Here is a 144179-nt window from a genome sequence, read left to right as displayed (position 1 = left end):
GGTTCATCATGAATAAAGCAAAGCCAGTTGGTTGTCCACTTGCGGGTCACTTCAAAGTTAGTTCGAATCAATGTCCTACAAGTGATAAAGACAAAGAAGAGATGTTGAAAATTCCTTATGCTTCAGCAGTTGATTCTTTGATGTACGTCATGGTTTGTACAAGGCCGAATATTGCTCACGCAGTTGGTGTGGTGAGTCGTTTTCTCTCTAATCCGGGTAAAGAACATTGGGCAGCGGTAAAATGGATTCTAAGATATCTTCGAGAGACTTCGAAGGTGTGTTTGTGTTTTGGGAATGGTAAGCCGATGCTTGATGGGTTCACAGATTCTGACATGGCTGGTGATGTTGATTCTAGGAAATCTATTTCGGGATATTTGATGATTTTTGCAGGGGGAGCTGTGGCGTGGCAATCTAAATTACAAAAATGTGTTGCTCTCTCAACTACCGAAGCTGAATTTATTGCCATTACGGAAGCTTGCAAAAAAGAGTTATGGTTGAAGAAATTTTTGCAAGAGTTGGGTTTGAAGCAAGAAAAGTGTGTGCTTTATTGTGATAGTCAAAGTGCTATTCACTTGACTAAAAATTCTACTTTTCATTCGAGATCGAAACACATTGATGTGAATACCATTGGATTTGTGATGTGTTAGATTCGAAATTGTTGCAACTCAAAAAGGTTCACACAGATGATAATATTTCGGATATGTTGACTAAGACTTTGTCGAGGGACAAACATTTAAAGTGTCAAACTTTGGCGGGTATGGTTGATGTCTCCACCTAAGTCAATAGGGGGAGAATTGTTGGGGTATATCTCCTTATTGGAGTTTGAGACCCAATTGGTTTGTTAAAAGAGTTTTAATTTGGTTTGGTTTAGGTATAATATATTTTTATATATTATATCTAATTTTGTGGAGACCTAAATTCAATTTGGATACAACTAGGATTTTGATAAAAACCTAGATTCACAGTATATATTGATATTGTTTAGTTCTTTCGTAGAGGAGAAGTGGCTGATAAGAGAGCAATTTGTCATCACGCAAAACAAGGGTGGATTTGCTTTATGGAGCAGTAGCTAATTGATTTGTGGTATACAGTGAGGCTGCTAGAGAATTTGTTGATGATCAATTCGGTGGTATTTTGGTGAAACTGATTTGGTTCATTATTTTGGGTCATCTTCAATTCTGTTTTGGAAGACTTTTGTTCATCTATTTGGTGAGGTCTTTTCTCTTGTTTATTTGTGATTATTTGGAATTCACCTAAGAGACCTTTCGTGTCTCGTTTGTAATCGTTTGGAAACTCTTTGGTTGATAGTAGAATCGGATTTCGATCCCGTGGACGTACCTCACTTTGAGGGAACTACGTAAAAATTCTTGTGTTGCTTTTGATTTAATTTTTCCGCATTAGTTTTTATTCCCATTGATTGATTTACTTGTGGAGAATCACATATTTTCCTTAACAACATCATTCTTAGCAAATTTTATTATCTAAACTTTTCCCTTTTTTTCTATGATATCTCAGGATTATTCCACTTCAAGTAGAATGCCATGATATTTTTGCTCAAATGTTTCTGAACATGTCCCCTACGGATTCTGTAATTTTACCTCAGTCATGCCCAAAACCATGACTTCTCCCTCGTCCACGACCATGAAATGCAACCTCATTCACTTCAGGGAATGGAACGGAGCCAGTAAAGTGGGATTGATGATTTTTCAATAAAAGTTGCTCAGTTTGTTTAGCCACAAGAAGGCATGAAATCAGTTCAAAGTACTTAGTAGATCGACGCTCTTTATATTGCTACTACAGGAGCATATTATCAGCGTGAATATTTCAATACATATTCTATAGATTGTATTCACTAATTGATTCATAATTTTACAACTTCAGGTGTACTCAATTGATTCATAATTTTACAACTTCTGGTGCAATCAATTATAGGGAGCTTTTGGGACGTTTATGGTCTTCTAGTACTCGTATTTCTCCTTCAAATTATTAAAAGAAAAAAATAGTGAATTTGTTACCGTGGGGTATTCAGTTTTAATTTTTCTTGGAGATGGTGGCGAATGAATATCATTATCTTTGAGTGATCCTTCAGGGATGCTTCATTTTCATTTTTAATGGTATCTCCAAGATCCATTGCCTCAAGGTAGATCTCAACATCAAGTATCCAAGATAAACAAATTTTCCTAAATATCAAGATCTATGAATTCTGATTTTGAAGGATTTGACATATTTGTGCACTCAACACAACAATAATAATATATTCAGTATTACGTGAATATATTAAGAAAAATTATAGAATTAGCTTTATCATGAACAACTCTTATAAAAAATATTTATTCTGAATTTATTTATACTTATCTCAACCACTTTGTAGAAAAACCACACCAACCTTATTTGTATGTGATTCACTTTTCCTTCTCAGCTGGTTAGAATCTCATGCTGATAAAGTGTTATAAAACTAAAGAAAATAAAGAAGAAATAGCCACAATGAAAGAGGAAATAAAGAATTTTTTTTTTCTTCTATATATTCATTACCATGCAAACTCACCTATTTATAGGCGATAAAACTCTCACTATTCACCACACCATGTGGTTTACCACATGGTATACCACACTTCCCACATGATAAAACTATCCCCTATTTCCACTTTGACCCAAAAACTCTTTAGAATTACAATTGCATCTCCTTTGATGGTTATCTAAATATTTCACAACAAAAATGCATTACCCCCCCCCCCCCCCCCCAAAAAAAAAAAAAACCATATAACATTTCAGTGAACTTACCCATAAAAGTTAGAAAAGCATTTTCTACATGTCAACTAACTAAAAAGAGCCTAAAATTCTTTTATCAACCTATAGGTAAATGCCTCAAATCAAAAATATTTCTTGAATAACATTTACAAGTATTCCTTCTCATTGAGCAAAACTTTGATTGAAATTTCTCACTTTACAAGCATTCCTTAACATTAAGCAAACATTGAATAACAATTTCTTCACACACACTATCACTTTTTATGATTTCTTAAAATATACTCACCTATTCTTCTATTTTCAAACCCTAAAGTCAATATGTCTAAGATTTGAAACAAAGTCTAAAACATACACACACACAAAAACAAAAAATCATCAAAGAAGAAGTAGAAGTCAATAATTGGTTTGGCTGTGGCATTTTATTGAATATACTGCAAGCATTACATAGCAAATGTGTATGATTATACTATCCTACACAGACAAGCTAAAAAAAATGAAAATCAAAGAAAAGAAAAGCATATTAATGAAATTAAATAATTCAACCATTTGAATACTAGTGTTCAAAAATAAAGAGAGAGAGAGATGGACTTACTTGGTGATGGTGGTGAGATTGACAATGTAAGTCTCTAAGAAGAGAGGAGAAGGAAGCGAGTGGTGGTTGTGGCCGGTGTAACGCCCTCAAAATAATAACATTAAACCCAACAAATAAGACATGTATTGATATGTAAAAGTTCCACATTCTTCCATTTATCAGAATTCCATTACATAAGTATTACATGTTAACAACAAAAGCAAAATGCCCTACGGGCTTACAGCTTTCCAAGTTAACACTTGGTTACAACAAAAGAGTACTAACTCATACACATTAAGCCCTTGGCTTGAATTTACATGTAATACATCAAAAGTAAAACGACAAAAGTATGTCCGCCTCTAGCCTCCCAAGCTATGTCCTTGGAGGTGGCATGCTACCTGTACCTGAAAATGATATTCCCATATAGGGTGAGCCACAGCCCAGTTGAAATACACTAAACCAACCATGAACAATGACTAAAAGATTAGCAATTGATAGATGGCCAACACTGATACATTCACATAAAACACATATTTATGTCATACGACTTATGAGTCCAAGTTACCTTTTATATTCCCTTTTTCAACAGATAAGCATGTTAGCTCTATCATTATTTCAACAGATATGTATAAAAACTATACCCCACATTCTCAAATAAGCATATAAACCATATCCACACTCTCAACAGATATGTATAACAACAATATCCACATTCACAGATAAGCATATAAGCTCTATCTTCACTTCTCTAGACAACCATATGAGCTGTATCTACGGAGTTCATCCCCTATCTTCTCCCAACACTATCCGGTTTAGAGGTACATCTCCCATCTTCCCTTAAACCGCGGAGTACATCCCCCATCTCCTCCTCTGCACATAACGTATACAAATACATTGGTTCTATATACAATCACTCAATACATACAGTTAATGTATTCTATCAACCGTCAAGTTCCATGACACATTCCATTGATTAGTTTCCGTTTGCCTAATCATCATGCATTGTCTACAACAATCACGACTATCCTCCACCGATAGCCCAAAGCAGTTATTTCTAAACAGATAATAAATGCACAATGGATATTCATCAACATTTCAATTCCTCATTTCTCACAATTAATTATCCCAATTAATCAAACAATGTAATTAGGTCATTTCCATAATGAAATTAAATAATTCAACCATTTGAATACTAGTGTTCAAAAATAAAGAGAGAGAGAGATGGACTTACTTGGTGATGGTGGTGAGATTGACAATGTAAGTCTCTAAGAAGAGAGGAGAAGGAAGCGAGTGGTGGTTGTGGCCGGTGTAACGCCCTCAAAATAATAACATTAAACCCAACAAATAAAACATGCATTGATATGTAAAAGTTCCACATTCTTCCATTTATCAGAATTTCATTACATAAGTATTACATGTTAACAACAAAAGCAAAATGCCCTACGGGCTTACAGCTTTCCAAGTTAACACTTGGTTACAACAAAAGAGTACTAACTCATACACATTAAGCCCTTGGCTTGAATTTACATGTAATACATCAAAAGTAAAACGACAAAAGTATGTCCGCCTCTAGCCTCCCAAGCTATGTCCTTGGAGGTGGCATGCTACCTGTACCTGAAAATGATATTCCCATATAGGGTGAGCCACAGCCCAGTTGAAATACACTAAACCAACCATGAACAATGACTAAAAGATTAGCAATTGATAGATGGCCAACACTGATACATTCACATAAAACACATATTTATGTCATACGACTTATGAGTCCAAGTTACCTTTTATATTCCCTTTTTCAACAGATAAGCATGTTAGCTCTATCATTATTTCAACAGATATGTATAAAAACTATACCCCACATTCTCAAATAAGCATATAAACCATATCCACACTCTCAACAGATATGTATAACAACAATATCCACATTCACAGATAAGCATATAAGCTCTATCTTCACTTCTCTAGACAACCATATGAGCTGTATCTACGGAGTTCATCCCCTATCTTCTCCCAACACTATCCGGTTTAGAGGTACATCTCCCATCTTCCCTTAAACCGCGGAGTACATCCCCCATCTCCTCCTCTGCACATAACGTATACAAACACATTGGTTCTATATACAATCACTCAATACATACAGTTAATGTATTCTATCAACCGTCAAGTTCCATGACACATTCCATTGATTAGTTTCCGTTTGCCTAATCATCATGCATTGTCTACAACAATCACGACTATCCTCCACCGATAGCCCAAAGCAGTTATTTCTAAACAGATAATAAATGCACAATGGATATTCATCAACATTTCAATTCCTCATTTCTCACAATTAATTATCCCAATTAATCAAACAATGTAATTAGGTCATTTCCATAATTAACATTTCAACCCTTAGGTCCCATTTTCATCAATGATTCAACATTTATTCCATTTCTCTATGCCAAACATGCATCTAGGTTTATTATGAATAAAACCCCAACTTTTGTAAAATAACACAAAAGCCCCAAACTTTCACAAAATTACCAAACCAACCCCAACATCTCAAAATACTAAAATTTAAAGACAAAACCCATAGAGAGGAGTAGGATATCCCTACCTCGAAGTTTGAGCCAAAAAGGAGATGAAGACTCGAAGATCAGCCTGCCCCAAATCCAAACTTTTTCAGATTAAATCGAAGCTCTCAACGCCCTCTATCCTTTTAACAAAGGCCCTAGGCTAGATTCACACTCTAGGGAGATCAAATCTTAGAGAGGGTGTAAGTTTAGAGAGAGAGAGTCTCGGATCAAGGGTTTGAAAGAAAAAGAAAGTGAAAAACTCATGTTTCAAAACGCTACTGACTGTTGATATAAAACACGCTCGCTCGAGCGAATCCTTTGTCGCTCGAGCGACCAGACACAGAAAACTCTCGCTCGAGCCAAGAAGCTCTCGCTCGAGCCAAAAACTCAGAAGTGCGCTCGAGCGAAAGAATGCTCGCTCGAGCCAACAACTCAAACCCACAGGTCTACAACTAGCACGCTCGAGCGACAAACTTCTCGCTCGAGCGAAGAACAAGCCAGACCGCTCGAGCGAAGAAAGCTCGCTCGAGCCAAGAAATGCAACTCTCAGGTCCAGAACCAGACGCAATCGCTCGCTCGAGCGAAGCCACTCTGGCTCGATCCACCAGACACGAACTCAACTCTCGCTCGAGCGACCAATTCCTCGCTCGAACGAAGATCCAAAAATCTGGGCAGCAGCACTAGGCTCCCAAACACAACCAACCTGTAACAAACCTGCCCAACACATCCTATAACTCAAATACGAAGTAAAAAGGATGTAAACAAGATAATAAACAACTACCAACATCCACGGACACATGTCCGGATCACTGTACAACAAGGGTAAACCCGGGATCGCTATAGCCGGAGTGTCGAAAATCGAGGACATTGATTACAGAGGGAAGAGAATACGGTGCACTATATGCACATATTAACTAGTGTACCAACCCTAATTATGACAATATTATTAATTTCGCTCATTATATAAATTACAAATATAAAAAATCTCTTAAATTATGTCACATTATCAATTGGTACACTAGTTAGTATACTAATTAACACATATAGTAAGAAAAAAAAAAGCAAAAATATTAAATGAAGGCGGAGGGTGGGATATATAAAAAATGTGTTAGTACGAAAGTTTTCATATAAATGACTTGGATAGAATTTTTTATTATTTTTTTAGAGAACTTTTTTAGTAAGGGCATTTTTTAATATGAATGAATAAAACTTTATTTTTAAACACACTTTTAGTTGGGAAAACAAATTAGTAACCACTATCTTATAATTAAACAAAAAAATGTGTTTTTCCAATAATGAAATAACGTTATTTTAATACAATAAAAAAGTTGAACGACTTTGTTAGAAGTCACATTTAAAAAAAAAAAAAACTTGGTTAATAAATTAAAAATCTACCGTAATTTAAAAATTAAATGACTAATTTACTATATTTAGAAAAATGAACCTTCAACACCACGCAACCACCACACTACATAGCCCCTCCACCACTATACACTTCCACCCTCTTTCCCTCTTTACAAATTGAACTTTGAAAATGTTTTATTTTATTTTATTTTTTTAATAATACAAAGCTCTTATGGGTGATTGCTTTTGCCTGCACAGATTTGTTGATATTTCCAACTTAAATAAAGTATGAGGTGATTCTATTTACACATCACACTTTTATCTCAAAGAAAAATGTTTTAGAACTCTAATTATTGAGTTCTAAGGGAGCTCTAAATAAGTGGGTCACACTTATGATGTGATGTGCGTGTCTTTATTTTTATTTTATTTTATTTTATTTTATTTTTGAGCTATCACATCTGTTTTGCAACAAGACTTTTCGGGGGGACTTATGCCCTCCACACTTGGAAGGAAATCTCTCTTCAAATCTTAAAAAGATGCAAGGGATTGCCACTTGCAATTGTAGCGATAAATGGTGTTTTGGCTACAAAGGACAAGAGCAGAATAAACGAATGGGAAATGCTTTATCGCAGCCTTGGTGCTGAATTAGAGGGCAATGACAAATTAGAGAGTATGAAAAAAGAACTCTCTCTAAGATACAATGATCTGCCTTATTATCTAAAGATTTGTTTATTGTATACTTGAGCATTTTCTCGGAGGATCAACAGATATGGTGCAAAAAAGTAATTCGACTTTGGACAGCAGAAGGATTTGTGAATGCTATTGAGGGGAAGACAATAGAAGAAGTTGCAAATGGCTACCTCAATGAGCTATTCAATAAAAGCTTGATTCTAGTGGCAGATTGATATCCAGATGGAATGCCTCATAATTTCCACATTCATGACTTGATGCACGAAATTATTGTTTCAAAGGCGAGAGAGCAAAACATTGTAACGACAATTTGCAGGCAGGGCTCAAGGACGAGGGAGAAGGTTTACCGCCTGTTGATTTGAAGCACCTCGGATAATGTGGAATATAGCGAGCATTTTTCTCGACTTCGTTCTTTGTTTGTGTGGAGGCCGATGGATTCATTGCCTATTACATCATTGCGTGAGTTATTTAGACGTGATTCGAGGCTGTTAAATGTGTTAGATTTGGAAGGTACTCCATTAGAGACTATACCAGATGAAGTTTTTAAACTAATCCATCTCAGGTACCTTGGCTTGAGGGATACAAATGTGAAGATGGTCCCAAAGTTGATTAGGAAGCTTGAGAACTTGGAGACCTTAGATCTACAAGGAACCTATGTGACTAAGCTGCCTGATGAAATCCTGCACCTTCAAAAATTGCGCAATCTCATATCATATCATTTAAAATCAGGAAGCGTTTATTCGGAATTTGGAGATTTTAGTGGCTTCAAAGCTCCATCTTAGATAGGAAGCTTGCAATCCCTACAAGTGATATGGATGATAGAGGCAGACCAAAGAAGTGAAGGTGGGGTTAATATAGTGAAAGAGCTGGGGAGGCTAACCCAACTAAGGACATTAGCCATTGGGGATTTAAGAAGAGAAGATGGGGTGACTCTGTGCTCTTCCATTGAGAAGCTCAGCAATCTTCGTAGATTAGGTGTAAGGTCAACAAAAGAGGATGAGATCCTTGACTTGCAATCTCTATCTCTAGTTCCTCGATTTCTTCAACAGTTATACTTGAAAGGACGTTTGGAGAAGTTTCCGCACTGGATACCTTCTCTCTATGGCCTTTTCTCTTTAATTTTAGGGTGGAGCAAGTTAAGGGATGATCCTTTGCAATCCCTAGAAGAATTACCCAATTTGGCTATGCTTGTACTTGATCAGGCGTATGAAGGGGAGGGATTGTGTTTCAAGGCAGCAGGGTTTCAGAGGCTTAAAGATTTGCGTCTTTCTAAATTAAAGGTATTGAGATGGGTGAGAGTGGAAAAGGGAGCAATGCCCTACCTTGAAACTCTAGGTATCAAAAATAGTGAATTAATGGAGGAGGTTCCCTCAGGCATCGAACATCTAACCAACTTCCAAACATTTGAGCTTGGTGATATGTCTAAGAAATTGATTTCAAAGTTAGATCGAGAAGTACAAGATGGGGATTATTGGAAAATAGCGCACATCCCTCAAGTTAGTATTTGATACTTAGAACCTAGTCAAAGTAAAGTAAAGTTTCTATGAAGAAAGAGAAAGAAGAAGGGGAAGAGTTTTCTCTAGACTAGATGAGTATCATAATTATAAAAAAAAACCATTTTTTGCCCCCCCCCTTTTTTTTTTATCATTTTTATTACATATTCTAATGATGATTTATTTTCTTGTTGATGTAGATGATAATTGGTAACAGTAATTGATTGCACTTTATTTTTACTTATTTGGTTCCTATTTGTTTGATGATTTATTTTCTTCTTGATGTGGATGATAATTGGTAAGAGTAATTGATTGCACTTTATTTTTACTTATTTGGCTCCTATTTGTTTGCAGTGACCACTCTAAATTTTTATTCTAAAGTAGACATTAAAAAATTTAAACATTATAAATTTTCCAATTTAGACTTTTTAAAATACAACAAAAATCTAATTAATTGATATATAATTGCTTCAAAAATTAAAATGTGGATACAAAAACTTTTATATAATTATATTTTGTGTTTAGCACTAGTATGATAAAATGTGACATTTTTTCTTGTAAAGTCTAATTTCTTTATAGTTAATTTGTACAGTAAGTTATAAAATAAAATTTTGATTGTTCAATGAATTGGGAACAAAAATAGGCATAAGATTTGAGATAAGAAATAAAATACATATATTAAAAAAGGATTAGCTACGCTTTTCGTCTCTCCAGTTTGATCGAAATTTAACTTTAGTCTTTATAATTTTAATTTGAACAATTTAGTTCCTATACTTTAAGTTAGTTTCAATTTGGTTCTTCTGTGTATATTTTTATTAATTTTATCTATGTGTACACCTTAGAAAATTGACAAGTGTCTAAAAATTGTTAGTTTTAATCTTCAATTTAGACGAAAAATCCAAATTGAAACCTTAGAAAATTAACAAATTTTTTAATTTACTTTGTCTCCGTATACACATGAAAAATTTGACAAGTGTTTCAAAATTGTTATTTCAACCTCCAATTTAGATAGAAAAACCAAAGCAAAACCTTTAAAAATTGACACATGTCCCAAAGTTATTAATTTTAACTTCCAATTTAGACCGAAAAGGGGTGTGGTGGTGCAGTAGATATGAGAGAAAGGGGTGTTGTGGTGCGTAGTGGCGAAAGTAGTAACAGATTGAGACCATGGTGACAAATTGTGGTGTTTGTGAGTTCACCTTTTTTTTTTTGTGTGTGTGATTTTAAAAAAAAAAATTATAAAGAAAATGCAAAAAAGAAAAAGAATGATGTGATAATTTATAATGATTTTTTTTTAACTAAAAATCAAAATCTCCAAACAAGTCTCTAGCCTTTTCACAAATATAGCCTTAAACAAGTTTGGATTGGGAACACAAAAGATGGGTGCTGGAGAGGAACTAATATGTAGAGGGAGGTAGAAAAAGTAATCTTTTGAAGTCTTCATATTCCGATTCCTTGTATTCATTTGTTTTTTAATCTTTTTTTTTTTTTTTGCACAAATAAGTAATCTTTTCCGCATTTGAGTCTCAGGAAAAATGAAAAAATATGTTATCATTTACAATTATGACTAGTCAAAACCTCTAAGTATTCTAATTGAGGGCATTTGCGAAATTGTGACTAAATTCAAACTTTTGTAGTTAAACTTCTACCTATATCTTTCCAATCTTTCAATGTGTGACTTGTTATAAGCTCCCTTCTTTTACCCCTTACATCCCTGTGACACAAAACACTACAATTAACCCCTATGGTCAAGTCAAATGTACGGGTGTATGCGGGTATATATTTAGAGGTTAGACATATCAAACCATAAACTTAAGGATATGCGGACTTAGAAAAAAAAATGTTATATTTTTATATTTTTAGTTAAGTATGTAAAATAAAATGGTATTATATGTAATTTACAGTATCAAAAAGACATTATAACAATTATACAACAATATCCGACTGTCGGTTGTCCAACACAGGTATTTGATTTATTTTAAAGAGTCTGTATAACATAGAATACAAGAATAGGTTCATAATCAACCCCAAAATTCCAAGAAATTAAAGAAATCCAAGAGGTATTGATGCAAGAACATGAAAAAGAACACAACAGCAAGAGACAAGAGGAGTAACAACAGCAGGAGACAAGAGTGGACTCACGGGTCAAATTTATTGTGCCTCTCTGTGGCCTGTGAATGGTTAGGGTAGCAAAATGAGTCCCAAAGGGAAAGCGGAGATTGGAATTGAAGACCTTACCAAAAGAACAAGAATTTGCTTTCGTAATGGTGCTAAGTTTAGTAGACGAGTGAGGGTTACAGATGGTGGTGCTACGGTGGAGATGATACCAGAGAGAGAAAGGGGTATGGTGGTACGTGGTGGCGAATGGAAGGGGCCCAATGGCGAGAGAAATCTTAGAAAGAGAGGACAAAGTAGTTAAAATAACGACATCATTTTGGAGTCTGGGTTGGTTTGAAAAATGATTTTTAAAGAATTTATTATATTGACATTTTAATATTTTTTTAATTAATTTGGGGTGCTTGTGAATTGATTCTTTCAGTATTTTTAAAATTTTTAGGAAAAAAGTGTAGAAAAAAAATGATATGATAATTTATAATATTTTTAATTAAAAATTAAACCCAAACAAAGCGTTAGTTTGTTCCCAAATATAGCCTTAAAGTATGTTTATTCCTATCGCAAACAATTGTTTCAGTTGAGTTTTTTTATTTATTTATTAAATTTGAGTAAAAATTTGAGGAATTCCTCAATCTGATATTGAACTCTCCAACGGTGAATTTTTGGCTATTAACAAAACGTAGGTCGTCTGGGGGATGACCGGACGGTCGACTAGCAAGTGAAAACACAAGCCAAAGAACATGGAATACAAAGTTTTGTTTTGTCTTTGTTTGGCCCCTCAAAAAATGAAAGAAACTAAATTCTTTGTAATCTCTCTTTCTCTCTCTCTCTCTCAGCTTAACACTGTTGAATCTGGGAAAACTGAAATGAGTTATCATTTTTGAAACTACTAATCTTTTGAGCTCGATGCTAATTCGAGCACGAATTCATATGTGTGTTCACGAGGGATGATGAGAAAGAGAGCTTCTAAAAATTCAATAAAACCATAGAATAACAAATAAAACAAAGAAATAGTTCTTGAAGATTTGGGTGCTTGTGAACTCATTGTTGTTTAATTTGTTTGTTGATACAGAATGAGAAATGGGGGTGGGGGGGAGAGGGGGTTGTGAAGATTGAATTTGGAAATGAGGGTTCATTGTTGATGAAGACTGATCTTGAAGATTTGGGTACCTGTGAACTCATTGTTGATGAAGAAACCAAAGACGAATTCAATTTGAATTCGTTCAACTACCGTGTTGCTGAAACCTCTTTCAAAGTCAATGTCGTATTCACCCGGAAAATGGCAATGATGTAACACCTATGAGCTAAATTTGTCAATTTCATATTCACTCGTATTCACTCAGAATTTGGCAATGATGTAACACTTATTAATTACAATTTTTTATTAAAAAAAATCATGATCAACATTAAGACAATAATAATTTATGAATTAAATTTAAGCATAAGAAATTAAAAATCATTATTAATAGGAACAAATCAAAATTCTATAATAGGGTGTAGTAGCTCGGTGTGAGATGGTGTTATAGTGATCCCGGTTTTCCCTTTCGATATCTGTTGTATTTTGGACTTTGGTTCCGCGAAGTTAGTAGTTGTATCTATCTTATTGTCATCCTTTGATTCCATTTGTTTGAGTTTTAGGATGTGTTGGGCATGTTTCGAGCAGGTGGGTTAAGCCTTGGTCTAAAATCTTGTTGCCAAGTTTTTGGTCGTTCCGCTTGAGCAGGTCATCTAGCGCTCGAGCGGAGATTGCACACTCCCAGTATTTTTTGGTGCTATGCAGAACTTCTGCAGGTGTGATTTCTACGCTCGAGCAGGTTTCCTGCGCTCGAGCGGGTCGCGCTCGAGCGGGCTTGTTGGGGCTCGAGCGGGTAATACATTTTTGGTGTAAGTTCTGGGAGGGGGAAATCTACGCTCGAGCGAGCTGGTTTTCGCGCTTGAGCGGATGTACTTTATTCTTGTGTCTTGGCGCTCGAGCTGGCCTTATTGAGCTCGAGCGTGTCCAGATTTTTGTGCTTTACGCTCGAGCGTCCTGTTCTCCACTTGAGCGGGAATGTCGTATATCAGGAGGCAGTTAGGCATTTTTGAATCACATTTTACATTCACTCTCTCTCTCTTACTTTTCCAAAACCGATTTTGAGAGCCTCTCTCTCTAGAAACTCCCTTCTCTCTAGGGTTTGATGTAGTTAGAGTGCTTCCCTTTTCTTTGGCCTTTGTAAAAGTTGTGTTGATCGTTAAGGGCTTCGTTTTGATCCGTAGATCTTGGAGTTTGGAGCATTTTGGTTTTCTTCATCTCCTTCCCTTGGGCTCCGAATTTGAGGTAGGGATTCCTACTCACTTTTATGGGTTTTGACCTAGATATTGAGTTTTTGTATAAATGGTTTTGGGTTTTGGGTTTTGGAAACTAGGGTTTCAAATGTTTAATTTTGAAAAGAGGGTGTTGGTAATATATGGACCCTTGGAGTCAATATTGGGAATCGAGGAGAAAATGCCATGTTTGGATATTTTTGGGTCACTAGTGTAATTAATGACAAGTGTTGAGAAAATATGGAATTGAGTTGAATATAATGAAATTGGCTCATTGTGAGATGGATTAGCGAAGTTGGATTTATTAATCGCTCACTTTTGGAAATATGGATAAATTATCTGTTAACGCATTTATTATCTGTTTAGAAATAATTGCTTTGGGCTACTAGTGGAGGGTAGTCGTGATTGTTGTAGACAATGCATGATGATTAGGCAAACTAAAACTAATCAATGAAATGTGTCATCGTATATGACAGTTGAAAGAATACATTAACTTTATGTATTGTTTGATTGATGTATATGATAATTGTTTATATGCATTGTGTTGTGTGGGAGGAGATAGGAGATGTACTCCACGGTTTAGGGAAAGATAGGGGATGGACCTCTAAACTGGTTAATGTTTGGGAGAAGATAGGGGATGGACTCCGGTGATACAACTCATATGCTTATCCGTTGAAGTGTTGATATAGCTCATATGCTTATCTATGGAAGTGTTGATATAGCTCATATGCTTATTTATGGAACTGCTGATATAGCTCATATGCTTATCTGTTGAGGTGTTGATATAACTTGTATGCTTATCTATTGCGAAATGGGAAATGTTTAATATAAATTATTATTTCGTTTAGAGTGTGTGGCCAGGTTCTGAGCCACGGGTATGAATTTGGAAATTGGATAAGAAATGGAAAATGAAATTAAACATAAACATAGTGGTCATGTAATGGAAATGGTTTATGGATTGATTTATGGGAGTTAAACATTTATCAATTGCTAATGTCTTAGTTACTACTCATATTGTGTTTAGCATATCTCTACTGGGCGTTGGCTCACCCTGTATGGGACATTATTTTCAGGTATACGTAGCATGCCACCTCCAAGGACATAGCTTGGATGGTTGTGGGAGTTGAAGGCTCTTTTTGATTATTTTGTTTGTATTACATGTATATCAAGCCAAGGGCTTATTTTGTATAGAGTTAGTACTCTTCTTTTGTGTAACCAAGTGTTGACTTGGAAAGCTGTAAGCCCGTAGGGCATTTGCTTTTGTTGTTAACATGTAATACTGTTGTAAGAACTACTCTAATGAATGGAAAGGCGTTGATTTTCTTATATTACTGCATGTCTGAATGATGGGTATTATGTATTATTTTGAGGGCGTTATAGATGGTGATGTAAGTTTGTAATTTTAGCACAAAAAATTATGGATCAAAATTCGTAATTTTAGAAAATAAAAACACATCATTTAGAACACAAATTATTATAAAATCTATTTAATTTTTATTTGACAGAAAATATTAAAGAGATGATATTACTTACAAATGATGTGTTTTGAATGGAAATTATTACCTAGTGTTAGAGTACCATATGGCGTTGTCTATGTGATGCTCAAAGCATGAGAAACCACAAATCACACTAAGTAGTTTGTCAACTACCTGAAAATAATGAATTAATTATATTCAATCCATCAGATTTCCCGTTACATTATTGGTTTAGACTACTACATAAACAATACCATATAGTGCTCCCAAGTATCAAATAACTACTAATTGTGAACAATACAATAAATCCTTCACCAAAGAAGATGTTAAGAAAAAAAAGAATACATTTTGTATATAATCACAATACAAAAAAACAAAAAAAAAATTCAAAATTGAGGGGGGCACGTGACCCCCTGGACCTTCTTTGGCTTCGCCCCTGTCTAGCAATGACTTCCACGAACAACAGTGCTACGCGCAACCAATAAAGCCCTAGGACCATCAATAACTCAAACTTATATGCATACTTGCAATGACTTTCACGAAAAATGACAGTTTTACATGCAAACAATTAAGACTTGGGACCATAACGCTGTGTTTGGTTGGAAGATTTGAGAAGAGATTTGAAAATGAAAAAGGAAAAGGAAAAGGTAGGTAAAATATGAATAAAATATACTTACATTTTACCTAATTTCACACATTTTTTTTCCTTTTTCTTTCCAAATCTCCTAACCAAACACAGCGTAAATAATTCAAACTTCTAGACATATCTTATCTTGCAATTACTTCTACGAAAAAAAAGAGTGTTAAGGACAAACAACAAAGATTGGGACCATTGCAGAATGGTCGCAACTAGGAAAGAGTCCCACAGTTGCCATCAAAGAAGTAAGAAAAATTAATTTGCCTAATGATTGTTTTCAAATATAAAAAATAATAAATAAATAAATAAATAAAAACCAGGTTAAGTCTTGCATTGCCACATCTTACTGAAACCTCGGTTGAATTGGAGCATTACAAATTCCCAGTTTTAAAACGCAGTTCAACTCACCATTTCCTCTTAATTATCCCTTCAAACACAAAGCCTACTACTGCAAACAAACACTCAAAACAAGAAAATGGCTGAAACTGCAGTGTTCCATCTTCTAACCAACTTTGCACCCTTCTTTCAGGGAGAGGTGAATTTGTTGAGTGGAGTTCGGGAAGCAATGGAAGACATCAGAGATGAATTCGAGTACATGTCGGCTTTCCTCAGAGTTGCTGATGCTACGGAAGAAAGGGACCCCGAACTGAAAGTTTGGGTCAAACAAGTCCGAGATGTTGCTTATGACACTAAAGATGTTCTTGACAAATTCAAGCTTCACCTTGCACAACATCACGGCGATGGATTCGGTGGTTTCCTTCGTAAGTCTTTCTACTTTGCCGAGACTTTAAAAGCTCACCACCAAATTGCTTCTAAAATACAAAGAATCAAGTCCAAGGTCATCAATATTTCCGAGGGACATAAATGATACCATGATAAATATGGTATACAAGAGCAAGGCTCAATGTCCAATGTTATTAACAATTCATGGTATGATTATCGTGGTGATGCACTTCTACTCGAAGAAGCAAAGCTAGTTGGCATCAAAAAGCCCAAAAGACAACTGATAGAGCGGCTAGTCGAGGGAGGTTCTGGGTTGAAAGTGGTTTCTGTGGTGGGAATGGGGGTCTTAAGCAAAACTACCCTGGTTAAAAAAGTCTACGATGATGCAACGGTGAAGAAACATTTTAACTTCCATGCTTGGCTCACTGTTTCCGAGTCATTCAGGGCTGAGGATCTCCTGAAGGAGATGATTCAACAACTCTTTAAAGAAATCATTCAACCAGTCCCTGTTGGAGTTGAAACTATGAGCATTGACAGGTTGAAATATCTAGTTAATAATTTTTGCAACAAAATAGGTATGTGGTTGTTTTCGATGATGTTTGGAATGTTAAAGATTGAGAGGCTATCAAACACATGCTGCCTGACAAAAATTGTGGTAGTTGTGTCATTCTCACAACTCGTTTCGCCGATATAGCTTCTACCTATTGTAATGACACTGACGGTAATGTTTATACCTTGACGCCATTGTCTCCAGAGGAGTCGTGGATGCTGTTTTGCAACAAGACTTTTTAGGGGAACTTATGCCCTCCAAACTTGAAACAAATTCTCTTCAAATCTTAAAAAGATGCGAGGGATTGTCGCTTGCAATTGTAGCGATAAATGGTGTATTGGCTACAAAGGACATAAGCAGAATAGACGAATGGGAAATGCTTTATCGCAGCCTTGGTGCTGAATTAGAGGGCAATGACAAACTAAAGAGTAGGAAAAAAGCACTTTCTTTCAGTTACAATGATCTGCCTTATTATCTAAAGATTTGTTTCTTGTACTTGAGCATTTTCCCAGAGGATCAACAGATATGGTGCGGAGGAATAATTCAACTTTGGACAGCAGAAGGATTTGTGAATGCTATTGAGGGAAAGACAATAGGAGAAGTTGCAAAAGGCTACCTCGATAAGCTATTCAATAAGAGCTTGATTCAAGTGGCACAGAGATATCTAGATGAAAGGCCTTCTCATTTCTGCATTCATGACCTGATGCGTGAAATTATTGTTTCAAGGGAGAGAGAGCAAAACATTGTAACAACAACTTGCAGACAGGGCTCAAGGAGGTCGGACAAAGTCCGCCGCCTTTTGATCCGAAGCACCTCGGATAATGTGGAATATAGCGAGCATTTTTCTCGACTCCATTCTCTGTTTGTGTGGGAGCCGATGGATTCATTGCCTATTGCATCCTTGCATGAGTTGTTTAGACGTGGTTCGAGGCTGCTAAATGTGTTAGATTTGGAAGGTACTCCATTAGAGACTTACTAGATGAAGTTTTTAAACTGATCATCTTAGGTACCTTGGCTTGAGGAATACAAAAGTAAAGATGGTCCCATAGTTGATTGGGAAGCTTGAGAAGTTAGAGACCATAGATCTAGGAGGAACCTATGTGACTGAGCTGCCTGATGAAATCTTACACCTTCAGAGATTGCGCAATCTCATATCATATCATTTGAAATCAAGAACCATTTATTTGAAATTTGGAGATTTTAGTGGCTTCAAAGCTCCATCTCAAATAAAAAGGTTGCAATATCTACAAGTGCTGTGGAAGATAAAGGCAGACCAAAGAAGTGAAGGTGGGATTAGTATAGTGAAATAGCTGGGAAGGCTAACCAAACTAAGGGATGTAAGATTTCTGAAAGCTTTTCTATATATTCCATTGTATCAAAGATTACAATCAGACCTTAGATTATATAACCCTAAATCTTAAACCAAAAAGGAAAATACAAATACAATTATGTCTCTAACAGGACTCTAACACAATCATGCCTCTAATAGGACTCCAATTTGTACAAAACACACAATAATATATTCTATATTCTCACACCGCCGCTCAAACTCAAGGTGTTTTAGTAGAAAACACTGAGAGTTTGCTAAGAAGAAACTGAAACCGAGCAGTAGTGTGAGTCTTGGTGAAGAAGTCCACAAGTTGCAAAGCCGAAGGGATGAAAGGAAGCGAGATAGAGGCAGACTGCAGATGCTGGCGAACAAAGTGACAATCAATCTCAATATGTTTCGTTCGCTTATGAAAGACAGTATTGTGGGCAATTTGAACAGCACTGCGGTTGTCACAATAGAGAGATGTCGGAGAAGACTGAGAGACACCCAAATCAGACAAGAGACAACGAAGCCAAACAACCTCAGCAGTGGCATGAGCCATAGCACGATACTCAGCTTCGGCAGTAGAGCGAGCAACGACGAATTATTTCTTACTTTTCCAAGAGATCAAGGAATCTCCAAGAAACATACAGAAACCAGACGTAGACTTACGATCAGTAACATCACTGGCCCAATCAGAGTCAGCATAAGCCACCAAGTCCAAAGAGGAAGTAGAGGACAACAATAAGCCCTGAAAGATAGTACCCCTGAGATAGCGAAGAACGCGAACCAAAGCAGCCCAATGGGTAGAGCGAGGAGCAGAAACGAACTGACTAACCACATGAATAGCATAAGCAAGATCAGGGCGAGTGACAGTCAAATAAACTAAACAACCCACAAGCTCGCGATATAAAGTGGGATCATCCAAAGGGACACCATCAATAGAGTTAAGCTTCACATTAAGCTCAATAAGTGTATCAGAAACCTTAGTATCAATAAGACCAGCACGATGAATGACTTCATTAGCATACTTGGCCTGAGACAGAAAATAGCCTTTAGGAGAAGAAGCAACCTCAATACTAAGAAAATACCGTGATGGACCCAGATCCTTCATTTCGAAGGTGCTGAAGAGATGCTGCTTGACCTTAGAGATAGCAGAAGAGTCCGAGCCAGTGATGATCATATCATCCACATAGAGTAAGAGAGCAACAAAACCAGCCGAGGTATGTCACAGAAATAAAGTAGAGTCGGAAGCAGAAGGATGAAACCCGAGCTCGGTAACAACAGTCTGAAATCGATCATACCAAGCACGAAGAGACTGCTTTAGACCATACAGAGCACGCCGAAGACGAAAAACCTGACCAGAGGGATGGTGAAGGCTAGGGAGAGGACGAATGTAAACCTCCTCAGTGAGATGGCCATTAAGAAAAGCATTCTTAACATCTATCTGATAAATAGGCTAAGAACAAACAGCAGCAACAGAGATCAAAGTACGGACATTAGTCATTTTGGCAACAGGAGCAAATGTCTCCTCATAATCAATACCATACTCTTGAGAGAAACCTTTGGCCACCAGACGAGCTTTGTAACGCTCAAGAGAACCATCAGAATGAGTCCTACATGGCTCTGATACCATGTAAGATTTCTGAAAGCTTTTCTGTATATTCTAGTGTATCAAAGATTACAATCAGACCTTAGATTATATAGCCCTAAATCCTAAACCAAAAATGAAAATACAAATACAATTATGTCTCTAACAGGACTCTAACACAATCATGCCTCTAATAGGACTCTAATTTGTACAAAACACACAATAATATATTCTATATTCTCACAGTTATCCATTGGGAATTTAAGACAAGAAGATGGGGTGACTCTGTTCTCTTCCATTGAGAAGCTTAGGAATCTTCGCATATTAACTGTAATTTCAACAGAAAATGATAGGATCCTTGATCTTTAATCTCTGTCTCCAGTTCCATAATTTCTTCAGCAGTTACACTTGACTGGACGTTTGGAGAAGCTTCCGCACTAGATACCTTCTCTTCATGGCCTTGTGACTTTAATTTTAGGGTGGAGCAAGTTAAGGGACGATCCTTTGCAATCCCTACAAGAATTACCCAATTTGGCTAAGCTTGTACTTGATCATGCATACGAAGGGAAGGGACTGTGTTTCAAGGCAAGAGAGTTTCAGAGGCTTAAATTTTTACTTCTTTATCGATTAAAAGGGTTGAGATGGGTGAGAGTGGAGGAGGGAGAAATCCCCCCACCTTGAAACTCTAATGATCAGAAAGAGTGAATTAATAGAGGAGGTCCCTTCAGGCATCGAACATCTAACCCACCTCCAAACATTTGAGCTTGGGGATATGTCTGAGAAATTGATTTCTAAGTTAAATAGAGAAGTACAAGATGTGCACATTCCTCAAGTTAGAATTTGGTACTTAGAACCTAGTCAAAGTGAAGTAAAGTTTCTATGAAGAGAGAGAAAGAGAAAGGAGAAGTGCTCTCTCTAGATTGGATCAATATCATAATAAAAAACCATTTTTTTCCCTTATTTTCATTTTTATTACATATTCTAATGATGATTTATTTTCTTCTTGATCTAGATGATAATTGGTAAGAGTAATTCATTGCACTTTATTTTTACTTATTTAGTTCCTATTTGTTTGCAGTGGCCACTCTAAATTTTTATTCTAAGGTAGACTTTCAAAAATTTAAACTTTATAAATTTTTTAATTTAGACTTTTTAAAACACAAAAAAAAAATCTAATTAATTGATATAATTGTTTCAAAAATTAAAACGTGGATACAAAAACGTTTATATAATTATATTTTGTGTTTATCACTAGTATGATAAAATGTGACATTTTTTCTTGTAAAGTCTAATTTCTATATAGTTAATTTGTATAGTAAGTTATAAAATAAAATTTTGATTTTTCAATGAATTGGGAACAAAAATAGGCATAAGATTTGAGATAAGAAATAAAATACATATATATATATATATAAAGGATTAATTACACTTTTCATCTCTCTAATTTGATCCAAATTTTACTTTAGTTTCTATAATTTTAATTTGAACAATTTAGTTCCTATATTTTAAGTCAGTTTCAATTTAGTTCTTCTGTCTATATTTTTATTAATTTTGTCTACGTCTCTACACTTTAGAAAATTGACAAGTGTCTAAAAATTATTGGTTTTAACCTTCAATTTTGATGAAAAATCCAAATTGAAACCTTAGAAATTAACAAGTGCCTAAATTTTTTAATTTATTCCGTCTACGTGTACACTTTAAAAAATTTATAAATGTCTCGAAATTGTTATTTTAACCTCCAATTTAGATGGAAGAACCAGAGCAAAACATTAAAAATTGACAAATGTCCCAAAATTATTAATTTTAACCTCCAAATTAGACAAAAAAAAAACTAGACTTAAAGTGTATAGACCAAATCATGCAAATTAAAATTATAGGTACTAAAGTGAAATTTAAGTCAAACTACATGTGTAAAAAGTGTAATTAACCCTATATTTTATATTGAATTAGAAAAAGATTGGGAGCTCTAAATTAAGAGTTCTAATAGCTCTAATTGGTGTATGGGTCCCATGTGATGTAATGTTTTGGCCTTTGATTTTTATTTTTATTTTTTGATTTTTCACATCATTAGTGCTTTTTTAGAGCTCCCAAATTAGAGGGATGTATCATTTCTATATTAAATTATTGTCTAAAAATTTATATATTCTAGAGAGAATAAACAAAAACAAAGAAGAATATGTATACATAAACATAAACCATACATATATATTAGGATAAATTCCACTTTGTCCTTTTATGTTTGGTTATTTTCTCTGTTTGGCCCTCGAAGTTTGGGTTTTTCCACTTTGGTCCTTCATATTTTAAATTTTTCTCAATTTACTCCTAAAGCTAATTTCTGTTCAAAACTAGATAGAAAATGTTATATTAACTGCCACATAACATAAAAATATATTATTATATTAATATTTGAATTTGTGTTGGAGGTGAATTATATATAATAAAATATTTTTATATTACGTGACTATCAATATATCATTTTTTGACTAATTTCGAACAGAATTTTGCTTTTAAAGTAAATTAGAAAAAACTTTAAACATGAAGAGTCAAATTGGGAAAAAATAAATTTTAAGGGCCAAAATGAAAAAATAACTAAACAAGTAAATTACAGTTTGCACCCCTGCACTTTGCACCAAGTCTCACTTTGGCTATGCACATGAAATCATGGCAATCAACTCCTATACTTCTGGTCAAATCCCACTTTGGTCCCTACACATGAAATTGTAGCAGTCAACCCCCTTCACTTTTGGTAAAATCTCACTTTGGTCCATATATAAGTGTCGATGTCTCCGTTCTGTTACTCAATTGTTTAAATCTTTAACAAAATTTAATCATGTAATAAGAATGTGACTACGACATGAGGATAAGAAAGGAAAATCATCTACATTTTCCACCAATACACACTTTATCCCAAAATTTACATCAAAATATAACTGTATTAGGCTAAAACAAAATGCAGATTGTGAACAATTAAGAAGAGGAACTAGGATTTTGCATAAATTAGAATCACGAAACTCTGTTTTTCATGATAACACAGTCTTCTATTTATTCATCTTTCTTTCTCTTTGATTTCTTTGTCGCATTTTTTTTTATTTCAAAAGTTCTATTTTCTTGCATTTTCATCCCAATTTTTACAATATGAACATGTATATATTGTATTATATAACTCTTATGTGCTTATCGCGTAAGACAAGGTGTATTGGTAGGAAACATGGATGATTTTCCTCTCTTATTCTCATTTCGTAGTCACATTTTTGTCACATAACTGAATTTTGTTAAAGATTTAAAAATAAAGTAACAGAAGAGGGACATTGACACTTGCGTAGGGACCAAAGTGGGATTTGAGTAAAAGTGCAGGGAGTTGACTGTCACGATTTCATGTGTAGGGACTAAAGTGAGATTTGACCAGAAGTACAGGAGGTTGATTGTTATAATTTCATGTGGAGGGGTCAAAGTGAGATTTGGTGCAAAGTGTAGGGGTGCAAAGTGTAATTTACCCTAAACATATAAAGGGGGCAAAGTGTAATTTACCCTATTTAAGAGCATCAATGACCACATTTTCTTGAGAAATTCTATTTTCACACACCACATTATTTCTGTGTACATCGTTTCTCACTCCACACACTTAGTAATTTGATTCTTAGGTATTTATCTCAATCCACACACCCCACATTCCAAATATACCCATTTAATAAAAAATGTGTGCACACCCTCATATTAGCCCACACAAATTCCCAAAATAGCCCTCCCTTCAGAACTTGGACACTCTGTTTCTTCAATTGATTCAGATATGTATTTTTAACTTTGTGTGTTTGTGTTTAACTGTGTATTTTTGTATGCATGTATGTATTTGTTGATTGTATGATAATTAGGAATTGGGTTTTGCATATGGGCTTTAGTTTTGGATTTTGGATTTCTTTAGCAAGTTACTACTTACTTTAGAGTTGAAGATTATTTGATTTGATTGTGTATGTTTGAGGCAAATGGAATAGATGGAATTTCTTTGCATGCAACATCAATGAAACAGTTATCAAGGAAACATGTATTGTCTTGCTCTTTGTTGGAATTGATAATCAAGTTTTTATGATGAAATTTTTTTGGGATGTGGGTATCTTATGGAATTTGGTTGAATCTATTAGTTGAAGAATGGCTGCAAAGACATATTAGATCCAGTGATTGGTTTGCTAGAAATACAATGATTTGCGAGTAAAAAAAAGAAAAAAGTTTTTTGTACTTACTGAAATGGTTATTGTCAGAGTTGTTGTGGTTCTTCCACAGCCATGGTTGTGAAAGCATCTGAATCACCTATTGAATAATCCCATGCAAGAAAAAAGTTTCATATGTGGCTTGAAATCTATGGATCTGTCAAACGACATGTTTTCCGGCGAAATACCGGCATCATTTGCCCAGCTCAAGAACTTGACCCTTCTCAATCTGTTTCGAAACAAGTTCCATGGTTCAATACCCGAGTTCACTGGTAATTTGTGAGATGAAGTAGCTGGTGAGATGGTAATGGGTGAGATGTATATGGAGAAACTATGAGATGTATGGGTGAAATGGTGATGGGTGAGATGGTAATTTTGTTAAAGGATAAAATTATGATTCTTAAAAATTCATTAAGTGTGTGGAATAAGGAAATTTAGTGTGTGGAAATAGAATTTCCCCATTTTCTTATCATATTTTATTTATTTTCTTATGTGTTAACACTATATTAGTAAGAAAAATGGTTCAACCCCCAAAATTTGCCCTCCAATTTCACCCCTATAGACGAGAGAGTGTGAAACCACTTTACACGGTTTTTAGCCATGTTATTGGGGGTGGAATTGAGAGATCTCAATTAGAGGATGTAGCACCGCTCATATTAGTAATAAGCATGGGTAGTGATACTCATTAAACTAATATGATATTTACCCATAAAGTAATAAACAAATTATGGTAAGAAAAAATGGTAATCATAACATTATTATTTTAAGAATTCTTGAGTTATGGATTAAGTGTTCATTGAAGTGGAGTGATGTGGGTGTTCAACAAAGCCAGCTTTAGCCGAAAGCTGACAAAGATGCCATTTTGTAACTCTGAAAAATGATTAAACAAAAATGTTTTGGAGTTATAATTTGCGAGTTCTAATAACTTTAATGTGTATGTGAGGCCTATTTGATGTGATATGTTGGCCTTGTTTTGTTTTGTTTGTTTGTTTGTTTGTTTGTTTTTTTTTTTTCACCTCACTAGAGCTCAACTAGAGCTCTAGTTTTAGGGGATGTATCATTGTTGATGATTAAAACAAAGGGCCCCAAAAATTAATTTATTTAGTACATTCTTAAATTTGTTAGTTTTTCTAGCTTTTATAATAAGTGATTAAAGTTGATGTTTTTGACGAAAAATCACTAATTCCAAATAACCTCTATTTTTTTTTTTTTTTAAAGAAAATAGCCTTATAAGCAAATTTATAAAGGTGCCAAAAAAAACTTCAAATCAAATTTTCTTATGCTAAACAGCTATTAAAAAAAAGTATAAAAAATAAAAATATATCAAATAAATTAATTTTTTAAAAGCTTATTTTTAACCAATAAATTATTATTTTTTTGGCTAACTCTCAAAGATGCCTTATATCAAAACAAAAAAAAAAAAATTGATCTTAAATTTTTTGTGACGGCATGAAGTATCAATTTTTGAAAGAAGAAACACAATATTGAGAATAACATTCATACCATCTTACATGAATAACAAATGGAATTATGCCTATTATATCCAATATTTACTAAAATTTTAGAACAACGTGGTCTTAAATTATCTCCAGGGTAAATTTGATTTCAGCATTTAGTTGTGTTAATTTGAAGAGACAAAAGAAATAAAGAAAGAAAAAGAAGAAGAAATGAAATAGAAACTTCTTTTTTTTTTCTTTCCCATTTTCTCTTATCTTTTCCTTCATCTCCACAAATTTCTTTCAAATTCTTAATTCGAATAAAATCTTAAATATCAACAATTAAAGCGTTACAATTGTTTTAGTGGATAAAGACTTAGATGATCACAATCATGAGCTAAGTTCGAACCCAACAACGCAATGAGATGTATATAATGTTTTGAGATGTATTTAAAAGGCAGCAGTTTTTCTCTAGTTTGACATTGAACTAGAAAGGTTCAATTCGGTCCACTATGAATCTATCTCAAACCTATCTCAATAATCTAAATTGTTCATCTTATAAAGCCCGTCAAGCACATTATTCATACTAAAAATCAAAGGCGGCCTTGACATAGGCTCACAATAGACTGGACTGAACCTCTCTGATCTGATGAAGGATCGGAGAGAAGTTGATTTTTCTTTTTAAAAAAATAGAAGTGTCAACAATTTATTCTAGAGACAACTTTTAAGTCACTTCATTGTCTAAGACTTGCTGAAAAATTTAAAAATAAAAAATAAAAAGTTTAATAGCAAAAGCCTCAATTGTCTATAAGGAAATAGGTTCCATTAGTATATTCATAATTTTTTTCTCTATAATTTATTTATTTTTATACCCTCTCTCAAAGCTGCAAAGGCCCATCTCCTGAAGGCCCTTGTCGTTAGGGACCAAGTTTGTTTTTAACTATTTCTACTGACAAATGCTTGAAAGTTTAGTTACCAAAACTCCTAATTTATTGGATGCCATTTTTTTTTTCCATTTATTTATCACAAGGTGTTTCCTTTTTATTAATTGTTGCCCCCCCCCCCCCCCCTTTTTTTTTTCTTCTCTCTCTAGATACACACAATTCCCTCTCCAACATATATCAGACAATTACAAGGCATATATCTTCACTGGTAATCCTCTGTGGTCTCAATAGTTAGTAGAAGTAATTAAAAAATTAATCAAATAATAAAGATTGAAACCGAAATAGAGGGAGTCCATCTCCAAGTAATCCTAGTTATGGGGAGACTTCAAAAGAGGATAACAGAAGAAAACTTAAAGCGAAACTTCATGACTTGAAGAATGCTAGAAGGAAATTCTGAATCCTTGTTTTGTTGGAGTAGTTTATTTTGATGGAGTAGTTTATTTTGATTATTTTTGTGCTCCCATCAAAAGCTGTGTATTGAATTTCATTGTATATCTTTCTTTTTTGGTTATAATATGACTTACTTATTCAAAAAAAAAAAAAAAAGATTGAAACCAAATCACATTAAATTTAATCACACAATACACTATTTTCTAGATACATTTCCATTGTCAAATGTAATCATAAACCCTCTTTTTTCCTGCAATTTTAGTTAAATCAAGGAACATTATTTATTTATTTTCATTCTAGCTAATGGGTTGAGAAAAAAACAATCAACCATCAAAAATCACATATGATACAAATATCCAAACACAACATAAATCTATGGATTGTACAATACTCCGCCACAGAAAGAGCTACTAAACACTTACATGAATGGAGTCTACACAATAGTAGGAATCACACACCCCTATGAGGGTTTTGGGCCACTTCCTATGGCTGAGATATGCAATTCCCATCATTTCTTGTTCCACGGAAGTTGACATTCAAAAACAGTAGTCGGCGTATCCTGCAACATGGAGGCCCATGTTGAGCAATAATGTCAATCATAAATGTCAGGATATATAATTGCCAATGTATGACAAATTGGACAAAGGGTTTGCAATTTTTATTCCATAAATTGATGAAGACCGCCTCAATTTTCTCATGTCATATTTTAATTCTACAGGAAGTCAAACATTTTCATGAATCTTATTTAACAAAACTAATAAAAGTCCAGTAAGTTGACTTGTTAGATAAAAAAATTAGCCAAAGCCTATTTATATTGCTCAATTCATGCCTGAGACCCCACCAAATGCATTCAATTTAGCCAAATCAATTTCAAATCATTATAACAGCTTGCATTCTAATTAAATAATTTGATTAGTCAAGACGGTTGTTAGTTCCTGGAAAGAGCCCTATTTGCTAAGCTGTCAAAGAAATATGCAAAGGCAATTTTCAAAAAGCCCCAAGTTTACGTACTCAGCTGCAGCACCTAAAAACCAGTTCAGATCTCCATTTCCTCCTAGTTATCCCTTCAAACAACACAAAAAGGCTATACTGCAAAGAAACACACAAAAGAGAGAATGGCAGAGACTGCTGTGTTCAATCTATTAGCCAACTTTTCACTCTTCTTTCAGCAAGAGGTGAATTTGTTGAGCGGGGTTCGGGAAGAGATTGAGTACATCAGGGATGAATTCGAGCGCATGATGGCTTTCCTCAGAGTTGCTGACTCTATGGAAGAAAATGACTTGGAACTCAAAGTTTGGGTCAAACAAGTTCGAGATGCTGCATACGACACTGAAGATGTTCTTGACAAATTCAAGCTTAACTTCGCACACAATTATGGCACCGGATTCCGTGGTTTTGTTCGTAAGATTTCTTTCTCCATCAAGACTTTAAAAGCTCGCTACCAAATTGCTTATGAAGTGCAAAGAATTAAGAACAGGGTCATCAATATTTCCATGGGACATCAGAGGTACCATGATAGATATGGTATACTGGAGCTAGGCTCAAGGTCCATTGGTGATAACAACGCATGGTACGATTGTCGTGGAGATGCGCTTCTACATGAAGAAGCTGAGCTTGTGGGCATCGAGAAGCCCAAAACAAAACTGATTGGGTGGTTGGTGGAGGGAGATCCTAGACTCAAAGTGATTTCAGTAGTGGGAATGGGAGGATTGGGCAAAACCACTGTCGTTAAAAAGGTCTATGATGATGCAGCAATAAAGAAGCATTTCCAGATTCGGGCTTGGATCACAGTTTCAGAATCATTCAAGATTGAAAAGCTCTTGAAAGGCATGATTCACCAGCTCTTTAAAGAAGTCAAGCAACCTGTCCCACAAGGAGTGAAAACCATGGATTGGAACAGCCTAAAAGGAATAATAAATGCCTTCCTACGGCAAAAGAGGTACGTGCTTGTTTTTGATGATGTATGGAATATTCAAGCATGGCAAGCTTTTAGATATACATTCCCTGAGTGCAACTGTGGAAGCCGAGTAATGCTCACAACAAGAAATGCTGATTTAGCCTTATTCTCCAGTAGAGAATATAATGGTTATGTCTATGATCTCCAGCCCTTGTCTCCCCAAGAGTCCTGGACCTTGTTTTGCAAAAAGACGTTTCAGGAGAACAATTGCCCCTCACATTTGGAAGGACTTTTGACAAGCATCTTGAGAAGATGCGAGGGATTGCCACTTGCAATTGTGGCTATCAGTGGTCTTTTATCGGTGAAGGACCAGAGCAGCGTAGCAGAGTGGGAGAAGACCTATCGAAGCCTTGGTGCTGAACTAGAAGGAAATAACCGACTCTTGGGTATGAAGAAAATATTGTCACTCAGTTACATTGATTTGCCTCACTATCTAAAGCTTTGTTTTCTGTACTTGAGTGTTTTCCCAGAGGACCATCTAATTGAACATTGGAGATTAATTTGGTTATGGATAGCAGAAGGATTTGTAGAAGTAAAAGAAGGAGCACCTATAGAACAAGTTGCAGAGGGCTACCTCAATGAGCTCGTCAATAGAAGCCTGATTCAAGTGGCTAAGATAAAAGGAAAAAGGATCAAATTCTATCGCATCCATGACCTTTGGCGTGAAATTATTGTCGCCAAGTCGAGAGAGCAAAACATTGTAACAATAGCCACTGAACGATGCATGACGTGGCCTGAAAGAGTCCGACGCTTGTCAATCCATGATCATTTGGGACATTTACATCAAAGCAAGCATTTCACTCGGCTACGTTCTTTACTCCTATTTAGCACAACTTATTCACCAAGCATGCCGTCCATGCTTGCATCACTAAGAGATCTAAAGCTAATGAAGGTGTTGGATCTGAGTGGTGCCTCATTAAAGATTTTCCCAAATGAAGTTGTCAAACTAGGCCATCTCACATATCTAAGTTTAAAGGGAACTGAGGTAAAAAAAATTCCAAAGTCAATAGGAAGGCTCAAGAACTTGGAAATCTTGGATCTTAGACACACTTACGTTACCGAGTTGCCTGATGAGATCCAAAATCTCCAAAGATTGCGCCATCTCTTGGCGTTTCGATATGAAGAAAAACTCAATTACTATTCTTTTAATAATGAGTGTGGGTTCAAAGCCCCAGTTGAAATAGGAAGTTTGACCTCCTTGCAGAAACTCGGTTCAATTGAAGCAAACCACGGCAGTGGCAGCATTGTACTAAGAGAGATAGGGAAGCTGACCCAACTGAAGTCATTAGGCATTATAAAGGTAAGAGGTGAAGATGGTAGGGCACTATGTTCATCCCTTGAGAAGCTAATCAATCTTTATGCATTGTATGTTACTGCAACAGAAGAAGATGAGATCATTGATCTACAATCTCTATCTTTGCCTCCTCAACTTCTCCAAACACTATTCCTGAAGGGACGTTTAGAGAAGTTACCGCATTGGACACCTTCTCTTCATTGCCTAGTGACAGTATGTCTACGGTGGAGCAAGTTAAAAGATGCCGATTCACTGCAATATCTTCAAGGTTTGCCCAATCTGGTTTATCTTGATCTTGTTGAAGCATATGAAGGGGAGGAATTGTGTTTCAAGGCTGGTGGGTTCCAGAAGCTTAAGATTTTAATGCTTATTAGATTAAAAGGATTGAGGCGGGTGATAGTGGAGGAAGGTGCGATGCCTCATCTTGAAGAGCTATATATTCAGAATTGCAAATTGATGGCGGAGTTGCTCTCATGCATTGAACAGCTAACCAACCTTACATTGCTTGACTTATTTGATATGTCTGATATATTGGTTTCCAAGTTGAATAGAGACCTACAAGGTGGGGATTACTGGAGAATAGCTCACATCCCTGAAGTTTGGATTGGGGACACAAAAGATGGTCGTTGGAGAGGAACTAATATGTAGAAGGAGAGTGAAAAAGGAGTTTCTACCAGGTTTGCACTCTTCAAATTCCGATTCCCTATATTCTTTTGTTTTTTAATCTTTTATTTCCCAAGTAGTTAATTTGAAACCTCTTTTTTTCTTTTTTGTGGCAAATAAGTTAACTTTTCTGAATTTGTAACTTTCCCGCAACACATCTCTCAGCAAAAATGGCAAATATGTAATCATTTACAATTATGAGTCTATAGTTAGAACCTCTCAGTATTCTAATTGAGAGCTTTTGTGAAATTGTTCAAACTTTTGTAGTTAAATTTTTACCTGTATCTTTCCAGCTGATACTAAATATTATGAAAATATTAGCAGCTCAAGCAATTCTTAACTGGCAATAACAAATGCATTTGTCCAAAATAATCTTACAAGAATTGCAACATCCCAAGAAAAGTCAGATAAAAAAGTTATCCTTAAAATTTGCCAAAGAACAATACCAACTTCAACCTCACAAGTTTAGCCAGCTTGAAAATCTAAAATTTAGATATTATGAGGGACATTTTTTTTCAAAAGAAAAAAAGAAACAAAAAAGAAAACTTAGTCTAACAATTGTCTCCTGAGCTTATTTTGGGAGGTTTCCTAGGGTTCAAACCCAACTACCCAAGTTCTCACCCAAAAACGTAGGCCTGGGATACGAATTACAGATAGTGTTCCCACTTATTCCCAACACCCTCTGTGCAATCTCTAAATGTGGAACTCGTTATAAGGTCCCTTCTTTTATCCCCTTGCATCCCTGTGACACAAAACACCACAAATAACCCTATGGTCAAGTCAAATACAACAATAGGATCATAATCAACCCCAAAACAAAATGACCCCGTATTGCAATTCTTTCAAACAAGTGAATTCATGTATCCTTGCACCGAACTCGCATGTTTGTGTACGTAAGTTGGCTCTTATACCATCAGAAACAACCCCGCCAAGAACCTACCCCAAAAGATATGCACCCAATACTCTCCATGCAGAGTTTTGATCTGAGACTCAGAATACGCCAAAGTGGGTATTGTATCCAAGTTGGCTCACATACCATGAGAAACAACCTCATTGAGAACCTACCGAAAAAGGTATGCACTGAATACCCTTTATGCAGACTTTCAATGTGAGATTTGGCTCATGTCAAAATGGGTGAAAATACGGAAGGGAGGGAGGGGGGGGGGGAGTGTGGTGTTGGACTATTGGTTGGTTAATCAAGTTGCCTGGTTTAAGGTCCTAGGTTCAACACCCATATTAAGTGCAATTTATCATCATCTCCACTTATATACTAGATCCCTTATGTAAAGTTCAAATGTGCGACTTGACTTGACACATGCTACAGAAGATGAGTTGTTATAATAACAATTTGCAGCAACTTTAAATTGTTGAACTTGTAGGCATATCTTTCCAAATTGATTATGTTTAATGCCCAGATACTAAAACTAAACTAATAAAACTTTTTATGGCTTCATTGAATTCTTGCTTGTAATTGTTACAAACATGATATTCTAATTAGTTTTCTGTTGCTACTATAAAGAACTTAATATTTTTATTTGATGTTTCTAACTGGGGTGCTATAACAAACATTAGGAAGACCAAGTTATCACATTATTGCCCCCCCAATCACTTCATTTCCTAAGAAAATCCCTAGTAAAGAAAAAAATAATGACATTTTGCCCCAAAACTCAAGATTTGAGTCGTCACAAGTAATATTTAGATATGTTTTATTTATCTATTTATTTACTTTTCTGTAGATTGGTTTTCTTCCTAGTGGTTCTTTAGATTTTTAGATTAAAAATGGTAATTTGGCTCTACTACACAAAGCATGTAAGAGCTTTGTTGTACACTAGTCTAATGACCAATTATGCAATACACACGGCTTAAAAGTGTACCATATGTTCTTGTTATGATCCAAAGCAGTGTTGGTTAAAAATAATAGTCTTGGTTATGATTTGAAGCGGTGGACAAATCAAAGTAAGGTCAGCCCATGGTCAAACAAATTGGGGGCATGCATAATTATAAGGCTAGGTGGTGTTTGGATCCAACAGCTGGAAGTCCGGGTGGATACGTTATGCACCCATTTAGGTTAACCAAGGCTAATGGGCAGAGTTGAAAATGAGAGTAGCCATTTTTACAAGGGAGATTGTGTAATGCGGCTTGCTACTCAATTCAGATTCGAAAAGGAATTTTGGGGGTGTGAAAATAGGTTTCACACATCTATTCTTGGAAAAAAATGTATTTGACTCCATAGCATTTGGACATATGAACATGTTAGGTATCAGCTAATGATTTGTATTTTCTAATCCTTTCCAAGGCAGGCTCCTCATAAAATCACTCCCAAAAAAAAAAAAAACATGAAAAAAGAATTACAGAGAAATTGAAGACTTGTGCTATTCCATATGCCAACCAAAGAACTGATTAGATTGACTGATTCTGGTTAAGTTCAATGACCAAAGCTGAATGCTTTTAGCAAAGTGTCAACAAATTTAAGCCCCTCATACTAATAAAAAGGATACGTGAAATTAAAAAAAAAAAAAATTGACAAGTGATCCCCATTTGTTTGTTCAAACTTCTAAATTTTGTTATGGGAACTCCATCCATTAACGGGCACAGCAAGTCATGATTTGTCCACATTATGTGAAGAAATTGTCATATTGCTCATTGTTTCCCAAATCACAGAAAAATCTTTAGCAAATATAACATGGGTTTTCTTTTCATTACAAATTTATAAGCCAAAATTCCAAGAAATGAAAGAAATCCAAGAGATATTGATGCAAGAACATGAACACAACACAACACAACAGGACACAGAAGAGGAGTAACAAGAGTAAGTAAATAAGAGACCAGTGACTCACACTCACTGGTTTTTTTTGTTGGCCCCTCTCTCTGGCCTCTGAGAGTAAAGTAAACCAGTCGATCGCCATTTGAGAGGAAAACATTTACAGCAATGCTAGGTATCATGAAAAATCTTTCATGGAAATAATCATGAAATCTTTGTGACCCTTGGATTACACTTATAATAAAACACCACACACTAATCAAGGTAATCTAATAATCATAAATCTTTCATAATTATTTTCATGAAAAAATTTTCATGATCCCTATCATTTCTCAAACATTTATTACCATGCTCATTCCAAAATCATCAATAATCCTATGCGGGGGTTTGGCTTCCTCAGGTCCGTGATCAGATACTCCATGATCAGATTGATTGAAGGATATTATTGAATCGGTGGAGCTTTATCATGGGTCTCGTTTCGATAATCTGAATTGCTGAATATGTAAATCGTCGAATACTATATGCATGTAAAAAATCACATTAATCGAACATCAATCAAATAATTTTTGTATAAAAAAAATAGACAGTAAAAAATTAAACGGTTGACATAAATCTGATCCGATGAGATAAATATTGATATCTGATTAATGTGATTTTTTACAAACATATAGTATTCGATGAATTTTACACATTGAAAGGTTCGGATTATCGAAACGGGACCCGTGGTGAACCTTCACGGACCCAACTGTACTCTCTAGTTCAATCACGGATTAAAGAAAAGCCTAACCCATCTCATATATATAGGATAAATAGTAGATTCATTATTACATGGCAATGATAAAATGATATCAGTGTTAAACTAAGACCTTGTTGGAGACTAGAGTTGAGTTAAAATATAAAGTAAATTAAAATAATAAATAAGATAAAATATCATATCTAATGTATAATTATTTTATTTTTTTTCTTACGACCATCAAATCAACTACCAAGAAAAAAAAAATCAACCAACTTCTCAAACACAACCAAGTTAAAAAGTCACACAAAAAAAAAACCAAGTAGCTAACTTCCCAAACAATGTCTAAATTTTTTTTATTTGATTTGTAACTAATGTTTAATTGCGGTTAGTATTTAAGGTGGTCATAAAATAATTTTTTGTAACTCTTTTTGTGAATGTGGCAAAAAGCAATTATTTGTGAGAACACGGATTTGTACAAATTATTTTTAGTAATGCCCACACAAGTTTTTCATTCTATACATCCTCAAAGTTATTTAAAATCAAGAAACTAATTGAAAACTTGAATTTGTGTAACAGTATATTTATATCATCAAATAGAATAGAAAAAATCAATATATTGGTGAGTAAAAAAGTATCCCATCTTGATGTGTCCAAATTATCTCGAGAGTTAAGTTTTAAATCGCAAAGCTTTTTTATCTTCTTATATTTGAATCTGTACAATATGGCACTTTCACATATGTACATCACCAAGTAGGACTCTTCTTCGGATTCTTCATGAACAACGCCAAGTATAGAGTACCCATACAAGTAATAATTAAGTCTACGCTCGTAGTGCCACATTTGTGGGAACACTTGAGCGACCTTCTCAAGATTGACACAATAGTTCACCGTCCCTCTCCATTTCGAGCACATCAAATAGCAATTTTTGAAAGTAACTCAAGTCTGAGTAAATACAAATGGCTTCGCTGTGGAACCATTTTAATATCTTTTATTTATTTATTTATTTATATTTATTATTTTTTGGTGTAATTTGTAAGGTCTTAGGACCCTATAAATGAGGCTTTTCCCAATATAAGCCTTTTTTACATTGTATTTCCAAAACTAGGCCAACTTCTGACGGAATTCCAAAACTAAGCTAAAGCGCCATTACTATTCGCGCTTTTACTGTTAGGAGCGCAAAAGTAGATGAACAGGAAAATCGCTATTACAAATAGCGACTTTGATTAAGAAGTCGCTGTTACAAATAGCGCTTCTATGGTTAATTTTTTTTCCAAGGAAAACGTTGTTAAGAACAGCGCTTTTTACACAAAATTATTTTGCCAGAAAAACGCTATTGCTAATAGCGATTTTACACAAAATTTTTTTGCCAGAAAAACGCTATTGCTAATAGCGAGTTTACTTAAATGAAAACGCTTTTTCAATCAGCGTTTTTAACGTCCCTCATATATACGAAGCCCCCCCCCCTCATTTGCATACGTTTTTCAGACTTAGGTTTTTCGGGTCTTGCTCTCCATCTCGCTCTCAGCTCACTCTCCATCTCTCAGCCTCTCCATCTCTCACCCTCCTCCATCTCAGCTCATCTCAGCTCGCTCTCGGTTTCGCTCTCTGCTCTCGGTCTCTGCTCTCTGCTCTCTGCTCTCGGTCTCTGCTCTCACTCTCTGTCTCTGCTCTCTCTCTCTCTCTCCGTGGTATGACATTAACCCTAATTTTATGTATTTAGTTTTTGTGTTTGTAAATGTGTTGTATTTTTCTGTCAATGTTAGGGTTTTACATGTGAATTATTAAATGTGTTAGGGTTTTTATCATTGTGGTTATGAAATTAGGGTTTGGAATTTTTTGAAATCAGAAATCAGGGTTTGGAAATCAGAAATGTGAATGGTTTTGAATTTGTGGAATTTTTTTGCTTTTGAATTTTTGGATGTTGCTTGTGAATTGAATATGGTTATGAATGTTTATGCTTTGTCAGTGTGGTTGTGGTGATGAAATTAGGGTTCGATATCAGATTGTTCACATTATTAGGATTGTTCAAATTAGGATGTCATTTTAGGGTTCACATTATTAAGGGTTCTAATGCTTTTGAATTTTTATGCTTTTGAATCATAAATCGGGTTTGGAATTTTTTTAATTTTTTGAATTTTTTAAATAAATCATAAATATGAGAATTGAGAATTGAGAATTGAGAATTGAAATTTGGAATGATGAAATTCGTAAATCATCAATTCATATAATTGATAATTGTTAATGTCATATTATGAAATTCATATAATTGAGAATTGAGAATTGAGAATTGAGAATTGAGAATTGAGAATTGAGAATTGAGAATTGAGAATTGAAATGACGAAATGTTTATATTTTTAAATTTGAAATCAGGAATTGGAATTTTGAAATTATGCTTGTGAATCAAAATGTCTATATTTTGAATATTGAATAAACCAACGTACATTTGTTGAATTGGAAATTGTTTTTTTTTGCTTGTGAAGAGGAATTAAAAGGAAATTAGGGTTTTAAAAGTAATTTTTTTTAATTAAGAATTGCGATTAAAAAATCCGAAATTCATATAATTGATAATTGTTAATGTCATATTATGAAATTCATGTATTTGAGAATTGTTGATTTGAAATTATGAAATGTCTATATTTTGAAATTTGAAATCAGAAAATGGAATTTTGAAATGATGCATGTGAGTTTTTTTTTTTTTTTTGCTTGTTAACAGGAATTAAAAGGAAATTAGGGTTTCAAATTATGGTTTTAAAAGTAATTTTGTTTAATTAAGAATAAAATTAGTAAAAATTGTAATTCATATAATTCGTAATTGTTAATGTCATATTACGAAATTCATGTAATTGAGAATTGTTGAATTGGAATTATGAAATGTCTATATTTTGAAATTTGAAATCAGAAATTGGAATTTTGAAATTATGCTTGTGAATCAAAATGTCTACATTTTTTGAATCAAATTATGGTTCAGAAATTGTTAATGTCTAATTTCTACAAAATATAATTATTAAACAAAAAAATATTTAATTTTGAATGTATTTGATTAAAAAAATATTTAATTTTCTCTCCATGAAAAGATCATGTTCTCTCAAATAAAAGATCATGTTCTCTGAAATATTTAATTTTGACTCTATTTTATTAAAAAGAAAAATTTTTATTGGTTTCTCAAAATATTTAATTTTGACTCTATTTTATTGAAAAGAAATATTTTTATTGGTTTCTCAAAATATTTAATTTTGACTCTATTTTATTGAAAATAAATATTTTTATTGGTTTCTCAAAATATTTAAATTTGACTCTATTTGATTTTTAAAAAAAAATTTGGTTTAATTTCGTTTGGTTTATTTCACTATATTTGGGGTCAGGCAGCCAAAATATGATTAAAAAATTTAATGAGCTGAATTTGTAATACATATAATAGTATTCTAGTACAAATTAAAATTTTCTCAGAAAACTGAAGAAAATTTGAAAAAGTTTTTGAAATGGGTATTGAACGAACTGACTTATCGCCTTTTTCACTTTGTGATTGTCCACTACCATTGAAAAGGAAAATCTAAACATTATGTTTTAATAATGTTTATTCATGTTTGTATAATTAGAAGTCATTATTAGAGTAGTTACAATATATGCATGAAAAGAGTAATAAATTATTTTAATTAATAGTCCATAGCAATTTCGTACGTAAGAATAGAAAAAAAAAAATTGGCACTTTGATGGGTAAGCATGTGTTTTGTAATACCAAATAATTGGTACGGATAGCCCGATAGATTCACATGGATAACTATCCAAAATGTAGTCCATACATTTAACCGCCAACTTCAATTTAATTATCTCTAATTTTTGGCCATTATAAATTATCTCTGTAATTATTTTTTTGTTTTTGAATGTGTAAGAAAAAAAAGGAGTAAATAAATTTAATTTTTTTCTTACTTTTCAGAACGATCCAAAATGATCCAAAATTAGTTTTTTGTTTTAATTTTATAAGAATGCCTCTATGCCCTCTACAAAATGGACGAGGGTTACTAGTTCACATAGGAAATAACTTTGTCATTAAGGTCCGTAATGGCACAAGTTGGAGCAAATCAAATTAACTTATATGTTCTATAAATCTGAACAATTACATCACCAGGTTAAAAAAATCTCTCTCAATGTTTGCACCCTGTATTTTATATTGTCCAAATCAATCGCGTCACCCTCTACTAAATATCTCTCAACCTATTTTATTTTTCGCCACTAATTCGAAAGAATTAAGACAACAAGTATACTTCTTGTTATGTGTTTTTTAGATTAAGACAATAGAGCAATGACAACAAAGAACATTCACGTTGAAAAGATAAAAGTCTTCACATAGGAAGTAAATGAGACACAATCTATAACTCCACGTATAGATGAAATCTCAGCTGTTCTGTTATACGAATAAAAATAAGTGAAAAAAATGAGAAAATGAACAGTAATAATCAAGTTGAGACACAAATATATAGTTGACAAAATACAAATTGAATTAATGTTTCACCTCTACAGTTCCTTCAACCCTGGAAAATATAAATTGATAAAAAATTAGAGGGTTGCTTTTATTTGTGGCTTCTGCAAATTTTAATGTTTATTTTACAAGTACAATTCGATATATGTATATTGTTGATATTTTAATATTTATTGTTTCATTGAAGCAAGTATATGGCAACTGTTCCAATTATCTTTTACTGGGGGGAAGCATAATTCGGGATCCCGTTGAAGGTGTGTCATATGATGCTGAGCCGAAAGGGATATATAGGGTGCAACTTGGCACCACACTTGGCAATTTGGAGGAGATGTTTATGTCCAAGGTCGCAAGTTACGGGGAAACAGTCTGATTGATCTTTAAATGTAGATATCCTTATCGCCAGTGGCAAGCAACCAGCAAATACAAAATATTACTGATAAATGACGATGAGGCGTTGAACACCGTTTTAAGTATCAGTGGAAATTTCGAACCACCAAATTGTTTGGAAGTGTACATTCAGAAAGAGGTTGTACAGAATCTTCCGAATATAACACAGATGGATTCGCATCCGTTCACTACATTGCTGACACATGGGGTTGACACAACAGCATTTCAGTCTCCTATGTATGAATCAAATGAATGTTATGCAGCTGGCTACACACAACAGACATTTCATAGCCATGGTGGAGAATCAAGTTCACATGGTGGATACGAGACTGAATTTCACAATAACACCCAAGATGTGCCCACCTATAGCCATCGTACGACTCCAGTTGAAGTTGCTGGTAATATGGCTGAAACGGTTAATTCTGTGCAGTTTGCTGACAGTGACATGTACGGTCCTGATGTCGCCCTAGACAATGATGAGAATGAAATGTGTGATAAAGAAAATTTATTGGGCGGATCAGATGATGATGATGATGATGAAGAAGATGATGTCGACGCTCCCGTTGATATTCAGAATGCCCCCATTCCACCTAGACCTGAAATCCCTTTCTATGAAAACATTCACATGGGTGGTGATTTTGACATTAGTAACCGCGATGTCGTTCCCCGTAACCGAATCTGGAATGCTGAAAATCCAGAGTTGGACAAAGGGATGGTTTTCGTTGATAAGAAGCAACTCGTACATGCTGTGAAATTGTACCATGCAACAAATAATCGAGAATATAAAGTGGTAACCTCCAAGTGAGACGTTTGGGTGTGTGCTTGCAAGCACGACTGTAGATGGTGGTTGCGTGCATCTCTTAGTAGGAGACATGGGCTTTTTGAAATAAAGCAGTATAGGGGTCCTCACCATTGTTTATACCCACGAATGAACAGGGACCACACAAATATTAGCTCCAGTTACATTGCTACTCATCTTTTGGGACAAGTTGCGGTGAGTATACAAAATAAATGTTTACATTTATATACACATTGTTTATTTAAAGTGTTCACACCAAAATTGTGTCTTTAAAGTGTTCACACCAAAATAATCTGACTCATAGGTATTGTTGTATGCAGAACGAACCTGATATGCCCATTAAGAATGTCATCGAAGACATAAAAAAGTCCATGAACTATACTATACATTACAAGAAGGCGTGGCATGCAAGGGCAAAGGCAATTAGAATGGTATTCGGAGATTGGGATGAATCATATATGATGTTGCCTAAATTCATGTATGCATTACAAACATCTAATCCTGGCACCATCGTGCAATGGAAGCATAGATATACCGGAAATACAACCATTATGCCCGTCTTCCACTTTGTTTTTTGGTCTTTCAAACCCGTCATCGATGGATTCAGACATTGTAGGCCTGTTATAACCATAGATGGTATATTCTTATACGGGAAATACATTGGTGTGTTGCTTGTAGCAACGATTGTCACCGCCAATGGCAAAGTACTACCGCTTGCATTTGCTGTTGTCGACAAGGAGAGTTTGGAGTCTTGGTTGTTCTTCATTTCAAATATCAAGGAACATATTGTCATGGACCGACAGGGAGTGACTTTGATATCCGATCGAGCTGAGAGTATTTTAGCTGCTGTGAGACGGCATTGGTTGAATCCCTCGCTCCAATTTGTTGGATATCATCGGCACTGCCTTCGACATGTTTGTAGTAACTTTAACACTACGTTCAGAAATAAGGAGCTGAAACAACTTCTATGGAAAGCAGGAAGTGCTCATCAACGACGAAAGTGTAATGGTTACTTACAACAAATACAGGCTATTGACCAAGAAGCCATCACTTGGGTTTACAAGATGAATCCTGAGGACTGGGCCCTTTCGTATGACGGTGGACATCGGTGGGGGGTATTGACTAGCAATGATGCAGAGTGCTTCAATAGCGTCTTGAAAGGTGCAAGGAACTTACCTATCTCAGCTATGGTTGAATTTACATTTCGGCGGCTTATAAAATATTTTGACGAGATGGGAGCCCAAGCTGAACTAGATGTATGAAATGAGTTCCAATACCCTAGAGAGATGCAAAAAACTATTGAGGATGGCATCGCAAGGGCAAATACTTTCAAGTTGATATCATATGACAGGTTAGTTTGTAATATAAATTAAATTATTGTTATTATGTTGTCAATTTAACTACACCTAAAAACATGAACTTCATTAGTTTCTATTACAATTTTTTTATAGGCCACGCCGCGTGTTTGAGGTGCAAACATCTTTTCGCCATGGACGAGGTCGCAATACACAAATTGTGCGGATGAATCAGCCCACGTGCAGTTATGGGAAATATGAGATACGACACTATCCATGTTCTCATATGCTCGCTGTAATGTCTGAATGCGGTGACAATCCATTCGAGTACGTTGATCTAGTATATAGGCTTCCTGTATACATGAGGGTTTGGGAAACTAAATTCAATCCAATACCGCATCAAGATTATTGGGCTGATCCGCAGTGGACTTTAATGCCTAATGTACTGCGTCTGCGACAAGTGAAACGGGGTCGTGCATCTATGTCTCGTATTCCGAATGAGATGGACATATCAGATAGGCGTTTGACCGCTCGTTGCAGTGAGTGCCAGCAGACAGGTCATGACAGGCGAACATGTCCGGCGCGACTTGGTCGATGAAGACTATGTAATACTTACATATTGTAATAGATCTTTTTGTAATTCTTTATTTGTAATAGATCATTTTCTTTTCTTTTGTAATTCATTATTTGTAAACGGGGTCATACATTTAATAGAACATTTTTTATTTGTAATAGATCATTTCTATTGTTTAATTCTTTATATATTGTAATTGTTTTATTTGCTTGACAAAATTTACAACTATCATAGTTTTTATTCTCTACTTCATTGAAAATGTTTATTACAGAATTTTATTTAAAATCACATAGTTCTTTTTTCATTTTAAGATTTTAATATTTCGACTGATTCAAGCATTTTGTACATTTAGAATTTATGAATTACATGTACGTAATTTACAAATTTTATACTTTATTGCAAAACAAAAATTACAAAATCAATAATGAAGTTGTCGAATATGCCATAAATGTAACGAAGTTTTGTCAAATATGTCAAAATCAATAATGAGGTTATGTCAAATATGCCAAAATCAATAATGAAGTTTTGAAAAAAAAATGATCATTCCATTTTTTTTTGTAAATATTGACATACAAAAACTATTCACATGTTATTGGTCATTATTAAGCTTATGTAACTGAGATCGTAAAATGACTTTGTAAAAGATTTTTATATTAGTCCGAAGGATAGATAACGATAGTTTATGTTGAATTGCTTATCATATTTAATGGCACATAATATGCAAAATTCTGATTTTAGTTAATTGCTTCCATGTTAATGGCACACAAATTTATACTTTTAAAATAATTGACCACATTTATTTTCCAAGTCGTCATGTACATAATAATTTGAGCTTAATTGATATAGTTAAATTACATGCTCACCAATACAGTTTTTCAAAATGTATTTGTTTTTCAACTGTACAGGCTTCATGGCACATCTACCTGATGAGGTCCCCCTTTTAAGTCATCCACATCGGGCTGACAGTATATGGGAGGACCCGGTATGCAATAACGTTTGTTGGACTTTACGCGTACAATGAAAATACACTGCATTTTGTTTTTGATTTCCTTGATAATGCTATAATTTAAAATACTCATTCTGTTATGCAGGACCAGTCACGCACCGTGGTGGCATGCCGACGGGGAGATTCCGGCCTGTGGGATCGTCCATTGGACCATAGAGTCTTGCAGTGTCTACTACGCGCGGGATTCTATGGTGTATATCGTATAGGCCATATCAGACTGGACCACCCACTCATTACTGCTCTCGTCGAGAGATGGCGCACAGAGACTCATACATTTCATTTCCCGACCAGTGAGGCCACCGTCACATTGCAGGACGTATCTGTCCTATACGGTCTACGGATTTATGGGCGAGCAGTTACTGGACTTGACCCATCATTGACGACGGAGCAGTGGATAGCGCTATGTGCTGAGCTATTGGGAGTAGCACCTACACCTGCAGACTTACAGGCAGGTAGAGTGAGGGTGAGGTGGCTGTCGGAGCATTTTCAGGGCGATTTTCCAGATCATGCTGTAGATGAGTTAGTACAGCAGCATGCGCGAGCATATATTCTGTGGCTTATTGGGGGGTACTTCTCCTTGATAAGTCACAGAACCTGCTCAAGCTGATGTATTTGCCACTGTTGAGAGACATTAACGTCATCGGCCAGTACAGCTGGGGCGCCGCGACTTTGGCATGCTTGTATAGGATGTTATGTCGAGCCACTCAGGTGGGTGTGACTCAAATCGGAGGACCCCTTGTCTTGCTACAGGTTAGTAAGAATTTTATTACATGTCAATTCATATTGTATGGCATATGTCAGTATTGTAATTGCGTTCAAACTATTGCAGATTTGGGCGTGGGAGAGATTGATTCGCATTGCCCCGTCTAGGCGGCAACTAGTTGCTCCTGGTGAGGTTCCCATCGGGCAGGGAGACATGCAGATGCCGGCCGGACCTCGAGGTAGCCGGTGGAGGGTTGACATGAGCCACGAGGTCGTATCGACCCACGTAGTGGTCGTGTATAGAGACCAGCTTGACCGGATGATAGACGGCGAGGTATCAAATTTAAATACCTAAATTTTAATTGTCATATGGACTGTATATGTTTATGAGCAATTTTTAATAGACTTGTCGTTATTGTAGTTTATCTGGCAGCCTTATGCTGATGTCCTCCAGATACTCCCAGACTACTGCCGCCTAGGTGAGGATATATGGATGGCGAGAGTACCACTCATTTGTTTTGACGTGGTTGAGTGGCATCTCCCTGATCGTGTCCTCCGACAGTTTGGTCGGGTCCAGGCCGTGCCGGATCAGTGTGACACCGAGTGGCGGTTGTATGCGACGGATAGACGTGGCCGAGCCAGCACTGACTGGAGTCTGCATCATATGCGATACATACAGTTGTGGGATGCCCGTCGCGACACTATTGTACAGGCTAACTGGAGCGATAGGGTCCTCCCCTCTCCCGACCCTTACATGTTGTGGTATCGGCGACATACACACCTACTTGTCGGTAATCCGAGCCACCTGTCCGAGGCCGGATATCAGGGAGTTAGGCCTTCTCTCGAGGCATTAGTGAGTATCGTACTATATGTCCGATAATTGTTAATATCATAATTGATTATTTTCAGTCAACTATAGCCTAATATATCTGATTTTTTTTCCAGGTGGTTCGAGCTGGGAGGTCATATCACTTGGCTGAGGACGCCATTTTCAGACGTGATGGATAGCTTGGTCTGCAGGCCCTTGTAGAGATCAGAGAGTTATTGTACGAGGGGATCCAGCATGCCCATCGGGTAGATCGCCTGCATTTTGGGGACTACGGTGTACACAGTGCAGCAGCTGCTCCAGACACATCAGTCCCGTCCACGTTAGTGCCTCCCAGTTCAGCACCAGCCACAGCAGGTCCTTCGACTTCAGTCACCCCACCACATGATACCCCATACATTTCTCCATATTCCCCACACGTACATCTTACCCAGCATGCTGACCCTGACCCTGATTGGTCACCGCCCCGCTTCATGCATGATGTTATTACCCCACCCACCCAGTTACAGCCTACTTTTCTGGAGAGTACTTCGACCGCGCCTCGGTTCATGCATGATGTTGTTACCTCACCCACCCAGTTACCACCTGCTTTTATGGGGACTACTTCGACCGCGCCCAGGAGTACACATGATGCAGTTCTCACTGACATCTCCCACATTGATGATGAGGCTCATATTGAGCCCCCCCCCAGAGCGCGAGGGAGAGGTTATGGTCATGGGGGACGTCGCGGCCGAGGTCGGGGTGCGGGCAGAGGCAGAGGTCGGGGTCCAGCTGCAGATCGTGATACAGTTGCACCAGACGAGGGAGTGGGAGTTTCACAGCTCACAGCAATATCTGATCTACAGGCACAGGCAGGATCAGGGGCATCAGATGCAGGAGAGGGGGGTCACACTCACACTCACAGGCTCCACAGGCAGTCAGTGGAGGGCCGCATGCAGGGGAGAGAGTGCCAGATATTCAGAGAGTCTACCGTAGGAGACCGAGGAGGGAGATCCACGGTTAGGGTTGTGGGACTGGGGGCAGGTTAGGGCATTAGCGGTTGCGATATGGACTATATAGGTTTTTTTTTTTTTCTTTTTTTTGTTTGTATGTGCCAAACTTGTACAGCCGATGTAAGTGTCATACTTATTTATTCGCAATTATAATTTCACAATTTTTTATTCTTATTTATATTGATGAATCACACAAATCTCTTTCACATCTCTACCCCTCTCTCATTATCCGTAATTTAGGAGAACATAAATTACAAACGCGTTTGGTTTGAACAAAACGTGTAAAGAAGCTATAAAAAATATGTTTGTTCAAGGCTAAAAATAATTGAAATATCTCGCTTCATTGATAAGTCATGGATAAGCATTACAAATTGCATGCATTACAGAAATGCCCTGGGCGTTCAGCCAAACAATTTCATTCATTATCATCATCATCTGACATCTCAATATCAGATTCATACATAACATCCATGCTCCAGGCGTAGTACTGGTGTGCATCATCCATTAACCCATCTTCGGCATGCTCATTTGCGGTCTTCATTAGTCCGGACCTTTGCAAACGTTGGGTCATGCGATTAACCTCGTCGCGGATACGATGCAATGCCCTTTGCAACAACTGTGGAGTGTCAGTTGGCATACGCATGGCTAACCGGCGAGGAAATTTAAGATTAACTTCACGGCATAGCTCAACAAGAACGTTTGCTCGAGTTTTGCGAAATTCCCACTCAGCTCTCATGGTATTGACGGTGGCACGTGAGTAACGCAAATTTGGATTTAATGGGTATTGAAATTCATCTCCATCTGCAACCCAATAGCGACCCATTGCTGAATATAGATCAACCACCGTATATGTCATGATGATATCGCTAGAAATAGCTGTAAAACTTTTGTTGTGGTATGCTACGATATTTATACCATATATACACACGGTAGCTGTATGTATGCAATTTCCTGTTCGATCACATGCATGCCACTGACCTTATCCAGTGCATTCGGCTGTTAGGACTCGACTTTGTGCAGTCATGAACGAATCAACGGCCTGTAGCATCGGCTATTGTGCCGCAGTTGCAGTGATGCCTGTGACTTTGTGCATAATTCCAATGGGCACAGTAGGTAGGAGGTCTGTGACTTTGTGCAGCGATGCAGGGATGCATCTGACTTTGTGCAGTGATACAGTGATGCGTGTGACTTTGTGCATCACTGCATCACTGCATGTGACTTTGTGCAGTGATGCAATGCTGCATGTCACTTTATGCAGTGATGCAGTAATGCATGTGACTTTCTGACTTTGCCATGCTTGTATACGTTGTGACTTTTTTCTTGACATTACGTGATGCATGTGACTTCTGCAGTGCAACTTGCATGCTTTGTTTTTTCCGCACATTTCAGAATTCATCTAAGTCACATTATTACGACTGTGAAAAGAAGCAGAAAATGCTATTATGTTGGTAAAAAAATATGATGGACGGTTGTGTAATGACAATACAAATCGGATGACTGTGAAGTTCATTAACTGAAAATAAGATAAAATATAGGCACCAAAGTTCCAATCGTGTTTACCTAGCAAGTGACCATTTTATTATGTTGGTGAGAAAAACAATGATAGTTTATGAACAATATTACTTTAATACAAAGAAAATTTCATTTTTCGATTTCATTTATAATTTCTCGAAAACACCTATACGTACTGAAATCGTCAATTCCAAGTGACTACTTATTGTATTACAAAAGTAAGCATGACAAAATAGTTTCATGTGGCGATGTGACAACTCACTGCATTTTGTTTTATTTGACAACGCACTGCTCGAATATGAAGGGATTGCATTGTGATTCTATGGCCTACAATTATGATTTTATCTTACAACCACGTCCGTGACTACATCACAGGTACACAAAGTCACGGGTAATCAAAATTACATGAAAAGAATAACATCAAATAATATCACGTGTATCACTTATTCCATAGTGCCCTAGCACCACTATGATGTCTATAAATACCCCAGTATGATGTTTGTTGAAGTCATAACAATAGTAATATATATACAATTACTATTATTATTATTTTTTTTAATTTTATTAACAATGTCTTCAAGAGGTGCAGGAAGTTCACGCCCACAAAGAAATCCGAAAGTGTGGCTGCTACCTCCATTTATGTATGACTACAAGAGCGAAAAGTACTCGAGTTCGAAGGATTATTATGCTGGTATCCGATCAGAATGGGCGTTCAGGGTAACGGAGCAAGAAGGATTGTATAATGATCTACGTAACTTTGGGGCACCGGTACCTCATCGTCGTTCATTGACCATGGCTAGACGAAATGTGAGTGACTATGAAAAAGCAGTTAGCAGAATTAAGAAGGAGAACAACAGGATGTTGATGCGGAGATGTCGACATTTCATGCTTCAGCTAGCCACTGAAATGGCAGAAGCAAGCAACAGAGATTTGACAATGGTTGAGCGAAATAATGTCTTAAACAATGAAAAATATCTCTCTGACTACTACATGTCAGATGAGGAATAAGAAATCAAACACCGTTATCTTTCATATGTTCGTTACTGGAGTGTAAGACAATGTTGTTGTTGGTCTAACGTACGGATGTATTTCAAGTATTTTTGTTATGAACCTGAAGTTTATGAAATAACTACATTTATAAGTACACATTTATGAGTTCATGACTTTCTTTATTGAATTGCAATTTGTTAATGAATGTTCTGGATTAATGAATGGATTAATGTATGTTCAATTATGTGAATACTTAAAACACATAAAATAGATCAGGCAACTCGGAGAAAAGGTTCCCTTAACTGGGGCTGCTGAAATAGGGATGAAATTACAACGAATTTCAATCTCCATCGGGAAAGAAGAAAGAGTCACCTTCCAATTCTTGAAAGTCCAGTAAAAATGATGACTCCGGTAATGAATGAGGGGTTGACAAAAAACTAAACTCGGTGAATCGAACTACCGCCTTCAACAACACATAAAACATAACAGGTAGGTTGGTGAATAGCTTCCCAAATGACAAGAACAATTCAAATAGTCATACTTTTCAATGAAATACAAATAGCGGGTCGTAAGCTCCATAAGCTTCATTTTTTCATACATTGAGTAGTCAAATCGTGGAGAGACTTGTCAGTATATGCAGATAGATTGTGAAGTCATGTGACCTGGTGCACAGTCTTTGGTTTTATTGATTTGTTTATTAAAGTGACAACTCATCTCTTATTTACATATGTGGGATTCTCAACTCAGAAAGTCACATGGCAACAGTGAATTCACTGATTTACCTTACTGTCAGCATGCCTTTATTTTGTCTGTATATGTAGATGGATTGTGAAGTCATGTGACTTGGTGCAGAGGCTTTGGTTTTCTCGATTTTTTGCTCGATTTTTTTTTTATTACAGTGACAACTCATCTGTTATTGATATATGGGATTCTCAACTTAGAAAGTCACATGGCAACAGTGAATTCACTAATTTACCTTACAGTCAGCATGCCTTTATTTTGTCCTTATATGCAGATGGATTGTCAAGTCATGTGACTTGGTGCACATGCTTTGGTTTTCTCGATTTTTTGCTCGATTTTTTGTATTACAATGACGACTCATCTGTTATTGATATATGTGGGATTCTCAACTCAGAAAGTCACATGGCAACAGTGAATTCACTGATTTACCTTACAAACAGCATGCCTTTATTTTGTCCTTATATGCAGATGGATGGTCAAGTCATGTGAATTGGTGCACAGGCTTTGGTTTTCTCGATTTTTTGCTCGATTTTTTTTATTACAGTGACAACTCATCTGTTATTGATATATGTGGGATTCTCAACTTAGAAAGTCACATGGCAACAGTGAATTCACTGAATTACCTTACAGTCAGCATGCCCTTATTTTGTTCGTATATGCAGATGGATTGTGAAGTCATATGACTTGGTGCACATGCTTTGGTTTTCTCCATTTTTTGCTCGACTTTTTTATTACAGTGACAACTCATCTCGTATTGATATATGTGGGATTCTCAATTCAGAAAGTCATATGGCAACAGTGAATCCACTGATTTACCTTACAGTCAGCATGTATTTACCTTACAGTCAGCATGCATATATGTGGGATTCTCATTTATCCGTTCATAATCAACTATATAAACGAGTAAAGGTGAAGACACAACCTTACAACTCATTTCGCCCTACGAAATTATCATTCATTTGTTTTAAAAAATTAGCATGGCTACATGGTTCATAGGAGGGAGTGGGAGTCGCAGAGGTGGTAGGAACTTGCAAAGGGGTGAAAGTTCACGACGAGGAGGGGGAAGGGGAAGTGGCGATGCTGAAGATGAAACACCATTTCCTTTCTTGGATGCCTCTTGTGCTTATCATGATAGGTTTGGGAAGCAACATTTTGTCATGCCCAAGTACTATCGAGATCCATGTGGTTTGGTGGAGGATCCATCAGAAAATCAAACAGGATATGGTTATGCAAAGGCTAGACTTCTTAAGTGGCCCGCACTATTTATAGAGCGAGTGCAAAATGAAAGATTATGTCGGGAAAGACGACTGAAGGTGCCAAAAGCACGTTCTGTTGAGATCCAAAAGGAAGATCCTGATAATGTTGATCGACTATGTCAAACACTACAACGTGAGATTTCTCAAATGGGTCGTAGATTGGCCCGCGATATGCAGCTACTCGTACTTAAGAAGGATGCCCAGAAGAACAAAACAGAACCAAATGTTGCAGCTATCAAGGCTATCATGGAGGATCCTGAACTTGTCTCTGACGCTGAGCTTTCAGATTGTTCAGACTCTGAGCCACCTGCCGATTTAAGCGCGAATTAGGTGTTAATGTCTACACTTCGACAATATAACAACTTGCATTAATATGTAATGTCTGTGTTAGAGTAAGTATAACTGTTATGTTATGTTATGTTTATGTTTATGTTTATGTTTATGTATTGTGTCTGTCAAATGTTACGGCTATTAATATGCAATATTAGGTCATGAATTAGGTGTTTGTCTATCTAACTGTTATGTTTATGTATTGTGTGTTCAGTTAAGAGTGTTCAGGATGTATGTAATGTGTGTTCAGTTCATGGTGTCCATAATGTATTTTTGTGGGAGAATTATGTCTGTACTACCTATGTAACTGAAAACTATTACATTTGCAACTACAGTTATGTTGTTTTCATGCCCGTATGAGTATTTTGTAAAGTATTGACTTCGTATATTATGTATTAAGTATTATTACAAAAATGTTGAGAAAAATTATTTTAGGAGCTCTCGCTGTGGCCTTTGTCTTCTTGGCCTACTCCGCGGTGGTCTTCGCGTCTCACCCTTCGTTGTTGCTCGTCGAGTTGCACAGTGTGTGGGTGTGCTTCGAACTGTAGAGCATGCATATCACATTCTAACCCATAACAAAGACGATACAAAAAAATAAATTTTATAAATGAAAACGGGTACAAAACGGTTTTACTAAACTGGTTTACTAAACTGATTTTCTGAATTACATTCTCACCTTCTAACCCAAAACAAAAGAATAAATATATATGTATGTTTAAATGAAAACGGCTTTCGTAAAGCCAAAATAATTTTCTAAATAACACCTTCCAACCCAAAACAAAGACAAAAGAAAAAAAAATTACATGAAAATGACTTTAGTAAAGCGAAAAAAAAATTATTAATTGCATTATCACCTTCTAACCCAAAACAAACACAAAACAATAAGCAAAAAAAAAATTTACATGAAAACAACTTTAGTGAAGACGAAAAAAATTTTTGAATTACATTTTCTAAATCAAAACAAAGACAAAAGAAAAAATGAAAAATGTAACATGACAACGGCTTCAGTAAAGCCAAATAAATGAACATGATTGGCTTAATAATATCTACATGAATATGATTTTGAAATTATATATATGAAAAATAGTATGTAAAATTAATATATGAAAAGAGGTTTTTTTTCATATTATGTAAAATTTATGAATTACACATTCTAAACAAAAACAAAAACAAAAACAAAAGAAAAAAAAAACATATTTTAACATGATAATGGCTTTAGTAAAGCCAAGTACTAAAATATACAGTGTAAATATATTTTTTAAAATATGTTTTATGTTTTTTTCTTTTGTTTTATCTTGAAAATAGTGTTTTATTCCAACAAAGTTTATGTTAAAAATGCTGGGCGAAAAAAAAAATTCTGTTGAAATCGCTATTTGTAATAGCGTTTATTCATGTTAAAATCGCTATTCGTAATAGCGTTTTCTGGGGAAAATGGATTTGGGTTAAAAGCGCTGTTCTTAACAGCGTTTTCCTTGGGAAAAAAATTAACCCTAGAAGCGCTATTTGTAACAGCGACTTCTTAATCAAAGTCGCTATTTGTAAGAGCGATTTTCCTGTTCATCTACTTTTGCGCTCCTAACAGTAAAAGCGCGAATAGTAATGGCGCTTTAGCTTAGTTTTGGAATTCCGTCAGAAGTCGGCCTAGTTTTGGAAATACAATGTAAAAAAGGCTTATATTGGGAAAAGCCTCCCCTATAAATAGTTCTTTTTATCTACTCTTTTCTACACTTACTATTTGTTATACTTGAGAGATTACTAATCAAAGAAAGGTATTTTTCTTGGTGGAGTTTTGGGTTCACCATCTTATGCAAAGTTGGCCTGAATCATACGACAAATAGTCTGGCTATTGTATCCTAGAGGGGACAAGTCATAGTTTCGTGACTGCTTTATTGGTATTTAGATTCTTTCTACCACAATAAGCTTGATCTTCTTAAAAAAAATAAGATATCCATGTCTCAGCCTGATCTATTTGTATTTCATTTTCTTTGTATTATTTATTAATAAAATATAATTCTTCTGGTATTTTCACCATCACTCACGACACCCCAAAATACCTAAAATTCCTATGGTCCTTTCCTTTTTTAATCTGAGGCATTGGTATTCTTTCAAGTTGCTCTTGATCGACATTAAGGGTTGGTTTGGGATGTTCTAAAAAAGTGCACTTTTTGACTTATTGGCTTATATGGGTTGGGTTTGATGTGATGTGTTAGAGAGGTGATGTGATTTAAATAAGGTGATGTGACTTAAATAGGATAGTGACTTTTTGACTTTTTGTATTATTTAGTAGATGCAAAGATCGCTTGGGTGAGGACTAGATCATTGGACTAGCGTTTGAAACAAATGTCAGTGAGCCTCCACATGTCAGTTTGCGACAAATAGACTTCAAATTGATATAAATCTAGTAAAAACCTGTGTAAGCGAACAACTTTGTAGTGAGGTGATTTCAAACGATTGAAAGCTAAATAATCGCCATAAACTAGGCTATCGACAGAGTCGAGAGGAGAGGGAAGTATCTTGTAATGCTTTGTTGTAGGATTATACACATAGAAGTTAATGGGATAATATGTGTCATCACTTCTTGTAGAGTGATGAACATACTCATCTTGAGAGCTTGAGCAGAGAAATAGGTCATTGCAAGACTGTAAAATTTGTATGCTTAAAGGATCGTCAACAAAATTGAGTGACATTGAAGGTGCCTTAGCTACCTTTTCTGGTATTTTGTCATGGTCATGGAAAGAGACGAATTTGAAAGTCGGGTTGTGGGATAATTTCACGTCATTGATTGAGTGAGAAAATTTTATATAATATTTCACTTAATTGTATCTATTTCATAATATAATAGTTTCATGCCATCAGTTGAGTTAAGAAAATTTTATATAATATATTAATTTATATAATATTTCATTTACGAATCTCATAAGAATGAATTATAAAGAATCACTTAAATCAAGTCGGCCTAACACTCGTTGACCTAAAATAAAATATTTTGAAAATATTTTCTCTCCTTAGGTCTCATTTTATAAAATTTTTGTAAGGGTTATAAAACAAAAAGAAATGAAAATTGCTATAAGTTATCCAGTAGTTAGAGCTTACATATTTAAAATGAAGTCCATGCTAACCCTCATTTGTCAATTATACATCTATAAGTTATCATACAGCTCTCTCTATTTTTCTGCACATCTTTTCGTAAAAAGTTAAAAAGTTACTTAAATAACATATTTTCAAATGAGACCTAAGGAGAGAAAAAATTGAAGACTAAACCTCAACCTATTCTAAATTGGTGGAATTTTTTTTAAATATTAAAGTGTCTTTTTATAATTATAGACAAGATATTTTCAAAATATGTAGAGTTTTTTTATTTTATTTTATTTAATAAAGTGAACATTTTAAAGTAGAATAGGTAGTTTTCATTTATAAACTAAATCGACAGATGCATTTTCTAAATCTGTGATATTATGCTTGTGAGTAGATACCTTCTTTTTCTTTTTTTTTGTTGTGTGGAGTCCCTTTTCAAAGCAAGCGTCAAGTGTCTTAATAAGGCCCCGTTTGGGGACTTACTTTTTTAGCCAATTAGCCAAAAAGTTACTAAATTAGCCAAAAAGCCAACAACTCATACCAAAAAGTCAAAGATTCTCTTTTCTCTCTACTTTTTGCACATCTTTTCGTAATTAGCCAAAAAGTCATCCCAAACATACAAGTTTTTTTTACCTACTTTTTTAGCCAAATAGCCAAAAAGTTACTAAATTAGCATGTTCCCAAACGAGGCCTAACATTACTTATCCAAAACATTAGTTAAGAAAATTTAGAAGAAGACTGCTATATATTACGCTTATTTTGTCACCATTAATATATCATTGAATATATGGCATGATACTATTGTTTTTATTAATTTCTTAATAATTATATCTTTAAAAAAGAAAATCAATCATAAATGTCCATATAAGTGGTGATACAATCCGGTGAAAAAAAATCCAATAACTTAAAATCTTTCTCAATTTAAAATAATTGTAAATTTTTAATGGCAAATACTTGTTAAGAAAATAGATAACCATTTCAAAAGAGTTAATAAATGAATTTAGAGCACTCTTTAATAAAATTAAAAATAAAATTATCTTATAACTTTTCAATGGGGCCTTGAGAAATTTTGAGAAAATGGGATCTTTTATCAAGTGGGGGCCTAAAGCGCAAGTTTCACTCGCTTTGGCTTTAAGCCGGCCCTAACTTTAACACACGAATAAAATTATGAATAGATAATTTTGTATCGCCTATTGTCTATGAGAGTAGGGCCCCAACGCTGTGTTTGATTAAGAAATTTGAGAAGGGATATAGAAAGGGAAAAGAAAAAAATGTATGAAACTACATGAAATGTAAGTATATTTTATTCATATTTCACCTACTTTTTTTATTTTTATTTTTCTTTTCAAATTTCTCCTCATATCCTCTAACCAAACACATAAGCAAATGCAACGAAAAGACTAGAAAATAAAATAATGAAACAATTAATATATTAACATTAAATCAAACAAAGTCTTAAGCAACAAACGTCACCACCTGGAGCATTCACACTTGAAACAAAGACTAATAGGAGCATTCACACTTAAAACAAAGACTAATAGGGCATCCTGCAAACGAAGACTGATAGGACTATCAATAATTCAATATCAAAATCATCACATTATGGTGATTGATTACTTCCTGGAAAGAGCCCTATAGTTGCCATCAAAGAAATAAACAAAAACAATTTGCCTAATAATTGTTTTCAAATATTATAAAATAAAAATAAAAAACAAAAAAAAAAAAATTAGAGCTCTAATTAGAGCTCTCTATCATTGTTGTATCTCAAAACACACCATTTATGTTGTTTAGATATCAACTTTCAAATAAACTACAAATGTTCAGATATTAATTATTGAACAAAATTTTTACTCGAATAATTGATTTTTATTCAAAAATTGATATTCGAACATTTTTGTTTCTATTTAAAAATTAATATCCGAGCAATACAAATGATGTATACTAAGATATAATTTAAAATATGAAATGCTAACAGCCGTGTCCAAAATTAGTAACTACAATTTCCATCTTTTTAAGAGACTGACCAAAAAAAAACAAAAAAATTTGAAGGAAAAATGTTGACATAGCAGAGAAGATCCAAGTTTAATTTAAACCTTAATTTTTTTGGGGGGTACAACTATTTAAATCTTTTGTTCACAAAATCAAAAGAGACACAACCAAATGCTTCAAACCCACAAATTGTTGGACAACACAACGTAATACAAACTTTTCCATCTTGTCATTGTTAATTTTCTAAACTTCCAAACAAACACCACAAACAGTGACTGTACACTCGCAACATTTCATACTCTCCGAGAAACCAAAGAAGAAAAAAAAAACTTTTACTAAGAAAAAGAGACAACACAAGTCCTGTTTGGACACAGTGCTTCCAGGCAGGCTTCTCTGCGAAAAATTTCTTCTTCTGTGTCGTTAGTAACATCCTGGCTGAAATTAGTGGAACAGTCAAGGCCAACAATCTTTCTCAATGAGATGAATTCCTGTACACATTGCCGGAGCCTGTACATATAACATACTCTTGTCAGTTGCATCCACACATTCATTGCTTCTCTGCAAACATTGCCACCCAGAGCTTCCCCTCTCCCTCTATCACGTGAAGCTATTTTACATTGACCTCTTATCTTCTTTTTTCTGTTCCTTTTTTTGTTTTTGTTTTTGTTTTTTTTTTAAACATTGCAAAAATGATGTTCTTCAGTTGCTAGAATCCTCACTCTCAAACCTCCATCTATATGCACGCGATCTATTCTTGAAGAGCAGCATGAAGTCCTTGTCATAAGCTGAACCTCTCACAGAAGCCAAACATGATATGTAGCTTATTGGCCAAAATAATCATCCAACTAGGCATCAGTCAAATGGTTATGATCCAAAATTGCCAAGATTTTTCTGAGAGACCTAGCCAACAGTTATCATGAGAATCTACTTGGTCGAGTTGTTTCTGAGCCTCTAGGTTGGGAATTTCCATGTGATCTCCAGACCTCTCGCCATTGGCGCCTGTTGCTGCTGCTTCTCTCAAATGGATAATTCTGGGCATCTGCATGCATTTTTGATGAGCTGCCTCCACTGCCTCTCTTTTGAGCATTTCGCATCTCCTCTTCTAGATCATACCGTGACCGCTACAAACAGACAGCAATTGACCAAATTAAAATCACAGTTTAAAGGACATATATGCATACATATATGTATATATTAAGAGAATACTACTGTATATATATATCAGCATTAAGAGGCTAGTAACTAGTGAAGAATGTGCATAGAAAGGATTGATGCAAAATAGTATAAATATAAATGGATTTTGCTAACATATGCCACATGTTAAGATGCTTAGAAAGATTATACATTATGCATAAAGTGGGTGCGTAATGAATGTTTAATATTTTTCTTTCTTAACATGTGCCCTAAGGACACACGTTAACAAGACCCGATATATAGTGTATATATACATATATGTAAGCCAAATTAAACCTGACTAAGTCTTCTGCCCTACTCAAGTAGGGTTAGCTACATGAATCTTTTTTCATCATTTTATTCTGTCAAAATTGGGTGGTATTAAAAGGGTGGATTGGGTACAAATCTTATTACTAGTTTTATTTACACAAACAGCTCCCCAAAATTTAAGTGAATCATAGAAATAGCAAAAATTATAATCCCTGAACACCTGAGTAAAAATACCTACATGATGAGTAAGATTATAGGGATTCACATAGATGATAGCAGGCTACTAGTAAGTGTCCCGGCCAATTAAATGAGGGCTTCACTGACATTTCTCTACATGGCGGAAAAGATGTAGAGGATTGTTAATATGTTTGCCACAAAATAAGGTTCTCTTTCCTGCCTCCCTCTCTTCTGAGATTTGTGTGCAATGCATTACTTGAAATGACTTGATAAACTAAAGGGTATAATTGGCAGTTTGAGACTGCTTCAAGAGAGCTAAATTGTTGGTACATGAAAGTCAGAAGTGGTAAGCTTGTTTCCTTTCATTCACCTCTTAAGAATAGATGCAAGCAATTGCAATGCTAAGAAGTTAGCATGCCTCTCATTATATACATGCAGAAAAGTTGCCACAATATCTAGTAGAATCATGACACAGGTTACGAGACCCGAGAAGTTCAGAGAGCTGGGACGGTTAGTGTTGGTCCTTCTGGGCAAGAACAGGACCCGATCACGGCAGGTGACCTCCACCATCATAGGAGAAGACAATTGTGTGGAAAAGGAACTTATGTCACCCACACACTACATTTGTCTTTGCTCATCCCAAGGCAATTTGCAGTATATGTGAATGGTATAAAAACAAATTTAGAAACCAAAATTTTTCTGGAACACTTTCATCTATTTGCAGTATTTGCGGAGATTAAAAAAATAGATAAAAATTAAGAAATATATGTATATAGCTAAAATAATTCAACCCATGAACGGAATGACAACCATCAATCTAATCTCCCAACTTTTTATCTTCTACTTTCAATTCACTCACCCTTCCGAACCAATTGTTCAATCTGTTCATGGCTCAAACTAAGTCCCCTATCAATAATGAATGAAAACTTCTCGCAATTACATTGCTAATAAAGAATAACCTGTCCATCTTTTTGACCTCTACCTCCTCCTGACTGTCATTGAACAAAAGACCCCCATCCTCAAAATTAAACATAGCCAGAGAAGGACATGACTCTGTAGACAACATCGCCTTCTCTTCACACCTCTCAGAAATAGAGCTATCCAAAACTTCTATCCCAACTAAAGGATTCAACTTACCCTAACCATCATTTCCCTCCTCAACTTCGTCCCCTCCCTCCTTTAAACAACCAGTCACACATCTGGAGCAGAACTATGAGGAGCAGTGGCCAACATCTCTAGAGCCCCATACCCTTGTTTGAATCCATTTAATTCCCATACTCCACCCACCTAGTTTGTTTCAGAATTGATGTTGATGAAGTAATTTTGCACTTGGTATGACGATTGGCAATAACCTCAGAATCGTATTATTCAAGTGATAACAACACCACAGAGACGGAGAAAGATTACTACGTAATTTATAGTCTAAAAGAAACATGCGTGATGAACTAGACTGACTTGGGGAAGGGTCAATCTCCTCCAGAGCATGCTTCACAACCACTCATTCGTCCTGACCAAATAGTAGAATCTATCTCTCAGCGATTCTTTTCTCCGCGAATCACCCCTTCCCAACCAGCCTGCTCAATTGATCTTATAAAATCGGCTAATTCAAAGGATCTGGTTTGAAGTTATCGGAATGATTCATTTGCTTTATCAAACAAAGCTTTATTAGGGGCCTTGGATTTTCAACCATTATAGTTGGCGTCAACCAGCTTTGCGATACGGAGGGACCAATGGATCTCAAAGAAAAGCTTTTGATAATCCAGGAAGATATAGAAGACTGAAAAATGATATACTTTATTTTGACGTGATGTGCTATAATATTTGTAATTGGAGTGGTTTCACGTAGGGGTGTTCACGGGACGGGTTGGTTCGGCTTGGCTCGGCTCGAATGTACCCTCAGCCTATGTTACACGGACTCTTTGGAATTTCAGAGGCACCTATGTCGACACAACACAACATGGGTGTGGGTGTGGGATATGGCCGGGATACAGCTCTTTAGAAATGAATATGACAGAAGAAACGAAAGAGGAGAGAGCAACGAGAGAACCCAGTTGCTGACTTCAATCTGACTTTGTTGCAGAGCCAAATTGCAAGACCCACAAAAAGCGAAGTCGAAATCGAAGCTTGATCTATGAAGTTGATCGATCAATTGTGTTCGAATTGAGATTGATCTGCAAAGTTGATATTCGAATAGCGACTGTGTTACTTCGTTTTCCCCTTTGGTCTTGATCTCAATCTCTCTCCCTCTCTCTCTCTCTCTCTTCTTTTTAATATAATTTGAATTATATATAATATAAACTATATTAATATAATATTATTCATCCAAAAAAATATTATATAATATAATACATCATTAATAACATAATTTTTATGCCGAAAATTAAGATAATTTATTTTATCATATATGATATAATTTATTTTATGTCTAAAATAATTTTTATTTATTATTTATTTGTTATTTTTTTAAACAAAATTTGTCATTCCTTAATTTTTTTTAAACTAATCTTCATATAATAAATATATTTAAAAAATAACTATTTAACATATCCCCATACCCGTATCTAAATTTGGATCTATATCCACATATCCTCAATTTTTAGTTTTAAAGTGTCCGATCCCTGGATATACACCTGCACTCGAGTCTATGTAACGTAGCCCTCAGCCCACCAGATAATATATCACTGAAATACATATGCAACTCAAATCTACTCCCCATTTTCTCTCATGTCGTTATTCAAACATGTATAAATGTAGTGGAAGAGATAGATCTAAGAATATTGCACATGAAAACAAATCTGCAAATAGAGAGACTCAACTTCGCTTTAGAACTCAGCATCAACATCATCGTCGATTAACACCATTGCCACCAGCAGAGAGAGACTGTATCACTATGAGAGGGAGACAGGGTTTCTCAAAGAGAGATACAAAATCAAAGGAAGACAATGGTGAGAGATGAATTGAAAATGCAGGAGGAGATAGTGCTTTTTGCAAAGATATATGTAAGGTTAAGAGGGAGGAGATGAAAGGGTGGGAGAGAATGAGACGAGAGGGAGGGAAGGAGGAAGATGAGATGAAAGGGTCAAAGAGAGATAGAGGGTTGAAATAGAAGGGGGAGACGAGGATTAGAGAGAGACAAAAGAACGAAGCTAAAAAAATAAACAAAAAAAGTCTGTCTTGGAAAGGGGATAAGACTTTGTGATTAAAAGTAGTCAGATTAATTGAAAAAGGTGAGAAGACTTCTTGGTCATGGAAAGATATTATTGAAAACATATAAAAATAATATTGGAAACATGTAAGTTTAATATATATGTGATCGGGCTGGATTAATCGGGTTCTTGTTTGCCAAACCCATTGCCAACTGAAATCTAGGGAAAAAATACATGATTTCAACCAAAGCTGAGCGAGCAAGATTTTGAAATTGTTCGTAGTGTGTCGCATCAGATGGATCAGATTGAAGTTTTCAGGTGGTTTGGATCCTTGGAACACCCCTAGTTTCATGCTAAGCGCGAAACAACTATAGTGGGATGTTGTTTGTAGAAGATACCTTAAAAATACACCAGAAGAGGTTTGGTGCTTAGACAATCCAATTCTCTTCACATTGTAGAAAATTCCATTGCTAACTGGGTTGGAGATCACTTGGATCAATGCTCAATATCTATTTAACAATTGATGTTAGTTTGGTTACATGAAATGCTGTAATAAGATCAAGTGCAGAGTGAGGCCAAGAACAGAGCTATGCCCAATGCAAAATGCGGGATCATAAGGGTAGCTGTAGGGATGGGCATCATGTCATGTAGGGTCATGTTCAGGTCATGTCATATTGGGTTCGCGTGTTGAAAGCACGACCACGACCACGACTTGTTTAATAAACATGTCATATATGCAAACACTAACACGACTTGTTAATAATCGTGTCAACCTGTGGGTGATACGATTGACACGATTAATTTCTAAACTTATTTATTTATCATGACACAACACGACATGACACAATTGATCCAACAAAAAACATATTTGAGAGAGAAACAAACATGGAAAATCTTGTTTGGAAGAAAAGAAAAAAATCTTGTTTAGAAGAAAAGAAAAAGAAAAAAAATAAGAGAACAAAAAAAGTCGTGTTATATATTTATCTATACACACACACACATATATAAAGTTACACAGGTCATAAACAGGTCATTTTTGGGTCACGGGTCGTGTTCGTGATAACAAGTTACACGCTAAAATAAACGGGTTAGACATGTTACTTTCGGGTTTCGCGAGTTCAACCCGAACACAACTTGTTTATTATACGAGTTTATGGATTGTGACATATATGTGTTCGTGTCAGAAAATCCTTAATCCTAACCCATTAACTTCGTGTACGGTTTGAGTCGTGTTATCGTGTCGTGTCAGGAATTCCCACCCCTAGGTAGTTGCATTGCTGGAAAAGACAGGGTTTAGAACTAACAGGCCTATGTAAGTATTTTGCAATAACCAAATAACTATTTCTATTGCAAATAATAAAGTGTTTCAGAAGAGAACAAAGCAAATTATAGTTTGTCAATTTATTTGAGATATGGTCATGAGGAAGTGGATTAGTACAAGCAATGTTAGGTATGAAGATCAATTGGAGAAGTGTTTGATGGAAACTAATAAGTTATTAGATGATGGGTAGTTTGGTAATTGTCACTAAGTTGCTTATTAGTATAAATAATATAGTGTTAGAGGGAGAAAAATTGATTTTAGGTTTTGTGCCTCCTCCCTTCATATTACTCTCTCTCTCTCTCTCTCTCTCTCTCATCTTTATTCTTCTCTCTCTAAATTTCTTCTCCTTACAATTTTAACTTGGTATCAGAGCAACAGAAACTTTGATTTCTTTGGTGGTTGTGTTCTTCCTCTCCTTTTCCTGTTTTTCTTCTTTTCGTCCGATAAAAAAAAATATATATATATATATATATATATCACGGCCATGCTCAACTAAGGCTGGGGAATTCCCAGGAAAAAAGTTTCAAACTTTTTCCTACCACTCTATGCCTTTTGATTTTTATTTTTTAAAAGTTTTTCTAAAAAAATGGTTCATTTTTCAGATTCTCAATTTCCACCTATTTTTTGCTTGAATCAAGGCCTGGGTCAATCCTTGTAGGTGCCAACTGGGCTTTGGTTTTTACTTCTAGGGTATTTCTAGGTGTTTTCAGCCTCCAAGTTCTACCGGGTGTGTTGTTTTGGCTCTATTTGGGTTGTTTCTTGCTGCTGCTGGTTGGTTTTAGAGGAAAATCATATTCTTCTATCATCTCTGTTTTTTGGATATTATAGTGTTTTCTTGATCCATGGGTGAAGAAGGTGTTCTCAGCAATGAGACTAAAAATCTGAGTCCTACTGTAACACTGGGTGACTCCCATTCCCTTCAACTTACTACTAAGCTAAATGGCACCAATTACTTGGTTTGGTCCCGTTCTTTTCAATTAGCTGTTACTGCTCAGGGCTTGTTGGGGTATATCAAAGGAGTTACAAAATCTCCCATGGAGGATGGACCAGCTCGTGATAAATGGAACAAAGAGAATACTCTTGTCATGACCTGGTTACTCAATTCTATTCATTCCAGTATTAGTCGGTCTTTTGTTTTAATGGATATTGCTCATGAGATTAGGATTGCCGCATGTCAGATGTATTCTCAGCGGGGTAATGATGCACAGGCTTATGAACTGTGGAAAAAAAAAATCGAGGGTTTGATCAGAAGGATAGGACTCTTGCGGAGTGCTATGCAGAGTTAGCTTGTAGTAGGAACTTGATTACTATCAAAATTTCCAAGCTGTTTGTTCCCAAGATGCTACTATGTTCCAGCAGATGGTATCCAAAGAGAGTGTTTATGACTTTCTTGCTGGTTTTAACATAGAGTATGATCCGATTCGTGTTCAAGTTCTTAGCCGTGATCCGTTTCCTACCGTGCGTGAGGCTTATGCTTATGTTCTAAAGGAAGAGAGCCGGAGGAGTGCTATGGTTCATTAGCCTCTCCAAGGCCATTTTTTTTGCACCTATAGATGGGAAATTTGGTTAGCCCAAGTCTGGGGGGAAAGGCTCCTCTACCAATCATGATTAGATTATTTGTGATTGCTATAGGGAAAGGACGTCATGATCGGGACCATTGTTGGAAATTACATGGTCGTCCTCCTCGAGGACAAGGTAGCGGTCATGGTAATCGTGGTGGTATTGTTCGCTCTCATGCTCATCTCTTAGAGTCCTCTCCCACCACGACCAGTGATTCTGCAGCCCTTTCCCAAGATGAGCTCCACACTCTCCAATGGTTGATGGCTCGACTCGACTCATCTATTGCCACTACTTCGGATCCTCCTTCCTCCAACTTTGCTTCCACAGGTATTCCTCCAAGTGCCCTGAGTGTTGTCTCATCATCTCCTTGGATTATTGACTCTAGTGCTACCAATCATATGACAGGTTTGTCTAACCTCGTCCACTTTTACTCCCCTCGTTCCAGCAAGGATAAAGTGAGAGTTGCCGATGGATCTTTATCCTTTATATCTGGGACATGCTCAATTTCTTGCTCCCCTTCTATTTCTCTATCCTCTGTGCTACATGCCCCAAATTTCTCTAATAATTTGCTCTCTGTTAGTCGTCTTACCACTTCTTTAAATTGTTCCATAACCTTTTATCCTTCTCCTCGTATCTTTCAAGAACTGGATACGAGGAGAACGATTGGCAATGGTAAAGAGCATGAGGGTCTGTATTTTTTGGATGTTGGACATTCTTCTCCAAGCCAAGCTCTTCAGACTATTGGCACTCCTAGACTTTCTCTTTTACATCAGTGGCATCGGTGTTTAGGGCACCCCTCTATTTTTGTTTTGGAAAAACTTTTCCCCAGTTTAGTGAAGGATTGTCATCGTAATAATCTTCATTGTGATGCTTTTGAATTTACAAAGCATAAACGTTCTTGTTATCCTTCAATTAATAAAAAAAAGTTTGTTTCCTTTTATGGTTATTCATTCTGTGTCTGGTTATCGTTGGTTTGTTACTTTTATTGACTACTATTCTTGTGTAACTTGGGTTTATTTGCTTTGCACCAAAAATGAATTTTTCTTTTGTTTCAAACATTCCATAGGATGGTTCAAACTCAGTTCGACACTGCCATTAAGGTCCTTCGGAGTGACAATGGCATAGAATATATTGATGGTATTTTTCATACATATCTTGAAGAACATGGTGTCCTTTATCAAACCAATTGTGTCGGTACCCCTAAACATAATGGTGTTGCGGAACGGAAAAATCGTCATCTACTTGAGGTTGCTCGTGCTCTTATGTTCACGATGCAAGTTCCTAAACCATACTGGGGGGTTGTTTTAACCGTTGCTGATCTTATTAACCGCATGCCCTCTAGTGTTCTTCAGTTTCAACGCCCTCTCCAACTTCTTCCCCATACTTCTTTGTCACCCAACTCTCTCCCTCCTAAGGTGTTTGGTTGTGTTTGTTTTGTTCATTCTTCTCGCCCCACTAGGAGCAAACTAGACTCTAAGGTTGTGCGCTGTGTTTTTCTTGGTTATTCCTCCACCCAGAAAGGCAACAAGTGTTATGATCCTCACTCCCGTAAGTCTTATGTAACTATCGATGTCACCTTTTGTGAGTCTAAATCTTTTTTCTCAGGCCAATCTTTTCGGGGGGAGGTTTTTACTATAGAAGAGATTGTTTCTTCTAATCCAATTGATCCAATGTTTTTTCCCACCATTTGTGGTGAGAGGGAGGAACAATCTTGTGAGAAGTCACAAACTGAGTGTGTTCAGGGGGAGTCTAGTAGGTTGGATAGAACAAATCTCAAGACCTACTCCCGGTGACAAAAAGAACAGTCATCTCATGTGCTGCCATGTCCATCGCCATCTCCAGATCCAATTACTAATTTCTCTGTGGAACCTTTAGGTAATGACCCCTTGGTCACTACTAATCCTGTTCCTGTTGATGAACTTGATCTACCTATTGCTATTAGGGAAGGAGTTAGAACTTGTATTCAACATTCTATATCTAAATTTGTGTCATATGACTCCTTGTCTCCGTCATACCATGCTTTTGTTTCGTCTTTGTCTTCTGTATCTATTCTAGGGATGCAACTTGGGCAGGCTCAACCCGAATTTTTTTAGGGCTTGGACAAGATATATTTAAATTCAGTATGGGCTTAGGCAAAAATTCAAAAGCCCGAATTAAATTTGGACGGGCTTGGGCAAAGATATCAAACAACCCGAAACCCGAATTATACATATATAGACATATAAAAATGTTATATATATATATATATATATAAATTATTAGTCATTACATGATATTAAAGTAATTTGAATTATTAAATCATATTGAATATATATTATATATACAAATAACATAAAATCTTACCTTTTTTTTATTTTTTTTATTTTCACTCATAAATTGTAAAGACTACTATAATGGCATCTCTCTTACATCATATAAATTATTTGTTTTGATGGTATTAATGATTTTCTATATATAAAAAATATATAAATAAAGTCAAATTTTAATAATTTAATAATGTAGCTACAAAAATATATATATATATATATATATATTATTTACAATTCGGGCAATTCGAGAAACTCGGGTATAACTCGGGTCAGGCTTGGGCAGGCAACCTCGGGTTACAATTCGGGCTTGGGCTGGGCTTGAACAACCTCCCAACCCGACCGAACCCGTCCAAGTTGCACCCCTAATCTATTCCGTAGGGTTGAAAGGAAGTACTCAATGATCCCAAGTGGAAAAAAGCCATAGCAGAGGAGATGAGAGCTCTGAGTAAGAATGGTACTTGGGAGTTAATTTCTCTACCATTAGGAAAAAGACCTGTGGACTGCAAATGAGTGTTCACAATTAAGCAAAGAGCAGACGGAACCATTAAGAGATATAAGGCAAGACTAGTTGCTAAAGGGTTAACTAAGACTTATGACATTGACTATCAGGAGACCTTTGCTTCGGTGGCCAAAATGAATTCTATTCATGTCCTTCTTTCCTGTGCAGCAAATCTGGGGTGGCCATTGCAACAATTGGATGTAAATAATGCTTTTCTCCATAGCAATTTAGAAGAAGAAGTGTATATCGATGTTCCTCTTGGTTTTTCTTTTTCTTTTTTAGCCACTAATGGGAAGGTATGTCGGCTAAAGAAGGCCTTGTATGGTTTGAAGGAGTCTCCTAGAACTTGATTTGATAGGTTTTTGAAAGCAATGGTTAGATTTGGGTATAAGCAGAGTCATGCGGATCATACTATGTTCATCAAAATGTGTGCAAATAAGATAACCATAGTTATTGTTTGCGTGGATGACATAATTTTGACTGTTAATGATGTGGTGGAAATGTCCCAAATCAAAGCTCGACTCTCCAAGGAATTTGAGATTAAAAATCTTGGTGTTTTATGGTATTTTTTTGGGATTGAGATTGCTAGGTCAAACAAGGGTATCTTCATCTCTCAAAGAAAGTACATTTTAGACCTCCTTGAGGAAGTAGGGATGTTGGGGTGTAGATCTATTGATTCCCCTATTGAGGCCAACCACAAACTTAGTAGTGATGGAGACCATGTTAATAATGGAAGCTATCAGAGACTTGTGGGGAGATTAATATACTTTTCTCATACTAGACTAGATATTACGTATATAGTGGGTGTTGTAAGCCAATTCATGCACGATCCTATGGTATTTAAAGTCAGCGCCTAGAAAAGGGATATTGTTCTCTAATCATGTACATTTGAGGATGGAGGCCTTCACTAATGCTGATTGAGCCGGAGCAATTGATGACAGGAGATCTACCTCAGGTTATTGTACCTTTGTAGAAGGGAATTTGGTGACTTGGTGAAGTAAGAAGTAGGCAATTGTAGTCAGGTCGAGTGCAGAAGTTGAATATCGAGCCATGGAAAATGGCATTTGTGAGCTTATATGGCTTCAGGTTTTGTTGACTGACTTGGGACTGTTAAGTAGTGGGCCAATGAGATTATACTGTGACAATAAGGCTGCTATTAACATTGCCCATAATCCAGTTCAGAATGATAGGACTAAACACATTGAAATTGACAGACATTTTATCAAGAAGAAAATCAACAGTGGAGTAATTTGTATGCCTTCTGTAAAATCAACAGATCAGTTAGTTGACATATTTACTAAAAAATTAGGTAGTAAGGTTTTTCATCCTATTGTGTGCAAGTTGGGCACGGGAGATATTTATGCACCAACTTGAGGGGGAGTGTTAAGTTATTAGATGATGGGCAGTTTGGCAATTGTCACTAAGTTGCTTATTAGTATAAATAATAGTGTTAGAGAGGACAAACTGATTTTAGGTTTTGTGCCTCCTCCCTTCATATTACTCTCTCTCATCTTTATTCTTCTTTCTCTCTAAATTTCTTCTCCTTAAAATTTTAACTGAAACTTTGTCGGGTCTCTTTCCTAACAGATTTAGCTTTTGGGATTAGTGGTGATTTAACATGTTATTAGAGCTCAAGCAATGAGAGATCTTGGGTTCAAGTCTCTCTATTTACATTTGTTTCTACGCTTATATTATATTTCTCTACAAATTTACGTTTGATGAAATGTCTTAGAGAGCTGGATATGCATTGTTTGGATATGCATTGTTTGGCCCTTTCCTAAGCTTTTGGGACTAGTCGTGTACACCAAGGCTAGGTTCATTAATTTATTTGATATGCTCCGGCTTGAGGGGGAACGTTAGTATGAATATTAAGAATAAGGGTAAGTCAGTTTAAGTAATAAGAATAAAGTGGTGAGGCAAAGATAGGGTTGCAATTTCTCTTCTTGTCCTTGCCTTATTTCTGTCTCCCCTTATTTTGTCCACTTGTTTGTCTTACAATCTCTAGAGTTAATCATCTCAACAATATAAGGTTTTATTATGAGTTTCATTTCTAAATTATTAAGTCTATTTCCTTTATACTGTGTTTGGATCATGGATTTGGTAGAAATTTGAAAAGGGAACGGAAAAAGTTGGGTGAAATGTGAATGAAATACAACTACATTTCACACCATTTTTTACTTTCCCTTTCCACATCACTATCCAAATCCATAATCCAAACACAGCCTCAATAGTTTCAACTGACTGGTTCCTCTTGTCTGCAAATGTAATGCATTTAAAATTTCTATTGTAAAATAAAAAAATAAAAATCTAGCAAAAAACCAAAACTGCTATATGCATCTTCTGAGTAAGAAAACAGCAGCCACACGCACCAAGTATAGAACACTGAGAAATATCCTCATATCACCTGGCATGTCACTCTGTCGTTTCACTTGAAGTAATAACAAAGGTGAGGCAGTAATATAAGGTTGCACTCTTTCTTGTTCTCTTTCTCCTTATTTTCTCTGCTTGCAAGTCTAACAATCTCCAGAGTGTGTATCTCAGCAATATAAGGTCTTATTCTAAGTTTCATTTCTCTCTATTTTAATTTCTCTCAGCTGACTGGTTTCTCTTGTTGACTTCAAATTTATGCATTTCAAATTTTCTATTGTAAAATTAAAAATTAAAAGTAAAAACCTTGCAAAAGCCAAAAGTACTACATGTATCTTCAGGGTAAGAAAACACCAGCCACCTGCACCATGTACAGAACACTAAAGAGATGCCCTCATCACCTTGCATGTATGTTGGGGGCAGAAAGAAAAAAAATGCTCGTTTCGCATGGAATTTAGTTGTAATGTCTCAAAAAGAATCTTTTAGGGGATTATTACAGGATTGTAAGTGAGCAGGTAAACAATGATTGAGGAAAGATTTTATAGAAAAGATTGAAACTTGTTGAGCAGCCCTTTTAAAATTTGTGGTACCACTACTGTACAGACAGAGAGAGTTAACAAATTATGTAAGACAATACAAGAACGATACCTTGGTAGGATCTGAAAGTACTGCATATGCCTCTCCAATCATTTTGAAGAGCCTATCAGCATCTTTGTGAACATTGTCCACTACTTCCTTCCAAAGCCCATCATCTCCATTCTCACTTCTAGTCAAGGACTGACCAGCCTACATCAGTAAAATACTATTAGAAAGGATAAATGATACTAGCCTTATAAGTATAGCAGAAGATAGTAAAAGTCTGAAACCTTGTCAGGATGATGTCTGAGTGCAGCTTTCCGGTAGGCCTTCTTAATTTCTGATGCTGTTACAGATGGATCAACACCCCTGGCAATGAAATGCAAAAATGGTGACACATTTGAAAAGAAATTAGACATTTTCCATCTCAGTATGTGAATGAGATCATTTGCCATGCCAGACTCGTGGATAATAAGGCATTGACACGTGAGTTACGTGCCAATTTTTTGACTAATGGTGTTCCTATTGATGATCCTGCTTTGAATTGAGAGTTTTTGGGTTGTTTAGTTTATCTTACTATGACTTGACATGATATTGCCTCTGCAGTTCATGTGGTCAGTTAGTGTGTTTCTACACTTTGCACTACTCACTGGGGAGCTTTGTTGTGGATTTTACATTATGTTTGTGGTATCATCTTTCAAAGTTTATTGTAGTATTTTTGCTTCCTCTTTAACTCTTCAGGCTTACGCCAATGATGATTGGTCCCAAGATGTGTCTAATCACAAGTCCACTTACCAGTTTTTAAAGTTTATCTTGGTAACTCTCTTATCTCCTGGACAAATAAGAAACACTACTGCTGGTGTTCTGCCAATGGGTTCAGGGGTATTCATGTTTGGAATATGCCTGCTAATAACTGAACAGATATTGAACTTAAAATATAAAGCTAAATTTATTTAATTTGAAATGTTTTAATATATAGAAGGAATCCACTATTTTGATTTGTTGATTGTTTTGTTAATGAACTAATTGGATTTCCATATGCATAAATGACCAACATGTATCAAATGAAAACTTCATTCTCGATTCTACAAGAATTATCGTTCAAATCATATTATCAATGAGTGTTCTATATCAAGCCCGTGAAAACTTTGTTTTGTTAGATTGCTTGATATTGAATATCATGCTATGGCCCATGCTACAGCTAAAGTTGTTTGGCTTCGTTGGCTCCTTTCTAATTTAGGTGTCTGGCTATCGTCTCTTACTCCTCCGTATTGTGATAATAAGAATGCTATTCAGATAGCTCACAACTCCATATTCCACGAACACATGCTATCTCTCACTCCTCTCTATTGTGATAATAGAAGCAAGGTTCGGAAACCACACCCTTGTCATCATATGGTGCATTTGGCAAGAAAGAAATTGCACGTTGTTTATGGTTTTACAGCTTCTGATCCATTGTTTGAAGACAATTCTCCTGTTTCACTATATTTTTGGATGGGAGAGTCTTTTTCTTCTTGATTCCTTTATTGACTTCCCGGAAACTTGTACACACTTTCAGATATATAAGCTTATGGGTTTACAAATACTTTTGAGCATATGGGGTTTGTGCCCTCTCTTTTGGTGCCTTCTTTTAATATAGGGAAAATTACAACATATAGGGGAAATTACAACATTCTCCCCGCCGGTCCTTTAGTAATGAAAAATTACACCAACCTCCACCGATGGACTTAAAACGTTAATAGAGTCAACAAACATAATAAAATGATGAAAATAACCCAATCATTTACAGCCATCACTATCAACCCTGACCCTAATCCCAACTCTAACCCACCTCTCCATCCCTTCCTCTTCCTCTAGCCCTCTTTACCCACCACACTTGCACACCCCTCTACCACCCCTTTCACCACTGCCACCCTTCACTTCCCCTCTCTCATTTCACCTCTACTACCACCCTTAACCTCCTCTCCCTCATCTTACCTCCTCCTCCAGCCATCACCTCCACTGCCACCCCCTTATCCCCACTGCCACCCATTACCACCACCCTTTGCCTGCTCTCCCCTATTTCAACTCCACCACCAACAGCTCACCTTGCCAGAAATCAAGGCAAAAATCAAAAATCAATGCCTAGGTCACCATTGTCAACACGACCGTCTCTCATTCTCCCTTTATATCTCTCCTTAAAATCCCAATCTCATCAGCCCAGCACAAGAATCACATGTGACCTCCTTCGTGATCTCTAACCACTCCACAGCTTCACATTCGAACCACATCACCTCTGTTCATCAAGCTTAGGGACCACCTTTATTTGAGTAATGCAAAAATGCAAATCCCAAATCAATAATCAAAACATAATCCCCATTTGATGCATCATCAATCTATAAGATGAAGCATTTGTGCTGTATCTTGAAATCCTTGTCACAAATCACAAAACCCAAAACTCTAACCCCTAACCTCTATTTGTTGCCCAAAGCCCTAGCAAGAGAAAGCTGGTGGTGTCAATCGCAATGGGGTATGGTGACTGGAGGGGAGTGGGTGACAGCATGGGACTAAAAACGAGTATATATTAAAGAAAAATTTTGAGCAACCTCCCTTGAAAATTGCCCAAATTACAGTTGGCCCCATTAATTTTGAAAAATAACACTAGCCTCCCCTGATATTGTTGCATTTCACTGAATCCCTCGCTGTTTGGTGAAAATTGCCCTTTAAAATGTACTCATTTTTAACTAAAACGGAAACAAAATCCTTCCAGCCATATATCATGAAATAATGAATCTTCCCCCCTTGGGTAAATAATGATTCCAAACATGAATAAACAATACAGCTCTGTCCAACAATAGTGCAATTAGTTTCTTTGACCGGGGACTTAATCAAAGAATTACCAACATTATAGGCAGCAGACCAAATGTCCAAAATTTAGAACTGAGATTGGAAAATGATGATAGGCCACAAGTTTTTCTTGCATCAATAAGGTCCATAACAATGCAGCTCTCTTCTTTCCTTTTTCATCTTTTTGCATTTTTTTTCTTCAGTTTTTCGTCTCTAATTCCACAATCTTAACCCTTTCTAACCATTTCAATTTAACACTCTAAATCCTTGCTGCCTAGTATTTAAGCAACTAATTTTGAAAATCCAGTAAGCCATCACTTCCAAAACTAATGACCCTTTCTAATCCACAACCGTATTTATTGATTTACTTCTTGCATAAGTACCCTTCGTTCCAAATCATAGGGTTTTAGGTAGAACAAAGGTTCTTTTGCATTCTATGGTAAGACTATAAAAGTAAAAGGGCCTTTATTCCACCTTCTAAAATCCTAAACCTACAACATTTGCCTAACCTTCATCCATCATAATCAAAATGGGCAGCATACACCCAGATTTCTAGCGCTCTCCTACACGATACAGCTTAAAAACCTCATGAACCTATCCAACCAAAGGATACTGATCAAAGTACAAGTTACTTCTTCATGCATTAGAAGGACACATTTATGCATGCAATTGTTGAAATTTTTACATGACAACACAGTGTAAAATAAGATAACAAATTCATATAGTTAATATCATAAACTGAAGGGAAAACTTACAAAATGAGGTACATATTCAAGGGAATTTCCTTTCTCGCTTCTTCTTCCATTATAGAAAGGCGTTGTTGAGCTTGTCTTAACTCGTTCACACTGCTCATTCTATCAGAAGCACTGGACTGATTGGCCTTGTCCTCCACTTGCTTCATGAGAAGAGACACTAGTCTCTGAAGGTCCATTGTTGCCTGTTCATAATCTCTAATCATCTCAAACAAAGTGGATCGCCTAGAAATTGCCTGCAAAAGTATGAGCACGATAAACAACCATTTACAAGCAAATTGGTGAGCCAAAAAGTAAATAACATAATTTTTGCGAAGGGGTCCTCTTGTTGGTCTGTTTATCATTGTTGTATGAGCATCTAAGAACCACGTTAATGTACGGGACGGACACATTGGGGCTTGATGAGGTGGTCGCTACTCTCATATCCCACAGGACTTTGGGAAAGAGAGAGAGTGAAGAAACCTCAAGTGAAAGGGTTACGGTCACTTCAGATGACAATCCAATTAAAGGAAGGACGGTGGAGAGACATGGTGGATCTGAGCAGTCAAAGGGTCGATCACAATCAAGAGGTTACAAAAAGTGTTACTATTTTATTTTTATTTTGATAAATTACAAGAAGTGTTTCTATTGTGACTGAGAGGGTTTAATTTAGTAATATCAGAAGCTCAAGGCGGACAAAGAGAAGGAAAAACCATCTGACTCTATAGAGGTGGTGGATTCCAAACCTAAGTAAAGATGATTTGTTTGCAGTTTTCCCAGATTCAGGTATGAAAATTGTAAGAAATAAATTGATAGATAGAGAATAAATTGTATGTATTATTGATTGATTTGTTGATATGTTGTATTACAATGATTCATGATTCCTATATATAGAAGAGGGTGAGTGTGTAGTAGGTAAGGAGTAGGTGAAGTGGAGGTGGTAGTGGTGTAGTGGGTTAGGTTTAGTGGAGTAGGTGAGGTGGTAGTGGTGTAGTGGGTTAGGTTTAGTGGAGTAGGTTTAAGTGGGTGAAGTAGGTGGAGAGTAGGTGGATTTTAACAGCCTCCCGCAAACTCAAGGGGGATAGGAACTAACCAACTTGAGTTTGGAGAGAGTAACAAAACAAGAAAATACATAAAAATAAAAGAGGATAAGAGACACTGTATGGTCGTGTCAGACCATTGGTGAAGACACTGGATGGTGGTGTCATAACGTTGTAGAGGACACTGTATGGGGGTGTCATAACCATGTAGAGGACACTGTATGGTGGTGTCATAACGGTGTAGAGGACACTGGATGGCGGTGTCAGACCGATGTAGAAGACAGTTTATGGGGTCATGTCGGACCGTTGTAGCAGGACAGTTTACGGGGTCATGTCGGACCGTTGTAGAAGACAGTTTACGGGGTCATGTCGGACCGATGTAGCAAGACAGTTTACGGGGTCATGTCGGACCGTTGTAGAAGACAATTTACGGGGTCTTGTCGGACCGTTGTAGCAGACACTGTGTGGTCGTGTCAGACCGTTGTAGAAGACAGTTTATGGGGTCATGTCGGACCGTTGTAGCAGGACAGTTTACAGAGTCTTGTCGGACCCATGAAGGAGCTAACCGGAATCAATGTCGGGACAGTTTACAGAGTCTTGTCGGACCCTTAAAAAGTCGCACCCTCAAAAGGTGTGCCCAATCTTTCAAAAGGCGTGCCATCAAAAGGCGTGCCCAATCCATAAAAAGGCGTGCCATCAAAAGGTGAGCCCAAGTCATAAAAAGATGTGCCGGACATGATGGCGAGGCACGTGAGTGCCTTGGCTGGCGCGCCCGTTTGTCGTCTGGCGTCAAGTGGCGCGCGATACGCGTGGCTGCCTCGCTATTTAACCAAGGTTGATGCTGAGGCTGAGGCAGACAAAAAACTTCTGAAAATCCTCTGAAAAAACTCTTCCTTTGCTGAGAGAGAAACTCTGTAATACTCTATAACCAACCCGTCTCTGAAACACTCAGCAACATGGCCTCTTCTTCTCGTCCAGCTACCCAGAACATGGCCTCCTCTTCCCGTGGTCTGCTCACGCTCTTTCCAGAACTGAACGAGTCCACAAGAGAAATAACTGGTGCGGTGGCCAGTGAACCTCAACCAAACACCTCTGGTTTTGCTCCGTTGAACTTTCCGATGCGGTCGGTGGAGCAAAAAATGGCGGTGCAAACTGATATTGAGGCCAATCAGTATACTCTGAAGTCATGTGTGGAAACCATGACTGCGGTCACAAACTTGTCGCACCGGCTGCAGAGCAGGACAAATGAGGTGCAACAGTTAAACTCCCAGCTGGCTCTGCTCCAACGCATGTATAAGGATGCGCGAGCAGAGATAAGTGTGCTAAAGACAGAAAACAAGGAGCTGAAGCGGAAGGCCACCGTGATGTTCCGATTTGGAGGGCCACCATATGCTGTAGTGGAGGAGCAGGGAGGAGGCAACTTGCTTGGTGGTCTAGGAAGCACGGAGACCGGACTGGCACGGGACACCCAAGATAAAAGTAAGAAGAAAAGACCTGCAGTAGAGTAGAGAAGGGAAAAGAAAAATCCCACTGTGGGTGTGATTGTGTTTGTTTGTTTTTTTTTTTTTTTTTGTGTAAAAGTGGGAGCAGGGTTGATACCTGAGATGAATAAAATATGGTTTGGTGTGAAAATTTGTAAATTTTTTTTTTATTTTTTATTTTTTATTTTTATTTTATTTTATTTTATTTTATTTTATTTTTTGTTTTAAATAAAAGATAAAAAGTTGAGGTTCAAAGAAAAGTTAGGCGGTGGAAAATGTGATGATGGTTTTTGAGTGGAGAATATTTTAAAAGATATTTCTCTCTTTTTTGTGTATGATGATGTCTGCTCCTCTGCCGACATCACAAACCCTCTTCAGCCTCAGCTTTCTTCTCTTGGAACAATGGCAGCGGCCGGAAGAACCACTGCACTTGCCGGAGGCTGCGTTTTCCGACGAACTGCACTTTCTCTTCAACAAGGGCGGTTTTCCCGCGGAGGAAACCTGCGACAGATTCGAAATCTGAAACGCCGATGACGACGAAAGTTGCTTGCTGTCGGTGTCTCCCGTCAAAGACGACATGAACGAGGTGGTGGCGCCGGAAATCGCCGGCGAATATGAGGAGAAATTAATCGATTTCGACGCCGAGTCTTTCCGATCAATAACCCCATTTTTCACGATCATGAGGTGGTCGTGCTGAGATTGAAGATGGTGGTGGTGAGAATTTGGGTGAGGAACAGCGAGAGGAACTTGTTGGATTGGTCTCGGGCAATAGATTCTAGTCGATTCAGAGACTTCTTTGGAGTCTCTGTTCTGGTTTTGAACCGGTAACGCCAGAGGGGCTCCTCTGAACCGGGCATGGCCGGTTCTAGTCCGACCCAGAAGAGAAATGACTCGCTTGAACTTGGTTACGGCCACATCAGCAACTGCTCTACAGTCCATCTCTATCTCCATAGTCGATCTCTGCTCTGAATTAGCTGATAATTGACCCTCTTGTCTCTGTTGTTGTTGTTGAGACTGAGAAAGAAGTCTAATGAGCTTCTCAACACTCTCTCTCATGATTTTGGTGGGGATGATCATGCATCCGCCAACCCCAATACAGGGAGTATGTCCAAGTTGAAGGAACTTGTGAAGAGGCACTCTGAGCTCATTAGCTACCCAATCTACCTCTGGATAGAGAAGACCACAGAGAAAGAAATTAGTGAAGATGAAGATGAGGAAACAAAGAAAGAAGAGTTTCATGTATGTGTTTGTGGTATGTGTTGAAAATTCTAGCGGACTAGGTTGAGGTCCAGCGGGCGGCCAAGGCGAGGTTGCCGCCCGCCGGTGAAGCGAGAAATACTAAGGTCTTAACCTCGCTCTGATACCATGTAAGAAATAAATTGATAGATAGAGAATAAATTGTATGTATTATTGATTGATTTGTTGATATGTTATATTACAATGATTCATGATTCCTATATATAGAAGAGGGTGAGTGTGTAGTAGGTAAGGAGTAGGTGAAGTGGAGGTGGTAGTGGTGTAGTGGGTTAGGTTTAGTGGAGTAGGTGAGGTGGTAGTGGTGTAGTGGGTTAGGTTTAGTGGAGTAGGTTTAAGTGGGTGAAGTAGGTGGAGAGTAGGTGGATTTTAACAAAAATTTTGGATTGGGTACTTGCTTCTGGATGTTCTTTTCATTAGTGTGCAACTAGAAAGTTTTTTAATTCATACCAAACATGCAACGGTGATACTGTTAGGATGGCTGACAATACAATGAATAAGGTCATTGGCATTGGTACAGTGCAGTTTCTCATGCTTGATGGTAGAGTTTTGACCTTAACCAGGTATTCCTACTACACATTTTTTAGGAAGAAGAACTGTCTTGTGGGAAAGAGTATACGGTTAGCTATGTAATGATTATTTCTATAGTGGCAGCTAGCTTCTTGAAAGATGGAAAGGCATTCCCTTTTGCAGATTGCTTTGGCTAATAATTGTCTTGGGAAGTGATCATCAAGCACCATGTTTATGCTTGTATATTGAGTGTTGCGATGGGTCTATGAGATATATACACACAGCGAGTACAAAAGGTACAAGGGGTCAGGTTAGCCACGGGTAGTAAGTGGCAGAGAGAAGCAACAGTGGGTTGCTTTCATGTGAGCGATAACAGTGTGTATCTTTGTTGGGGTGTGAGGTTGAGAGAAATAACACTGAGGGAGTGTGGGAAAAATACCATGGTGTGTATTTATCTCACCATTATAATTTTCTGCTGTTAGTGGATTGCTCTCACTCACTCGTGGACATAGGCATTGTTGCCGAACCATGTAAATTGTGTTTTTTTTGTAACCATTTTATTTTATTTTGCTTCCTTGCTTTCCTTGCTTGGGTGCAGGGCCAACCCTGACTTTTGTTGGGCCCTAGGCAAACTCAAAAATTGGGACCTCTATACATATTTAAAAATATATATATTGTAAAATGGTATGTATGCATTTTTTATATTGGTTAATACCCATACAAAGTTTGCTTGCATATATATTCACTAAAATTATTTATTAAGATACGAAGAAATTATTATAAGAATTCAAAAAGATAAAAACACGGTTGCGTTAGTTAATAACTTAACAATCCAATTTATAACAAAGTAAAACTCCAAAAAAATTTAAAACTATAACACCAAAAAAAAATTAAACTGAAATATTACTTAAACATTACTCTTCTCACATTTTTAGATGCAAAATTACTAATTGAGCTTGCAAAAATAAATAAAACAGTTAAATTATTCAATCTTTCTTGTGATATGAACTGACTATAAGATTTAATCAACTTCAACTTTGAAAATTTTATTTTTCCGTAGGCAACTATAACTGACATAGTTAACAATGTTCTATAAGCAATTCATGCATTTGGCAAACAACCATTCAAATTCATCACTTCAGTTGTTTTTTAATGTTTTGATTAAACCTTTTGCATCCAAACCAAGCCTTAAGTCCCGTTAAATGGGGTCAACTACATAAATCCTTTTTCTCCATTCGACTCTATCCAAAGCCATATCATTAGTCAAATTAAGGATATTCATATTTCTATTTACTACACTAGCCCACATCAATCTAGGTCTGCCCCTTCCCCTAACACTTCTATCTACCGTCACTATATCGCATCTTTTCACTACTGCCTTTGTTGGTCTCCGTTGTATATGACCAAACTATATCAATCTATTCTCCCTCAACTTATCTTCTATCGATACTACTCCTACCCATCCTCGAATATACTCATTCTTAACTCTGTCTTTTTTAGTCTTGCCACACATCCACCTAAATATCCTCATTTCAGCAACACTCATTTTATCTACATGTTTCTTAGTTGCACAACATTCTGTCCTATACAACATCACTAGTCTAATAGTCATTCAATAGAATTTTCCTTTTAGTCTAGTGGATACTTGTTTATTGCACAATACTCCAGATGCACTCCTCCACTTAAGCGACCCCACTTTAATTCTATGGACAACATCCGCTCCAATCTCTCTAAACGTTGTGATAATCGATCCTAAATAACGAAAACGTTCACTCTTAAGTAGTGCTTGGTCCTCAATCTTCACTTCTCCTCAGCTTCCATTATTACTGTTACTAAAATTACACTCTATGTATTATATCTTAGTTTTGCTTATCCTAAATCTTTTAGATTCAAGTGCTTCTCTCCAAGTCTCCAACTTTGTGTTAACTTCTTCTCTAGTCTCATCCACTAACACGATATCATCTGCAAAAAGCATATATCATAGCACATCATCCTGAATATTTCTCGTCAACTCATTCATAACTGAAGCAAAAAGATAAGGACTTAAGGTTGATCCTTGGTGTAATCCTATAATAATTGAAAATTCACTTGTCTCTCTAACTAGCGATCTAATAGTGGTTACCACACCTTCATACATATCCCTCATCACATCAATATAACCTTTTGTCACCCATTTCTTCTCTAACACCCGCCAAATTATATCCTGAGGCACTCTATTATATGCTTTCTCAAGATCGATAAAAACCATATGAATGTCTCTTTTTTTTTCTCTATACTTTTCTATTACTCTCCTCAAAAGATAGATCGCTTCCATTGTTGACCTACCAGACATAAATCCAAATTGATTCTCTAACAACTCTGTTATATCTCGCAATCGATGTTCCATCGCTCTCCCTCACACTTTCATTATATGACACATTAGCTTGATTACTCTATAGTTATTGTAGTTCTAGATATCTCCTTTATTCTTATAGATTGGCACTAAGATATTCTTCCTCCACTCCTCTAGCATTTTCCTACTCAATAAAATCTTGCTAAATAACCTAGTCAACTAAGGCACCCCCTTCTTACCCAAACATTTCCAAGCTTCAATAGGGATATCATCGGGTCCTAAAGCCTTATTCGATTTTATCTTCTTAAGTGCAATATCCACTTCAAAGTTCCTAATTCTACGATAGAACCAGTAGCGCCCTAGTTTTCTTTATTATTGCCTACTTCCTCCCCTTTTGACCTACCTCCATGTTCATTTAACAACTTCTCAAAATAGTTCTTCCACCTCTCCTTAATCTCTTCATCCTTCACCAACACCAACACCAACACCAACACCAACACCAACACCTTAGAGTCTTCACTCTTGATGCACTTAACCTAATTAAAGTCTCTTGTTTTCTTCTTTCTTATCTTAGTAAGTTTGTATATTCTCTTCTCTCCCTCCTTACTATCTAATCTAGTGTATAGGTCATCATAGGTTTTCAACTTAGTCTTTCTTACTACTTTTTTGACCTTCTTATTAGCCAATTTGTAGCTCTTAAGGTTTTAGTTCAATCATTCTATCACTTTTTAGAGCACTCTTTTTTCGTCTTTATTACCGCTTGAACTCCTCCCTCCACCACCAAGTTTCTCTAGAGTTGGGTCCCTTTCCTTTCGACTCTCCAAGAACTTCTCATGAGATACTCCTCATACAATTGGTCATCGAGTTCCACATAGTGTTAGCATCATCTTCCAAGTCCCAAGTACCTTCTTTATCCATTCTATTCTTAAATCTTTTTAGGTCCCACCATCTCGTCCTACGACGCCCACTATCCTTCTTAGCTTGGTATTGCCCTTTAAGGCATAAATCTAATACCAAAATTCTATGTTGAGACGTCAAGTTCTCTCCAGGAATGACCTTACAATCGCTGCATTTTAAACAGTCCACTTTTCTTACTAGAAAGTAATCTATTTAGCTCCTAATTGACCTACTCTTAAATGTTATCAAATGTTCTTCTCTCTTTTTATACATAGTATTGGCCACCACCAGATCAGAAGCCAACGCAAAATCTAAAATACTCTCTCCAGCTTCATTTTTATCACCAAAACCATACCCACCATGCACCCTCTCATATCCTATTTTATCTATTCCTACATGGTTGTTGAAATCACCACCTATAACTAGATTCTCTCCTACGGGTATCTCCAATAATACCTCATCCCTTTAGTCCCAAAAATCTCTCTTAGTTTAATCATCTAATCCTACTTGGGGGGCGTATCCACTAATAACATTCACTATATTCTCTCCAATAACTAGTTTAACTAACATAATCCTATCTAATTTTCTAATGACTACAACTACATTTTCTACAAGACCCTTGGCAACTATTATTCTTATTATCCCATTCATGTGTCTATCCTTGCCACTATAAGATAATTTAAAACCGGTATCCTCTATTTCCCTAGGTTTCTCATTGGTCAACTTAGTTTCTTGTACGCAAGTTATACTAACTCTCCTCCTAATTGTGACATCTACCAATTCCATAGTCTTACCAGTTAAAATTCCTACATTCCATGTGGCTACCCTAAACCCTTGGACTACCTTCTTTATCCACGCTCGTCCAGAAAAACGTGGAAACCTTTGCCCATTTTTCACTACACCCAGACGTCGATGCGGCGCCCCTTGTTCACTTTTCGAAACACCCAGAGGTAGGCACAACGCATCACTTAAGGGGAACAACCCAACATTTAAACTTTTTGAACTACTGATAAAATAATGTTATGTTTGATTCACAAGAATGAAAGTATAATGAAATGGAATACTCATACCTTAGTCTCTCTATGGAATGACCATTCACTTACAATGGTAAATGATGATTCAATTTGCAATTTATTTTTCATCATTTTTTTAGGGAACCAAATATGATAATGGACATTCTAATGGAATGATCATTTTGTTTCACTTTCATTACGATAAACCAAACACCTAAGCGTTACAAGTATTTTGTGGCCTATTTTTTGAACAAAATTGGAGGGCGGCCCAAGGCAACCTCCTTGGTTGCATGCCCTCAGGGCTGACCCTGCTTGGGTGAGTTTATTCCCAACACAATAAACACTACATGTCTAACCAAGGGGTTCTAGCCTGTGCAGCTAACCTTTGGCCACCAAGTCTCTCCTAACGGGAGGTCTTGGGTTTCACTCTTAGGAGTGGAATAGGGGGGCAAGACTTGTGCTTGCAAGGAGATGGTGAGAGTTCAACTCCCCTAACATGCTAATCTAACAACTAACTACTAACTTTCACCTATCAAAATAAATAAACACTACATGTCTAGCTAAGCATGCCAAACCCATATCACATACTCTCACATAAGTGTCACACATCCAATACGAGTACTTCACAAATTTAGAAAAGCTAAACACCACACCAAAAAGCCACCTCACAAGGATCCCTAGGGTCCCATATAGCTTTCCAAGGGAGCGAGAAAGTGTGACAATCACTCAACACTTCACAAAAAGATTTCTTTTGAAAGCACCCAGATCTAGAAAGACTCCATTTTATCAAATCTCGCCTTGTTGGCCTACACAAATACTTAGCATTCCCTGCAACATCTCAAGGAACCCTTCAACTATACTATCTCCCACTCTCGAACTTCTCTATATTACAAAATATAAATAAAATAAATAAATAAATAAATAAATGCATGTACCTCCTCTACGCAATAATCAGCCACTATACTACTGTAGCATTCATATCCACTAACATCAATAAACAAAGGGAAAAACAATCTCTAATCTCTCCTCCCCACACCACATGCACCGAAAACTTCATCCTCCTTCCATCTAATGACACCTTCGCATCAATTCCCTTCAACAAGGCTAATCCTGATTTTCTAACTTCTGTTGGAATCTTGGACTAGGGCTTCCAATATCCTTTTCCCTCCTTCCCTCTTCTCTCATTCTCTCTCTCTCTATATATAGTCAAGTACATGCAATATGAGAATCACCAATCTCTCTCTCTCTCTCTGTATATATGTGTGTGTGTGTGTGTGTAATATACATATATCCACATTGCTTGTTTCCTAGCCAACCAATTGCATTGATTTGGTATTGTGCACATTAGGTAGGTATCTCTCCATTTTGCCTATCAAGGGCCATATGCTTAATTAAAAAAAATGTATGCTAATTAATTAAAATGCTCCTCTATCTCCATTTGGCTTCTCCTTGTGGCATGTCTAATCATTAGCCACATATTGTAATAAAGATAGACAAGTTCATTGACCACCAAGAAGAACCGTAACCTTAGATCCCAATATCAAGGTTGAATCTTGAAGTTTCAAGTCTCGCATGATTAGATTTAAATATTTCGAACAAGTGGAGATCCAGGATTTTAATGCAAAAAGAAAATGGACTCAATATGAAAACTCAGATGATCAAGCAACTCCACCAGTTCCTCAGCAAAATCATATCAAGCAGCTATGAAGAAGACTGTTATTTTAGAGCCAAACCTTCAGATAATTTCCATCAAGAGCTATAGCTAAGCTGCAATCTGCAATGGCATCTATGATCTGGCCCATAGCCTTGTATGCAGCAGCGCGATTGCAAAAACAAACAGCTGCAAAGGGACGTGACTCAACAGTGCATGATAAAGAAGCAGTGTAGCATTCAACAGCTTCTGCATGCCTTCCTGATTGAAATGCTTCATTTCCTGAAGCCTACATTCACAACAACAACATCCATATCATTACACAGACACATGAGAGAGAGAGAGAGAGAGACAGAGAGAGAGAGAAGCATAAGCATGTTAGTATTTTTTAACCCAGCTTGGCAAAACAGAGCAACCAAAAACTCTGGCCACCTCCTTTCTCTCATGTGCAGTCAACCGAGAAAAGACAAATAATAACAACAATAACAATAAATAGAAACCTTTATTCATGGTCTCTTGTGTTATGAGTCCTATGACCTGTGGTTGGATTATCCCAGTGAGTATTAATTTTTTGTCCTAAGTTTCCTACAGTGTGATTCGGAAGGGAGGTGTAGTGAAAATTACTCAGCATATTGCTTCATAGCAGTAATCTCAGCATTTGGAGTGAGACACTTTGGAATTCCTGAGGGAAAATGATATTTGGTGTAGAGCACTTTTTTTGAATTCTGATGTAGGACAAGATTTTAGGAATTTTTATATTTTTAGTATTAATATTTTAGAATTAGTATTTTACTTAGATTATTGTAATTTAGTATAAATATTTTAGAATTGTTAGGTTTCTTAATTTGTTTTGATTTTGTTTTTCTAATTTCTTAGATTTCTTATTTTCCAAGAATAAGATTAGTTTATTATTTTCTTTTATTTTCCTATACTTGGTCTCCAAGACTAGTATTATCTTAGTTTATTACTTTTTTATATTTTCCTTGGTCTCAAAGTATGTTTGGTTTCCAAGACTTTATCTAGTATAAATAATCATGTAAGCCTAAGGGGAAAGTCATTCTCCATCAATATAATTTCCAAGTTACTCTCTTTTCCTTGTGGATTCAAGAGTTTCTTTCTTGTGGATTCAAGAGTCTTCGTCTACTAGAACAATATCTAGTTTCGTGCGTATTCTGCTATGTCAAATTCTTTATGGGTGAAAGTTGTCTAATGTGAAACAATTTAAAGTTGTCTTTGAATACCATTTGAGATATTAGATAGCAGCGACTTCTTGTTGGCAAAAGTGTTACATTCATATCCTTAGAAATTCAGGCCAAAACAAGGATTGGAGGTGCCTTTGAGAATTCCAAGGAATCACTGTTCTTCTGTTCACCCAGCTGAGAAAGAGGTTTTTCCATCAAAAAAACAAAAAAATGGTTCTCCTGAAAAGCCTTAAAGAGGCCACTGCTTCAGGATATCTACATATGGTTGAAGCTTTCCTGCGGAGTGGGTTGAAATATAAGTCCTTCCCACCATAAAACCATGGATACAGATGTCATATTTTGAGTACCCAGAGTATTGCTACATCATTTCTCCTCTTTCCGTCCCCTTCCGTACTCCCACCCAAATGAGTGAAACTGCTCCCTTCTCTCCCCCTTCCCCCTTGTGCCCTTCTTTTTTTACCCTTTCTTCCATCTGCCCCTAGCACCAAGAACACTATAAGAAAAAAGTCATTCTAATTCTACTGAAAACTCCCAACAAAATGGTGACATGGTTAAACAGGAGATAATTCAATCTTGAATTCTTGCTTAAAGGTTCAATAAGGGAATTTTCTCTTCCATCTTGATTACCCACAGGAATTAAAGATTTAAGTCCTGTTGTCTGTGTTATTTTCTTTTCATTCTTTTTCCTTCTTCGTATAATGCTTACCCAAGAGGTATTTTGGAAGTCCATGTGTAGGCTATTGAAATATGGCCAGACAAAGTGAAATGAAAAGATAAAAATATGGACAAGATTCTTTCTGCCTTTTTTTTTTTTTCCCTTTCTCATTTCATAATTTCTGAGCCAATTTTCTGTTTCACTTTATTTGCTTCAAGCACCTTAATTTTTTGTAACATATATAGCATGGGCAGTACAGTTGTATGGGCCATAATATATCTATCCACATATCCTAACACAACAAAATGATGTGCTCCAACAAATGGAATCTATGTCAGTTGCTTATTTGATGTAGGGAAATTTTACAGAATATTTCTGTATTTTCATATGTAGAAGTTTGGGTCGTTTTAAAAATTGAAATCTGACGCCTAATATGCTACCACCCACATTCAGTATAATGCTTCCCAGACAATTTGTTGTTTAATGTTGGTTTATGGTCCAAAACTAGAGCAGCAACAAAGATGACTACTAAAGGAAATTTCAAAAAGCTCCCTCTCTCCCTCTCTCTCTCCCTCTTATTCTTCCTCTATCTCCTCTTTCTCTTTTCCTTTCTTTTCCCAGTTTTTCGAAGCCTGGATATCTATTCTATAATTATAGTCCAGCTTCTTTCTCATGATATTGAACGGTACTGCTGTATTTGTTGCATACTTCCAAATCATATATTTAATAAAAATAAAAGCAGTTTTTACAAACAATGAGTCTAAGCAGAGAGGCCAAAGTACAGAATGAACATACCTTATGGACTACAAGCTCACGTATTGTGGCAGCTAAGGGTATTAACGATTCCAAAGTCTTGCATCCATTCCTGGAAAGCCACATCAGTAACTTCAAGTTACATGAACAACAACCTAATGAAATCAACCACAGAAATATGTAGAAGGTTCTATATGGAAAGATTAGTTGTTACTCTTCAGTGGTAGAGACAGATTCCTCTTGCTTCTTCAGAAACTCAAGAGCTTCCTCAAGCCTCCCTAGATAGAAGTAGGACTGGATAATCAGGCGCCATCGCCATAGCCTGAAGGAGGGGGGTTTTCGGACATCAGAACTGTCCAGATTTGTTATGTGACCATCAGCACTTACTACTGCAGAACAGTTCATCTCAGCAGAACCAAGAGTCTGCTCACACAATTGAATCATCTCTTCATATTTCCGCAGCTGTTTAATGAAACAAAAGTTAGTCCAATTTTCTTGACAAATCTTTAGGTCCACTATCAATTGCTCGAATATATCGTGTATTTATCTTTTAAACTTTTGAGTTGCATAAAGTTTCCAACTAACAATAAATGCACAAACCATGAAAAGAGCATCTGCTTTCATTTCAAACAATTTCTCACAGTGAGAGCTTATCATCAAAGCCTCAGAAATTAATCCCAAAGCACTCTCTGCATCACTGGATGTTCTCCGTTGCAGATGCTCTGCAGATTGCTTCATGCACTCCGACACTTTCTGACAGACAGGATAAACTTATGAGTTTTATTACTAATAAACATATCAAACTGTTTCAAGTCTTACGCAAGCTAAAAATTAAAACAGTGATAACAATAACAAGAACGAAAAGAACACATGACAATACTTTTGGTTGAACTTCAGCAAATTTTAGCACCAATACAAACTTTACAAGATGTCAAGAAACTTCCATTTCCCCCACAGTACCCGTGTCCACCGGCGGATATGACATGGGTCAAGGTGTGGGATACGTATCCGACGCTCCTACCCAAATTTAGACATTCGGATCCTTTAATTTGTTACAATATATGAGAAGAAGAAACTCACATTTTTCTAATAAAGCAATATTTTTAGCCTCTCACATGAATTAGATATAGAAATTTCATATTTTTCCTGAATCCTATTCAATTTCAAGTATATTTCTATATAATTTACAACATTTCATCCGCAAATATTATATAATATGCAATATATGTGTGTATATGATGCATCGCCGTACCCATATCCAATTTTGGATATGTATCCCAAGATCTTAAGGTTTAAATTTATGAAGGTCTAACGCTTGGTTACACACTCACACCCGATACTTGTACCCGAGTCCATGTAACATAGGTTTATATGTCCAGGTATCATATAAACCTCTCAAACACAAATCTTTGACTACTACAAACCTTCATTTTTCATAACCACCTAAGCTTACACAGACTACAGAACTATATCTGATATAGGAGTCATATGACCATAAAACTCCTCTGAATCTGTGAACAATTTTTTTTTTTTTTGGTTGACTGACTAGGGTATGTGAGAAATCCTACGGATAGCCTGAGTTTCTTACCACAACACCAACAATAGCCCCTACCCAAACAATCTCCTTATATAACAATAAACAAATAACATAGTAGGCATATTAGAAAATGAAAGGAACAAATGAAGAAAGCAGAATGGAAACCAATAATATTAGTGAGACATTGCAATCTGCCCTCTGATCAGTTGATAAACATTTTCCACCAAAATAAACTTCTAGCGAACTGGAATGACTACTCACTTAACGAAAAATAACTTTTGATTATTTTACCAAACAATTTATCCACTTCTATTTAACCTCTTATTAAAGAGTCAGACCAAACTTTGACTAAAGGTTGTACTCGGTACATAAAGGCTGTCGCTTACAACAGGACCTAAGAGAGGTAATAGGCGGCAGGCAACCTTTATTTGGAGGAAAGGCTAATTTCCATGACTCAAATCCTCACCACAAAGAAGAAGAAGATATGCTTGACTGGCTTATCTGCATCTTCGCACATTTAGCACATACTTTGAAGCACTTTCCCCTCATGCAAATGAAGGGGGAAAAAGGGCCTCCATGAAAGGAAATTCCGCCCACCAAATGCCTTCCAAAGGAAACAAAAGACAAACTGTTAGCCTAACAGCTCTTGGTGCTAGCTACTACATAACTCGAGAGCTTCCATCCCACAGCCATCAAACTACAAACAAGCATCAAATTTATTCTAAAGAAAAACCATACACATGCACCAACCCTATTCTTAAAGCACCCTAACACCCACCTCTAATCATTTCACTACTTCATTTTCACTAGATCCTACAATGGCTCACCTTTAATTTCTTTAAAGCCATCAAGGGTTAGACATTTCTTCCATGTTTATTCTGTACAGAACTACAGCCTACAGGTCTTGACCAAAAAATGTAACCTGCAAGTTAACACCTATAAAAGAAAACATATATAAATATATATCGCCAATGCCTGCAGAGTTTTTTTTTTTTCCTTTTGAAGAATCTCTGCCATCTATGGATCAGGAATAACATGAACAAAAAGATACTTAATGATGAAAGCCAAGAAAGTTAAACACATCCCAACTTGGTGTTAGTACTCCCAGTTCCTTTCTGGGATTTGCAACTCAAACTTTTGCTTCAAAGAGGACATCTCTCAGTACATGTTTGTTTGGGAAGACATGGCCTTGGGATTGGATTTATACTACAACAAAGCGCATAATCAGATGTTTGGCTAACAAAATTAGGGTCTGGACCAAGGTTCTGAAAAGCGGTTGCGGTCGCCGTAACGGTGGCGGTGACGCGGTTGCGGTTGCGGTTGCGGTTGCTGGGTGTAAAGGCCGTAGTGTAACGGTTACGGTAACCAGAACCGTGAATTTTTTTATTTTTCGCACAATTTGAAAAACACTTACCGATATGCATATTTTTTTTCCATGATCATATTTATTGGGTTAAAAATAAATATTGATCAATTTTTATAAATTTTTAAATATGATTCAATATATTTCATATTTTTAAATCACTATAAACTGAGTTTTTTACATTTTATTTTAATAATTAATGACTTTATATTATACAAAAAATCAATCACTAATTATTATATATAAGATAAACAATGACAAAAATAAGAGAATAAATAAGAGTCTAAATATATATATACATATTTTTACCAAGCCAAATAGATAATGACCACACTTATTATTATTATTATTATTATTATTATTTTCAAACAATACATAGATAGACACACACAAACAAAATAGTTTAGTGATAGCAGCTGAATAGAATAGCATAGGTCTTACAGTTTCAACAAATCAATAACATGTTCTTCATCTTCCCTTTTCTCTCTCTCTATCTCTTGCTCCTCCATTTTCTCTCTTTATCTTCCCTCTTCTCTCCATCCCTTTTCCCCCATTTTCAGCTTTTTTTTGTGTGTTTTTTTGAAAGAAACTGTTAGAATTTACCATCACCTACCACCAATTTACCATCACCTACCACCACCTACTCCTCACCTACTACACTCACCCTCTCCTATATAATGAGCCACTCACCATTTGTAATATATATCAATCAATATATCAATCAATAATATACATCAATTTATTTTTACATGGTATCAGAGCAAGGTTAAGAACTTAGTGATTCCGTTTCACCGGCGGGCGGCAGCCTCGCTTTGGCCGTCCGCCGGACAAACCCAAATTTTCTAATTCTCTCTCTCCTTCCAACATACCCATCTCCATCTCTCTCTTCAGTGCAGGGGCAAGTTTGGTAACAGCCTGTCGTAGTGCATAATCAAGCATCCATTCTTCTGAATTTTTCTTTTCATCCACCATTTGATGCCTGAGATCAACCTTTTCGGCTTCTGGGTCAGCCTCAATGGGCAAGTAATTTGGTTCCCGTGGGTTGAACTTCCTTGCTTCCTCCGACTCCTCAACAGGCCTTTTGCATCTGATTATCCTCAGATTATTGTTAGGGTCCTTGGGCTGTTTTTTGACTCGAATGGTTTCTACCGTGGAAGAATGCGATTTTTGCTTGTTTGCTGGCTGCTTTTTTTGATAATGGGAAGCTTTCTTTTGGATCTGACATGGTTGAATGCTGCACTTCCATTTCATTATCATCTTCGCTGCTATTTTTGGCTACACTGACTTTATTGAGCTCCCAATGTGTTTGATCTTCTGAATCTATGGAATCTGAGATTTTGAAGCTCTGAGCTTCATGGTCTGGGTGGTTCTGGTCTTCAACATTGTTGTTGGTCTGAGACTCCCTAACAGATGATTGAACCAGGGTTTCAGCAGGCAGCCCTTTATCTACAATAGATTGATTTGCTTCACCATCTTCGGCTATGACACCAAATTGGATTCCATTATCATCTTGCTTAGTCATATCCTGGTGATCTTCAGATAAACCCTGCAGCATTTCAGAAGTTGGGATTCTAATCAGTGATTTGGCTGCACCCTCTTGCTCTTCCTCTTCTTTTTCCTCTTCTGTTTGATCTCCCGCATCAGCAGTAGGGAGTTCTTTTTCTAGGCTCTGGTTCATTTCTGGATCCTCGGTCTTGGGTAGAAGGCTTCCAACAAATGCCTCTTTCTTTTTACAACACCCAACTTTCTTTTTTTTATTTTATTTTATCACACATATTTAAAAGAGAGGCAGCCCACGTGAAGAGAGAGAGAAAGACCATTCATTAGGCAGGCCACTTTTCACAAATCCACCACTAGCACTCTTTCACACCATTAGCACACTTTATCTTTTATTTATTTATTTTACTTTTTTATTCTCTTTATTCCATACCCTCCCGTCCATGTTCCCCACTCCCACTCTCTCCTTTTTCATAATCATTGTCTTTTCCTTCCCATCAACTCTCTTTTTAAAAATAAATGATTCATCTTCCACCCACCACACCACATTATCCTCATCATTCCCTCAATACTAATATATATATATATATATATTTTATTATAATATCTTACCCAAGGCCAAAGGCCGATTTAACCCAAAAAAAAAAAAAAAAAAAATCAAAAAAACATAACTCGTTTTCATTTCACAACCTTATCCTTTCTTTATGTCGGGATCAAATCCGATCACACTTTTACACACAAAAAAAAAAAAAAAAAAAACACCACAAACAAACACCCGAAGCTTTGTTTTCTTTTCTGTAGCCGGCCACCCACCGCCCTCACTTCTTCGCCTATTCCGCCGGTCTTTTCTTCTTACCTCCGTCCTGGGCGGCCCTTGCCGGTGTTGCCTCTGTGTTTCCCACTCCACTGGGCATGATCACTACTCCCTGCTCCTCCACTGCAGAATATGGCGGACCTCCAAAACGGAACATTACGGTGGCCTTCCGCTTCAGCTCCTTGTTTTCCGCCTTCAACACACTTATCTCTGCTCTCGCATCCTTATACATGCGTTGGAGCAGAGCCAGTTGGGCGTTTAACTGCTGCACCTCATTTGTCCTACTCTGCAGCCGGTTCGACAAATTTGTAACCGCAGTCATGGTTTCCACACATGACTTCAGAGTATACTGATTGGCCTCAATATCAGTTTGCACCGCCATTTTTTGCTCCACCGACCGCATCGGAAAGTTCAACGGAGCAAAACCAGAGGCGCTTGGTTGAGGTTCACTGGCCACCACACCAGTTATCTCTCTTGTTGACTCGTTGAGGTCGGGAAAGAGAGTGAGCAGACCACGGGAAGAGGAGGCCATGTTCTGGGTAGCTGGACGGGAAGAAGAGGCCATGTTATGGTTGCTGAGTGTTTCAGAGATGGGTTGGTTACAGAGTGTTTACAGAGTGTTACCAGTGTATCTCTCTCAGCCCACGAAGAGCTTTTCAGAGGTTTCAGACTGGTTTGATTTCCACATGTTCTCTCAGCCTCCGCCTTCATTTATATAGCACATGACGAAGAGGCCGACACGCGCACTGTCGCTCACGTGCATCGCCGCGTGTCTGGCGCGCTTTTTGATGGCACGTCTTTTTATGGATTGAGCACGCCTTTTGATGGCACGCCTTTTTATGGATTGGGCACGCCTTTTGATGGCACGCCTTTTGAAAGATTGGGCACACCTTTTGAGGGTGCGACTTTTTAAGGGTCCGACAAGACTCTGTAAACTGTCCCGACATTGATTCCGGTTAGCTCCTTTATGGGTCCGACAAGACTCTGTAAACCGTCCCGACATTGATTCCGGTTAGCTCCTTCAAGGGTCCAACAAGACTCTGTAAACTGTCCCGACATTGATTCCGGTTAGTTTCTACAAGGGTCCAGCAAGACTCTGTAAACTGTCATAACAACTGTCACAACATTGTCTGCTACAACGGTCCGACATGACCCCATAAACTGTCTTCTACATCGGTCTGACACCGCCATCCAGTGTCCTCTACATCGTTATGACACCACCATACAGTGTCCTCTACATGGTTATGACACCCCCATACAGTGTCCTCTACAACGTTATGACACCACCATCCAGTGTCTTCACCAATGGTCTGACACGACCATACAGTGTCTCTTATCCTCTTTTATTTTTATGTATTTTCTTGTTTTGTTCCTCTCTTCAAACTCAAGTTGGTTAGTTTCTATCCTCCTTGAGTTTGCGGGGGACTGTTAGAATTTACCATCACCTACCACCAATTTACCATCACCTACCACCACCTACTCCTCACCTACTCCTCACCTACTACACTCACCCTCTCCTATATAATGAGCCACTCACCATTTGTAATATATATCAATCAATATATCAATCAATAATCCACCTACTCTCCACCTACTTCACCCACTTAAACCTACTCCACTAAACCTAACCCACTACACCACTACCACCTCACCTACTCCACTAAACCTAACCCACTACACCACTACTACCTCCACTTCACCTACTCCTTACCTACTACACACTCACCCTCTTCTATATATAGGAATCATGAATCATTGTAATAGACATCAATATCAAAAACATCAATCAATAATACATAAATTTTTACATGGTATCAGAGCAAGGTTAAGACCTTAGTATTTCTCGCTTCACCGGCGGGCGGCAACCGGCAACCTCGCCTTGGCCGCCCGCCGGACCTCAACCTATTCCGCTTATTTTCTACACATACCTTGACTTCAACGTATACTGATTGGCCTCCACATCCGACTGCACCGCCATTTTTTGCTCCACAGACCGCATCGGAAAGTTTAACGGAGCAAACTCCGGGGCACTTGGTTGAGGTTCCAGTGCCACCGCACCAGTTTTCTCTCTTGTTGACTCGTTGAGGTCTGGAAAGAGAGTGAGCAGACTCCGGGAAGACGAGGCCATTTTCTGGGCAACAGAGTATTACAGACTATCTCTCGCAACAGAGTGTTACAGACTCTCTCTCTCAGCACAACGAAGAGTTTTTCAGAGAAATTCGCAGGTTTCTTGTCTCAGCCTCTGCCTCGGCCTCAGCCTTCGTCTTGGTTAAATAGCCAAGGCAGCCACGCGTATCGCGCGCCCCTTGACGCCAGACGACAAACGGGCGCGCCAGCCAAGACACTCACGTGCCTCGCCATCATGTCCGGCACACCTTTTGATGAATTGGACACGCCTTTTGATGGCACGCCTTTTGAAAAATTGGGCACACCTTTTGAGGGTGCAACTTTTACATGGGTCTGACAAGACTCTGTAAACTGTCCCGACATTAATTCCGGTTAGCTCCTTTATGGGTCCGACAAGACTCTGTAAACTGTCCCGACATTGATTCCGGTTAGTTTCTACAAGGGTCCAGCAAGACTCCGTAAACTGTCACAACAACTGTCACAACACCTTTTGAGGGTGCGACTTTTTAGGGGTCCGACAAGACTCTGTAAACTGTCCCGACATTGATTCCGGTTAGCTCCTTCAAGGGTCCGACAAGACTCTGTAAACTGTCCCGACATTGATTCTGGTTAGCTCCTTCATGGGTCCGACAAGACTCTGTAAACTGTCCCGACATTGATTTTGGTTAGTTTCTACAAGGGTCCAGCAAGACTCCGTAAACTGTCACAACAACTATCTCAACATTGTCAGCTACATCGGTCCGACATGACCCCATAAACTGTCTTCTACATCGGTCTGACACGACCACACAGTGTCTGCTACAACAGTCCGACATGACCCCATAAACTGTCTTCTACATCAGTCTGACACCGCCATCCAGTGTCCTCTACACCGTTATGACACCACCATGCATTGTCCTCTACATGGTTATGACACCCCCATACAGTGTCCTCTACAACGTTATGACACCACCATCCAGTGTCTTCACCAATGGTCTGACACGACCATACAGTGTCTCTTATCCTCTTTTATTTTTATGTATTTTTTTGTTTTGTTACTCTCTCCAAACTCAAGTTGGTTAGTTCCTATCCCCCTTGAGTTTGCGGGGGCTGTTAAAATCCACCTACTCTCCACCTACTTCACCCACTTAAACCTACTCCACTAAACCTAACCCACTACACCACTACCACCTCACCTACTCCACTAAACCTAACCCACTACACCACTACTACCTCCACTTCACCTACTCCTTACCTACTACACACTCACCCTCTTCTATATATAGGAATCATGAATCATTGTAATAGACATCAATATCAAAAACATCAATCAATAATACATAAATTTTTACAAATAATATACATCAATTTATTTTTACAAGTTTGGAACCGTTACGTAACGGTGCGTAATAGGCCGTTACGACTGTTACGGCACCGTTACGACCGCTACGGTAGCCGCTACGACCGACACACCTGTGAATCTCATTCACACTGCAAAAGCGGCCGTAACGGGTGGCAGTAACCGCCAAAACCGTTACGTAACAGCGTTACGTAACGGTTGCAGCCGCTTTTTAAAACCTTGGTCTGGACTAATCGTCCATCCGAATATAGTCTCCCCTATATGAGGAACTATTGAATCCCAAGAGAAAGGTGGGATACAAAATGGACTAAGAAGAAGTTTAGACTAATTAGTTACATTGCAAAATTGATAGGATTTTGTCAAATCCCTCATAATGCCAAGTCAATCAAAGCATGCGATAGAATACACAATCCAAACATATTGATAATCATAGGACTGTTAGTCCTAGAATTGCTTATTTTTTTATTTTTATTTTTTTATCAGCAACAAACAAAGATTTTATTAAGGCATAAAGCCAAAAGAAATGAGGATAAGACATCCTCTATAAGGAAAAATACATATAAAAAGAAGTAGCCCAAAGAGACGAAACTCAGAACAAAGAGGACAATACATATCACAAACTAACACCCAATCAGCTGCAATAAAAAAATAAATTAAAAAAATAAAATAAAAAAAACATGACCTCATCTAATCCAATCCGTACAAACAAACATGACCTCAATGCATCTGGATGAGCACTCATCAATTTAGTGACAAGATATGATTTGGTTACGAAGTTTTCAGTGATTTAGATGCATACTGGTATTACATCATTGAATGCTGTTAAAATTTATAAAAACAAATAATAGTAATGAATTAATAAAACGGAAACAATAAAATACAATTGAGGAATAAACTATTACTATACCTGCACCTTCTCCAGGCCCTCAGAGGCTTCTAACACCAGCTTACGGTCCACACAGGCATCACTTCCTGATTGAAAGCACTTAATGAAATGTATTGATGCATCTTCAACTTCCCCAAGGGCCAGGTAACAACTAAACAGGATGCAAAATTTTGGACATAAGAATCCAATATTATTGAACAAAATCCAAATTAGAGTTACTCAGCATCTAATAACTGAAACAAAATACGCAAAGACTATGGTCCATTAGCAAATTGAAAACAAGTGTAACAAAATTCGTCAAATGATAGAGATGCTGCATGACAGTCAAGAGGGCAGAAACCTTCAGGACCTTTTTAGGTATTTCATTTAAAAGCAGATAATTTACCCGCCAGTAAAAGTGGAGAAACAACATGAAAACTATATAAACAATTTCCATACACTAAATCATTGAGCATCAGTACAAACATGATTTAACATAAAAATGTCCATACAACATATCAATCAGTCAGAACTACAATGCACACCAAGCATAACAGCCAAGATTCCAGAAAGCACAAAAATTTAGAGCCCTTTTAGGCATTCAACTTAAAAGCAGAGAACTTCACTCCTAAAAGTGGAGACATAACGTCGAGGATTACATAACAATGTTCATATTGTAACATAATGAGCCTCAATATGACCAAGATTTAATATAAAAAAAGATCCACCCGACAAATCAATCAGTTAGAATTAAAATGCGTACCAAACATAGACATGCATGAAAGCTCTGAAATTCAACAATGAAAAGTTATTCCCGGATGCTAAAAGAAGATGTTAATGTCAAAATAAACTGAAATCATAATAAAAGTAGTATTACAATCATCCATTTGTATACATTGACAGGAAGAATGAGGATTGATTGGATGCATAAGCAGATAAAAAATGATTCTTTTCAGAGGATAAAGATCATTCGAAGGTTCTTAAAGCAATCCATGGAAAATGGGCATGTTTGGTGCAGCTTCTTGAAAACTGAAAGCTGATAATAAGAAAACAGAAACCAAAAGCACTCCTCCTCCAACTTCCAAATAATCAATTTTTTTAAACTTAATTTACTTATTTTTGCGTAATAAATTGTAAGTAGAAACTACATCAAACACTCTAGCACAGACTCCCAAAATAAATATTAAAAAAAAAAAAAAAACTATAAGCAACTCATATAAGCAGTGCCAAACACGCCCAATATGATTTCAAATGCATTAACAATAGGCTATTGTTCTACAATTATATAAAACAAAACAACGCCCAATTAGTATTTAGTACCCATTAATGGGTGTTTGGGAGGTATTATATGATTATTGGTCTACAGGAATAAAATTTTCAAATTCTATGAGCATTCAAAAATTGCAATGCTCTTCCAGAGGTTTCCAGTCCCAAAGTCTCAATTTGAAAAACATATGTTGGATTAGCATATGGTAACTGGTAAGTATAATCCCAAGTGGTTGTTTGGCATGTGCTAAAATAGCACATGCTATTTTAGCACATTATCCTGTTTAGGTCACAATCATCTTATTTAAGTCACATCACCTCTCTACCACATCAATTCAAACCCAACCCATATTTCACATTTTTTCGTAAAACGTCAAAAAGTATACTAATCTAGCACTTTCCAAACAACCCCAGATAACTAGTAACTGGTAGATAAAGCTTTGTTTAGTAAAGTTCAGTAGCTCAAGAATACAATATGTTAATCCAAATTTAAGTATTACTATTTGGACATGAGAAAAGCACATATTGCTCTGTGTTTCACATCCTCATCATTATTTTCTGCGAATATAGAAATCAAATAAACATGTTGACATTTTGACATTAGAAAACTATGTAGAGCAGAAACCAAACCCAAGAGAGACTTATATCGCACCCCATAATACAACCATAGGCAAGAAAATTAAATCCTTTGGGACAATATCAAAAAGAAGATCTCAGCTGAACATCACACAATATATCACTCATCTAGAACAACTTACTGCAAGACTATCCACATTTCCAGTCCAACTTCCACGATATCCGCTTATTCTATATATTTATACAAAGTCCTATTATCATCATGTAGTGTCCAGGATGTGGTATGAAGTGGAAAGTAAAGATAACCTTTCATTGCATATTCTTAAGCAATAAAGAAGTGACAGATGCAACCTCGCAACCTTATGTCATAATGCATATGAAATTAAGAAATGCATAATCAAACAAGAGATCGGTAAAAAAAGAAGAAGCCTTACTTTGCAGCTCGAACTTGCACCCTGAGAAAATTGGGATCTATTACAGCAGCCTTCATGCAGTCTGCCAGTGCTTCTCTCATTTTTCCAAGGGACATACGTGTTGCTGCCCGGTTGCTATAGCATAGCATCAAAGCCCTAAGGCAGCCTCTAGAATTCTCATTTTGAGGGACACAGTTCACCCCTTGTGTGTAATAGTCCTCGGCTCTTGACATATCTCCATTGCCATAGGCTTGGTTTCCCCTGATATTAATCAAAATCAACATTCTCGACCAAGAGCAGTCACAAATTATGCAATGAAAATGACTCACAGTAACCTTATTTTGGGGCAACATGACCAAACTGTCAAATGGACCAAAAAGATACTATACAAGAAAGATAATTACTTGACAATTTCCACCATTGATGTATTGGCAAAACTGTCAACCAGCTGGTTAGAAATAAAATCATACCTTAGTCGCCACTTCTCACAGGCTTCCTGAGTTGCAATGCTTGCAGCAGGGGTAGAGATAGTTTCTTGCTTGGTTTCCTGTTCCTTGACTACTTCAAAGTTAGACCTATCCCCCCTTTTGCTGAACGAAATAGGTAGATCTCCTTTTTGACCCCGCCTAGGGGACAAAAGCGAAGATGATTCAGAGTGTGGGAGAAACTGTGTAGAGGATGCTGTATGTGAAACTTTAGTATTAGGAAGAGAACTATACGACTCATTAACAACTTTTATACGGTTTTTCTTTTTGTGGTGGCGCATTGCTGCTGACGATTGACCTTGAGCAGAGGAAGATGCTGCAAATGTGAAGCTACCATCTTCCGAGGCTGAAGCAAAACTAAATTGCATCTTGCCATCAATATCTTGATTCTCAATCCTCAAGCTGGAGCTCACTTCAGAATCTGCAGCAGTTACAAATGTATCAGTGCTATAGTCTAACTGTTCAGCTGCAGATTGAAAGCTGTCGGTCTCAGATCCCAAAGCAGGTTCTCCTGAAGGACCCTCAGCAACAGGACCTTTACCAAACATATATTGAGAACCTTCCACTTTCATTTCTGTACATTTTACATCACCTTCATTAATATCCAAGCATTGAGTTGCAACAACCAAATCTTCATCTGCTGCATCGTTTGAAACTGTCGGGTGTGATTTGCTCGAGGCATTGTCCACATAAGAATGGAAGGCCTCTTCAGATGTCACAGAAGGTTCTCTTGAACCTCTATTATCTGCCAATGTCTCCTGATAAGGAGAAACATCCATTGGAGAATATGATTCAAACGAGTCTGCACGTTCTTGTGAACTACTTTTCCTCGAGCTAAAATCCTGCCCAAGCCATGGTTGAACTGGGGTAGGAATCCTCAACTTTCCTCTTTTTTTCTTTGACCTGGCATCTTTAACCGATTCCCTCTTTGCACTGAACTCCAGTTTCTTATCTACACAAGTAAATATATTTCCTTTTTGGTTAGGTGTGACATATTCTTCTTGGGGAACCTGACTTCCACTAAAACTCTGACCCTGCAGCCCTGCCTGAAAAGTGAACTCAGCAGGAATCGAGCTCCTAAAATCCGGGAATTTCTTATCACCCAAATTTCCAAGACTGTCCTTTGCAAAAGGTGTAGAGGAACCAAAACCCGCCTGTCTTTGATAATTATTATCCCCAGCCTCCTTTGCTATTTTCAACTTTTCCATCTCGTCTAGTAACATATTTTCAGCTCTCCCTTCAAAACTACCAGAATCGCCTCTAGTACTTCTGAAAACAAAGCCACTCTTGTCACTGGAAGTGAAATTGACCTCTTCCTTCTCACCAACATAAGTATTCAGAGAGTCCTTCATGTTCAAATTCTTCATCTTATCAGGAAGCATATTTGCTGAACTTCCATCCAAAGAATTATTGCACTTATTAATGTAACCAAATGCAGACTTCTTATCATCAGCACTGCAATTAAGATTACTTCCATCAACCTCCCCAGCATCTTTAATATTCAATTTCTTCAACTCAGTCGGAAGTTCAGATGCCACACTCGTACCAAATGAATTGGTGACATTGTTGCCACTTCCAAACATAAAATGGGTCATATTATGTGCATTCAAGTTAGAATTCACATTTTTAACATTCTTAGAACTTTCCACATTGCTTGAGCCTTCAATGTTCAATTTTCTCATTTCATCAGGAAGTTTAGCATGGCTAGAACTATCTCTATCACTCGCATTTAAATTTAATGAAGGATTAATGTTACTCACAAACTCTTGTTCATGTCCAATTTTCAATTTACTCACAAACTCTTGTTCATGTCCAATTTTCAATTTCCTCATGTCGTCAAGAAAAACATTTTCCACAAATCCACTAGAATTCCCTACCTTGGAATCCAAATTGGTGGTCGATTTTTCGGGGCTAGCTCCAAACACAAAATCATCATTAGCAACATTCCCAAAGTTCAAATTCCCAGAAAATGAAGAACCCATTTCCATCTGAGAAAATGAAGAAATGGAATTATCCGAAACGGGTCGAAACGGATTAAACCCAGGATCAATGTTACCAGTTTCCGACGACAGTGTCGACCTCGGATGATTAGAAGCCGCGTGCCTCCTCAGCTTCACCATTCTCGGCTTCGAACGGCCCAAAGCGGAGCCAAATTCTGGCTTCCCAGAACCCAATCTCGGATTGTTCAAACCAATATCAGAAGGATCGGTATTTGAATGCGATGAATTCATGATGTTTGATTGATTATACGAAGAGAAGCCACAAGTATATAATGAAAAAGGAGTGGAAATCTGACCGTTACGATTAGGGTTTTTCAGTTGGTGAGCGGTGTTTGCCGGAGGAGCTGTGGAATCTGGCAACGCCGGCGACATATCAAGGTCGGAGACATCAAATCAAATGATTGGAGATTATTCTGGGTCGTCAAAATCAATCATCAAAATCCACGAACAATTCGATGGTTGATTCGAGATCAGCGTCCATGGCGATCTTTCCTTCGATATTATTGTCTCGGCTGTCTACCATAGGCTTACAGAGAGAGAGAGAGAGGAAAGAGAGAACACCGCTTCTCTTGCAGAGTTTAAACGGGTCAGATAGTTTTTGTCTTTTTTTTTTTCTGGTTTTGATTTTTGTAAAAATATTTTAAAATTTTTGTAATGAATTTTTTCATATTTTGTCCATTTAAATATATTATTTAATAAATATAAAAATATACTATTTTTTCGCATTTTTATATTTAATAAAATTGTTAAAAAATCTTAAATTTTGTATTTTTAAGTGTATTTGAATTAAGTGATTTAAAAATTAAAAAGTCACTAAAATTAAAAATATAAATTGAAAACTTAAAAATTTTTAGTTTAAACAGAATGATTTATTTTTATATTTTAAAGGATTTCACTTTGAAGTAATTTTTTTATCTTTTGTTTTGAGATTTCAATTATTCTTGATGGAAGATTTTTTATTTTTTTAAGATGCGGATGGAAGCATCATTTTAATATGCTTCCAATTATTGGCTGAGACCAGAAATTGACTTTTATGCACTTATATATAAAACGTGTTTGTTTGATGGGATTTGAAGGATTGAAGGGGTTAATTTCATCTTGTTTGGCATTTATTTTGTTGGGTTATTAGTTTGGACCATACTTCTACATTTCGTTTCCGAATAAATTATTTTAATAATTTTTTAATTTTTTATAAAATAATGTGTAGAAAATAGAGAAAGTGACGTGATAACTTATAGTGATGTTTTGGTTAAAATGTATTGTTAACAAATGAGCCCTTAAATTTTGTTTGGCATGTGTTAAAATAGATTTGTTTAGGTCATACTATTTTATTTGTATTGTATCACCTTTCAACCACATCACTTTAAATACAATTCATATTTTACCTTTTTCTTGTAAAATGTCAAAAAAATATATTTACATAACACTTTCCAAATAACCCCTCAAACTTTGAGGGTGAATCTGCTGTAATACATCTAGTGTAGTGTATGTTGTAATGCACCAAAACGACATCGTTTTGGTGCCCAAAAAAAAAAAGAAAAAAAAAAAAGGACAGGGCATCTTCTCACCCTCATCTTCACCGACGGCCCCTACTCCTTCGACAACATCTAGCAATCCCCCAGTTTGACAAACTCCAGCGACCTCCCCACCCTTCCCAAGAACCCCTAATTGTCTCCTCTTTGACGGAGAAAACTTGACAGAATCAGACATTAGGTCCATCACCGCCATTGGCGAAAATGGCAACATCTTTCTCAAAGCTCTTTGTGAACGATTCATAAACGAATCCAAGTCGCAAATCTTCGTACACAAATCCGAGTCATCGAGATTACTTAGGAGATCATAGCTCTTTCTTATGATTCTTCTCTTATTTTTTATTTCTAATTGTAAGACTGGTCTCAAATCATGTAAATACCTTTGAGGATATATCACTGTATCTGTGGGGACATAATTTTTGGGTTGTCCACATGACCTGAGTTGTTAGTCGAGGTTACACGTGGGTGATTTTGGTTAGCCGAGATGTGAACATATCACACCTGAATCCGAGATAATCAAATGGAAGACAAGAGTCCTAATTAAAGTTAGACTATCTGTTTGGGTAATGTACGGGAAGCAGATATTCCGGCAAGCCCGTATTCCTTTCTTCCGAGCTCCGTCTCTATCCGATCACCTGCGAGCAAACAATGGTGAGCTACCCGGCGGTGTGTGGCCGGAAAAACCCTCCGACGATCAAGTTAGCACACACCTTAGGATAGAGAGAGCGAGAGAGAGGAGGGTTAGAGTGTAGGAGTAATCTTACAAAGTGTTCCTCTCTCGCGTATGGGGGACGCAGACATGCTTATATACCCTCTGCGCCCCATATCCACTCCCAATCATCTCCTGACACATGGCTCCGCTATCCCATCTGTCAGCGTAAACCTTGCTGAACATCACCTAATCTCAACTGCCTGCTGCTTTGCCTCAGTTTGCGAACCAGGCTCGGTTTTCTCTGTTTTCTCTTCGCGAAGGGAGGGAGAGGTCTCGTAGATCATCTCTCAGTGGCCGTAGGCTACGTTTTGTGGTCGTAGGCCATTTTTGCCCGTTTGGAGTCCGGTTTCCGATTTTTCGGAACCGTTGGCCGTGTGCCTCGGTTCGGGACCGCTTAACCATCTCCATTTGCTTCGTTTTTTGGCATACTTCTTATTTGCTCCCTTTTGAGGGACACTGAGGTCCGAGAAACCAACTTCGTGGTTGAACACCACTCCCGGTGCTTAACAGCCCGTTTTTGGGGCCTCGAACTGCGTGTTTCGGCCCCCGAACCTTCACTCTGCATTGGTTTTGGTTCATTTTTGGCAGGGACCTCTGTTTCATTGGTAAGAAGGCTGTAGAAGGGTGGGAGGTCAGTAATTGTTCTGTCAGCCAACTTTATCCCTTCATCGCCCTTCGTCACCCGATTTTCCTCACTTCAGAGCCAATGTTGAACACCCTTGGACCATTTTCTTGCACCCAAAACCACATATTTGTGATGTACACACCTGGGAGGCCACCAATATTTGGTGGCCGGCCAGTAATTGTTGTTGACCCTTTTGAACCCCTTTGAAAAGTGGGTTGTTCTCTCTCTTGGTTCACTTTTTTCCAGTGTTCAACCACAGGGTTGTGTTGTGCACACATCAAAGGCTCTCTATTTGTGGTGGCCGGCCATTAATCACACTTGACCCTTTTGACCCTTGGCCGGCCGGCCATGTGAAGTAGCCGGCCGGCCACCTGCAACCTAGATAAGCAGCCGGCCAGAATCCTCACATCATCTACAGTGCAGAAGTGTATTCATTTTTCCCCCAGATTCTATATCCGGGGGGCTGCTTTTTGGAGGGAAACTCGGCATGTTTTCCCTCCATTTTTTTCCCCCTTTTCCCCCCCATTCTTGCCTATATATCAGAGGCTCCAGCTCTGATATTAGGGTTGGAATATTTGGCCTCAAACCCTTGCTTTGTATCTCTCTTTCTCCTCTCTTCCAAGCACTAAACCTCTCAAGTCCTATACCCCTTTTCTTCACCAACACATAGCCCTACCCTTCCATCCTCCATTCCAGCAGTTTGAGGGTGTTCTCCAGAGCTTAGGAGTGCTGCATTTTGGTCCAAGTAGCTACCAAAGTTTGGTCTTCAAGGGTGAGTACCATTCCCACTCTTTTGAGCTTATTCTTGTATCATTTCTTTGCCATACATGCTTACTATTTTGAGCTCCGGCCCTAACTGAAAGTGGCATTTTTTTGAGCTCCTTTTCATTTTTGTTTAAGGGCCTCTCACTGTTTGAGGCCTCCTTGTTGCACTTGCTTCATTATCCCTCTTGTATGCCATTATCTTGTGTAGTATTTTTGGCTTATGTATAATCTGTTTTGAGGCATGTCATAAACTGAAGAGTTGCTTATTTTGAGCCCTTATTCAACATTGTTGAAGGGCTCATCACTTTTTGAGGCTTCTATTCATTACTTGCCTTTATATCTCTCTTTTGGCCATATTTTTGCATGATTTGTTAGCCTCGGATTCTTCTATTTTTGGGCTCTTTTCAGAACTGAAAAAAGTCTTATTTTGACCTCCTCTTCATGTTTCATTAAGGGTCTTTCATGGTTTGAGGCTTCCATTTACTACTTGCGATTATATCTCTCTTTTTGGCCTCATTTTGCATGGTATCTTAGGCTTGCATGCATACTGTTTTGGGTCTGTCCATCAACTGTAAAATGCATTATTTCTTGCCCCTCTTCAACATTGTTGAAGGGCCCCTTTGTGTTTAAGGCCAGCAACCACTACTTGCTCCTTTGTCCATCTTTTGGCCCTTTTCTTGCATGAGATCTTAGCCATACCTGTGCTGGTTTTTGGAGTTTGTTGTAAACTGTAAAACATCATATTTTGGGGCCCTCTTCAACATTGTTGAAGGGCCCTAATCTTCTTGGGGTCAGCAGCTGTGAGTTGCTTCATTATCTCACATTTAGGGCCATTTTTGCATGCTAGTTTTGCCCTATTTGTGTTTTCTGTTTGGCCTTACTTAGAACTGTAAACATGCTTATTTTTGGGTTGCCTTGAATCTATCTTCACATGTCATGAGCAAATAATGCATGCTTGATGTAGCTACAAATCATTTCGTGTGCTTAATCTTGCATTTCGGGACCATTTCATGCATCGGGTGCCATATTCCTATGATTCGGGGCTGTTTTGGGTCATGTTTTACTGCTGAAATTTGCATGTTTGCATATCATATTCCATGCCTTGCCATGTCTTGTTAGAGTGGCATTCCGTGCCTTAGGTTCGGTCCTCGGTTTGCGTGCATGTATGCACGCATTCCGAGTTGTCTCATTTTCATCTTATGGCCTCCTATGTGAGTGTGGCTGAGGTCCACTCATGTTGGTGTAAGTCCATATTGCATTGCGTATGCCATTTCATTTCATAGCATTGCGTATGCTAGGTTGTATGTTAAAGCATTGTGTATGCCTTGTTACATCGTGCATCGTGTATGCCATTTCATAGCATTGTGTATGCTAGGTTGTATATTAGTTGCATTTCATGCATATCATGCATATTGCATCGTGCTTGGGATAGGGGTTAGCCTGAGCACGGGAAACGAGGTAAGTTTCGTACTCCGAGTGACGGAACGTGTCTCAATTCCCCAGTCACCGACACTCCGGATTATCCATGATGGAGTTAGGTTTTAGTTGAGTTTTCATGTGCATTCATTCTATATTGAGTAATGCAAATCGACTCCTCGGCCATCATGCGTCGATATACGTGATTGGTGGCGCGAGGATCGAGGCATGCATACATTTGTGAAAATACATTGCTATGCCCCTTTCCTGCTCTCTGTTGCAGCAAATCAAGAACTAGCAACCTTCCGGAGCTTGGCGCGCTTTCCAAGAATAATTACAAAAACAGAAGCTAATCGGGGCATCCTAGTGGATTTCCGCGCAAGGCCGCCCAGACATGCATCATTCATCAGAGTCAAGGCAGTCCCTGGCTTGCATGCCAGTTTCAAGCTTTCTTAGTTAATTTGTAAATTAATTAGGAATTTGTTTATTATTCGGACTGTAATTATTTGGACTGTACTATTTATTCGGACCCTCTGTGCGAGGGCATAATTGTAATAAGTGTGGGTGAGTGTGATGTATGTCTTCCAACCCCACGTCTTTCTTCCCTTTTATTTACCTGCTTATGATGGTTAGATTAGGGCATGTTTCAATTAGCATACAGTATGACAGCATGTTTGCATCATTCATCTGTATTGCATACACCGGGCTCGGCGCATCATACTAACTGCATTGTATTTTCAATTTCAAAGTTGAATACTTGTTAGTTGTAGCATTTCATATGCCATGTTTAGAATAGCCGAGCCTGCTATAGTTGCATTTTTGCATGTGTTGCATTAGGCATTTCTGTATAATTAGGATCATGCATGGATTTCTAATTAGCTTTTGTTTTGGCTTGGAGTACTCGGTGAGTTTTTATGCTTTAGCATCCTTGCATGTGTGTGAGTGACTGCCATGAATAGCATGCTTACCATGAGGCTATTTGCTTATGTGATATAACTGCCTGAATGCCTGTGGGTGAAGGTTGGGTTATTTGGATTGGAACAAATCATCAACTGTGAGTTTTAAGCCCACTAGATAGTGGCAAAACCATCTTTTCTTAAGCCCATTAGGTAGTGGCAAAACCATCTTTTCTAAGCCCACCCGAGGGTGGCAAAATCTGCATTTTAAGCCTATTTGCGAGTAGCAAACCATCTTTCAAAAACAAACATGAAATGTTTTGTTCCAATTCAGGCGATCCAGTCTATACTTGTATGCTGTGCGCATCACATAGTAATCTAGGCTAATAACCGGGATAAGAACACACAATGTTTTCAAAACTAGATATCATGGTTAGTAGAGGCCGATCTTTGATCGGGCGAGCGGAGGTGCTCACAAAGTGACCTTCCCCAATCGTACCCAAGTTCCCGAGCCGAGGCAACTTTGGTGATGACGGACACGTGGCCTTAGGCAAACGAGTCAGGGTTTCCTAAATTTCCCAAAATAAAATATTTAGGTGGCGACTCTGTATCTGGCAAAGCAGTCCATGTTTGGCACTTCTTTCAAAAATCTGTTTTCAAAAACGATTTGCCGGATTTGGACTCTTTGGTTCAGACTTAGAATCGTGACAATTTGAGAGTCCTGAGCTGTAGTGACCCCAAATGAACAGAACGGGAGCTCAACTCTCCCGGGGCATTCGGGGACGTCTACAGTTTCTGGCGACTTTGCTGGGGATTTAGAGAACTTGACTCGAACTCATGATATCTGTTTTTGACTACACTTGTATGTTTCTTTTCATTGCATTTGCATTGGTGCGCCTAGGACACCGTGTTTGCCATCTGCTATTCCTGAACGGTTTGCCGGAGGCTTGTCTTGTCAAGGCATGACCATAAGGCTGACCGGTTGTGGGCTCTGCCAGTATGGGAACACAAACCCCGGTTTTACCGGGGCACTCTTTTTGACCATTCGACCTAGTGCATATTCGGAATCCATAGTGACCATTCCAAGCTAGGACAGTTTGCTTACCCGATCATAGGTTGTTTGAAACCACTGCGTGCATAGTGAAACCCTAGCTCCTGACAAAATAGGACAGGGAAACCCTACCCCAACATAGGGGTGTTTTGGCTCTCACTTACTTGTTATGTGCTTTGGGGTGCATCTCCATACGAATGCATGTATCAGTTTACAGGGTTTGGGCATCAGGCCTGCGGGCGTCAGTTCAGTATTGTGGGTATCAAGCCTGCGGGCATCAGTCAGTATTTGAGAATCAGTTATCTGCGGGTATCAGATTCAGTTTTGAGGACAGTGATTCAGGGATAATAATCAGTGTTGGAGGACAGTGTGTATTCAGCTTGTCAACCGTGTGTTGTTATGCCAGGCTGTATGTCATGCATTTATTTTAAGCTGTTATGCTGTCCGTTTATCTATTTATTTATTTCCTTTTCGCTTTATTTATCTTTTTGCTTCCAACCCAGCAGACATTCCCCAAGCACTTTGGACACGAGGTCGTCGACTCAATCGATCCAAGGATCTAATTGACGGACAGCCAGTGTTTCATTCTCTGCCCCCGATTGCCAGAAGAAAGCCGAGAAACCGCAGTGTGTCAGAATAGAGATTGCCAGAACAGTGGGTTACTCCATCAGAGGATAATAGGACTGAGGTCTCGGCGCCAGATGCAGGAGAGCATGAGACAAATGCAAGAGGATGCCGCCCGTTAAGCGGAATTCTCCAAACAGCAGGCCGCGATCATGGCCCAGCAGGCCGAGCTAATTACCAGACTGCAACAGCAGAATGCGGCATCTGCTTCACATCAAGTTCCTCCTCCGCCAGGGGCTCCCTTACCCGAGCAGGCACCTACTGTTCAGAATGCTCTGCCAAACACCCAGAACACCGTGCCAAATATCCAGAATCTGCAAGAGGACACGAACCTTCCAACGGGGCCAGCTCCGCCCCCGCTTCCGCCTCAACTGTCCAAGACCCATACACCCAACCACCCGGACTCTCCCTTCGAGTTCGAGATTGACCATACAGCTCTGAAACTGAGCAAGTTTGAGAAGCTCTTCAAGAAATCACAAGGGGTAAAGGCTATTCCGGATATCGAGGATGGATATACCGATGTGGCCGTGACACTGCCCGATAGGTTCAAGATGCCGCAAATTGACCGTTTCGACGGGTCCGGCGACCCCATGGTCCATCTTCGGCTATTCTCAGACATCCTGCGGCCGATGGGCCTAACCCGACCACAGAATCTCTCGCTGTTCGGCCGAACCCTGTCGGGGGTGGCCGCCATCTGGTACGCGAAGTTAGAGGATGAGGTGAAGAGGAGTTGGGATGAAATGGCTAAGGCCTTTGTCGCGCAAAACTCGTACAACACTCAGATTGAGATTACAACTCGTGATCTCGAAACGACGAGGCAAGAGCCCAAGGAAACTTTCTCAGACTTTGTAACCCGGTGGAGGGCAAAGGCGTCAATGATGACTTTGAGGCCCACTGATAAGGACCAAATCCGGATGATTGTGCGCAATCTCCAGCCCAAGTTGATGCAAAGAATGATTGTACTCCCCTTTCCCACCTTCTCAGATTTACACGAGATGGGGGTACAAATCGAAGACGCGATGAAACAAGGTCTGATTGACCAAGATAGGGAGCAACCGATGAGGACTTTCAACCGTAACAACAATGCAGGCCCGAGTGGCGCTGCAAACGCAAGAACTTCGGAGGTCAGCATGGTCGCCACCATTCCCCCTCCCCTTTCAAGGCCCATGACAGCCACACCCTTCTCCGGTGCATCCGGAAGCAATACTCAAACCTCTAAATACCCGCCCAGAGGCCAAAGAACCTTCACCCCACTATACATGCCTTTGTCTAAGGCTCTGGGGGATCAGAAAGGGGCATCTAAAACCCCTAGAGCCGAGGCCATTGCCGAATCCACTCCCTCCCTCTCACAACCCAGCCAAGTACTATGCATATCACCAGCAGCATGGCCATGATACCGACCAATGTTTCAGGCTGCGTCACGAGATTCAAGACCTCGTTGATAAAAATGTGATTTTGCCACCAGAAAAACCCAGCGTCACAACCAACCCCCTCCCTACACACAACCAAACTCCACCTCCCGAAAGAGTCAACCTTATCCAGACTGGGGTCGTGTCTTACGATCCTAGCATCTATATTACTCCTACCCATCTACCCAAGCCGGAGGTGTTCCTCCCCGACTGCACTGACTTCTTGTGCGTGTTGGACATCTCCACAACCCAACCAGAGCCGACGGTGGTGGCCATCGAAGACGGGGAAGGGCAGACTTCGGGAAAGAATGAGATTGTCGAGTTTGGGATTGAACAGGGTTTTGCCGGGGGAGCCTATGATCCAAGCGAGTACATCTTATCAACGAGCCAGATTGGGCTGGGTATAGAATTGCCAGAGACGGGAGAGTTGTGTGTGATCCGGGGGGATGGATTTGAGCAAGGGGCAGATGATCTGACAGTTGTAGAGGGGGACTTTGCCAACCTGCAATTTTTCGATGATCAAGAATCAGGAGACGCGGCAATCAACTGGTTCGACTATGAGGAATCGGCAGAGGCCACTGGATGGCTCGATGATCAACCAGATGTAGTGGGAGAATCCCAACCAGAATAGGGCCCGGCAGGGGCGAGGGTATCAGCTGTGGCCGAAAGGGCCGAAAGTCAAGTTACATTGCCAGAGAGCGCCGGTACAAAGAATTTCGCTCAGGACGGAAGCATTGTAAAGGTTGAACAACAAACTGCACTGACGTAGGTGAAACAACAAGGTTCTGAGAGAACCGGGAAAGCCAAGATCCATGAAGGGATCGAAAGTGCTGCGGGCACAAGAATAGAGGGTGCCGTGGGCATGCAGACTGAAAGTGCTGTGAGCACGAACATGCCCGAACCAGACGGGTGCCTTCTGAATGCCAGTGGAATATGGTGGGAAGACGATGACTTATGTCTTGCCCACACAGACGAAGACTGAGGAAACGATCAACCGGATGACACTTGGTACCTCGATGAGGTTGATCACATGACGAGAAGTGGGCGGTACTTCAAGCCCCCACACCTAGATCAACCCGAGGCATCCGGGAAGGATAGAGAAGCTGAGAAACAGAAGGAGAAGCAGATTGAAGAGGAAACTGTGCTGAAACAGCTAAAGAAGATACAAGCATACATCTCCATCTGGGGACTGCTTATGGCATCGCGAGTACATAGACAAGCCGTCTTATCTGCTATGGACAAGTTCAAACTCTCCATAGATACTACACCAGAACAGCTGGTTGGGCTGGTTTTTTCGGGAGGAGGTTCCCCGATATTAACCTTTTCAGACAAGGAACTACCGCCTGAGGGCATAAATCACAACAAACCCCTCTACATTTCCGTGGAATGTAGAGACAAGTGGATACCGGTGGTACTTGTTGATACCGGGTCTGCTATTAATGTCTGCCCAACTAGAACAGCGTATGCGATCGGGTTGAAGCCCGCGGACTTCGTCCCAACTACTCAAGTGATCAGAGCATACGATAACACTAGCAGGGAAGTGATGGGGACTGTCAAAATCCAAACCAAGGTTGGTCCAGGACAACACAACATTGAATTCCATGTCTTGGACGTTCCCGCAACCTTTAACCTACTTTTGGGGCGACCATGGTTGCACCAGGTCAAGGCAGTCTCTTCCACTCTACATCAGATGCTGAAGTACCCTCACGGGAAGGGGGTAGCAATTGTTTTTGGGAATTCATCAATCCATCCACCGCCGGAAGTGTCTACACCAGTATTGGAAATCGAGCATGGCACTGAGGATGTGTTCTTATCGGGGTTCACTTTGGCTGAGGCTCGAGTGGTACAGAATGTTATGGCTGTGAATGAGGGGGTGTGCTCAATCCGTCTACCTCATGAACAAGTTACAACACATCCCCGGAATGGGATTGGGAAGGAGCGGCCGGAAAGGCGTCGCAGCATTGGCCGAAGTGCCACACAACCCTCACACCTTTGGATTGGGTTATCTGCCCACCAAAGAGGACTGGGTGAGGAAGGGTAAAGAGATGGCCGAAAGAGCCAGAGCAAAGAAGGCTGGGAAGCCTTTCGAATTAATGCATCGGCCCATTCAGGGTACCCTAAACGGACGCTTCGTCCGGGAGGGGGAGGACTTTCCATTTTGCGGCTTCCCAGAACCATGGCTGAACGCGGAGAGTAAGCGCGTGCCTGGTTTCGAGATCTTCTTCGACTTACAACTACCCGGGGATGACGTTGCCGAAAAGCAGACAGACCCATCAACTGAGGTTGAGTAGTATAAGGCAGTGGATTCCGAGAGCACCGAACTTGAGATGGGGGTAGCGCTGGCGTGTCTACTTTCAGATCCTTCGATCGACCAAAAGTGCTTGGGGGATAACTCCTCGGTTTCCATGATTGGAGATGAAACGGCTGCGGGCCTTCCAGCGACTATCTTGGAAGCATCTATCGCACCCTCTCTCACTTGGCAGTACGAGGAGGGATTTTTGTCCAGCAACACCGGGTCAGGTAGTGAGCCGGAATCTGATTCCACCGAGTCCTGTGAGTCGGAATCAGGTTCCAGCTCGACTGAGTCTGAGTCTGGTAATCCTGGGGATGATAACCCGGATGCCACAGTTATGTCTAGGTCGTCTTTTTCTTTCTCATTTGAGTCTGTTGTAACCGAGAACTCGGACGATTTGGATGTGCTTAATGAGAATCAAGTAACTGTGGTTTCTGAGTACTTTTCTGTGCCCTTAATTTATTGCATAAATTCAGACTTTCAAAATTTTGATAAAAACGACGAGGATGAAATTCCTCCGGTTTTGCAACGTTTAATTGAGTAGGAGCAGGAGAGATTTGTCAAACCCTTAACAGATGAAATCATTACCGTGAACATTGGTACTGAGGAGGACCCGCGGCTGGTCCAGATCGGGTCCACGCTGTCTTCGGAGGAACGCGAGCACTTAGTCACTTTATTAAAAGATTTCAAAGATGTTTTCGCGTGGTCCTACGAACACATGCCTGGGATCGATCCTGAGATTGTACAGCACCGGATCCCCCTTGACCCCGAAGCCCGACCTGTCAAGCAAAAACTCCGAAGGATCCGCCCCGACTGGGCTCTCAAGATTAAAGAAGAGGTCACCAAGCAGATCGATGCAGGCTTCCTGCTGGTATTCGAATACCCGACTTGGTTGGCCAACATCGTTTCAGTGCCGAAGAAAGATGGTAGGATCCGGGTATGCGTGGATTTCAGGGATTTGAACAAAGCTAGTCCGAAGGACGATTTTCCCTTACCGCATATTGATGAGTTGGTGGACTTCATAGCAGGGCATGCCTTGCTCTCATTCATGGATGGCTTCTTAGGATACAATCAGATAGTAATGGCACCCGAAGACAGAGAAAAGACTGCATTCACCACCCCGTGGGGAACATACTGCTACAGAGTAATGCCATTTGGGTTGAAGAATGCCGGAGCTACTTATCAACGGGCCGCGACCACAATATTGCACGATATGATCCACAAGGAGGTTGAGGTGTACGTGGACGACATGATTGTCAAGTCCAAAGAAAGAGAGGGCCACTACACCGCCTTACAAAAGTTCTTTCAAAGGATCAGAGAATTTCGGTTGCGGCTAAACCCTCAGAAGTGTACGTTTGGTGTTACAGCGGGAAAAATGCTGGGGTTTCTGATTACACAAAGGGGCATCGAGGTCGACCCTTCAAAGATCAAGGCCATCTTAGAAATGCCACCACCAAGGACTCAAAAGGAGGTGCGAGGCTTTCTGGGTAAAGTGCAATTCATAAGACGATTTATCTCAAAATTAACCTTGACTTGTGAACCACTTTTTGGTCTCCTGAAGAAAGGCAAGAAATTCCAATGGGACGGCCGATGCCAAGCTGCTTTTGAACAGATCAAAGAATATTTACAGAACCCGCCCGTGTTGTCGCCACCAGAGCCGGGAAAACCGTTGATATTGTACCTTTCAATGACTGAGACTACAATGGGCTGCATGCTCGCACAAGAATCGGAGGATAAGGTGGAGAGGGCCATCTACTATCTGAGCAAGAAGATGTTGGACTACGAGACCCGCTACACTCCGCTCGAGAAGGCTTGCTTAGCTTTGGTATGGGCTACCAGGAAGCTGAGGCACTACTTGTTAGCTCACTCAGTAATGTTGGTTTCACGACTGGATCCCATCAAATACCTTTTCGAGAAACCGGCACTTACGGGTAGGCTAGCTCATTGGCTGCTGTTGCTCCCCGAATTCGATCTGAAATATGTGACACGTAAGTCAGTCAAAGGAAGAGCAGTGGCAGAGTTCTTGGTCGATCATCCAGTTGAGGGAGATGAAGCAGTTGAGTACTTATTCCCAGATGAAGCCATTTTGCACATCGACGACGAATATTGGATGATGTACTTTGACGGAGCATCAAATCAGTACGGGTATGGGATAGGAGTGTTGCTGATAGCACTCGACAATTCCCGTATCCCTCTAGCCTTCAAACTCCGGTTGAAAGTCTCGAACAATGAAGCAGAATATGAGGCGTGCATTGCCGGCCTAGAAGCGGCCTTGGAACTAGGGGCAAAACGTTTGGACGTCATCGGGGATTCAAACCTTGTTGTATCTCAGGCAAACGGAGATTGGAAAGTCAAAGAAGAAAAAATGATGATGTACCATCAGACCTTGGACTTGCTAATCCCTCGGTTTGAAAAGCTAAACTTTGCTCATCTTCCAAGAGAGAACAACAGGTTCGCAGATTCTTTAGCAACTCTATCTTCCATGATAGACATCCTATTTGGAATCCGGATGCGTCCAGTCGTCATTGACCAGAAATTTGCGCCAGCCTACGAGTCGATTGCTACTATAGATGAGGTTCAGGACGAAAACCTCTGGTATTTTGACATTTGGAATTTCTTGGAAAAGGAAGCATACCCGCCAGGGGTAAATTCCAAGGATAAGAGGGCAATCAGAAGAATGGTCGTCCAGTTCATCATCTGTGGGGGTAAGCTGTATAAGAAAGGCCATTTAGGAATGCACAAGCTGTGTGTTGAAGCCGAGGAATCAAAGCGCCTGATGGAGGCCATCCATGGAGAAGAATGCGGTGCGCATATGAACGGAGTAATGCTAGCACGGAAGATCCTCAGACAGGGTTATTACTGGTCCACCATGGAGGAGGATGGTATTAGTTTTGTTCGGCGATGCTACAAGTGTCAGATTCATGCAAACCGCATGAACATCCCGCCGTCGAAGCTGTACAACATGACTTCGCCATGGCCATTTTCAGTTTGGGGAATCGATGTGATCGGGGCTGTCACTCCGAAGGGGTCAAATGGGCATGAGTTCATCCTGGTTGCGATAGATTATTTCACGAAGTGGGTTGAGGCCCAATCATATGCGGTGTTGAAGGCGTCACACGTTGCAAAGTTTATCAGAAACAACATCATTTGTCGCTATGGAGTCCCGAACGAGATAGTTTCAGATAATGGTTCCCATTTCAAGAAGGAAGTGATTGACTTGTTGGAGAAATACAACGTGGCTTTTCATAAGTCATCTACATACCGGCCGCAAACCAACGGAGCGGTCGAGGCCGCCAATAAGAATATCAAACACATACTGCAGAAGATGGTGGAAACCTACCGGGATTGGCCAGATAAGCTGCCATTTGCCCTGTGGGGCTACAGGACTTCAATTAGAACTTCTACCGGAGCGACTCCGTATTCATTGGTTTATGGGATGGAGGCCGTTCTACCTATCGAGATTAAGGTTCCGTCATTACGAGTATTGGCCGAGTGTCAAATAACCGAGGCAGATTGGCAGCAGAGCAGATTTGAGGAACTTATGCTTTTTGACGAGAGAAGACTGAAAGCACTGTACCATATTCAAGGCTATCAACGTAGAATTGCTCGGGCTTTCAACAAGAAGGTTAAGTCCAGGAATCTAAAAGAAGGAGATTTGGTGCTCAAGGACAACCGAGCTCCCATCCACGACCCAAGGGGCAAGTTCAAACCCAATTGGACTGGTCCCTACATCATCAAAACTATCTGGTCAGGTGGAGCTGTGGTTCTGATGGATCTAGATGGCCTAGAGTTTTCCCAACCGATCAACATAGACAAGTTGAAGAAATATTACCCCTGAGAGGCTCGCTAGGCCGAAAACCCGAAAGGGCGACCTAGGCAAAAGTTAGAGCACAAAAAATTGGAAAATATAAAACTGAGCTCGCAAGGTTGAAAACCCGCAAAGGGCGACCTTGGCAAAAGTTAGAGTGTAAAAGGAGAGTGAAAATACCCTAGTGAACCTAAGCCTGAACTACGTAAGGCTTGATTCCCATCTTTGGGATACGTAGGCAACTTCACCCCGAAGTTCAGCCATAAACTTTTTCCCGATCAACTTTGTCCATTTTGACCATCTCGGTCATCTTTATCCATCAGCATTTATCGTGATCTCCGGTGCAGTGCTATTTAGACTAGGGGCAACTTTCTGTGCCACGACGGTGCAGCGCTATTCAGACTAGGGGCAACTTTCCGTTGCCATGCAGTGCCGCGGTACTCTCCAAACTAGGGGCAACTTTCCAGTTGCAGGGATCTGGGGTTGTGCATCTCAGTGACAAATCTTAGGCGTGCCCAGTTCCGATCCATATCGAAAATGGTTTTGAAAAGTTTTAATAAAAGTTGACTTTGTTCAAATTAATCTCTTTACAACTAAGACCATTTTTGGACCAAAGCGAAAAATTTTCAGTACCACAACCTTCAATTTCATTGATTTCAAAACAGAGTTCTCCTGCTCTTGCATACAATCGAAGTTGCTTTTATTACATTCATAAAGAAAACTTGAAAGTACTAGTAAAGCAATAAATTCGGGGCATAGTCGAGTCAAGTATCCCTGCGCCCCCTCCCAGAGTTGGTCGAAGCCTCTGACGCTAAGCTAGGCCCAACCTGTGCCTCCTCGTTGAGCTAGTCTAAGCACTCGTCAGACAAAGTGCAACTGAAAGCGGGAGCAGGAGCCAGGAGCTCTCTAGTCCTCCATGCTGTGGCATATCGGGCAAGCTGTGCCCCTCGGACCGGGAAAGCAGCCAGGTACTCAATCCCCTCTGGTGGGCAGATCTGATCATGACCGAACTGGCGCAGGAACCGGAACGGAAAGTAGAACACATAGTGGGTTAGACCAATCAACTGGATCCCGATCAGCCGGGACATGCTATAGCTCATTGCCGGGAGATTGAGCCAAGGATAATGCCAAGCAATGCGATCTGAGGACAAATTGCACATCCAGTCAAACCACCACCTTTCATCAGGGGCATCGACTAGGCGCTGCCGAAAGAAATAGCCTCGAGCTGAGTAGGCCGGGCAAGAGTCCACAACCTGCAATTTGTCCATTAACCATACCTGGGGAGGGATGAAAAATGAGAGAATAAAAGAATAGAGAGATGTACGTTAAGAGAAAAGCGAGAAAAGGGTTTTTGTGAGAAAAACTGAGCCTGAGGGCCGAGTGATGTGAGCAAATACATATGTAAGATTGGGTGGGAAACATTACCTGCAGCAGCAGTGGGCTCCCAGCAAATCTAGTCGTCTCCCGGCGGTAGACAGAATCCAAGCCCATTAGCGTCTTGGCCAAGGTCATGGCGATGTAGCTCTTTCCTTCTTTCAGGCCTTGAGCAACTTCAATCAGACGAATGCTACATCCGCCAAAGCCCGGGGAAAGCAGAAAGTGAGACAGCAGGCACAAGCAAAGGGCGTGTTGCCGGAAACCTTGTCAATAATGGTTGTTGCGATCACCGGCGTCAGAAAAGCGGTGAATCAAACCAAGGATATCCAGTTCCCCATTACAAATCAGAGACCGAGCATCATGCGCGGTGAGTCCACACATCCGCCCTAAAGTCTGGGCGTGACCAAAGCGGAACTGGGGCAAGATCTCTTCATGACGTTCGGACTCCATCAAAACTCGAAAATCTTTAAAAGTTGGACATACCTCTTGACCGCCGAAGCTAAAGACATGCGTCACCGGGTTCCAAAACCTCGCCGCGGCATGGAGAAAAGGGAGATGTAGCGGAGTGCGGCTTAGCGTGAATAGTGCATTCAAGCCGAAACCCCAGAAGTTCAACTTTTTCGAGCCATCTAGAGAAGCGATCCAAGCCGTGAGATTTTCAACGAGGAACGCCTTCATTTTTGTGCAAAACCAAGATGAATTGAATCAAAACACGGAGCTAAGGCTTTTAAAGAGAAAAAGACACTATTCAAGGGGACAAGTGTCAAAAATTGGGCGGCTGCAGAGTTAAGTGGCCGGCCGGCCACTTTTTCTGGCAGGCCGGCCACCTTTTGTTTCAAAACTGGCCGGTGGCCCTCCCCGCTGCAATAAATCTGGCCGGCCGGCTCCCAAAAGTGGCCGGCCATGCTCCAGTGTATGTTTTTGGCCCTGTTTTACCCTCCAAGGGAAGGTTTCAAGCATTTCCATGTAACGGATGTGTCGAAGACCTCTATTTCTCTCTGTTTCGGATGCGTTCCGTTGCCCAGATCGTCCGAAGTACACTTCGTTTTGTTAAGTTTTAATTATCGAGTTGTTGTTTTGTTTATCGAGTTGTCGTTTTGCTTATCGAGTTGTTTGTCGAGCTGTCGTGTTTCGTGTTTTGAGTTGTTACTCTTTGTTTAAGCTTTTCGTTTAAGTCTTGTTTATCGAGTTGTCAACATTATTTTATTTTTTTTATCGAGTTGCAAACTTGCTAAGGTTTTGTTAGATCTTAGAAAGTTAAGTTGTCGCGTCGGTTCACTACCTGACTGGGCAAAATGCACAACACACATTTCCATTCAATCTCTTTATGATGCAGAATGATGCGATATGATGCTAAGTGTTCAAAATACAATACTTTTTTCAAAAGCTGTTTCATCCCATCGTGCCTTGCTTGTTACAACATTTTACAGACTAAGACACAAGTTTTATAGAAAAATAAAAACTGCCCGATAATGTACAATGTGCTACAACTACTAGCAAAAAAGATAAATAAAACAGGAAACAGCTGCATCTGTGCTCTCAAGAACAGTGATAAGAGGCCCTCTTCGTCCTCTTCTGCGGAATAGACTCTCCGCCACCATCGCCATCACCATCATCTGAGTCGGAGTCGTCACCCTTGGGGTCCTCCTCAGCCTCGCCTCCACTCCCGGAACCAAGACCGGAGCCGTCATCTCCATCAGTAGATGTCTCCGACTGACGGTCTGCAACCTCCTCCTCCTCATCCTCATTAGGCTCCTCCTCCACAACATGTGCTCTGCGTCTGTGAGACGACCCCTCCCATCGAGAAGGCCTGGATGGCCCAGCTCCCCGGAATGGCCTGGATGGCCCAGCTCCGCGAAAGGGCCCAGATGGCCTAGCTCCCCGAGAAGGTCCAAGTGGCCCGGCCGGCGGCTGACCATATACCGGAGGCATCTGAGAACAAAGATTTCAAATTAAATACATCAGTCCAAATATATACATCAGATGCAGATGCAAGCAAAAACTACATGAAGTGGGTGTATGTAAACACAGTGTGCAAGTGAGGTGTGTGTCAGATGTGCTCTACACAAGTAGCCTATCAATGCAGTAGAAATCAGTATGTCATCAGAAGTATGATAAATGCCAGAAAACTAAAGGGTACCTGAAAGCCCATGATAGACAACTGTGCCTCCCTCCGCAAGACCATGCCCTCGAGTGAGGCTACCAATCCGATCACCCCCTCCATGTACTCTCTGGGTGGCTGCAGATACAAGCTCAAATCATCAGCGAATAAAGGAGTGTCTAAGTATTTGAATGATAGATGAAAAGCAGTAGAGCATACCGGCGGTGAGTCGGGATTAATGACATATCGATGACCGGGCATCAGAGGCTCTATCAGAATCGGAATCGGAGAGGTAGTCCCAAACTGCCACCCCATCAGCTCAGTCGGCGGCCATCCAGGATGAGGAGGAGTCGGAGGAATCGGGAAACCGATCTACCCCCACCTCTAGATGTACCAGCCCTGCTGGTGGAAGGGGTGTCTGCAGCCCGAGCCCGGGGCTGGCTCGAAGATGGCATACCAGCAGGCCTCATCATCGGAGTGCGAACTCTCGTCAATGGAGGCATCAGGTATGTGTGACGGTAAGTGGCGTAGTCCCCCTCCTCAATATATAGCAAAGCATCAGTGCCCAGCATAGCATTAACGACATCCCGGGAAATGAGTATATCAGCAATCCGCATGTCGGCTAGAGGTGCTGAGGGAGGGTCCCGAGAAGTGTACCCCCAAACCTGGCGCAAGAAACGCTCCCCCAGAAAAAAGGCCCTACCAACCGGCCCTTCGAACAGGAGTCTGTACCGAGAGGCACCCCACCCTCCGGCAAACTAGAAATGGAGACCCTCACCTAAGGGCGCCCACGGCTGCCAGGTAATCTGCAAATAACAGGTGCATAAACCAAGTAGAAATCGAAGATGTACAAGATAAAACAAAGATGAAAATAGAAAGAACTGAGAGTTCTGAAGTACCTCCGATGTGCGCACCGTGTCAAAATACTATCGAAGGTAAATGAGAGACTCCCGAGGTCTTGGCCGGTGTCGGCCCTCAAACACAAGTGAATACGGGGTCATGAGAGGTCCCGCTACCATCATCTCCGGGGCCAATGTCGGGAAATATACATAGACCCACAACTGTAGAAAACAAAGCAGAATGTGAAATGCTGAGGGCAAAATGCATGACACAGAGTATAAAGTGCGCCGTGTGTGCAATATGCAAGTAATAAGGAACAGAAATGTAAATCAAGAGGGCAGAAAGTACCTCCTAGGCTCTCCAGTAGCCGCCAAGTAAGTCCCCCCGTCCACGTGAGGTCGCGCTCATATAGCAGTAAAGGGTAGCCAAGCCGGCGCCACCCCAGTCGTATCGCCTGACCTGTGATAGGTCCACCAAAGCACTCAGCAGATAGAGCCCAACAGTGTTCCCTCTATCAGCAAACAGAGTGGTCCCGAAGAGGAACATCAGGAAGCCGCGGGCATACTGTGCCGCCTCATTAGGAGTCCCGGGCTCCATCTCCACCCGCCGAAAATGGGAAGAGAACCAGGTGTATCGGACTCTCCCCGAAGCTCTATCAACAGGCGGGCGAGTCCCCAACAGGTATATCCAAGCGGCCTCCTACTCGACCATGTCATCATCATATGGGATCGCCCAGCCTCCCACATCAAGACCGGTTAATACAGCGAAGTCAAAAGGGGTCATAGTCATGTCCCCAGTGGCAGAGAAATGGAAAGAGTTGGTGGTGTCCCACCATCTCTCCACTAGGGCGACCATCAGTGTCCTTCTGGTAGGACAACGAGATAGCCCAGCACAGAAAGGCCCGAACCCCGCTAAGTCAACCAAATCCCGAACGGCCTCCGGGAGCTCAGCATACCAGTCTCTAGCCGCTGTAGAGCCATACCCTCGCACGTTGCGAGAAGTCACCTGCATTCGGAATGAACACATGTTTCAGCATGAAATGAATAAAGCTGTGTGCGAATAAAATGAATAGGCTAAGTGCAAAGTAAAGTAAGTGGGCTGCGTGTTCACCATCAATTGGGCTGTGCGCTCAGAAAATCCATCTAGGCTGTGTGTTCAGAAAATCAATCTGGGCTGTGTGTTCAGAAAATCAATTTGAGCTGTGTGTTTAGAAAATCAATTTGGGCTGCGTGTTCAAATCTCAATCAATCTGGGCTGTGTGTTCAGAAATTCAATCTGGGCTGTGTGTTCAGAAAATCAATCTGGGCTGTGTGTTCAGAAATTCAATCTGGGTTGTATGTTCAGAAATTCAATCTGGCTTGTGTGTTCAAAAAATCATCTGGGCTGTGTGTTCAGAAAATCAATTTGGGCTGTGTGTTCAGAATATCAATTTGAGCTATGTGTTCACCTTCAATCTAGGCTGTGTGTTCAGGAAATCAACTTGAGCTGTGTGTTCAGAAAATCAGTGTTTGGGCTGCGTGTTCAACTCTCAATCAGTGTGGGCTGCGTGTTCACCTTCAATTTGGGCTGTGTGCTCTAAAAGATCAGTGCTTTGGGCTGCGTGTTCAACTCTCAATTAGTGTGTGCTGCGTGTTCACCTTCAATCTGGGTTGTGTGTTCAGAAAATCATCTGGGCTGTGTGTTCAGAAAATCAATTTGGGCTGCGTGTTCGAATTTCAATCAGTCTGGGCTATGTGTTCAGAAAATCAATTTGGGCTGCGTGTTCAAATCTCAATCAGTCTGGGCTGCGTGTTCAACTCTCAATTAACCTGGGCTGTGTGTTCAGAAAATCCATCTGGGATGTGTGTTCAGAAATTCAATCTAGGCTGTGTGTTCAGAAAATCAATTTGGGCTGTGTGCTCTAAAAGATCAGTGCTTTGGGCTGCGTGTTCAACTCTCAATTAGTGTGTGCTGCATGTTCACCTTCAATCTGGGTTGTGTGTTCAAAAAATCATCTGGGCTGTGTGTTCAGAAGATCAATTTGGGCTGTGTGTTCAGAATATCAATTTGAGCTGTGTGTTCACCTTCAATCTGGGCTGTGTGTTCAGAAAATCAATTTGGGATGCGTGTTCAAATCTCAATCAGTCTGGGCTGTGTGTTCAGAAAATCAATTTGGGCTGCGTGTTCAACTATCAATTAACCTGGGCTGTGTGTTCAGAAAATCCATCTGGGCTGTGTGTTCAGAAATTCAATCTGGGCTGTGTGTTCAGAAAATCAATTTGGGCTGTGTGTTCGAATTTCAATCAGTCTGGGCTGTGTGTTCAGAAAATCAATTTGAGCTGTGTGTTCAGAAAATCAGTCTGGGCTGTGTGTTCAGAAAATCAATTTGAGTTGTGTGTTCAGAAAATCAATCTGGGCTGTGTGTTCGGAAAATCAATTTGAGTTGTGTGTTCAGAAAATCAGTCTGGGCTGTGTGTTCAGAAAATCAATTTGAGCTGTGTGTTTAGAAAATCAACCTGGGCTGTGTGTTCAGAAAATCCATCTGGGCTGTGTGTTCAGAAATTCAATCTGGGCTGTGTGTTCAGAAAATCAATTTGGGCTGCGTGTTCGAATTTCAATCAGTCTGGGCTGTGTGTTCAGAAAATCAATTTGGGTTACGTGTTCAAAAATCAATCAGTCTGGGCTGTGTGTTCAGAAAATCCATCTGGGCTGTGTGTTCAGAAAATCAATCTGGGCTGTGTGTTATCTGGGCTGTGTGTTCAGAAAATCATCTGGGCTGTGTGTTTAGAAAATCAATTTGAGTTGTGTGTTCAGAAAATCAATTTGAGTTGAGTGTTCAGAAAATCAGTCTGGGCTGTGTGTTCAGAAAATCAATTTGAGCTGTGTGTTCAGAAAATCAGTGTTTGGGCTGCGTGTTCAACTCTCAATCAGTGTGGGCTGCGTGTTCACCTTCAATTTGGGCTGTGTGTCTTAAAAAAAAAAAAATCAGTGTTTGGGCTGCGTGTTCAACTCTAAATCAGTGTGTTGGGCCGCGTGTTCAACCCTCAACCGATGTGTGCCGTGTGTTCACAATCAATTTATGGGCTGAGTGCTCAGGAATTCAAGTGATAAGACTGTGTGTTCAGAACGGAAGCAGAATGCAAGAAAATTCATAATACGTTACAGAAAAGGTAAAAACGAAGTAAATACCTCTCGTGCCTCATGGGAGAGATGATACTCAGGCTCCCGCAGGAGGAGATCCCCGGGTGCTCGCCCGTCGAACTCGGTGAAACGATGAAAAACAGTCCACGGAAGAACGTGTACTGGTGGATCATACCTCTCGGGGATAAAGGAGCGGACCCTCGGAGGCAGAAACATGATGTCAGGCTCGCCTTCGGTGCCCGGAGAACCTCCACCGTGGGGAAATTGACCCGCCATTTCAACAAATCTGCAAAAGTGGCAAAAATGAGCAAAAATGAGCAAAAAATGGAAAAAGTCAACAAAAGTCAACTCTCGGAAAATGAAAAAGTCAACAAAAGTCAACTCCCGAGAAAATCTTCCAAATATTGAGACAAACTCACCTCAAGTAGTGAAAATGAGAAAAGAAGCCCCGAAACCAAAATTTAATCGGTTCAAAGTGCTTGAAACTGAAAGATTTCGCGAAAACAACTTGCGTGGGACGTTGGAAAACGCGTATAGGGCACAGATCTGAGGGAGAAAATGGTTTGGGAAGGTAGAGAGGAAGATTTCGGAGCTGCAAAAGTGAGCTCAAAGTGTTTGGGTGGATGTATTTAAAGATAAGAGGCCGAAAGGACAAAATTGCCCTCGGATTGGGCAAAGTGGCCGGCCGGCCATTTACTTTTCAAGAACTAGCCGGCCACCTCCCTCTCCCAATAAAACTGGCCGGCCATGTTCCCCACATGCCCTCCAAGGTCCCTGCAAATTTTGAGGAGGATTGGAGTCCCCGAGACCTGAAAAAGTAAAGAGAAGTGCACTTTCTGGCGTGAAATCGCCCCGCTGGAACTTCAGCTTCAACTTCCGATACATGTCTCATCGTTTACTCATCGAAGGTGAAGTATATCCTTTTGAACATGTTGTAACCTCTCCGGGAGGTGGACCGGAGGCTGCGATCGAGTCACCCTCGCCGAAACGCGCGTTTGCTCCCGCATTTGCGATGCACTTTTCTATCAGTACAGTGATTGTCTGCATTTGATATCACATTGAACAGTGTGCTGTTAGATATGTTGTGCTTGTTGAGTTTCTTTATTTTGCAGGCACGATATTGTATATACGGTTCATTTGAGGCTGGTGCGACCAGACGAATCGTGCAGGTAACGTATCTTCTCCGTGTGAGACGTGACGAGAATTGAATAATTCTCTGCATCCTTAACTGCATGAAATATAATCGTTGCTTTGCATTCTTGCTTAAAACTGTTGCATCTATTTGCGAATACTTGCTTCATTACAGCTTGCTGCATTTGCATGATCATTGAGTTACCATCGGCTTCTTGCATTGTCAGTTGCATTTTGCCCCTGCCTGCGGGCATGCCTGCGGGTACATCTCTGTTTATCACGCCTGTTTGTCTAAGTCTTCGGCCTTGTCAAAAATGGGTCGTCTCTAGGCTTTGACATTCACTCCCGTCACTTATGACTTTCGAGTTCTGTCAAAGAGGGGCAACTATAGACACCCCATTTTTGACCGACCTTGAGACTCAGACGTTACCAGTTGAGCGCTTGGTGATATTGCATATTGTGCTCGTTCAGAAGTTTCAGAGTCTTGGCCGTGGGCCTTGCCTCCGGGCTTCCGGACTCTTTTGTGCTTTGCCTCGGTTTGCGAACCAGGCTCGGTTTTCTCTGTTTTCTCTTCGCGAAGGGAGGGAGAGGTCTCGTAGATCATCTCTCAGTGGCCGTAGGCTACGTTTTGTGGTCGTAGGCCATTTTTGCCCGTTTGGAGTCCAGTTTCCGATTTTTCGGAAGCGTTGGCCGTGTGCCTCGGTTCGGGACCGCTTAACCATCTCTATTTGCTTCGTTTTTGGGCATACTTCTTATTTGCTCCCTTTTGAGGGACACTGAGGTCCGAGAAACTGACTTCGTGGTCGAACACCACTCCCGGTGCTTAACAGCCCGTTTTCGAGGCCTCGAATTCGGCCCCCAAACCTTCATTCTGCATTGGTTTTGGTTCATTTTTGGCAGGGACCTCTGTTTTATTGGTAAGAAGGTCGTAGAAGGGTGGGAGGCCAGTAATCGTTCTGTCAGCCAACTTTATCCCTTCATCGCCCTCCGTCGCCCGATTTTCCTCACTTACAGAGCCAATGTTGAACACCCTTGGACCATTTTCTTGCACCTAAAATCACATATTTGTGATGTACACACCTGGGAGGCCACCAATATTTGGTGGCCGGCCAGTAATTGTTGTTGACCCTTTTGAACCCCTTTGAAAAGTGGGTTGTTCTCTTTCTTGGTTCATTTTTTTCCAGTGTTCAACCACAGGGTTGTGTTGTGCACACATCAAAGGCTCTCTATTTGTGGTGGCCGACCATTAATCACACTTGACCCTTTTGACCCTTGGCCGGCCGGCCATGTGAAGTAGCCGGCTGGCCACCTGCAACCTAGATAAGCAGCCGGCCAGAATCCTCACATCATCTACAGTGCAGAAGTGTATTCATTTTTCCCCCAGATTCTATATCCGGGGGGCTGCTTTTTGGAGGGAAACTCGGCATGTTTTCCCTCCATTTTTCCCCCCTTTTCCCCCCCATTCTTGCCTATATATCAGAGGCTCCAGCTCTGATATTAGGGTTGGAATATTTGGCCTCAAACCCTTGCTTTGTATCTCTCTTTCTCCTCTCTTCCAAGCACTAAACCTCTCAAGTCTTATACCCCTTTTCTTCACCAACACATAGCCCTACCCTTCCATCCTCCATTCTAGCAGTTTGAGGGTGTTCTCCAGAGCTTAGGAGTGCTGCATTTTGGTCCAAGTAGCTACCAAAGTTTGGTCTTCAAGGGTGAGTACCATTCCCACTCTTTTGAGCTTATTCTTGTATCATTTCTTTGCCATACATGCTTACTATTTTGAGCTCCGGCCCTAACTGAAAGTGGCATTTTTTTGAGCTCCTTTTCACTTTTGTTTAAGGGCCTCTCACTGTTTGAGGCCTCCTTGTTGCACTTGCTTCATTATCCCTCTTGTATGCCATTATCTTGTGTAGTATTTTTGGCTTATGTATAATCTGTTTTGAGGCATGTCATAAACTGAAGAGTTGCTTATTTTGAGCCCTTATTCAACATTGTTGAAGGGCTCATCACTGTTTGAGGCTTCTATTCATTACTTACCTTTATATCTCTCTTTTGGCCATATTTTTGCATGATTTGTTAGCCTCGGATTCTTCTATTTTTGGGCTCTTTTCAGAACTAAAAAAAGTCTTATTTTGACCTCCTCTTCATGTTTCATTAAGGGTCTTTCATGGTTTGAGGCTTCCATTTACTACTTGCGATTATATCTCTCTTTTTGGCCTCATTTTGCATGGTATCTTAGGCTTGCATGCATACTGTTTTGGGTATGTCCATCAACTGTAAAATGCATTATTTCTGGCCTCTCTTCAACATTATTGAAGGGCCCCTTTGTGTTTAAGGCCAGCAACCACTACTTGCTCCTTTGTCCATCTTTTGGCCCTTTTCTTGCATGAGATCTTAGCCATACCTGTGCTGGTTTTTGGGGTTTGTTGTAAACTGTAAAACATCATATTTTGGGCCTCTCTTCAACATTGTTGAAGGGCCCTAATCTTCTTGGGGTCAGCAGCTGTGAGTTGCTTCATTATCTCACATTTAGGGCCATTTTTGCATGCTAGTTTTGCCCTATTTGTGTTTGCTGTTTGGCCTTGCTTAGAACTATAAACATGCTTATTTTGGGGCTTCCTTGAATATGTCTTCACGTGTCATGAGCAAATAATGCATGCTTGATGTAGCTACAAATCATTTCGTGTGCTTAATCTTGCATTTCGGGACCATTTCATGCATCGGGTGCCATATTCCTATGATTCGGGGCTGTTTTGGGTCATGTTTTGCTGCTGAAATTTGCATGTTTGCATATCATATTCCATGCCTTGCCATGTCTTGTTAGAGTGGCATTCCGTGCCGTAGGTTCTGTCCTCGGTTTGCGTGCATGTATGCACGCATTCCGAGTTGTCTCATTTTCATTGTATGGCCTCCTATGTGAGTGTGGCTGAGGTCCACTCATGTTGGTGTAAGTCCATATTGCATTGCGTATGCCATTTCATTTCATAGCATTGCGTATGCTAGGTTGTATGTTAGAGCATTGTGTATGCCTTGTTACATCGTGCATCGTGTATGTCATTTCATAGCATTGTGTATGCTAGGTTGTATATTAGTTGCATTTCATGCATATCATGCATATTGCATCGTGCTTGGGATAGGGGTTAGCCTGAGCACGGGAAACGAGGTACGTTTCGTACTCCGAGTGACGGAACGTGTCTCAATTCCCCAGTCACCGACACTCCGGATTATCCATGATGGAGTTAGGTTTTAGTTGAGTTTTCATGTGCATTCATTCTATATTGAGTAATGCAAATCGACTCCTCGACCATCATGCATCAATATGCGTGATTGGTGGCGCGAGGATCGAGGCATGCATACATTTGTGAAAATACATTGCTATGCCCCTTTCCTGCTCTCTGTTGCAGCAAATCAAGAACTAGCAACCTTCCGGAGCTTGGCGCGCTTTCCAAGAATAATTACAAAAACAGAGGCTAATCGGGGCATCCTAGTGGATTTCCGCGCAAGGCCGCCCAGACATGCATCATTCATCAGAGTCAAGGCAGTCCCTGGCTTGCATGCCAGTTTCAAGCTTTCTTAGTTAATTTGTAAATTAATTAGGAATTTGTTTATTATTCGGACTGTAATTATTTGGACTGTACTATTTATTCGGACCCTCTGTGCGAGGGCATAATTGTAATAAGTGTGGGTGAGTGTGATGTATGTCTTCCAACCCCACGTCTTTCTTCCCTTTTATTTACCTGCTTATGATGGTTAGATTAGGGCATGTTTCAATTAGCATACAGTATGACAGCATGTTTGCATCATTCATCTGTATTGCATACACCGGGCTCGGCGCATCATACTAACTGCATTGTATTTTCAATTTCAAAGTTGAATACTTGTTAGTTGTAGCATTTCATATGCCATGTTTAGAATAGCCGAGCCTGCTATAGTTGCATTTTTGCATGTGTTGCATTAGGCATTTCTGTATAATTAGGATCATGCATGGATTTCTAATTAGCTTTTGTTTTGGCTTGGAGTACTCGGTGAGTTTTTATGCTTTAGCATCCTTGCATGTGTGTGAGTGACTGCCATGAATAGCATGCTTACCATGAGGCTATTTGCTTATGTGATATAACTGCCTGAATGCCTGTGGGTGAAGGTTGGGTTATTTGGATTGGAACAAATCATCAACTGTGAGTTTTAAGCCCACTAGATAGTGGCAAAACCATCTTTTCTTAAGCCCATTAGGTAGTGGCAAAACCATCTTTTCTAAGCCCACCCGAGGGTGGCAAAATCTGCATTTTAAGCCTATTTGCGAGTAGCAAACCATCTTTCAAAAACAAACATGAAATGTTTTGTTCCAATTCAGGCGATCCAGTCTATACTTGTATGCTGTGCGCATCACATAGTAATCTAGGCTAATAACCGGGATAAGAACACACAATGTTTTCAAAACTAGATATCATGGTTAGTAGAGGCTGATCTTTGATCGGGCGAGCGGGGGTGCTCACAAAGTGACCTTCCCCAATCGTACCCAAGTTCCCGAGCCGAGGCAACTTTGGTGATGACGGACACGTGGCCTTAGGCAAACGAGTCAGGGTTTCCTAAATTTCCCAAAATAAAATATTTAGGTGGCGACTCTGTATCTGGCAAAGCAGTCCATGTTTGACACTTCTTTCAAAAATCTGTTTTCTCAAAAACGATTTGCCGGATTTGGACTCTTTGGTTCAGACTTAGAACCGTGACAATTTGAGAGTCCTGAGCTGTAGTGACCCCAAATGAATAGAATGGGAGTTCACCCTCCCGGGGTGTTCGGGGACGTCTACACCTGCCTTCTCAGCTGGAGCTCGGCAGCCGAGCTGCTCCATCCACGGCCGTACTGTGCTTCATACTTAAGCACTTTACGGGCTAAGTCCAAGGAGGACCGGGCTAGTCGGCATCTCGGCAAAGCCGAGCCCGGGGCTCCTCCTGTGGTCGGCCTTCCTGCCGATCAAACGATTACCTCGGCTGACCACGCATTTCCGGGCGCCGGTCACTCAGCTTGACTGGCTTCCACCATCCCCTGATCAAGTAGCTCGGTCCAACCGAGCACTGCCTTGCCGAGCAGCTTCTTTACGGTCTGGGGCGGCACATACTTGGCCCAACTCCTGCCCGGCCCAAGTTCTGGCAGCCCATCTCCGGGCGGATCGCCGGTCATCTCGGCCCCATGCACAATTAGGCTCTCAACCTGCTCGGCCGTTACCTCGGCCCAATTCCAGATCATAAAACTCCCTCTCAATTGCCCCTTAATTCCGTCCGCGAAAGCGTGACTGGGATTATTCACTTCAACCGGGATAACATTTCTTCGGTCTTCGAAATGCCAAAGGGCGACCGGGCTAGTTAACATTACTGTCTGCAAACTTGCCCGGTTATATTCCTCGGCTGACGTCCTCTTCTTCCAAAGTAGCCCGGTTGGCTCCTCGACTCTTCAACCTATCTCTTCAGTTCTGACGTCGCCATAAATGGGGACACGTGGCGGGCTTCCATTGGTCCTCGAGCAGCCAAACCAGCTGTCCGCCAGAATTTGAATTTTTGGCGGTTTCTTCGTCTATACATACAAGCCCCCTCTTCCTCAACTCGCTCCTACTGCTTCTCTACAATCCGACGCTTCAGAGCTCAAGCAACTTTCTCCCAGCCTCGTCTGCCATTCTTCGTGTTCGAAGGAACAGTTCCTGCCTTTCACTGGTAAGTCCTTCGACCCCTCTTTCGTTGCTATCTTCTTAAATATTTCTCACATTAGGGCATTAAAACATAGTTCTTAGGCCGTGGCCACAGAAATCGTCCAAAACTTGCCACTGTTCATGGTGTTCTTCGTTTTTCATGAAGAACACTAAAGAACTGGGGCGGACCGGGCTCCTGGTCTTCATTTGATCCAAAAAACCAATCTAACCGAGCAAATAACATGTTTGTCTCAACCCCAGCAAAAACCGAGATAACACAAGGAAATGGTCGCTCAACCGGGCTAACAACTGGCCTGCCTGGGCGATCGAGCTCTTTAGTTAGCTTAGACGACCGAGGTGGTTTGGCACCCTTAATGACCGAGCTAAAGTCCAGCTCCTTCCGCACGACTGCGCTCACACTTACACTTGCCATCCTTTTCCTGCAGAGTCCAAGGGGACCACTGTCCATTCCTCAGGCTCTCAAGACCGAGCAATTACCAATTGCCACTGCCAAACACCCCAGCCGAGCTACCTTAGTCCGGCCACAAATGGGGAAATTCCGCTTCCTAGTGGATACTCCGGTCGCGCTAGCTGCATTCAGAGAGGAGTACGGCATCCCGGCCGACGTCCATCTCGAACTGGCTGAAGAGGAGACAACACCCTGGGGCAGACTAGATCAATGCCCCTTCACCCTGCTGTCAATTGTCGAAGGAGGCCTCCGTTTCCCACTAAACCCACTTATCACCGAGTTCCTCCGCCGCACCGGGCTGGCACCCACACAAGTGTCCACCAACACTTATCAAATTATCAACGGCGTTCATGAACTGAACAATCGGCTAGGCACCAACTTAGGTCTAGCCGAGATATTGAGGCAATACACGATGGGTCACACCGGTGACGGCCTAGCTTATTACTTGAAAATCAGACCGGGCAAGGAAAAAATTGTAACCGGCACCCCGGATAAAGATCTGCACGACGACGATTTTTTCTGGGTGTCGGGTAATTACGAAACAGCTGAGGTGCCGGGCTGGCTTGTAAGCAAGAACTTCGGTTCCTCATGTAAGCTGCTTAAACTTGCTCGGTCAGCTTACCACTTTATTCTGTAATTAACCGGTTTTCCTGTTTCTTTTGCAGCAATCCAAGCCTTGCAAGCCAACTATCAGTTTCCCAACGTAGAGGCAATTTGGACCGTGCTTCGATATGCCCACCGAGATTGCAACGATTTGCTCGGTTACACCCCGACCTACAGGTACTCTGCTCCGCGCCGGAGTAGAGTAACAGACTTCCTCCGTGCTCCTTCGCCACCTCCAGACCTTACCCTTCCTGACGTACCTTTAATCCGGTTGACAGACGAACAAGAAATGGCCAAAAGAAGCCGAATCAAAAACCTTCTCATTGCAACCTCGGCTGAGATACCGAGCGTCGTCGCCCGCTCCCCGGCTGCCGGTCAATCAAGCGCCGCCGTGGTCGCCTTAGCTTCTCCAGCCGCCGGGCAGCCTAGCCAAAAAACACGTCGGGCTGGCAAAAGACCACGAGCAGATCCCTCCGCCGAGCTCATCACCGAACTGACAACCGAGCAACCTACCGACAGGGTCAGCTCCATCCCAGCATGGCGGTCGCAGCTGAAGCACCGGGGCAAAGAGATCCCGGCAAATGCTTCGGTCAAAGGCGACAAGGAGCACTTGCTTGCCTTCGACCTCTCAAAGGCTCTGCTGCTGCCCAGCGACGTGGTTGGAAGCGACCACGTTCCTGACACTCGGCTGGTCAAATCCGCTGTGAAGTCCATGACTAGGGTAAGAAGTTCAATCTTCTGCTTCAATTTTCGCAAGTGTTTGCACGGTCTCTTCTCTGATCAAATTCTCATTTTGCAGGCCATCCAAAAGCAGCACTTGGTCATGGAGCGCATCCACAGACTTCGGTAAAAGGCGAGTGATACCGCCAGCCAAGTCGAAAGCCTCCAAGCCGAGCTCGGCCGGGCAAAGTCTTAACTTGAGATGGCTAATGCAGACAACAACAGACTGCTCGGTTAGCTGGAAGCGGCCGAGAAAAAATGGGATGAGCTCCAGACTGAGGTAAAGGCGCTCAAAAAGTCGCAGAAGAAAGACTGCCGGGCTGCTAACAACGCCGGCTTCAACGAAGCCAAGCAGAGCTATAAGAAACAAGTCTTTGCAACACAAGACATTTACTTCAAGGCTGGCTGGAAGTCCGCCTGCGAGCATCTCGACCAGGGCTCTGACACCGACGTATTTGCCAATCCTCCTCCTGCTTCGCTACCGGTCTACCTCGTGCCTTACGCAAACAACGTCTTCAGCGCTTTGCAAGCTGAGGCTGAGGAAGGGCTTGAAGAGGGAGACGCCGAGACAGATACAGAGGCAGAGGATGCCGAGGTGCAGGAGCAGCCCGGCCATGAAGAGCCCGGTGCCCAAGACAAAAGTCCAACCATCAACCTTGATGCTGCCGAGGACGAGTTTGCCAATCTCTCCCCCCTAGTTTAGTTTTCTCTTTTTGTATTTTTGCTTTAAGTGCTTCTGATGTAACCGGGCTCTGTCCCCACCTTTTGTATTGACTTTCTTATTAATGAAAAACTCAAATTTTGCCAAGTGTTTGCACGGTTATCATCAATTCCATCTTCAGCAAAACACCTCGTCAACCGGGATTCATAACTCGGTTGAAGTACTTAAGCAGAATAAAACAGCAAATTCATAAACCGAAATAACCATCTCGGTTGGTAATCACCAACTCTTCCAACCGGAATAAACCATCTCAATTGGGAATACTAAGTTGGGCAAAACGCCAACTCATCCAACCGGAGTAAACCATCTCGGTTGGGAATCCTAAGTTGGACAAACACCAACTCGTCCAACCGGAGTAAATCATCTCGGTTGGGAATCCTAAGTTGGACAAACACCAACTCTTCCAACCGGAGTAAATCATCTCGGTTGGGAATCCTAAGTTGGACAAACACCAACTCTTCCAATCGGAGTAAATCATCTCGGTTGGGAATCCTAAGTTGGACAAATACCAACTCTTCCAACCGGAGTAAATCATCTCGATTGGGAATCCTAAGTTGGACAAAACACCAACTCTTCCAATCGGAGTAAATCATCTCGGTTGGGAATCCTAAGTTGGACAAAACACCAACTCTTCCAACCGGAGTAAATCATCTCGGTTGGGATTCCGAAGTTGGACAAAACACCAACTCTTCCAGCCGGAGGAAATCATCTCGGTTTTTTACATTAAAATAACAGTCCAAGGGCTAAAGCAAAATTACTTCCATATATTAACAAAAAGAATAACATTCTGCAGTGCAAGCCAAAAATTCCTTTGCACAAGAAAAGAAAGCAAAATCTTAGAAATAATACAGTTTCAGGTTGGCCGCATTCCATGGCCGCGGTAGTGCTCTTCCGTCTAGATCCTCCAAGTGGTAAGCCCCCTTGCCCGTCGGACCGGTGATCTTGTAGGGTCCTTCCCAATTTGCCCCTAGTTTGCCTTCACCTGGCACTAGGGTGTTGCCCATAACCTTCCTCAAAACCCAATCACCAACTTTGAACGGTCTGGGGTGCACCGTCTTGTTGTATTTCTTTGAGAGCTCTTGTTGGTAGGCGGCCACATGGATGAGGGCCTTCTCCCGACGCTCTTCCACTAGGTCCAGCTCCAAGGCAATAGCCTCGGCGTTCAGTTCGGGCTCAAAACTCTCACTTCTTAGGGTGGGCATGCCAACTTCCAAAGGTATGACCGCCTCCATGCCATAAGCCAAAGCAAATGGAGTTTCCCCGGTAGATCGCCGCGGGGTTGTTCGGTATGCCCAAAGGATGCTGGGTAACTCCTCAGCCCATTTTCCCTTTGCCTTCTCTAGCCGTTTCTTCAACCCATCCAGAATAGTCTTGTTCGATGCCTCGGCTTGACCATTGGACTGCGGGTAAGCCAGAGTGGAGTTGTAGAATTCAATCTTTAAATCTTCACAAAATCCTCGGAACAGGCGTCCGTCAAACTGGGTGCCGTTGTCAGAGATCAAGATCTTGGGGACGCCAAACCGCGTGACCACGTTCTGCCAGACAAACCGCTTCACGTCTTTCTCTTTGATTGTTGCCAAGGGCTCAGTTTCAACCCATTTCGTGAAGTAATCTGTGGCCGCAATGAAGAATTTCCGGTTGCCCGGTGTTGTTGGCAGTGGCCCCACTATATCTAGCCCCCACATGGCGAAGGGCCAAGGACTGGTGAGGGGAAGAAGTTCCCTAGCAGGCTGATGGATCTGATGGGCGAATTTTTGGCATTTTTCGCACTTGCGGACGTACTTTTGTGCGTCGGCCTGCATGCACGGCCACCAGTATCCCTGTGAAATAGCTCAGTAGGCCAAGGACTGGCCCCCTATGTGGCTGCCACAAATGCCTTCGTGAATTTCGTACAAGAAGGCCTCCACACTACTCGGGTGCACACACTTTAGATAAGGACCAGTGAAGGACTTTTTATACAACGCACCAGATGGAGAGAGCCAAAACCGCTCTGACTTCACCCGGACTTTGTGTGTTTCTTTCTTGTCAGTTGGTAGAGTCCGGTCTCTGAGGAACAAAATTAAGGGGTCCATCCAGGAAGGACCTAGCGCGGCGCAGAGTATATCCGTCTGCCCGACGTCTTCAATGCTTGGCCGTGGAAGAAAGTCAATTAACAGGGGGTTTGGAAATGTACTATCTACCATCGAAGCGAGGCCGGCCAACTCATCAGCTCGGCTGTTTTCTTCTCGGCCAATCTGTTGAACTCTGATTGCCTGAAACTGCTTGATGTGCGCCCTGACCAGAGCATGGTACTTCGCCATTCTGTCATCCTTTGCTTCGTAAATCCCAGAGACTTGGTTAACCACAAGCTGGGAATCACTGTACACTAATAGCTCGGCAGCCTTTATTTGAATAGCGCTCTTGAGCCCGACGAGAAGGGCCTCGTACTCAGCCTCGTTGTTAGATGCAGGGAAGCCAAGCGTGATAGAATGTTCAATGGTTAGGCCATCCGGGGAGATAAGAACGATACCTAGGCCAGCACCATGACGGTTGGACGCTCCATCAACAAAAAGCTTCCACATTTCCCCCACAAAAAGCTTCCAGCAGTCTGATGGGTCTTGAGAATTGCGAAGGGCAATGGGATCACGGTTTCTTGGCTGGCTGGGTTCAAGTTCCGTGTTAATTGGTTCCACTCCAGCTCCCCTTGGTGATTCGGCACCGGACTTAGCAAGTTGGTCTGTAATGCTCAAGTCCGTAGGCGAATCACTAGGTTGCGATGCTATGCCAGCCGCAGGTTCTAAGCAGTGTGGTTCCATTTCTTCCCCCCGTGGTGATGCGGGACCGGACAGAGCAGATGGGTCGGTGATACTCAACTCCGTCATCGCATCACCGGGTGGTAAAATCGTGCAAACTGAGGGGGCTTCAATGGTGCGCGCAAACTCCGCGCCGCTACCTCCACCAACAGGTTGTATCTCGGATGGTCTTGCGTGCATCTCATCATCTGCCACGGTAATATCGATCGGGCATACCGGATGAGTGCCAGGTGAGAACTCGGCGACGAAGTCTGCTAAAGCCTGGGCTTTGATAGCAGTGCGGGCTGGAACTTCACATCAAACTGTCCCAACTCGACCGCCCACTTAAGAATTCGGCCTGAAAAGTCCGCCCGTTCAAACAAGGCCTTGAGGGGAAACTCGGTCAGTACGACGATGGTATGGGCGTGAAAATAATGCGCCAACTTCCTTGAAGCCATCATCAATGCCAACGCAAGCTTTTCCAATGGTAAATATCTCGTCTCAGCCGGCAGCAAGGTCTTGCTGACATAAAAAATTGGGAGGTGCTTGATTCCTTCAGCGCGGACTAGCACTGCACTGACTGCGTGCTGGGAGACGGCAAGGTAAAGGTAGAGTTCCTCACCCGGCTGTGGTGTGACCAACAGTGGCGGAGAAGACAGATATTCCTTGAGCACGGCCAAAGCTCAGTCACACTCTTCGTCCCACGAGAACTTTGACTTCAATGCTTGAAAGAAAGGGCGGCAGCGATCTGATGACCGGCTTATAAACCGATTAAGCGCGGCGGCCATCCCGGCCAGATGCTGCACATCCTTTGCCGAGCTGGGCTGCTTCAACTCTTGCACGGCTCTGATCTGAGTAGGGTCAGCTTCGATGCCTCGGTTCGTGACTAAGAACCCCAAAAATTTTCCGAATCCCACGCCAAAGGCACACTTTGACGCATTCAAGCGCAGCTTGTGCTTCTTTAGAATGGCAAACATCTCGGCTAAGTCGGACAAATGGTTTGCCTCATGTCGGCTCTTCACCACCATATCATCGATGTAAGCCTCCATTGTCCGGCCAAGCAAATGAGCAAACATTTTGGTCACCATCCTCTGAAAGGTAGCCCCGGCGTTCTTCAAACCAAAAGGCATGACTCGGTAGCAGAAGAGTCCCCTTGGAGTCGTGAAAGAGGTGATCTCTCGGTCGGGCCCATGCATGGCGATCTGATGGTAGCCGCGGTAGGCATCCAAGAAACTGAGCCTATTATGTCCAGCAGTCAAGTCCACAAGCTGGTCAATTCGCGGCAAAGGGAAGCTATCTTTGGGACAAGCTCGGTTGACTGTCTTATAGTCGACACAAACTCACCACTTTCCATTCTTCTTGGGCACCACTACTGTGTCGGAAATCCACCGAGGGTAGTGCACTTCCTGAATTGCTCGTGCCTCAAGCAGGTTCTTCACCTCCTCTGCAACTACCTCGGCGTGATGCAGTACCGATCTCCTTGTTCGTTGGATGACTGGCTTTGCTCCAGGGAAGATATTGAGGTGATGGCAGATAAAACTTGGATTGAGGCCAGGCATGTCGTAAGGCGACCATGCAAAGACTTCAATGTTGGCAATCAAAAACTCAACCATCTCGGTCCTTTCTTGGGCAGTAAGGCTGGAACCGAGCAGGAAGAACTTATCCGGCTGCTCTATATCGAGTCGCACCTCAACCAAGTCCTCCACAGCTTTGTCCTCTGCCTTAGTGCCCACATCCTCCAGAACTCCTCTGTCTTCCGGTCTTTCTATCATTTGCACGAACCCTTTGGCAGCCCGGCTGCCGTTCACCGCCACGAAGCACTGTTTGGACATGACTTGATCCCCCCAGATCTCCTCAATTGCCCCCATAGCCGAGGGAAATCTCATCACCTGGTGGTAGGTCGATGCTACAGCTTGCATAGCGTGGAGCCATCCTCTTCCAAGGATAAGGTTGTACGTCGATGGCACTTGTAGCACCCAAAACTCCACTTGCTTGACCACGGATCCCGCTTTGATCGGCAGGATAATCTTTCCCAAGGGCCACTCCGGTTGTGAGTTGAATCCAACCAGTGGTGAAGTTGCTGGAGCCAAGTCTGTCTCCCAGAGTTTGAGCTGCTTGAACGCATCATAATACATGATCTCGACCGAGCTTCCCTGATCGATCAAGATCCGTTTAACATCAAATTCCTTGACGCGTAGAGTTACTACTAGGGCGTCGTTGTGCGGCGTCTGGATGCGCTCTAGATCCTTTGAGGTGAAACTAATCACGTCTTTTTCTTCAATCTTCCCCCTTTTGATGGCAGGCTGTACCGACAAAACTTCCCTCATATGTTCTGCCTTTTTTATCATGCCCCGGAGTTTGCAAACACGCTTCAGTTCCACGATACCGTGGATGACATTAATAACTCCCTGTGGTGGTGCGTCTCGGTCATCCTGTCCCCTGGGATCGACCGGAGCCTGATTCGGCTTCACGCCGCCGTCAATGTAAAGGTCTAGGTGCCCGGCCGCGACCAGCTCTTCTAAGTGTTGCCTCAAAGGCAAACAATCCTCAGTCCGGTGGCCCCTCTCCCGGTGGAATGTGCAACGATACCGCGAATTGTAGCCCTTTTGTCCGTCGCCCAACTTAGTAGGAAACTGGACATACTCCTCGTCTCGGATTTCACTAAGTATGCGATAGATTGGAATCTTGAAGACCGTGGTTATGCCAGTCCTTGCCTTCAACCTTCTGTTTGCGTCCGCTACGTCATCTCGGGGGTAGTCATCTCGGTCATTCCGACGTCCTCTACCCCGGTTTTTGCGATTCGAGCCACGGTCTGATTCCTCTGCTCGGTCACTTGTGCGGCTAGACTCTTGCCCAACTGCGTGCACTTTGCTTGCTGTCTTCTTGTCTGTCGCTACCGGAATTGCCTTCACGGTAGAAGCTGACGCGTCATCCTCTACTCGGATGTGCTCATTGATGCGCTGCATGAGCTGGCCCATGGAGGTCGGTTGGCGCATGGTCAGCGAATCCCGCAATCTATGGCCGACCGGGAGACCACGCTTATATTGCGTGATCGCGAGGTTGACCGGGCAATCCAAGACCTCGTTGAAGGTTTCCTAGTACCTTGAGTTGTATACCTTCAGTGTGTCGCTTGGTTTTATCTTGACACTTAGCAAGTGGTCGACTTCCTTTGGTGTTTTTGTGTTGGTTTTGAAGCGTGTAACAAACGCCTCGGCCAACTGATGCCACCTTTGTATGCTCTATTCCGGCAACCTCTCGAACCACTTTAAGCCCAGCTCGCCTAAACTTGACGGGAAGATTAGGCACATAAGTCCGTCATTTCGCCTATGTCCGGCCATAACCTGTCGGAAGTGGCTCACATGCATGTAAGGATCGGTTTTTCCATCGTAGAGTGTGAACTTAGGCTGGTGGAAGCCTGCCGGAAGCGGTGTTGTTTCTATTTCCAGGGAGAAAGGGGTGGCACTCAGCCTGGCCAAGTCCGTATCTTCAAAGAGTGGCACTGCTTGGCGGGGTGGAGGCATTCCGACCTCCTCGCTGGCGTGAACCCCGTAAGATAGCCGCTGGAAAGCTGGTATTCTCTGAGCTTAGCGCCGGCGAGCCCGCTCCTTTAAGACCGCCCGCAAATCCTCTGAATGAGCGGAGTAAGAGTACCTCGACGTCGTCACTGGACGTGAGGGTTTGTAGGTGCTGTCTTGCGCGCTAGACTTTTCTGCATGCGTGTCGGAATCACCAACCTGGTAACTTCTGGTAATAGATATGGACTGAGTACGTCACTGACTCTGACCTCCTGAACGGCGGGATGGGGTGCGCTCACTGTGGTCTCCTACTCCAGCTTCACCTTTACCTTTGACATGCCGCTTCAGATCCTCCATCTCCGTTGCCATTCGCTAGATGACAGCGTCTTGGTCTCTCAACTTATTTTCCAGACGTCTGGCGTGTGAGTCTCTCCTCCGCCGGTGAACTCCAGGGTGGCTCCGTCGATGGCAGACAACGGAAACTCGTCGTTGTTCGCCATGGACGGCAATCAGATGAACCCGGAAGACAAGGTTTTGTCTATCAAGCTTCCCACAGACGGCGCCAATTGTACGGGGAGCAGATATTCTGGCAAGCCCGTATTCCTTTCTTCCGAGCTCCGTCTCTGTCCGATCACCTGCGAGCAAACAATGGTGAGCTACCCGGCAGTGTGTGGCCGGAAAAACCCTCCGACGATCAAGTTAGCACACACCTTAGGATAGAGAGAGCGAGAGAGAGGGGGGTTAGAGTGTAGGAGTATTCTTACAAAGTGTTCCTCTCTCGCGTATGGGGGGCGCAGACATGCTTATATACCCTCTGCGCCCCATATCCACTCCCAGTCATCTCTTGACACGTGGCTCCGCTATCCCATCTGTCAGCGTAAACCTTGCTGAACATCACCTAATCTCAACTGCCTGCCTTCTCAGCTGGAGCTCGGCAGCCGAGCTGCTCCATCCACGGCCGTGCTGTGCTTCATACCCAAACACTTTACGGGCTAAGTCCAAGGAGGACCGGGCTAGTCGGCATCTCGGCAAAGCCGAGCCCGGGGCTCCTCCTGTGGTCGGCCTTCCTGCCGATCAAACGATTACCTCGGCTGACCACGCCTTTCCGGGCGCCGGTCACTCAGCTTGACTAGCTTCCACCATCCCCTGATCAAGCAGCTCGGTCCAACCGAGCACTGCCTTGCCGAGCAGCTTCTTTACGGTCTGGGGCGGCACATACTTGGCCCAACTCCTGCCCGGCCCAAGTTCTGGCAGCCCATCTCTGGGCGGATCGCCGGTCATCTCGGCCCCATGCACCATTAGGCTCTCAACCTGCTCGGCCGTTACCTCGGCCCAATTCCAGATCATAAAACTCCCTCTCAGGTAAGACTAGACTGGTTAATCCTATTCTGAATAGGATGAGTCGTGATAAGTGTTAGCCTAGCAAAAGGATAAGAAACCTATGAAGTGAGACTTCTAGTGAAAGAGAGCACTGATGATTATAAAAGGTAGGCAGTCCTGTAGGTTTAAGGTATGCTTTACTTGAGAGTTATTTATTTAGCTGAGATATTTGTGAGATTGTTTGATTAACTTGATCATCAGAGTGCCCCTAGATGGACAAGCCACCGGTCTTGTTGTTTTTTTGTGCATAGGTATTGGGCTTCTTTATTCTTGCATGCACTTTATGACTTTGTTCCCAAGATCTCGGGAGAGGGATCCAATTTGGTTGTGAGGTCAAAATTCAACACCCATAGTATCTATATTATATGTATATTCAATTCAAAACTGGTTTTAAAGAAAATGAAAAGGAAATAAATTTGTGAGATAGGTGTATAAACACCAATCTCTTTTATTGTATGTTAATTTATTGAATATTCCTTTGAGTATTTGTTTTCTTGATTTGATTTGGTTCTGGCATTTTAGACTCTCTGAAAAGAAAGCAATGAGAATGTATGGTAAAGAAAGAGAGGATGAGGGTGACACAGAGGGGCGAATGAGAGTGGAGAGCATCGCTGGAGTTGGGATGGCATCTATCGGAACTGGTAGGGTTGGGGCTAGGGTGGGCTTTTCACCAGAGCTAGTGTTTCACCAGGAGGGGAAGGGAAGGAGAAGGGAAAGAGGCAAGCAAAGGGCAAAGAAGTTTTTTTGTGTTTTTTTGGTGCCCCAAAATGACGTCATTTTGGGGAACCAAATCTCATCCCTCTATTTTTGTTGCTTTTTGACGTGTCATGGAAAGAACTACATATTGCACTATAAACCTAGCACTACAGAGGATCTACACCTTAAACTTCATCCTCCTCTAATTATTTAATTTATTAATAGATTGTCAAGTTGCTATAACAAGATTATGACACATGAAGATAATGCCACATCCAAATAATTACTTTAAGTCGCTATACATAGTCATGTATATTCAAGTAAAGGAAATGAAGTTGCTAACGTTCTAGTTCTACAAATGTTACCCGTTTTGTCTCAATACTCCCAAAAGAGAAACCACAATGTTATTCGCTGAAGACAAATGGCTTAAGACCAAAGATCTTATGCCTTGACAAAGAGTGGAATACCTCATTAAATTTTAATTTCCTAGTTCGTTTTGAATGGATCTATGGGTTAGCATGGTGATTTTTCAAATGCGATGGATATCTAGTATTTCTTTTACTTTTATATTTTATGTACTGTTGATTGATATATTGATTAAAGAATGTGTCATCCCCACAACATAGAGACTCAACGTTGCCTTCATATCTCTACTTGGTAGCTAACTTAGGCACTTAATCTTAATAGGTTGGTTGCAATGAAGCTTCTTATTTGCTAGTATCAAGTTTTTCTTCTTCTTTTTTATTTATTTATTTATTCCCAACTAATGTTTTTTGACATTTGATTTTTTTTCTTTTAAGTGGTGATTGCGATTGTTGTTTTGTGTTAAGATTTTTTTTGTTTAGTTTGTTTAAGCAATTTAGAAGGAAGAAGATAATTGAACAAAAATTGAAGAGATTGAGAGAGAGGAGAGTGAAAAAATTGGATTGCTTAGAATTCTGAGAGAAGAGGAAGTCTTTATCGAACACATTATTTTATGAATTAAAGTTCATACTTGGGCATGATTTAATTTGTTGAACTATACTTTAATGACATGTCTCACTCCTGTTATAACAATTAAATCATCCAATTACTTATTACTAAAAAGAAGCCAATCCTTGCTAAACAATTCATGGTATTTCTTATTCCAAGTTACACCTAATTCAATTCCCTAAACAAACATGGCCATGAAGGTTGTACATTTAGACATTTTTATTTGGATTAATTACACTGACACCCTTAAGGTTTACAATTAATACAAAATTTCCCTCACATTTGAGAATTTACACTAACCTTTTTTTAGTGTTTTTCTCTTAATAAAAGTAACAGAAAATATGGAATGACCTTAATACCTTCTACTAAGGATTTAAATTTCCAACTTTATTCTCTTCTTCTTTCCCTTTCCCTTATTCAACATCCAAAAATGCTTCAAATTCAAGCCTACATTTCACAGATTTGCAAAGAAATGGAGATTGGAGACAATGAGAGAGATAAGGGAAGCAATTCACAAACCTAAATCCATACACACACACACACACACATGTATATATAGAGAGAGAATGACATCGGCTTGAGTGAAGACAACGACGATATGGTTGTGGCGATCTTGTAACCTAAGTGTAAGGGTGCAACTCAGGTAGGTACGAACATGTTGAGTAGTTATCCAAGCCTAGCCCAAGTTGTGCTATGACTTTGCCTAAGCTCGCCCAAGCCTAGATTGTAACTCGATGTTGTCTGCCAAAGTTTGACCCGAGTTAAACCCAAATTGCTCAAGTTGACCAAACTTCACATAAATTTCATTTTTGTGCATGTGTGTGTGCAACTAAATTATTAATTTGTTAAAATTAGACTTTATTTATATTTGTTTAGAAAATCATTAATAACATCAAAACAAATAATTTATATAATGTAAGAGTTTTTACAATTTATGAGTGAATTTTACTTGTGTATACAATATGTATTCAATATGATTTAACAATCTAAATTACTTTAATATCATGTGATGACTAATAATTTATATGTATATTTAATATATATATATATATATATAATTTGGGTTTTGGGTTGTTCGGGTTGTTTAATGTCTTTGTCTAAGTCTGCCTAAATTTAATTTGGGCTTATGAACAAGTACGTATCGAATTAAAAAATATCTTTCCCAAGCCCTAATAAAATTCAGACTTCACTTGATTTGAGCTCGCCTAAGTTGCACCTCTACCTAAAATTTATGGTAGCTGAGGAGATCGAAACCCTCTACGGGTTGTAGCAGTTTGTTATCTTGAATGGTGGAGGTTGCATCATGACTAATGCTTGTCGATCATGATGACTTTTTTTGACCATAAATGTAACGCCCTGGTATATTAAAAGATTCAAATCATCCATAATCTAACATTCATACCCTAAACAATGAACAATAAACAATAAACCATGTGTTTACATATATACGAGTTCTCCAATGTCTTTTCCATTCATTAATACCCCAAACTCATTCACATGCATAATATATTCATCAATTTTACATCATGAATCTATAGCATGTATTAGTTAAGCATGAATATGTAAACTATTACAATTATATGCCTTAGTGGCTACACGTTTCCAAGATGAAACTTGGGTACAACAAAAGTGGGATAGAACCTAATACATATATGTCCTAGGCTTGTACAAAATGTTCACCAAAACAATGACAAAAGTGAGCCTTCGACTCCACAGTCCTCTCAAGCTAATTCCTTGGTAGAGGCATATTATCAGTACCTAAAAGTTGATTTCCACAAAGGATGAGCTAAAGCCTAGTAGAGATTAATTTAATAAACTGCATGAAGCTTAATGAGGTCATGTGATGAATGCACATGAATGTCTTTTCCGAAAACAATGCATATTCCATCTTTCATTTAATGCAATGTTAAGTTTATAGCTAACTGCATAACTTTTTATTTTCAAAATAGAAAATAGGGTAGTGGATACACACACTGGGAATCTTTAGGTATATGTTTGCTAGTAGACTATATAAACACTACCAAAGCTATTTTACCTGTACTAACCGAAAGAATCGGTACCTCATTGTGTGGGTTTTTGGACTTTCATCATGGACACATAGGCCAACAATTATAATAACCATAACCATACCCCTTAATCAGATTCACTACGGTATTCACCCATTTGTCTAAAAAACAATACATTTCAATGAAAGAATATGAAACAATGTTTAAATGGAGGATGCAACAGTGAAATGTTTTAATTCACTTAGTCCTCATGCAACTTCTACAACAAACAAGACTATCCTTCACCGATAGCTCAAAGACAGATATCTCTATGCAAGAAATAAATTCAAGAGATAGAATTAATATAAAATTTCAACATTAGAATACTAGAATTAATATAATTAATATAAAATTTCAACATTAGAATACTAGAATTAATATAAAATTTCAACATTAGAATACTAATACATATTCCACTTCCCCATCCAACCCAACAAAGGTTACCAAAATAACATCTCAATTTCAACCTTGCCATTATCTTTGGTCACATCAAGAACACTTCCAAATTTTTGAATTTTCCCCAAACCAATATCCTTTCAACATTTCTACATCTTCAAAGTAAATTTCCAAATTTCTCAATACCAAAATCATTATTGTGACATTTCATGAAAAACCTCTCTTTTCAAAATCAAATCCAAGTACAATAACCCTAAAGTTAACCCAAACCCAACCAACACACTATTCTACTCGGAAGTACATAATGAGGCTAAGAAACATACAAAAATGTTAAAGAAATCCCTACCTCAAAGTCTAAGAAGAGGAAAAACAACACTCGAAAACCAACGATGTTGAAAGCTTGAAATTTTTCGATTAAAATGTAGCTCACAACTTGCTCTACCTTAAAGCCTCAAGCACTAGGGGTAAGAGATGAGTGTAGCTAGATGAAAACCAAGAGTTTAGGGCTTGGAGGTTGAAAATGGCGGTCTGGAGAGAGAAAAGAGAAAAATGATCTCAAAAAGTGGATATTTGTAACTTTTGGTGGTATATATAGAAGGATTGGGCGCGGCCGTGAACTCTAAAGTAACGGCCTAACCTTGCGACCCCTCGTGGGCCATGCACGTTTCCCCCCCTACAAAGACCTGAATGGTGCATTTGGTCGTAGGCACGACGTAAAAGACCATGGGTGAACAAGGAGTCATGGGCGCGACACTCCCTTCACAAGCATAGAAATGACGACCTACAAAAGTATTAGAAAGTGTTTTTCATCGCCGCTTGGCCGCGTCCCCTCGCGGGCCCGACCTAATAACACTGTGGCTGCGAACAAGGAGGTCGCAAGTGTGACCTAAGGAAACAGAGAAAAATTCTACCAACTTGTTAAGTGTAAAACAAGGTTCCCGGAAACAACTAAACCAAGGATGAGCCAAACCAATCTCCAAAGTAATCACAACACCTCAACAAAAGTACAAGATTTATAGTTATAAACACAGGCTGCTATAATGAGCTATGAG

At 39.7% G+C, this 144179-nt stretch overlaps 4 protein-coding genes and 1 long non-coding RNA gene across 8 annotated transcripts; 3 read left to right on the top strand and 2 right to left on the bottom strand.

Annotated features, from left to right (window-relative positions):
- Positions 1–16833: 16833 nt before the first annotated feature.
- On the top strand, positions 16834–18181 carry LOC114318432 (disease resistance protein RPM1-like). The gene is made up of 2 exons (XM_082905258.1): positions 16834–17189; positions 17407–18181. Exons 1-2 carry the CDS (start codon positions 16834–16836, stop codon positions 18179–18181), a joined length of 1131 nt encoding a protein of 376 aa, XP_082761384.1.
- Positions 18182–28189: 10008 nt separating this feature from the next.
- LOC114292113 (disease resistance protein RPM1-like) lies at positions 28190–30973 on the top strand. The gene has a single exon (XM_028236028.2). It carries the CDS (start codon positions 28190–28192, stop codon positions 30971–30973), a length of 2784 nt encoding a protein of 927 aa, XP_028091829.2.
- A 12707-nt stretch (positions 30974–43680) lies between these two features.
- LOC145806661 (uncharacterized) lies at positions 43681–44253 on the top strand. Its single transcript, XR_014350011.1, has 3 exons — positions 43681–43773; positions 43853–44059; positions 44147–44253. It is a non-coding gene; the product is annotated as an uncharacterized LOC145806661 (long non-coding RNA).
- Positions 44254–55528: 11275 nt separating this feature from the next.
- On the bottom strand, positions 55529–100077 carry LOC114318429 (uncharacterized). Of its 4 annotated transcripts, XM_082904122.1 has the most exons (12): positions 98054–100077; positions 97447–97882; positions 96998–97237; positions 94764–94893; positions 85780–85932; positions 85394–85641; positions 85222–85291; positions 82652–82858; positions 72416–72648; positions 69125–69203; positions 68907–69044; positions 55529–56557 (listed from the first exon to the last, which is right to left on the bottom strand). In XM_082904122.1, exons 1-12 carry the CDS (start codon positions 99831–99833, stop codon positions 56351–56353), a joined length of 3921 nt encoding a protein of 1306 aa, XP_082760248.1. In that variant the 5' UTR covers positions 99834–100077; the 3' UTR covers positions 55529–56350. The 4 variants fall into 4 exon arrangements, with proteins under 4 accessions (XP_082760248.1, XP_082760246.1, XP_082760249.1 ...); XM_082904120.1 differs by having other exon boundaries at positions 97447–100077; XM_082904123.1 differs by lacking the exon at positions 85780–85932.
- Positions 74989–76338, bottom strand: LOC114301762 (putative WRKY transcription factor 7). The gene has a single exon (XM_082904124.1). It carries the CDS (start codon positions 76149–76151, stop codon positions 75219–75221), a length of 933 nt encoding a protein of 310 aa, XP_082760250.1. The 5' UTR covers positions 76152–76338; the 3' UTR covers positions 74989–75218.
- Positions 100078–144179: the final 44102 nt, after the last annotated feature.

This window comes from Camellia sinensis, chromosome 14, assembly GCF_055761805.1.
Source record: "Camellia sinensis isolate YWXY chromosome 14, ASM5576180v1, whole genome shotgun sequence".
Classification (NCBI taxonomy): domain Eukaryota; kingdom Viridiplantae; phylum Streptophyta; class Magnoliopsida; order Ericales; family Theaceae; genus Camellia; species Camellia sinensis.
Note: the sequence above shows the minus strand (reverse complement) of the source record. Positions and strands in the feature narration are given on the sequence as shown.

What these genes read in the sequence shown, in the direction of transcription:
- LOC114292113 (XM_028236028.2), top strand. Translation starts at nt 28,190, where the DNA reads ATGGCAGAGACTGCTGTGTTCAATCTATTAGCCAACTTTTCACTCTTC.
- LOC114318432 (XM_082905258.1), top strand. Translation starts at nt 16,834, where the DNA reads ATGTCCAATGTTATTAACAATTCATGGTATGATTATCGTGGTGATGCA. An exon ending in GAAACTATGAGCATTGACAG is followed by an intron (nt 17,190 to 17,406) that starts GTTGAAATATCT and finishes CATTGTCTCCAG; the next exon opens with AGGAGTCGTGGATGCTGTTT.
- LOC114301762 (XM_082904124.1), bottom strand. Translation starts at nt 76,151, where the DNA reads ATGAAACTCTTCTTTCTTTGTTTCCTCATCTTCATCTTCACTAATTTC.
- LOC114318429 (XM_082904120.1), bottom strand. Translation starts at nt 99,833, where the DNA reads ATGTCGCCGGCGTTGCCAGATTCCACAGCTCCTCCGGCAAACACCGCT. An exon ending in TGTGAGAAGTGGCGACTAAG is followed by an intron (nt 97,238 to 97,446) that starts GTATGATTTTAT and finishes GATTAATATCAG; the next exon opens with GGGAAACCAAGCCTATGGCA. An exon ending in AGGGCCTGGAGAAGGTGCAG is followed by an intron (nt 85,933 to 94,763) that starts GTATAGTAATAG and finishes CCTGTCTGTCAG; the next exon opens with AAAGTGTCGGAGTGCATGAA.